The 118,053-nt window shown below is 47.7% G+C and overlaps 1 protein-coding gene across 11 annotated transcripts; it reads left to right on the plus strand.

Moving 5' to 3' along the window:
• Positions 1–17,031: 17,031 nt before the first annotated feature.
• On the plus strand, positions 17,032–90,997 carry ZBTB40 (zinc finger and BTB domain containing 40). 11 transcript variants are annotated; one of them, XM_082688058.1, is made up of 19 exons: positions 17,032–17,231; positions 39,437–39,525; positions 53,440–54,197; positions 55,001–55,134; positions 63,053–63,245; positions 63,876–64,018; positions 68,048–68,240; positions 69,985–70,121; positions 70,740–70,941; positions 71,308–71,441; positions 73,059–73,227; positions 73,569–74,036; positions 74,799–75,005; positions 78,699–78,863; positions 81,445–81,659; positions 82,817–82,979; positions 83,678–83,764; positions 85,148–85,374; positions 87,073–90,997. In XM_082688058.1, the coding sequence occupies exons 3-19, from the start codon at positions 53,501–53,503 to the stop codon at positions 87,265–87,267; spliced, it is 3,729 nt and encodes a 1,242-aa protein (XP_082544184.1). In that variant the 5' UTR covers positions 17,032–17,231; positions 39,437–39,525; positions 53,440–53,500; the 3' UTR covers positions 87,268–90,997. The 11 variants fall into 11 exon arrangements, with proteins under 11 accessions (XP_082544184.1, XP_082544188.1, XP_082544191.1 ...); XM_082688062.1 differs by having other exon boundaries at positions 85,148–85,329; XM_082688063.1 differs by lacking the exon at positions 39,437–39,525 and having other exon boundaries at positions 17,036–17,231; positions 85,148–85,329.
• The last annotated feature ends 27,056 nt before the right edge of the window (positions 90,998–118,053 follow it).

Consider the following 118,053-nt stretch of genomic DNA (forward strand, 5'->3'; position numbering starts at 1 on the left):
TTGGGAAGTATACTTGTCTGGTTTCCATAATAACTACAAGCCCACTTTTTTTTTTTTTTTCATTAAATACGAGGCGTGTTGTAAGTTGTTTTTTGTTTTCTTTTTTTTTAACATTTTATTTATTTATTTGACAGACAGAGATCACAAGTAGGCAGAGAGGCAGGCAGAGAGAGAGGAAGAAGCAGGCTCTCCACGGAGCAGAAAGCCCAATGAGGGGCTCAATCCCAGGACCCTGGGATCATGACCTGAGCCGAAGGCAGAGGCTTTAACCCACTGAGCCACCCAGGTGCCCCCTTTTTTTTTCTGTAAGTTTTTAATAGAGGATTGTTATCAGGCTAAGAATGCTACTTTAATCACAAATAGATCTTTTTCTCATATCTATTGAAATATTGTATTTTTTTCTTGAATCTGAAACACCTTGCTAGATTTATCTGATGCTAAATCATCCTTACATTTCTAAACTAAATCCCACCTGGGGTTGTTTGAATTAGGAATCTTGCATCTATAATTACAAATAAAGGAGGCCTAAAATTATCTTTCCTCATACTGTCCCTATATCTACTATAATATCAAGGTTTAACTAAATTCATAAATTGCTTGGGTAAACTTTCCCTCCCCTCTTCTCTGGGAAAACTAGGATAATATAAGAAATAGCTGTCCTCTAAAAGTTTGGTAGAAATTACCTGCAAAACAATGCTGGTGGTGACTTTTTTTAATTGGCAGGGTAAGGGAGGTAGGGAGGGAAGGTATAGGAGGGTCAGGAAGGTGAGAGAGAGGGAGTGGTGGTGTTTATTAATCCAGTTTTTCCAGGGTGCCTAGCACTTAATAAGTACTTAATAATTATTTATGGAATGAACAGATGAATGGATAATTTATACAAATATTTTTCTTCTTGTGCCAATTTAGACGTTTCATATTTTTCTAAGCACTTAATGGATTTTGCTTCGGTTTTCCAAATTTTTTGGCATCAGGCTTTTCATTGCAATAGCAGACATGCTGACCACAGTCATCTCCCTGTACCGCCATTTTTCTCTGCTCGGTCACATACTTCAGGGGCCTGTAGCCCCCTGCAGCCTCAGAGAGCCATTTGGAAGGTGACCCAGATCTGGTCAATGCCAAACACAGTGGTTCCCTGTTCCTTGTCAGGGATTAGCTTAGCTGTGAGTAAATGACACCGTGAGGCAGAAGAGTGCAGTTGACCCTTGACCAACACAGGTCTGAACTGCACAGATCCACTGACAGGATTTTTCACAATACGGTACTCTAAATGTATTTTCTCTTCCTTAGAATTTTCCTAATGATATTTTCTTTTCTGTAGCTTACTTTACTGCATAATGCATAGACATACAAATTATGTGTTGATCGACGATTTATGTTATCAGTAAGGCTTCCTGTCAACAGTGGATGATTAGTAGTTACATTTTGGGGTAGTCAAAGTTATACACAGATTTCTGGGAGGCCTGGGGGGCTCAGTCGGTTAGGTGGCCAACTCCTGATTTTGGCTCAGGTCATGATCTCCGGGTCATGAGGTGGACTCCTGTGTCAGGCTCCGCGCTCAGCAAGGAGTCTGCTTGACATTCTCTCTCTCCTTCTGCCTGTCTCCCCGACCTCGTATGCACTCTCTCTCTCTCTCTAAAATAAACAAATCTTTTTTTTTTTTTAAGATTTTATTTGTTTATGTGACAGAGGGAGAGATCACAAGTAGACAGAGAGGCAGGCAGAGAGGCGGGGGGAAGCAGGTTCCCTGTTGAGCAGAGAGCCCGATGTGGGGCTCCATCCCAGGACCTTGGGATCATGACCTGAGCCGAAGGCAGAGGCTTTAACCCACTGAGCCACCCAGGTGCCCCTAAAATAAATCTTTAAAAAGTGGGGGGTGCCTGGGTGGCTCAGTGGGTTAAGCCTCTGCCTTAGGCTCAGGTCATGGTCTCAGGGTCCTGGGATCAAGCCCCACATCAGGGTCTCTGCTCAGTGGGGAGCCTGCTTCCCTTCTTTTTCTGCCTGTCTCTCTGCTTACTTGTGATCTTTCTCTTTGTCAAATAAATAAACAAAAACTTTTAAAAAATAAATTTAAAAAAATTTTTTAAAGTATACACAGATTTCTGATTGCATGGGGCTGGTGTCCTCTCTGTCCTCATTGTTGAAGGGTCAACTGTATATGGTAGAGGATGAGGGGCTTGGGGGAATGATTTTTTTTCTCTGACAAAATGGGAAGCCTGGAGCCACTAAGCTATCTTGTGTCTAGGAGGGGAGCTGCTCTGTGGCTGAGTCTGCTGCCAGGATGGAAAAGTAGAAGGATGAAAAGAAACTTGACTTTGATGTCTCAATGAAGGTACAGCTAACCAGTCCCTGAATTATCCTATCTGTGCACTTCCTGTTCTATAATATAATAAATCTCTTAATCTGAAAATCAGGTTAGATTGATTTCTTTTTCATTATTTGCAGCCCAAAGCATCCTGATACAGCAAAACTCTGTTCTTGTGTATTTTTTAGTTTTATTTTATTTTATGTATTTTTAAATTTTTATTTTGATAGCATCAAATTTAAATGAAAATTACCATTTCTGCTGTAGCTACGCTCATTTGTTCACTTTTATTAATGCATTTTGTTTATTTCTTCTGTTTTTGTGAAGGGTTTGTGTATCTTAGTTTTAGGGATTTTTTTCCCCCCATCAAAAAGCAACTTTTGGTTTTGTTCATTGCCTCCCTCACGTCACCATTTCATTGGTACTTGCCCTTTATTATCTACTATTCCCTTTCTTCTTTGGGGAAATTTATTCCGTTATTTATTTTTTATTTTTTAACTTCCTTAAGATTAACTTCATTTTAGTTGTACTTTCTTTTTTTTTTCCTAAGAAATGTATTCAAAGCTATAATTTTCCCTCCAAGAAATGCTTTAGCAACATCTTGCTGGTTTTTTAGATACATTTCACTTTAATGATAAGGATTTCTTAATCTCCCTTATTATCTTTACCCCATGCATTATGTAGAAGTATGACTTGAAATTTCCAGACATATGGAGTTTTTTCAGCTCTCCTGTTTGTTACTGATTTCTACTTCTATTGAATTGGATTTAAGCAACTGACCAGAATGGTGCTGATTCTTAGGAATTTATTAATAATTATGTTATAGCTTCGCATATGATTCATATTCACCTGTTTTATGTGATTTTGAGAATAGTTTATATTTGGGGTTTGAGGATGTATTCATCTATATTAACTTATATTCATTCATTGTTCAGGTGTTCTATATCCTTGGGGCGCCTGGATGGCTCAGTGGGTTAAAGCCTCTGCCTTCAGCTCAGGTCATGGTCCCAGGGTCCTGGGATGGAGTCCCACATGGGGCTCTCTGCTCAGTGGGAAGCCTGCTTCCTCCTCTCTCTGCCTGCTTGTGATATCTGTCAAATAAATAAATAAAATCCTTTAAAAAAAAGTTCTATTTCTATATCCTTGTTTTTTTCTCTCTGTTTTATTTATTTCTGAGATGGATGTGCTAATATTTCCAGCCACCCTGTAAATTCAGCTACTTGGTCTTATAATTCTATCAGTAGTTTAATGTATTTTTAAATTGTAATATTAGATGTTTATATGTTTATAGTTTTCACGTCTCCGTGGTATAACATTCTTTTTTTTTTAAAGAATTTATTTATTTATTTGACAGAGAGAGATCACAAATAGGTAGAGAGGCAGGCAGAGAGAGAGAGGAGGAAGCAGGCTCCCCGCTGAGCAGAGAGCCTGATGGGGGACTCAATCCCAGGATCCTGAGATTATGACCTGAGCTGAAGGTAGAGGCTTAACCACTGAGCCACCCAGGCACCCAGTATAACATTCTTTTTACTGATATATGTGGTCTTTTTGGTCTGTATGGGTGCTTCGGTATCCTAGTTCTCTTCTGCTTTGTATCTGCTTTGTATCTATTTTTCAACTTCTTGTCTTTTTTTTTTTTTTTTAAGATTTTATTTATTTATCTGAGAGAGAAAAAGAGACCACAAGCAGGGGGAGGAGCAGAGAGGGAGGGTTGGTGACCAGCAGACAGTGTGTTGAGCACAGAGCTGGATTCAGGGCTCAATCCTGAGCCCCAAGATCATGACTTGGCTAAAACCAAGAGTCAGATGGTTAACCCACTGAGCCACCCAAGCGCCCCTTAGCTTCTTGTCTTGAATTTGTTGAGTAAATCACGTGTTTCCACGATCCAAACTCAGAATAATATTTAAAGGTACACAGCGAAAAGTTGTGCTCTTACCCAGTTTCCATCCACCCTGTGCCAGCTCTCATTTCTTTGCCTCTACACGCTAGACTGACTCTACTTCATGTTGCTTTGTGATACTGGAACTAGAGCCTGTAAACATTTGTCCTTTGGCAGATGGCATAATGCTGCCTTATCAGCAGAGGGTGCAGAGGGAAACTGCAAGAGGGTGAGGCTTGTCTTCCAGTTCTGGAGCTTTGCTTTCTGGCTTCTAGAGTGTGGCAGTTTCCATATTAGCAGGTGCTTCTCTGTCAAGGGTATGCAGGGAACTGAGTGGTACACGCACACCAGCATCCCATGGGCTACAGCTGCACCTCTCCAGTGCCGTGCAGCTCTCAGTCTGGGGAGTGGGGGGAGGGAGGCTCTTCCAAGTTTGTTCCTGCTTGGGTACGCTCCCTCCACCTTCAAGCTGGCAGCTTACGACCCACACCTCTGCCCCTGCGGTAGCCACTAGACAAATGTGGCTGCTTGAATTTGAATATAAATTAAAGTAAGATCAAATAGAAAAATCCAGTTCCTCAGTCACAGTAGCTACATTTCAAGTGTTTAATATACAATGTGGGGCACCTGCGTGGCTTAGTCAGTTAAGGGTCTGCCTTCGGCTCAGGTCTTGATCCCGAAGTCCTGGGGTCAAGCCCCACATCGGGCTCCCTGCTCAGCAGGGAATCTGCTTCTCCTTCTCCCACTCCCGCTGCTCATGCTGTCTCTTTCTCTCTCACTCTCTCTTTCTTAAATTAATACATAAAATCTTAAAAAAAAATTTAAAAAGCCAGTGTGACTCATGACTACTACTGGGCAGTGAAGACCCAGGACATATCCCATGTTGCAGAACATTCTGTTGGACTCACTGCTTCAGAGGTCTCTCTATTGCTCTTAGGAGTTAATCTCTAATCAGCTAATAATTCTTTACATTCTACCAGTTAATATTATACTAGTTATATTACTAGCTAATATTTTTTTTTTTAATAAGTAGGTTCCATGCCCAGCACGGAGCCCAATGAGGGGCTTGAGCTCAAGGCCCCGAGACCAAGACCTGAGCTGAGACCAAGAATTGGACACTTAACCGATTGAGCTACCCAGGCACTCCACTAGCTAATCATTCTTTATATTAAAGTTTCTCTGTTCAGATTTCTCTGGTTTCCTGTCTCCTCATTGGCCATTAACAGATACACACCCCATTTGGCATATGTATCTTTTCAATGTTTTTTAAGCAGATATAAGTAAATACAAATATATATTCTTATCTACACACACACTCACACACACACACACACACACTGACACAAAAGTAACAAACTATACATACAGTGCAGTGGTCTGATGAACTGCCAGCAGGCCAAATCCAGCCCAATCCGGATTGCTTTCCAGCGACAATGACAAGTCAGCAAGTAGAGCAGATCCAACAGAGATGACATGGCTTGCAAAGCTGAAAATATTTAGTGTCTGGCCCTTCACCAAAAAAAAAAAAAAAAAAAAAAAAAAAAAAAAAAAAGCCTTGTTGATCCCTGTTCTAGCTCTTGCTTTTCAGTTTAGCAGTATATACTGGAATTCTTTCCCTATCAGGATTTTAGAGCTTCCTCACCCTTTTTTTTAAAGCATAATACTCCATCGGATAAATGCATCACAATATACTGAAGCAAGTTTTTTTGGTTTAAATTCCATTTTGTTCTTATTTCATGAATTATTTCAGTAAATAAGCTTGTATATGCATCATTGTGTACACACACAGGCACATATATAAAATAAATATTTAGAAGCAAAATTATTGGGTCAAAGGGAAAATGCATTTTTAAATGGTGATAAATGTTGTTCATCTATTTTTTATTTATTTTATTTTTTAAAAAGATTTTATTTATTTATTTGACAGAGAAAGAGAGAGAGAGATAACAAGTGGGCAGAGAAGCAAGCAGAGAGGTGGGGGAGGCAAACTCCCCACTGAGCAGAGAGCCTGATGCGGGGCTCGATCCCAGGACCCTGAGATCATGACTTGAGACAAAGACAGAGGTTTAACCCACTGAGCCACCCAGGTGCCCCAAATATTGTTAATCTACATAGGAACTGTACTAATTTCTATTCCAGCCTGCAGTGTATGAAAGTGTCGTCTGTTTACCATCACACTATCAAATGCCAGAATTTTTCCCAATTTTATGTGTTAAAAAAAGATATTTCAGGGCGGTTTTAATTTGCACTGCTCGGAGTATGAATGGGTTGAGCATCTTTTTGTATATTTATGGCCCATGTGTATGTGATAGGTCTTTTCAAGTCTTTGCCCATTTTTCTAAGATTTTCAAGGGAGTTTTGTTCTTGTTCTTATGAAGTTCTAGAAGTTCTTCATGTATTAGGGAAATTAATCCTCTTAATATGAATTGCAAATATATTTTCCCAGTGTGTCTTTTTTTTTTTTTTTTTCCGGATTCCAAACATTCTCTTTATTACGTGTTTGATCCAGAGGAGAAACTAAGTGCTGGTGTGGGAGGGAGCGTGGGGAGGGGCCACCTTGCCTGGGAGCCCCTCCATGGGCCACCACCGCCTCTGGGAGCCAAGCCATGCCCTCCCAGCCCCTCAGAGCACCAGGGCTGTTCCACTGGGCAGGAGGGGTGGGGAGGGAGGAGGAGAGAAAGGGAGGGAAGGACGGAAGGAGGGGGAGCCCTTGGTCGGAGCCTGAGCCCAGAGCCCGGACCCCGGAGCCCGGAGCCCACAGCTGTGGCTTGGGGCAGGAGGGCTGAAGTTGGCTATGCCCCTTCCTGGGGCATTTAGGCTTTGTTCATTTAGACTTTGTTCATGATGTTTTTAGACTTTGTACATGATTTTTCTTTTTTTGTTGTTTTTATTTATGTATTTGACAGAGCACGGGAGAGCCATAGAGCCTAAGCAGGAGAGGCATGCATAAGTAAGCCTCAGCCAAGGCAGCAGGAGAAGCAGGCTCCCCACTGAGCCAGGAGCCTAATGCAGGGCCGGATTCCAGGACCCTGAGACTATGACCCAAGCCCGAGGCAGACGCTTAACTGACGGAGCCAGAAAGTCACTCCTGTTCATGAGTTTTCTTAAAAATGCTAACTCGATCAGTCTTTTTTTATTTGGGTTTTGGATTTTGAGTCAATTAGAAAGAACTTCACCACCTCCAAGTTATAAAGAAATCTGCCCACCATTCCATAGTACTTTCATGTGTACAATTCTTTAGCTTTAAATCTTTGATCTATTTTTAGTTACTCTAACATAAGATGTGGGATATAGATAAAACATCTTTTTCAAATGATTACCCAGTTATCCCCAAACTAATTATAAAATTTACTTTTTCTCTCTTATACTTTTAGCATATACTAAATTTCTATGTGTAATTTTGGTCTATGCTTGGACTTTGTATTTTGTTCCATTGATTTGTTTGTCTTTTCTTGTGCTAGTTACCCACTATTTTAATTGCTGAGGCTTTAGAATATAGTTTAATATCTGGTAGGGCTGGTTCTCCACATTCTTTGTTGTCTATTTTTCCATTTGAACTTTTTAATCAGCTTCTTTGCAGAAGGAAAAAAAAAAAACCCGTTGTGTGTTTGCTGAGAATTAACATTTTTATGATGTTTAGTTTAGTCTTCTTGCTATTTAAAAAATGGTATGACTCCCCCCACCCCCCTCCTTTTTTTTAAGAGAGCAGAGAGAGAGAGAGACACAGAATCTCAAGCAGGCTCCATGCCCAGCTTGGAGTCTGGCACCGGGCTCAGTCTCACCACCCTGAGATGATGGCCAGAGCCAAAATCAAGAGCCAGACCCTTAACTAACTGCACCACCCAGAAGCCCTGGTATATCTTTCTGTTCAGGTTTTCTGTTGTATCCTTCACTGACATTTTAAGTCGATACATTGGTATTTTTTTTCTTTTGTTGCTATTGTAAATACAATCTTTTCTTCCATTAACTCTTCTAACTGCTCTGTGTAAAATTTACACATTGTTGCATCAGCCGTGGTTCTCCAGAGAAAAGGAGCCAATAGCATAGAGATCGAGATTGAGATAGAAACATATAAAAGGAGATGTACTTTGGGAATTGGCTCTCACAATTACAGAGGCTGAGATATGTACTGATAAGCCATCTGTAAGCTGAAGAACCCGGAAAGCTGGTGGTGTAATTCAGTCCAAGGCCAAAGGCCTGAGAACTAGAGGAGCTGATGGAGAGATTCCAAGTCCAAGGCAAGGGCCTTTGTCTTCTAGCTGGTTTTCTTATGTTTGTCTGATACATTACCACCTTACTTTCCCATCTTCTCCTTCCTCTCTCTTCCCACATCCCCTCCAGCTTTATCTCCCTTTTTCTCATTCTTTTTTTTTTCTTAAGATTTATATATTTACTTGAGAGAGTGCATGTGTGTGTGCAAGGAGGGGGAGGGACAAAGGGAGAGAAAGAATCTCCAGTCGACTGCACTGAACGTGGAGCCGGACACGCAGGGCTGGATCTCCCAACACTGAGATCATGACCTGAGCCAAAGTCAGGAGTCGGGGACTCAACCCACTGAGCCCCCAAGCACCTCTCTCCTTCTTTTTCTTATCATTGGTTATTCAGGAGATCCTTTAGGGTTAGGGTTTTCCAGGTATATAATCCTATTATCTCTCTTTTCTCTTATCTGATCGTGTTGAGTAATACAACCTACATAATGTTAAAAAGATAGGGGTGATGGCAACCCTACTTATGTTGTTCCTAACTTTGAGAGAGGAATGTACCAGGGTTTCTCCATTAAGCAGATGCACTTTGCTAATAGTTTTCCTTTTTTTTTTTTTTAAGATTTTATTTATTTTTTTTGACAGAGAGAGAGATCACAAGTAGGCAGAGAGGCAGGCAAAGAGAGAGGGGGAAGGAGGCTCCCCCCTGAGCAGAGAGCCCAATGTGGGTCTCAATCCCAGGACCTTGAGATCATGAACTGAGTCCAAGGCAGAGGCTTAACCCACTGAGCCACCCAGGTGCCCCTAGTTTTCCTCTTAAAAGGAAAAATTGTGTTTCATGAAAATTCAAAGCTTCTGCTCTTCAAATGATGCCATCAAAAAAAAAAAAAAAAAGTAAAGAAAAGAAAAGGCAAGGCAAGACTGAAATATTCATAAAGCATAGATCTGATAAAGACTTGTATCCCTGTATCCAAAATATGCAAGGAATTTCTATAACTCAATAATGAGAAAAACAACATGCAAAAGGAAATGAAAATGAAAACCAAAAGCAGATATCCCCCCCCCACCCATTATAACGACTACATTTAAAATAACTGACAATACCAAATATTGACAGGGTGGTGGATGAACTGGAACTCTCAGCATTGATGTTGGGAATATAAACGGCACCAGCACTTTGGAGAACTCTTTGGTTGTTTCTCATAAAGGTAAATGAACAGCTACTGTATAACCTAGCCATTCCATTCCCAGGCGCATTACCCAGAAGAAATGAAAAACACACATCTGCACAAAGACTTGCACACAAATATTCATAACAGCATTTTTCATAACACCTTAAAGCTGGAAACACCAAAGTTAACAGGCAAATGAACAGACGCATGGTAATCTATCAATACCAAAGGGCCCAGAAATTAGAAAGAATAAAGTATTGATAAACTTAGCAATGTGGGGGTGCCTGGGTGGCTCAGTGGGTTAAAGCCTCTGCCTTTGGCTCAGATCATGATCCCAGGCTCCTGGGATCAAGTCCTGCATCGGGCTCTCTGCTCGGCGGGGAGCCTGCTTCCTCCTCTCTCTCTGCCTGCTTTTCTGCCTACTTGTGATCTCTCTCTGTCAAATAAATAGATAAAATCTTTAAAAAAACAAAAACAAAAATAACTTAGCAATGTGGATGAAGCTCAGTGAATCTATGCTGAATGAAAGAAGCCAGGCACAACATACTCCATGCTACATAATTTTAATATATGCAATTCTAGGATAGACCAGAGTCACTATACTGATAGCAAGTAGATCAGTTGTTGCTCTGGGCAGGAGCTGCAGAAGGGCAGTCGAACAGGAAAGGGGCACAGGGGAACCGTGCACGTTTTCAGGTGATGGACGTGTCTTAGGACTCTGGTTTCTAGTCTAGCATGAAAGAAACTTGGAAATAGCCATTCTGCTCCCAACAAGTAAAAATCTGAATAAACTGAAAATCAGGGGCGCCTGGGTGGCTCAGTGGGGTAAGCCTCTGCCTTTGGCTCAGGTCATGATCTCAGGGTCCTGGGATCGAGCCCTGCGTCAGGCTCTCTGCTCAGTGGGGAGCCTGCTTTCCCCACTTTCTCTGCCCACCACTCTGCCTACTTGTGATCTCTCTCTCTCTGTCAAATAAATAAATAAAATCTTAAAAAAAAAAAAAAAAAAAAGAACCAGTGTAGGGACAGGGAAACCTGAACTGTGGTTGACAAAATGTTGGAGGCTCACTGTGGACAAGTCTGAGAGTTAAAAACTGCAGAGGGGAGGCTAGTCTTGTTAGTTCTCATTAGTTGTACCTCCTGGAGCTCCATTAATGAGTATCAGGAAAAATCCCTTGCTTTTGTCAGGGGTCGAGGAAAGGAACAATTTTGAAACACACCAGAGCCTTCTATTCTTTTTAAGAATAAGGTCTTCCCTCCTTAGGAAACCATTTGACCGGATTCTAATCTGTTGAGGTTTTATCTGAGCCTAACTGACTTGGGGGAAGGGAAATACCCAATTGTAACCCACTCTAGATATCCTATACCACTTAAGGGGTCAAAGTGATTCCAGAGTTTATATGAAAAGGCGAAAGACCCAGATTAGCCAACTAAATATTGAAGGAGGAAAACAAAGTTGGAGGACTGATAGGACTCGACTTCAGGACTTACTATAAAGCTACAGTAATCAAGTATGTGGTATTGGGAAAAGAATAGATCAATGGAACAGAATAGCTCAGAAATAAAAAACCTATATGAAGTTAACTCATGTTTGAAAAAAGCAGAGGCGATACAATAGAACAAAGATAGCTTCAACAAATGGTGCTGGGAAAACGGAACATCCTCATGCAAAAAAAAAAAAAAAGAATGTAGACACAGACCTTATTCTTTATAAAACTAGCTTAAAGTGGATCACAGATCTAAATGTAAAACGCAGAACTATAAAATTCCTAGAAAATAACAGTGGAGAAAAATCTAGATGACCTTGAGTATGGTAATGATTTTTTAGCTACAACACCAAAGGCATGATCTGTGAAAGAAAGAATCGACAAGCTGGGCTCATTAAAATTAAACTTTCTACTCTGCAAAGACACTATCAAGAGAGTGAGAAGATAAGATACATACTTCGAGAAACTATTTGCAAAAGACATACCTGCAAAAGGACTTTTATCTGACATACACAAAGAACTCTCAATCTCAACAATAAGAAAACAAACAACTTGTTTAAGACATGGGTCAAAGGCCTTAACAGACACCTCACCAAAGGAGACAGACAGAGAGCAAGTCAGCGTTTCAAGAGATGCTCCACATCATATGTCATCAGAGAAACACAAATTAAAACAACAATGAGATATCACTATAATCCTATTAAAATGGCCCAAATCCAGAGCAATGGCTGCACCAAAAGCTAATGAGGTTATGGAGCGGCAAGAAATCTCATTCATTGCTGGTGGGAATACAAAATGGTACAGGCACTTTGGAAGACAATTCGGCGATTTCTTACAAAACTACACATCCTCTTACTGAATGCTCCAGCAACTGTGCTCCTTGGTATTTACGCAAATACAGAACTTAGGTCCGCACAAAGGTCTGCACACAGTTGTTTATGACAGTTCTGTTCATAGTTGCCCAAACTTGGAAGCAACCATGATATCCTTCGATAGGTGAATGGGTACATATACTAAGGTCCATACTGATGATAGACTATTATTCAGTGCTAAAAAGAAATGAGCTGTCAAGCCATGGAAAGGCATGGTAGAAACTCCGATGCATATTACTAAGTGAAAGAAGCCAGTCTGGAAAAAAACCACATACTGTATGATTTCCATTATATGACATCTTGGAAAAGACAAAACTATAGAAACAGTCAAAAAGTCAATGGTTACCAGGGGTTGGAGGGAGGGAGGACGAGTAGGTGGAGCCCAGAAGATCTTCAAAGCAGGCACACCCTTCTGTGTGATATTACAATGGTGGATCTATGCCATTCTACATTCGGCCAAACCCATAGAATGCACAGTGAGAAGAGCAAATCCTTACATGAACCTTGAGGGATAATGATGTGTCCACACAGACACATCACCTGCAGGAAATGTATCAGGAAATGGAGATATTGATGGTAGCGGAGGCTATGCATGTGTGTATAGGCAGGGGGAATATTGGAAACCTACGTATCTGCTTCCCAATTTTGCTGTGAATCTAAAGCTGCTCTAAAAAATAAAAATGTTCTGTATCTTGGTATAGTGGTGGTTACATAGGTGTATGTGTTTGCTAAAACTCCACTTTAAATGAGTACAGTTTCTTGTATGTAAACTATGCTTGATAAAGTTGATTCAAAGTGACGTGAAAAGCTATGCCGGCTTGCATCTGCAGAAAAAAGTAAAGGATAGCAAAAGAGGCTGGAGAATGAGGACGGTATAGTCGGTGAGAGACAAAAGTCGGACTTTTATTTAGAGGTAAAATCAGTCAGATTAGAGGACTGACAGGGCGAGCCACAGAAATGTCAAGGGCAACTTCCAGGTGTCCGACCTGAGCAACTGGGCAGAGAAGGGTGGGGTGGGTTGTCCTTTCCGGGCTAAGTTGCTGAGGAGGAGAAGCAGGTTTGGCAGGAAAACCTGAGCTTCTGTGGATCTCCATCTCCATGGAGATGTCAATTTCATTTCATCATTCTAAATGCAAAGCGTCTTTTGTTCAGGGGAAACCAAGGCAAGGGATTCATTCACAGTTTATGATATTGGTAGGACCAGACCTACAGAAGGGCTCCAGATTCCACTGGCTGGGCAGCCCCTTTTGCGGGGCAGCAGTCTCCCTCCTCCGAGTCTTTTGTCATGCGGGATGGATGCGCAGGCGGCTGACCTTTCTGAGTCATTCGGCAAATTCCAACAGCTTTCTCATCTGAGACTCGCTGGTCTCCACTGGGCAAGATCTGAAGACCAAGCTTCATTTGGATTTGAGAAAAGGGTAGTGAAATTTGAACACTTAAAAAGCCAGGAAAAAAGAATGCCAAGGCCCAGATACCTACGCTAACAAATAAAAAGCGTTATGTGGAGCATCCAGCAAACTTGTCTACAAATACTGCCACCGCCTGAGGGAACAGCAGAGACATTTGACCGGGCAGCAGCTGCGGAGAGGGTGCTATTTAAAGACTCAGCTTTTGCAGCCCAAGGACTCTGGGCTTGGGATTTGATTAGAAGGCGGAGAGGAGACAGCAAAGACTGAGAAAAGAAGCAGATTTGGGGGAAAACATCACGGGGTGGTTGGCTCCTGATGTGAACCCCAAATATGTGAAATGAGTTCATTTTAATAAAATTATGTCTCTCCATCTCTGAGTAAATTAAACGTCTTAATTCATGTAAAGCGCTTGGAGCAGTGTCCGGCACATAGTGCAATACTGGAGGGAAACTCATTATTATCATTATTATCCCTCCATCTACCCACCTACATACATATGCCCAGGAATGGAGAAATGCTCAGCTATAATGATATGTTACTGCTAAGTGCTAGGATGTATAGGGATTCTGTTTTAAAATTGTTGGGCTGGCAGGAAGGGCTACCAAAGATGGCGAAAGTTCCCGCCACAAGACCTGAGCTCCGACAGGAGAACAAAGGCCCAAGCAGGAATCTGAGACCCCCGCCCGGGCTCCTGTGGACCAATGGGATCCCGATGAGCAGGCGGGATATCCAAATAAGGGAAACTTGCCAAAAGACCCCTGAGCTTTCCCCAAGACCCCTTAAAAGCCCCCTCCTCCCTGCCTTGGGCTCGACTTCCGCCACTCTGCTTTCCAGACTTCCGCCACTCTGGGCGGAACTTCGCCCGAGGGTGCCGACCTCCTCCCCACGCAACTTTCCTGGCTCCCCTTCTCCTGAGCCCTGAAACTTCGCCGGAGAGTGTTTTTTTTGTTTGTTTGTTTGTTTTGTTTTTTTTAAAGATTTTTATTTATTTGACAAACAGAGATCACAAGTAGGCAGAGAGGCAGGCAGAGAGAGAGAGGGAAGCAGGCTCCCTGCTGAGCAGAGAGCCCGATGCGGGACTCGATCCCAGGACCCTGAGATCATGACCTGAGCCAAAGGCAGCGGCTTAACCCACTGAGCCACCCAGGCGCCCACGGAGAGCGTTTTTAATAAATCTTGCCTTGCACCCACTTTGCCTGGTGTTGTGTTTATCTAGCCGGAAAAAACTTTACAAAAATCTCTCGTTCGTTGTTGTTGTTGTTTTTCCAGTAATCCTCGAACTCTTTATAATGGACACATATATTTTGTAAAACCCTCAAGGCATTATTCTGAGAAAAAAAAGCGAAGACTCTGGAGTCAGATTTCCCAGGTATAAACCCCAACTCCACTTCTTGGGATCTGTGTCACCCTCTCTGAACCAGTTTTCTCTTTCATAAAACAGGGTAATAATGTCATCTACCTCTTCAGAGGGTGATGAGAATCCAATGAGATAATCTACATAGAGCTTGTCAGAGAATAAGGGTGAGGTAAATGATGCCTGGCTGTTACTAGCACTAGAAGTGGAGGCGGGCTATGCCATTACTTATGGCAGGAACCATGCTCTACTCACCTCAATGTCCTTGGCATGTAATAGTCACTCTGGAAACAACTGGTAGTTTAGCTGGAGCCCCTTAGGCATCAGCCTGGAAACATTCTCTGTCAAGGTACAAGAAAGGGTGAAAAGTTCTCATGTACCTTCCTCTTTTAGGTGAGGGATTGTGTCCTTCTGGCGATTGAGAAGCACAAGTTATTTCTAGAACAATCCTTGAGGCTCTCTAGAGAGAAGTCCTTAGAGGTCCCTGTCCCTGTTTTCTTATTCTCCCATGTGATGGCCAGATGGAAGCTGGAACCATTGTTTCCATGACCCCATGCTGTTCTTCATGAACTATAGGCGAGGCAGTCTCATGGGAATTTCTAATAATGCAAAACCTCAAGTAAACAGTCATGGAGAAATTGAAGCCATTGACCCATGACTGTGTATGAGTGTGTGTTGAGGGATGGCATTCTTTGTTACAGCTAAAACAGTCCTTCAGAAAGGAAGAGTCCTTCCTATATTTTATAAACATACATTCCTTTTAAAATAAGAAATACAAAATTCAGAAATCCTATTCTTTGTAACTGTGGTCCCAGGAATTCATGTACGTGGTAACCACATTTCTTGTCTTTTCTCCTAGTCCCTGTAGGATGCAGAACCTTGTTAAACAGAACACAGAGGACAGATCATGGCTGCAGACTTATTCTTATTGTTTGAGATGTTAGAACCACAAGCCATTCACATTTACATATAGTACGTCGGCAATAATACTGTTTTGCAAAAAAAAAAAAAAAAAAAATCCACTAATTTGAGAAATATTTTTTGAGCACCTATTATGTGCCATGTACCATTCTAGGTATTTGTGGCTTCTTGCCAAATCTGGCAACCCTCTATGTTGGGGGCTCCTATTAAAGGAGACTGCAGAGATGGTGGAAATGAATTAGGGGGGACAACAGCTGTGGTGTGGCTCTAGTGACTACAAAAGTGACTGGATGTCAGCTGTAGTAAATCTGACCCCGAATGTGACAGTGACATGAGAGTATAATAGTGAAAGTGACTAATTGGGCAGTAACGAGGACAGCTGTGTACCCAGTAAGGGCCTGCTAAATATTGGCTTGACTATGGGGCAGTGAAAGTAGCTGAATGACAATGATGGTGAAAACAACCGAAAGGGTGACAGCTGGGCACAGAGTCCAATTGCTACCACTGTACAGAACTGCTTGAAGTTTGTGGTCATTGACAGTGGTCGCCTACTGGACAGTGACAGTAAACAATAATGAACCCAATGACAGCAACAATGCAAGTGACAGTTTTGCCCAGCAGATTGAATTTGTGATTAAAAACGGTGATGGAGTGGGAGTCAGTCCGACAATGACAGCTCTCAGATCGACCGAATATTGACATTGTGGATGTAACAGCTGTAAGCACAGAGGGAACTCGGCATTGTACTGAGAGCGCTGGATTTGGGCGGCATGACTGGCAGTGACAGAAAAATTGGCTGTGCGTCAGTGACAGAGTGACAGCGTGAGGTTCAGTGGGCCAGCACTGATGTGACTTAATTTGTCTGATACTGTCTGGATCTGACTTAATCTGTTGGCTGTATGAGGGTGGCAAGAGCATCTCCAACGAGGACAGCTCACTGTGCAACAAAGCGTGTTAAAGAGAAACTGAGCAAAAAAGCTTTGATCACCGCCCCCCCCCCAACACCCTCTACATTCCGGAGGGGACGAGGGACAGGCGGGATCAAGATGTCTTCAAGACACCACGATTGGCTGACATGAACCTGTTAGCCTATCACCGCCGAGCAGCGCCAAGCCTGCCCACCAATGAGGATGCGTCTGGGGACTCGGCTCAGGTCACGTCTCCGCCTTGCACGTGAACATGTTTTGGAAAGATGTAGAGAAATCTTCCGTGTCTACTTCTGTGCCATTCTTGAAATAAGATCCTAAGCCTAGCAGTGCCCCAGCAAGAGTCCGCGGAACCCCACTCAAACTTTCAAAAGGGAGAGTGGGGAGGGGAGAGAGTGGCTAAGGGTCATGGGTCAGGGAACGAGCCTGCAACCCGGCAGCCCCAGCGTCCCAGCATTGGTGGAGGTCGCGGCGCGACGCAGGCCCCGCCCCTTGAGGCCCGCCCCTGGCACGTGACTGTGGCGCGCGGGGCAGGCCGGGCGGCCCCCTCACCGCTCGTACTCCTTACGCGCCGGCCTCAAAATGGCCGCCTTCTGGCGTCTCTGGCGCTGTTGAATGAAGAAAGCTTTATTGTTCCCTTCGGGCAGGAGTGTTCATGTCCTCTATGGCGCTGTCAATAAAGAACGGCAGTTTGAATCGGTGCTGAACAGGTAACCATAGAAACGGGGCTGGGACTCAGCGTGGAGACCCCTTTAGCTGCTGAGGCCCGAGAGGCGCCCCAAATTAGGGGCGCGCTGAGACCCTTCGGCGTGCGAACTCCGCGGGGCTCTTTGCCAAGTCCCAAACACCTCCTCTCGCTCGGGACGCGGACCCCCGGGGGTGGCTCCCACCCCGAGCGCAGGCTCGGCTGTAAGTCTGCGGTGGGGAGAGGCCGCGGGGCCCCGTCGGGGCGCACTCGGCTTGGCCCCAGCTTGGGGCCTGCGCTCGCCCCTTTCCGTCTGCCACTTGGCGCCATCTGAGGCCTCCTCGCCGCTACTTCCCGAGTCTCCCCCATTCTCTTCTGCCAGGTGCACCAGGCGTCGGGAAACCCCGGCCTTGGGCCAGTCCCTACCCCACCCCGTTTTTGTCTGTCGGGAACATATAGTGGTTTTTGCATTTTTAAATGGCGGGGGTGGCGGGGACGTGGAGAAGACTTTCGGGTAATTCGTGAACCGTATATGAAATCAAATACCAGGGTCCACAAGTGAAGTTTTATTGGAGCACAGCCGTGTTCATTGTTCTGTATCATCTGTGGCTCCTTTCTTGCCTCAAGGGCTGAGCTGAGTCGTTGCGACAGATTCTGGCATAGCCCGCAAAGCCGAAAATGCTTAGGCCTTGCCGTTTGCAGAAGTGTGCCAGCCCCAGCCCTAGAGACAAGCAGACTGGTCAGTGTTGTCCAGCGGTTCTTCTGATCACTTCTCACGGAGTGGGAAACTCCAGTTAAAACTACCCCGTACACCTAAAGCTCTAGCCTTAACTGATCTGTTTGCTCTTCAACATGGGGATTGTTTCCCTTATTTTTGATAACAAAAATAGGCCTACAGTAAGTCAGGTGTTTTATTTGTTTTCATGTCCAGAGGGTTTTTTGTTTGTTTGTTTGTTTGTTAACAACACTTCATAAGTAAGTGCCCATGTTTCCACCTAAGACAGATTCTGAGGTTAAGCTTCCTTAGGGTGCAGTATAGGTCTGGCAAATGGAGCTCACCCCAGCGAGCCCTGTGCTTGGTAACCCACCTCCCACGGCTTCAACTTCTTTCAAGTCTCAACCTGGGGCTCCTTGATTCTGGCTTGAAATTGGATCTGAGTCTGTGTTTGGCTTGTGAAGATATAATTACAACCTCAAAATGAAGTTTTTCTTTACTTAGCTAAATCGTCAAACTTCTGCCATACCCTGCTTTCTAATTTAGATGCCTTTCTTCTCTGGCAGTAGTTCCCAAACCTAGCTATTCATCACTAGTTTAACTAACAAATGATTTCAGAACACCCCACGCCTGCATGCATACTTTCATGAATCATTCAGTATTTATTGAGCACCTGCTATGTACTAGAAAGGATTCAAATCCCTGGAAATACAGTGGTGAACGAGATCAACGTGGTCTTTAGCCTTTCACAGAATTTAAATTCAGTAGGGTCTTGGAGAGATGGTCTGTAGGTAAACAAAGGTAATTTAAACCACAGCTGTCATAGCATCATAGTAAAATTAGTAGCTAATATTTATTAGATGTTTTCTGCATGCTAGTGTACTATGTGCTTTATTTACTTGGATTATCATTCAGTTTTCTCACCAATACTATGACAAAGGTAGTATTAATATTTCCATTTTAAAGATGAGGACACTGAGACTCAGGAGGGATGTTTAGGGTTACATAGCTAATATTCAAGGGAGCTAAGATCTGAACCTTAGCTGGTCACAGCTCCTGGTATTATCCCATGTGTTTATTATCTTTTCTACTGTCTTGAGATGCTCTCAAGGGCAGGACCACCCCTTCCCTGTTTTGTATCAGCTGCTAGCCAGTGCCCACAGCCTGTAGTCTCCTAAGTATTAAATAAACAAATTCAGGCCATTGGTTGAGCAAATATTTGAGTTCCTGCTATGTACCAGATACCACTGTGCTAGGCCTTGTGATTACCATGAGCGAGATGGACCTAACACCTCATATCTAAGACAAATAGTGGCATTTGTGATGAGGTAGTCAAACAAGGCTAACCTGGGATAACCTGGGAAACCCCTCTTACCAGGATGGCCCAGCAAGCCGCTAGAGAAAGGTAGTTTAAGCTGAATCTGAATCTCTGAGCGACAAGGATCCAGTCCAGCAAGAAGGGAGAGGGGAGACAACTGGGAAGGAAGAACTTTTTAATAGGATCAGAGATGGTGAGGTGGCAAGAATTTGGGGTGTTGGAGGATTGGAAGAAGTGAGTAGTGGTTCTGTGATTCAGTTCCATGCTCTGAGTCTCTGGCCCTGAAGCCAGCTTTAGCTGGGTGGCCTGCCCATGGGCCAGTTACAGATTAATGCTGAAAGGCAGATGATGGTACCTCCTCAAAGGGTTGTTGTGTGGATTAAATAAGAGAAAATGTAATAACAGGTTGGGTATTTTCTTTTTGTTGTTGTTACACATGTTGCTCAATTCCAGTTAGAGAAAACAAACCACAATTTGGCCCCCAACGGAAATTTATTTGAAGTGCTAAATAATAACAAAAACCCAGGATTATGTTACCAACAGAACTGAGGGTATATATGTATGTTTCTATCTTTGATGGGGTAGGGGGACAGAACAGATCTTGTTTTTTCTTAATGTTTCTGTTGAGAGAGGAACTCTTCCAAATGGCTTTTAATTTTTTTTTTTTAACCAAATTATACAACAGTCAGTTCAGAGCACTTTTCATTAGTGTGTTCTTCCTTTGAAGACATGTGCATTTTCTTAAGGCAATCTAAGAAAATGATAGGTTTCTTCTAGTTGGTGGTCATTTCAAAGTTTGCTCGTAAATGATTTTGGGTTTCCCCCGAAAGTTTTCAAAATAATGTTGCATACTTGATGCAAGGCATCAGATGCTTTAAAACAAGTAGCAGACTTTCTGAATTGGTAAAAATCAGAAGGTGTTTGGGTTCATGAATGTGCAAATTGCAGAGGCAGTGAGAAATCCAGCGAACTGTATAAGAAGATCAGCAATGTCAAGTTTTGCTTTAAACTGTGATGTAATCCGGTCCAGCAAATGGAGCAAAGAACGGGACAGGAGAGTGGCATGTTAATGCGATGTTAACAATAAGCCCTGCATGAAATTGCTATTTTAGGTTTGGGCGGGACCTTCACATTTCAAGTATTCCACTTTTACTCTGTGATTTGGGTCTGGTGGGTTCCAGTAAAGAGAAAGTGCTAACACTAGTTTTGAAGGATAATGTAAAGCTGCAGGAGGAGCGAGGGCATACGAATTGGTTTTTCAATCTATTTTATTTCAGTTCAAAGCATCATTGCAGACAGGCACTGCAGGAAAACGAGCCATACTTTGGCAACACTCAGCTGCTTTTGGAGATTGAAGGAGACTGAGTAGAACCAAAGTGTGGCTTGTTTTCTTGAGCTTTGTGTCTGCAAAGAAGCTTTGAACTGAAATAAAATAGATTGAAAAACAAATTGGTATGCCCTGTTGCCTTATACTGGGTGTTTATGATACCCTTCTGGAGTACTGTGTGTACCAGCACCCGGAGGAAGGCAGTGACCCCTCAGCCGCTTTCAACTCTTCAAGAGAGTGAGTTCTTTGATTTTCACAAGGAAATTGAATTGGAATTTATGGTTTTCCGGATCTCCAATAGGCTGCCTTCTAAAGCCATCATCCCGATAATGTGAAGAAAGCAAGCTGTAGCCATGTAGAGGAAAAGAATTAAATATTAAGGGCACTTAAATTCAGAGATGAGATTGTCACTGTCTTCAAGTCATGGGGGGGTGCAGTGTGTCACTTGCCGAGACCGTTGCAGTTTTGAGGCTTCTGCAGGCCTCAGCAGAAAGGGGTAAGGAAAGAGCGCTGGCTTTCCTTATACTTCCCCAGTGGTGGTGTTTAACCCCAAATCCTCCAACTCATGACACCCAAGTATTTCATTACTTTAAATGAAGTAAATACATTATAGCTGATCCTGGCTTGTTAATCTGGGGTAAGTGGTTGAGTTTCAGGGGACCCACAAATCCTTTAAATTTGTCTGGGTGTCATTTTTTCTGGGGAGTGAGCCCATTTCTCTAATCGGGTCTCAGAGGGATCCTTGACCTTCAAGGTATAGAGCTGACAATGAAATGTCACATGTGATACCACTGGCCCAAAATAGTGTTGAACAACCCCCTGAAACCAGTTACTTCTTACCGCTGCGTGGTCTTGACTATAATTTTGAAAGTATCTTTTTGGGCCTTGTTTCCTGTCAAAAGAGGCCAAGTGAGCATGTCTGGTAGAGGTTATTTACCCAACGAGGTACTTTGGAAATGCCTGAGAGGTCATTGTCATGATTTTACAGAAGACTGCCACACTGGCGATGTGTTGCCTTGGCAACCTTGGTAGCAGTTGCCCTATTAGTCTCTTCTGACAGGTCAAAGGAAGAGTGGTTAACAGCCTAAGACGTGGGCTCTAGGCATCAGCTTCTTGCAGATGGACTCGGTTCCTCAGGACTGTAGAAGAGTAGGGTTAGGAGGGAGAGAGGAGGAGAGGGATGGGTTGAGGGAGGCAGAGACCGAGGAGTGATGGAGGGGAGATGCTCTCCTTCCTTTGTCCTGGCATCCCTGTGTTGTCTGCGAAGGGAAATGGCTCTTTCTGAAACCAAACTTACCTCACTTACCTAAAAAAAAAAAAAGTCCACTCGAAGATACAGTTTCTGGTTTATTAGTACTCAAATGGAAAGAAAAGAACTATTTTCAGGTCTTTATCTTGGAATGTTTGCAAACATGGGACCTCAGTAGAAAACTGCTGTGTGCCACGGTTGGTTTGGCCCATACGGTGTTTATCAATGAGTGCTTACATTTACAGAGAGAGATTTTTACATCTATCTGACCCCTGGATACATTGGCATGAGTGACTTCTGCTTTTAGCAGAGTCTAATTTCGGGGCTCTCAATGTTTGATGAAGTAAATTTTTAAGAAGGAAAGGGCCCAAGAAGGATGAGGACGATTAGAAACAAAGGATCCCTCGCTTTTGAGGATCTCAATATTGGTTACTTGAAATTTATTAAAATATAAAAACAAAGTGAACGGTATGTGGTTCTGTTTCTGATTGTGATAAAATATTGCAAGAGGTCATCTAACCTGCTACTTTCATCTGTTTCTCAGCTTTCAAAGACTGCAGTCTGACTGGTGGATTTTTGTCCTTGACTCCTTGTCCCCACTCGCACTGAAGGATGGTGTCAGGGGCTCTGGCAGCAGTGAACTTGCCATTTTTCTTCCATCCGGTGCTTATCTTTGATTCCTAGTCTCAGTGGATGGCACCAGAGAGTTGCAAAAGGCAGAAAGTCCCCCCATGTTCTTCCCCTTCTGTCAACTCCCCACCCTCCTTCCACTCCCTACCCACAAATAGCGCACATTTATTTAGGCTACAAGCCTATTGATGTCCCTTTTCTCTTTTGGTTAAAGCTACTATAATCTCTCGTCCTGAATTACTACAATAGCCTCAGAGCTGGCCAGCTGGCTTCTTCCTTTGTTCCTTTCTAATCTATTTTGTACACACTTGCCAGTGATCTTTATAAAGCACAGATCACATGTGATTGTTTCCCCCTTGCTTCAGACTCTCAGATGGCTCGCCTGCCCTCAGGATAATGCAGTTCCTTGGCTTGGCCTTTGCTGCCCTCAGACTCTGTCTTAAGTCTCATCTTAACTCTTTTCCCTCCCTCCTCTCTCACCCTTCTACTTGAGCACCAGTTCGTCATGCTCAGTGGGCCCAGAACTTCATCCTTCCCAGGACAAGTAGGCTGCACTCTGGGGCTTTGGAGTTTCCTAGCCATGTTACTTACCAGGCCGGTAGCAGTGCCACTCTCTGCACTGACCATTAGATCACTGAATGTTGTTTGGGCTTTCTATGTCATTCCTTTGTCCCGGGACCATGTGCCGCTTCAATTATGTAGTCAAATACTGTCCCAAGGTCAGTATTTCCCAAGTATTTTCTCTGGTTCTCATGCCACCAATTTGATAAGCTTTATCAACAGGCTCATTTGTTTTAAACTTTAAGATTTGCTTTTAAAAATCTCATTCTGTTTTTTTAACTATGTAAGCCATTTATGTGTTTCCAAAATCAAAACTATGTAACAAGTTGCATTCACAGAAGATTATTTCATACCCGATCCCCCTCCTCTGTCTCTCTTGAGTCTTATGTCAAAATTTTGGGGGTTTTGCCCATTTGTTAGGTAAGAAATAATTTCAGTATAGTTTAAATTTGTTTTCTCCTTTAATGAGATATGAGCTATCTGCCCAATGTCTGTGATATAAGTTGCAAAAACGTTTTTTCCAATTTGTCATATCCCTAAATTTGCATATGTTGTTTTATTGCTGTACAAAAGTTTTTCATCTTTACATATTATATTTATGGCTTGTACAGTGTATTGCTTTAGATTTTGAGTCACAGTTAGGAATTTCCCCTGCTCTTAAATTATGGGGAATTCATTAGTGTTTTCTCTCAGTATATCTATGGTTTCACTCTTTATGTTTTAAACATCTAAGGTTCTTATCCTTTTGGAATTTATCTTGACATTTGGTTTGAGGAAGGATCCAATTTTATCTTTTCCACAATAGCCAGCCAGGTATTCCAGCATCTCTTATGAAAAATTCTTATCAGGGGACCTCCATGGCTCAGACAGTTAAGCACTGGCTCCTGATTTCAACTCAGGTCATGGTCTTGGGATCATGAGGTTGGGCTCCACTTCGGTTTGAAGCCCACTTAAGACTCTCTTTCTCCCCCTCCCTCCCACCTGCCCTGTTCTCTCTCTCTGAAAAGAAAGGAAAGTTCTTATTTTTTGCCTATCGATTTGAGATGCTGTTTTAATTGGATACTAAACTGTTGTATACATTTGGGTTTCTTAGTGGATTTTCTATTCTGTTCCATTGGTTTGATTGTCGATTCATATGCTATTATCTTAACCGTCTTAATTTTAGAGGCTTTATAATTTTTTTTAACATCTGGAAGGGCCAGTTTTTCCATATTGCTCTTTCCTAGTGCTTTTCTGGCTGCTTTTGCTTGTTTATTCTGCCATATAAACTTTATAACCAATTTGTTTAGTTTTAGACAGCAACAAACGGATGGTATTTCTATTGAGATTATGTTAAATTTATTATTTAGCTTAGAACTGACATCTTTATGATGTTGAGTCTTCTTATCCAAGATCTTGGCCCATCTTTCCATTTGCTCTGGGCTACTTTTGTGACCTTTCAAGAGTGTTTTATGTTTTTTCCTATAAATTTTGTATGCTTCTTGTTAAGTTTGTTACATTTTCAGTCTTAACTTTTTTTTTTTTTAAACAATCCCTTTTGGAATCCCTCTAGAACTTCTTTTATTTATTTATTTATTTAAAGACAGAGTGGAAGGCAGAGTCAGAGGGAGAAGCAGGCTCCCTGCGGAGCAAGGAGCCTGATGTGGGACTCGATCCCAGGATGCTGGGATCATGACCTGAGCCGAAGGCAGCTGCTTCACCAACTGAGCCACCCAGGTGTCCCCCTCCAGAACTTCTTGAGGGGTGTTACACACCCATGTACTCAAAACTTTTTGTGTGTCATTTCAGATGGTTCATAGATGTACCCCCAGCCCATCCTGTTATATTGTCCCCTCAAAACCCCTTCTCTTGTCTGCCCTCCTCCCTTCTCAGTACGTAGCTCTGTGTCCTACATACAGTAGGCAGTCTGTGCATATTTGTTGAATGGATGAATAAAGCAGGAAGGGAAAGATGAAAGTAGATAAAAGAGCGAGGCTATAAGACCCATATATGGAAAGATTGTCCTTGTACAGACATCCAGATACTCCTAAGTGTACAGTCTGCAGCTGTTAATTCACTGGTTGTTCTCCTTGACCTCATCCCGGAACTTTAAAAAATAGCATGTTGATAATGATAGTGACCATTTATTGAATACCACAAAGTGCCAGGCTCTGGCTAGGTATTTTCCATAATTATTTCTGGTAATCTTTACAGCCACTAAGCAATAGATATTAATATCTCCATGAAAATATGGACGTTTCAAACACACAAAAGTGTGACTAGCATTGAACTCCCATATACATGTTACCTCCCTTTTACAGTAGAGGAAGCAGGTTTTGAAAAATTAAGTAGCTCAAGGTTACAAAGTTAAAGTCAGGTTTGGAACCCAACTCTTTTTAGCTCTTCATTAAATTATTTTTCAAATTTTAAACTCCCAACTGGTGAGGGAAAAACGGAAACAAGGGAGACAGTCATACCACTCCATTCTAAACTCCAGCTCACAGTATCACTTTAGTCTTCCTTTCTAATTCGTATCACAAAGATTCCAACCTCGCTTCTCTTTGCAAACACTAAGCCCTCCCATCACCCCCTCCCTCTTGCTTTCCTTATGTTCTGTTCTCACTTGCCTGCTCTTGGCCTAGTTTTATCAGTGGAGTCCAGTATTAGTTGACTTGTAAAGGCCTGCCAGTGTTTTGAGACCCAGCTCTCAGCATGATATTGGGAACATAGTAGGAACTTATGAATTTAAATAACAGTGAAATTTGCTGCTCTTACTCATTTAGCCCATAGGTTTAGTGTGGTACTGAAACTTGTGAATGATGCTCTGACGGCCGGCAGTCATTAGATCTGACCCCCCTAGATACTGGCTGCTCATATAGCCGGTGCTCTGCTGTCAGCGGCCCTCAGTTCCAGGCAGGTTCGAACTTTTCTAAGGTCAAAGTCCGAGACAGCAGAATAATTGGCCCCTGGAGTTCTGGGATTTTTTTTCTTAGGCAGTGAAGTGTTGAGGATGAAATTCTCCACGTCTTCCTTTGAACATTTTTGAGCAAATGCTATGGAATCCCATAGGTTCTTTCCCAAAGTTAGAAGCAATAGAGAAATTATCCTCTTTTTGCATTTTGTTGTTGTTGTTAGCTCCCCAAGTTAACCCCTTGTTAGCCTCAAGCTAACTCCCTCGTGATAGACAAGAGAAAGCTGGAGATGAAAATTATTCCTCCTTCTTCAAAGACAAAAAGCTTTCAGAACTTGAAGGAGAGGAGGGTGGAGCTCATCTGCCCAGTGTGCGCAGAGGTCTAGCGAAGGTTGGGTGAGCTGCATGGTATCACAGGGCAGTAATTGGGCATTGGGAGCTCCGCAGTCTCCAGTGCTGCTGATAGTCAGCTGCTGAAGTGTAAGAAGAGTAGGAGTCCAAGCTGAAGGTGATCTGTTCTCTGAGAGCAGGGTTATGCTGAATTTCTTCTCTCTATAAGGACAGCTTTAGTTAAGGGTGTTTGGCGGGGCTCAGTAAAGATTTGCTGGTTGGACAGGGACACACTGTCCCCTGACTAAGGAAATGGGGTCTTAGATCCCTAACCCTGCTAATGCTGCATGGGCTCTACCTTCCCCAGCAGCACCATCATGTGCCTCGTGGCCTTGACAAGTGTGGGTGGCACCTTATATACCACAGAATAAGTAACCTCTAAATTAATGGCATCTCTTCTTACTTGAAAAACACCTTATTTATGTACACTCTCAATGATGAGCACTGGGTAATGTACAGAATTGTTGAATCTCTGTATTGTACACCTGAAACTGACATAATGTTGTATGTTACTATACTGGAATTAGAAACAAACAAACAGCAGCAACAACCCCCCCCCCCTTTCTTGACTCTGTATCTCTGCATTGCCTCTGAACAGAGACGTGACCAAAAAAAGTAGGAGAAAGAATGAGGGATCAAGAGCTTCACTGCTTTTTCAGTTCCCACGCTTGGACAGTATCCAGCGGGGAAGATTCCGGCTCTGGAGTCAGACAGTGTGGGCTCATTTACCGACCCTAGTGCTCACCAGCTTTGTGATTTGGGGCAAGCCATTTACTTTTGATAGGACTCTACTTTCTCATTTGAAAGTGGAATTAATAATAGTAACTACCTCACAGGTTTTGCAAAAATTATGTAAGGCTACCATGCAAAGTGCTTGGCATAAGGCCTGGGTTATAAAAACGTTTGCAAATGTTAGCTCCTATTGTTAGATCCCTACCTTAACCCTTCCGAACTGTGTCTTTTTCCCTTTCCAAAATGTGTTTTTCATTGCTGTCCACTTGAAATAGGTACCAAAAACATAGGTAACAGGAAGGGTCTCATGTCTGACCTGGAAGATCTTAAGACACTCGTCAACATCTCCTATTTCCTCATCTACACAATGTGGGAATTGGACCAGGTGATTTCAGAAGTTCCTCTTATCTCCTGCTAATTTTCAATGAATTTAAGGCTTTCAGTTTCAGATTAAAGCCCAGTACTAGGCCTCTATGAGAGACCTAACCTACCCCGTTTCCTTACTGACTGTAAGGAAACAGGGTAGGTTTCCTTACAGTCGGTTTCCACCTCAGACCAGCTGTTTGAAACTAGCAGTGTGGTGGTCTGTAAAGTCTGTTCTTTAAAAAAAAAAATGCAGTATTTGACATATAGAAGATACATTCATAACTTATATAAGTGATAAAGCAGAGTGATTTTAAAAAAGTACATCTGTGAACTAGTTATCCAGCCCTAAGAACTATAAAATGAAATAGTTTGGCAGGTGGATTTTTATGTTTCCTTTTGACATTTAGTGAATGTTTACAGTGTTACCGGAGATGTCCTTTAAGTATATGGACTCATATACACGCAGGCTTATTAGTGCTTATCAGCCACCCCACCAAAAAGTGCTAATATCCCCATTTTACCTACAAGGAAAGTGAGGCCTAGAGAATTAGGTCTCTTGCCTAAAGTCACACAGCTGTTGAGAAGAACAGAGCCGTGATTCACCCTCTGGGCAAGCGGGTGGGCTCTAGAGCCTCTGACCCATAGAGCTGGGCACCAGTCTCTCCAGTCACCAGCACTGGTTTGGTATTATGTAGTTGCCTGAGCTCACTAATTTCTGCATTAAAGGGGTATTTTTGAATTTGACCTTTGGTATGGTGTTCTGTGTCTGGATCGATTATTCCCAGCTGAGCAAAAGCCTGTTTTCATAATCGAGTTGGTGAAACCTCAGAACTTACCCCCATCTTCAGATCACTGCAAGGTGCTTGTAAGTACCAGTGACAAAGCCAAGAGCCTTTTTTTTTTTTTTTTTTTTTAAAGCACCTAAAAGGTTGGATATAAAAGCATTGGAGTAATGATTGCTTGTTGAGACTCTTGACTGCGGGCTGGAGGAGTCGCAGTAGGTGGGAGACAGTCGCGGGCCCCAGTCCCTCGCTGGACGACAGTTTTGCTCCAGAGATTTTGCAGTTTGGCCTGTGAAGAGGCATCGTGGGTGAGCAGCTGAATCGGGAGCTGCAGCTGTGCGCGCCCTGAAAGGCAGGCAAAAGACAGATAAGCCTCTCAAAGCCTCCTTCCATTAGAATAGCCTTGAAAAAATCACTTGTTTCTAGGAGTTCGAAGATAAGAGGCCACAAGCAGTTTGTTACGCTGACCGTTGTGATGTTTTGTCTCACTGGGTTTTATAGAATGTCTCCAAAGAAGAGTTTCATTAGAAATTGAGAGAATCTGGAAAAAGAAATGAGTTTAATATAATGGTTATTATAGGCTTATCAAGAATCAGATGCTGTCAGTTTTGAGATGTGGAAAACCACCTTTCTAGTGGACTTTAGTCTGTTCTGTTTTCACCTCCTTGAGAATATAGTGATGGAATGGTGGCAGCGGTGGTGAGCTAGTGGCTAGCAGCTGATGCATTTATTGAGCACTTACTGTGTCCTCAGTGCATACTGCCGGTGCTTTAGGTGTATTAACTCATTTAATCTTCTAACCACCCAGTGAGAGAAGTACCAGTATTTCTCCTATTTTGTAGATGAGGCACCTGCGCCCCTCAAGCACATTTTGCGATTGGACATTCAAGCTCTACACCAGGTAGCCTGGCTCCAGCTCCATCCTTTACCACTAAGCTACAATGGAACTCAGGACAGCCATGGACCCTCTGCCCCGGGTAGTGTGCAGTTGGACAGCATTGCGTTTAATTTGGAGAACCCGTGGACTCTTCTTTCCTTTCCCAGTCCATGCACTCAGGTTTAAACCCCATGGTAGACACATGTAAATTCCCTGCAGGCAGAGATTCTATCTTACTTAATTTTGCTTGGTACATAGTAGGAACTAACTAAATGTTTAAGGAATGACTAGGTTGTTAGAAATGACGCTGGCTTTGAAGCCAGCCAGACCTACCTGGGTTTCTATTTTTAAATTTCCTTGTTATAAAAATAATACATGTTTATTCTAAAAAAATTCTGTAATATATGAAGAAGAAAATAAATCCTTCATCATGACACTACTTAGGAACCCACTGGTAGCATTTTGATATATTTTCTGTCTTTAAATGCAAATGTGTACATGCATGTACATACATTTTCTCTCTCTTTTTTAAAAAAAGTATTTATTTATTTATTTGATAGAGATCACAAGTAGGCAGAGAGGTAGGCAGAGGGAGAGGGGGAAGCAGGCTCCCTGCTGAGCAGAGAGCCCGATACAGGACTCGATCCCAGGACCCTGAGACCCTGACCTGAGCCTAAGGCTGAGGCTTAACCCACTGAACCACCCAGGCGTCCCATCAGTTTTAAACCAAATGGGAATTATATATACAATTGCATGCTGGTTTTTTTTTCTTTTAGTATATTGAGAGCATTCTTCATGTTATTAATCTTTAAGAGCCTTATTAAAAATTTTATTTAGATATAATTCACATACCATACAGTTCATTGTTTTAACATATACAACTTAAAAGTCTGTGTAACCATCACCGCTTTATAATTCTAGAACATTTTGTCACTCCAGAAGAAAACCCCATACCCATTAGCATTCACTCCCCAATTCCCCCTCCTGCCAGCCCGTGGCAACCACTAGTCCACTTCCTATCTCTACGGATTTGCCTGTTCTGGACAGGTCATATAAATGAACCCTCCAGTACGTAGCCTTTCGTGACTGGCTTCTTTCACAGAGCATAGTGTTTCTAAATTTCATCCCTGTTGTATGTTTTCTATGTTTTATTCCTTTGTATGGCTGAAGAATATTCCATTGTATGGATATACATTTTGTTGGTTCATTACTCAGTTGGTGGATGTTTGGGTTGTTTCTAGGTTTTGGCTGTTGTGTATAATGCTCCACGTGTGGATATATGTTTTCATTTCATTTGGGTTGGACCTAGAATTGGAATTGCTGGCTCATATAGCATCTGTTTCTTCCACAGTGGCTGTACATTTTACATTCCCACCAACTATGTGTGAGGCTTCGAATTTCTCCACATCCTCAAGACACTTGTACTTTCTGCCTGTGTGTGTGTTGTTTTGTTAAGCATCCTACTGGGTGTGGGGTAGTAGCTCTTGGCAGTTTCAATGTCTATTTCCCTAACAACAACTGATACTGAACATCTTTTCATGTGCTTATTGGCCATTTTATATATCCTCTTTGGAGAGAGATTTATTCCAATCCTTTGCCTGATTTTAAGGGGCTTGTCATTTTGCTGGTGAGTTCTAAGAGTTCTGGATACTGTATTCTGATATGCTATATATATATATTCTGGATACTAGACTTCTATCAGGTAAATGAGTTGAGAGTATTTGTTCCCATTCTGGGCTTCTCTTTTTCTTTCGTAACAGTATCCTTTAATACACAAAAGTTTTTGAAGATGATAAAGTCCAATTTGTTTATATATTTATTTATTTTTGGTTGCTTGTGCTATAGGTATCCTACAGAGGAACCTAATTTTTACTGACTGCATATTTCATAATATGTCTGTATATCATATTTACTTAAAATCTTCATATGGTACAACTCAGTTTCCAGTTTTTTACCAGTGGTACTATTCTTCTGAATTCAGTATACATAAATAATTCATTATATCTCTAATTAATTATTTCCATGTAGATGGGAGTCCTAGAAGTGGGTCTAAAGGTATAAATATTTTAAAAAATTTTCTTCTGTTATGGGCTTATCATTCTTTTTCATTTATCTATAATTATACAACTGAATATGTAAACATTCTGGTAAAACAATCAGACAGTGCATATAGAGTATATCCTTTCCAAACCCCCCAAATTCTCATGTCTCCCTCCAAAGACACTTTTTATAGCTCTAGATGAGCAGATTACTTACTGTATTACTTCTTGAAGGATTTTTACCAGTTTGTACTTCCTTTGGCATTGTGTATGCACTTGTCTCAGTGCTCCCTCCCTTGTGTTATTAGTAAAAGTATTATTTTTATAATAATAGCAGCTAACACTGAGCATTTACTGTTGACAGGAACTTGGCTAAAACAATTCAGATGCATTATCCCATTTCTTCTTCACACACACACACACACACACACACACACAGTAAAGACATGAAGGTCACAGTGATTAAGGTGACTTGCCCAAGGTCATTAAGTGTTTGAGTTAGGCTTTATACTGAAGTCCGCCAAATCAGAGTGCGTGGTCTAAAACTACTGCTTATCAATTAACTATTATTGTTGCAAAATTTTTCCAATTTGATCACTTCAAAATAGCATCAGTGTTTTAATGTGCATTTCTTTAATTATTCATAAGGGTGAACTTTTTAAATCAGTTGGACTTTTTAATTTCATTTATGAGTTTTCTTTATCCATTTAAAAAAATTTAAATGTTAATTTGTTTTCTTTATTGATTTGTATGAGCTTTCTATTCTGATATTAGCCACTCATTTTTCACTTCTTATGACACGCTTATCATTTATCTTTTAGTTTTGTTGATATGGTTTTTTTTGGAGTATATGTTTCTATGTTATCACATCTATTGGTTATTTGTGATTTATGTGTAAAAAAGCCTTTTCCATCATGACTCAGTTACATATTCATTAAATATGTTATCTTTTAAATATCTTATTCACTTTAAAAATGTGGTTTTTCTTTCTATTATTTTTGTTAAGTCACAAATCTACCTTATAGTTCTATGAATAACAATGGATTGGGGAATTTGGAATCATATATTCTTCGAGACACTTTTGGGCAGTTTTCTGGCTTGAGGATAATTATTTTCTCATGAAAGAGCTATCAGTGATTGATATTTAATTAACATTCAAAGAAAAGGATAGTAAATGTGCTGTCTCCCACACCTAGTGCTAATGGCCGCCAGTCTATGAGATATGTGCGAAGCCCTCCCTGTTTAGCCCCTCCCCTGTTTTGTATATTTAGGAATTTGGTATTTTGGCTCCAATGCTGTCTTGAAAACCCAGAAATCTGGGGCCTGGGTTTGGCCATTATCTAGGTACATGACTTGGCAGGTCACTAAATTTCTATATCTTTTCATCTGTAAAAGGCCTAAATTACATAGTCTCTAAGGAGAATTTTAGTTGCAAAATTCCCTGACTTTTATTATCCTTCTGATGAAGAGTCATTTCCCCTGTTTGGTATTGATAAATACTTTTTAAAAAAGTTGTCATTAGTGATGTGTGGCAGAGTAGCTGAAGAGAGGCAGAGCGACAGGTGACAGAGTGCATGGGTGGGGGGAGGGGGTGAGGAGCAGGGGGAAAGGGGGTGAGGACTGAATCTGGTAATAGCCGGGGAGAAGTTAGAGGGTGGCTGAGTTTGAAGTGAGCTGAGAGCTTCAGTGGGTGAAGCTGCTTGCCGGGAAAGTTGTTCTGATCCCATAGATGCTCAGAGCGCACTGGGTGGAAGCCCTGGGGCTGTGGCAACAGGCGCACACTGCCTGCGTCTGGAGAGCGAGCAAAAACTCAGCACGTGGTCTGAGCTACTAAATACATGCACAGGGTTACCTCAGAGACAAAGCTGAGTTCTGCTTTTTCAAAAGAGAGATGGGAGCCACCGAAGAGTACAGGCGACAGAAGGGACACAGCAGAGCACTTTGTGGGGCCGGGGTAGTGTACGCTGCGCTCAAGCTCTACCTGTCTGGGCCAAGGCAGATGCCCCCAGTTCCCACTGAATGTTGGTAGCACACAGTCTCTTCTGATGACACTTGACTTTGCTGCTGGAATTTTGTCACGTGTAACTGTAAAGAGTAGACCTATTTCACTAATACATGAACTAATAAATTCACTTTCTAATTTATACTTCTTTTAGGAGTGAGACTGTGTTATCGAACCTCCAAAGTCCAATTAACTGTGAGACTTAAATGGGACAGTGTTTTGTATCTGGAAGGTTGACAGTCAGACAATCAGACTTTTGGTAAATTAAGTTCAGGCCAACAGAGGAAGTCTCTTGGCAGCCAGCCAGCCTGGCTGTGCAAGGGCACTCTTTCCAGATAGACCTCTCCATCCATCTTTCAGCAGAGACCAGCAGAAGAAATAAGGCATCTCAAACGCAAGTGCTTCTGTCAGGCCAGCCAGCAGCACATCTCTGCCTGTGGAGAGGGGTTGAGGAATGCTAACACCCAGCCCAGAAATTCTGTCAAGACTAAGGTAGTCATTAAGAACAGGGAACCAGCAGATCTGCATTTAAACGGTGCTCAGACTTTTTAGCTGTATGGTCTTGGGCATAACCTGTTAGACATTACTTTCCTCATCTGTACATTAGGGGTAATAAGGGTATCTACCTCATAGGGATGTTAGGAAAATGAATGGAAAAGTATTTGGACAGTGCGTAGCACAAGGCTGGACGTTATTACCATCACAGAGCAGTTGGTGACCTTGCCAAAGGCCTTCAAGAGATTGAAGCATATGGAAAAGAGCAGAGACTGGGGATTGGGCAGAAAGGGTGTTTTAATCACCTCATACCCTGTTGCTGAGGGAGGAATTCCAACCCTAGGGTTATGGGGGTGGCTAATGCATGACACTGGACACGGGCAGATGAGACTGGCCGCAGCTTTTATTAGTCACATAGACTCACAGCCCCAGAGGAGGACACAGCTGCTGCTCAGGGCCACACAGGCTCGCCCTCAGGAGCAGAGTGAACCATCAGGGGCTGTGGGAGGCGGGCTTTGCAGGATCTAAAAGGTAGGGTGCCTCCTGGTTTCTGCCAGGGTGTGTGATTGGCCTGCTAGAATAATCTTGGGGGCTGATAAGGAACTGAAACCCACTACTCAGGGGGTAGAGAGGAGCTGGACCTTAGTCCCTTTGATAAGGAGGATTGTTTGGCTCAGGGACCTTGTCTACCAGAGCAGAATGGGTAGGAGAATTTGTAGTTAGGTCACTTGAGGCCTTCCTGATTTTACCAATTGACAGGGCAGCATGGAATATTGAGCCTTGATTTTAGACTTTGTGGCACAAGAGAGAATGCAGGTCTTGAAACGCTGTTCCATACAGGTGTCGGGGAAACCCAATAGAAGGCTGTGGAAGATCAGTAGAGTTGCCCGATTCTGGGGAAGACAAATGGCGTAATGGCTGGAAAGGGAATACACAGGGGTTCATACATAGTGTCATAAGCAGAGATCTCTTCATTGTTTGCAGTTTAGCGTACATTCATGGATTGGCTCTACCATCCTAGGCCCTTCCAAGGCCTAACCAGGTTCGGCTGACCACGTTAGATCAGGCGCAGTTTGACTTTTGGTTTCTGTGGCAGCAGCCAGGGAAGCCAGACTAACCGTGGAAGGCCAGACTGCTGAAATGTATTCTGCAGGAGCTGGGGTTGGGGCCAGGCCACAGAGCTATTCGCCTTAGGCATGGTTATTGGAGTCCTCCATGTCTTGTAGGTTTTATTCCCAGAGCTGTTAGGGAGTTTGCTTTTCTGACTGGAGCCAAAGACAAGTGCAAAAGGGAAGGATTTGAAGATGACTTGAGATTTTTTTAGAGGTACTTAAGACATAATAATTTGATATGAAAAAAGTGATTGGAGAACAGGCAGGGCTGTACAGTGCTTTGTTCCTCGGAGAGGGTTCTTGGACCGACAGTATCCGTATCACCTGGGGCTTATTAGAAATGCAGAATTCAGGCCCTACCCCAGAACTTCTGGATCAGATTCTTCTTTTCTTTGATGGATCCCCAAGAAGCCCTTCTAGTGGATAGAAGGGCAAGATATTTAGGTCAGGCAGCCTGGATTAAGATCTCAGTTCCTCTTCCTATTTGCTATATGGTCTTGGGCCTGAACCTTACACCTATTAGGATTTATTGTGAGTTGGGTTTACCTATCATGCTGGATTGTTAGTATTAAAGGAGGGAACATAAGAAGTGCTTAGAAACACAGTAAGGTACTTAATTATTAGTAGCTCTTACTAGTAGTTATTTGGTAATATCTATAATTTGGCAGAATATGAAAAGAAAGAGCAGGGATATCATTCTGGCTAACTCTGTCATGAGACATGAGTTGATAATCATGAAAAATATGGTCTCCTGAGCTGATGGGGCAGTGGATGTGGTTGGCTCGCTAACCAGTTCCCTCAGGCTGAGGCTGTAAGTATACTTGTTTAGTAACCAAGTCCCAACAGCTGTGCTTCCTGATGGCCACTGAGCTCTAGGAAGGGAACATTATCTGCAAAAGTGGTAGCTAAGACTTGGCATCCAGCAAGGCCTTCGCATTATAGAGGACAGAACCATGGCGTGAGAATGGAGACCCGGGCTCACTTCTGCCCCTTGGTAACTCATGCCCCTTAATGCATTTAATATCTCTGAGCCTTAGTCTTCATCTGTAAAACGAAGATGAATGGGATGAGGTGTAAATCCCAGCACACACGCAGGTATCATCCCTGTGTCATCCTTGCTTGGTTTCTACCATTACTGCTCACTAGACAGCATCCAGAGCCCCAGAGGAGAATTTTATCCTTGATGCCGCTTGAGAATCTTCACTCCTAGGATTTTTCGGAGCTGTTCAGGTTACTTGGATTTCCCAGTGACCAGAACATACCATAGGAAAGCACCTAGGCCATTCAGTATTGCTGTAAGTCTCAAGGACAGGAACTGTAGGAGACCAGACTCTGGAACCGAATGATGAGGATGACCGTGATATACCACTCGTTAGATACAACAATGGCATGCACAGGACAGGATACTGCCACGAGCCCAGGGATGCCAAATACGGAGACCTCACCCCTTACACTACATGTTGGTGCTTTTCAGGCCCTCCGTGTAAGACAGGACCAAATGACAGCTGTTTTTGAAATTGAGAAATCTGGGCCCACTAAAAGCTGCAGTCACCCTTTTCTGACCTCACCCATCCACCTTGCATTCTCAGAAATAATTGCTAGTGGTTCTCTTTTAACTTAGCTGATTCCTTAGATACCTTACATTTAAAATCATCTTTTTGTGTGTAGCAAATGCCCCATTTCTTGTCTCTGAATGTGTGATCTTTGCTCTAATTATGTGGAGCGTGCCTGTTACTTCACCTGACTCTGGTTGTTTGTGAGATACTAAATAGCCATGGGGTTAAAGCCGACTCGGATCAAAGAGCAACTCAGCCTCCCAGGACCTCAGTTTCCTCCCTTAAAAAGGGAAGAGATTGGACTAAGGTCATTTGGTCATGCGACAAGAGTACGTGATAGATAAAGTAATGAACTTCTGTTTGCTGAAAGCAATGAATAGGGCTCTCCAAGGTCTCTTCCACTCTCTGGTTCCAGCAGAGCCCAGGCATTAAGGTAGTGGTAAAGATTTTATTTAGGAGAAAGGGATTATCAACAGCAACAGAACAAAACAACACAAAAAAGAAACAAACAAAAACTTTAAGCAGATAAGGTTGCATTGAGCCAGACTGTAAGAGATGTCTTGGACTGTGAGATAGATGGGCCCAAAGGAGAGGGCAGAATTGTTAGGGCAACCAAAATCGAAGACCCTTGATGAAGTAATAGAATGGCTTTTCTCTCGTGTATGTTGGAACACACAAATCCAGGCAGAGGTGGGCCCAGCTTCTCCATGGAACTCCGTAATACAGGATGTCTGAGGCTACAGCCTGTATAGACAACATAGTAGAAGACGCCTGTTTTTCCTTTCCATTGCCAGGCACTTTCCTTATTAGTCCAGCCCTCCTGTCACTGGGAAAGTTCTGCTTTCATTGTGCTATTCCTGTTTCAGAAGCTCCTCTCTCAAAGCAGGTGGAGGTTCCTCGGCTCATTTTCTGCTCCCCCCAACCTCCGTAGCCTTGTGCTCTCCCCATCCTCTTCCGCCAGTGGTTTTGGATACCCACCCTGGCCAGCCCAGTGTCCATAATAATGATGGCAGCTAGTTACTGCATGTCCTTCCAGAGCCGGGTGCAGTGTCAGTGTTCTGGACACATACACAATTTCCAGCACACGGAAATGTGTGCCAGATGTGGGCCAGATGTGCCTCTTCTGGAACAGAGTTCCTCTTCGTGGCTCTTCCTCTGCTTGGAGCTCTCCACCTTTCACCCTGGCCTGTTGGACTTGAACCTCACTTGCGTTTACCAGCTGCAGCGCTTGCCTTTTCGTTGCCACTCACTGGGATCAGTCTCTGTTGTCTCCTCTTCCTGTCCTTTTTGTCTTGTATGGATTGTGTCCTTTTAAGAGATCTGTTTTCAATCATTCTAGCATCAGATCAGCTTTATTACTGACTCCCTGTGGACAAAGATCTTGTTTTATATTTCCTTTGAATCCTTCACAGCACTTAGCAATGTGCTAAGTAAATAACAGGCAAATAACCCATAATGAGAATTCGATGATCTGTGTGTACAGTATAATAATTAGTGAATGGTAGGTCCAATTCCTGAGGTACAGAAAAGAGCCTCCTACGCTCTCCAGTAGTGTCAGCAAAGGCCTTTGAGTGCTTTGCTGAGGACATCACCAGCACTTGTGGATTTCAGAACATCTATTGTATTTAAGTAAGCGGTGCACATCAAAAGTAAGGCTTCAGTGTTGTATCCCCCCTTGTTTATTAAAGGGGTTCCATGTTTCCAACCAGCTATGACTTAGTTTTCACTTTTGCCTTTTCTGGTTTTTCTCTTGTTTCTTTATAACTTAAACAGTCCTTAAACTTTTAGATCCTTTATGGAAGTAGAATAAAAATGTAAATGAATAAATAAATAAATATTCTTTGTGCTCCTTTTAGAAAGCTGGCCTAGTTTCCACTTTGTGTTGAATCCCCATTTGTGTGTTGGGTCATTATGCAGCACTTGGTTCAGCCAATTAAGTTTTTTCTTTCTAAGTATCTTTAGTCTATATCAGTATAGTCTTTTCTTGAGGCTTTAGTATTGTTCCTTTGAGGAACATCCATCTTTCTGGTGTTCTTTTTTGCTTAAATGTTCTTCCCTTGGGACCTCTGACAATTTTCCCAAGCCTAGCAATTTCAGTAAGTGCTTAGTAACATAATTTAGGTTGCCTCTATACAAGCATCGACAGGACTTCACTTAGAGATTCCAACACGCAGTGTTCTAGCTCTGAAAGCTACACTTTCACAATGTTATATCCAGTGCTAAGTTCTCTCTCCTCAGTTTAACTTCCCTACAGAGGGCATTGGGGGAAGCAGGAAGGTATGTTAGAAGCTCTAACATTTCAGTTGTGAGATCGACAAAGTGTAGTTTAGCCTCTATAGTACATTTCAGTAGCCCCCAAATCACCAGTGTATCCCTTTTGATTATATATTCGATTTATTTAATAACAGTGTTCTGTACCTGAAAGTAGTCTACAAAGATTATATAGTTTAATTGTTTATTTACAGATAGAAACTTCAGCTGTCAAGTCAGATGGCTGGTTGCAAAACTATTTAATGAGGATGATTCATAGTCTCTAGTAATAACTATCACATGTAGTAGTTTCTGTGCGCTGGGTACCGCTTTAAGTGTAAACTCGCCCACTCACTAATTCTGTTGTAAGTAACAGATAGTTGGCTTTTTTAAAAACCCAATCAGAGAACCTCTCTGCCTTTTAAAGATTGATTTATTTATTTGAGAAAGGGGGAGAGCGTGTGTGTGCATGTGTGTGCGAGCTGAACACAAAGCCTGACACAGGGCTTAATCATAATCATGACTCTGAGATCCTGCGACCTGAGCTGAAACTAAGAGTCAGACACTTAACTGACTGTGCCACCCAGGGGTCCCATCTCTCCTTGCCTTTTAGCAAGAAAGTCCAGTCTGTTTATTATGACTGTAAATACATTTGGACTTACTTCTGCCTTCTTCAGTTGCTTTCTATTTAATGCAATTTTCTTTTGCCTTTCTTTTTTCCTTTTCTCACTTGCTTTTGTATTAATCACATTTTCTTTCTTTTCTTTTGTACCTGCGTTTGCAATACTTACCTTGCTTCTATTCCCCTACAAGTGTGTTAACATACTTCATTTCGGCTAAGGACTAAAGTCAGTCATTGTTTTTGTCATCCTCTCAACTCTTGGGACACCCTGACTCTGGTCTCCTCTCATCTTCCATGTTGTTGATTGTTAATTTCAGAGAGGCATTGGATTTCTACAAATACAGACTTCAGAGCCTGGCTGCCAGATTTTGGACCCCAGCTCTGCCACACATTTGTGTTACCCTAGGTAAGTTATGTTACCTTGTTGTGTGACAGTTTTTTTAATCTGTAAAATGTGGATAATAAGAGTACCTACTCCATGGAGTTGTTGAAAGGATTAAGTGAGTTAATATATGCAGAGCATTTAGAACAGTGCTTGGCACATAATAAGCTCTCAATAAGTGCTAGCTACTGTAGTTATCATTATTCTTTATTGTTTTTAACCTCTCCTTCCAGTACCCATTTTTAAACAGCCAGTGCATTTTGAGTATACCAACACATTTTTAAATTTCTTTTATATTGGGTTATAATTAACAACTGAGCTTACATATTATATTTGAAGAGTTTTGACAGATATCTATTCTTCAGGGGCACATGGGTAGCTCAGTGGGTTAAGTCTTTGCCTTTGGCTCAGATCATGATCTTAGTGTCCTGAGATCAAGCCCCGCATGGGTCTCTCTGCTCAGCAGGGAGTCTGCTTCTCCCTCTCTCTCTGCCTGCCTCTCTGTCTACTTGTGATCTCTATCTCTCAAATAAATAAAATCTTAAAAAAAAAAAAAATCTACTCTTTAAACACCACCCCCCCCACGAAAAAAATGTAGAACATGTCCATTCCCCAGGAAGTTCTTTTGTGTCTCTTTCCATTCATTTCCCTTCCCTACAGCCTCCCAACAACCTCCACACTACTATCTGATTTTTTCAGATGAGTTTTACCTGTATTTTCTTTTCCTGTAAGTTGAGTCCTATGTGTATACTTTTTCTGCCTGGTTTCTTTGACTTAACATAATAGCTTTTAGGTTTTCCATGTTGTTGCATTTATTCGCAGTTTATTCCATGTTAAAAGAAACCTCCACCCAACTCTCCTGTGTAGTTGTACTGTTTTACACATCTACCAGCAGTGTATGGGAGTTTGAGTCATTCCATATCCTCACCAGCATTGATGTTATCAATCTTTCTGATTTTAACTTTTCCAGTGGATTTTTTTTTTTTTTAGCAGTTTCTTTGCTTTCCACCTGCTATTAGAATCTTCTAATGTTCTATCTTTTTTTTCCTGGATATTGATTCTTGATTGTTATTTTCCTTAATATTCAACAGCTGTTACTGCATTTTCTTCTGGCATCTATTGTTATTAAATAGACAGTCTGTATCAGTCTAGTTGTCATCCTTTTGTAAGTAAAGTCTTTTCCTTTGGTCTCCTTACAACTTCTTTTTCTCCATGTTGTTGATATTTTGAAGTTTTCTTCTGAAGACTCGTGTTTGCCTTTAATTCTAGAACATTCTCAGTAATTATATCTTCAAATTGCTTCTCATACACGTTTTCCATTATTTCATCTGGAACACCTTCTCATTCTGTCTTCTGTGTCCTTTAACTTCCCTTTCATATTTCTGTTTTTATAAACTCTGCTACTTTCTGAATAATTTCCTCAGACTTCTCTTCTTAATCACAAATTTTTTATTTAGCTGTATCTCATCTATTTAATTTATCAATGGGCTAATGTCATTGACTTAATTTTTTATAGCCAGAAGTTCTTTTTCACATCTGACTATCCTTTTACCGTATTATCTTGTTCTTTGATTCTGACTTCCTTCATTTTGCCTGTTTATTAAAATGAAATACAATTAATTTACAGCATTTTATTTTTTATTTTATTTTTTCTTTTAAAGATTTTATTTATTTATGAGAGAGAGCGAGAACGAGCACAGGCAGACAGAGTGGAAGGCAAAGTCAGAGGGAGAAGCAGGCTCCCCGCGGAGCAAGGAGCCCGATGTGGGACTTGATCCCAGGACGCTGGGATCATGACCTGAGCCGAAGGCAGCTGCTTAACCAACTGAGCCACCCAGGCGTCCCTACAGCATTTTATTTTTATCTTTTATTTTTTTATTTTTTTTTTAAGATTTTATTTATTTATTTGACAGAGATCACAAGTAGGTGGAGAGGCAGGCAGAGAGAGAGGAGGAGGAAGCAGGCTCCCTGCTGAGCAGAAAACCCGATGTGGGGCTTGATCCCAGGACCCTGAGATCATGACCTGAGCTGAAGGCAGAGGCTTTAACCCTCTGAGCCACCCAGGCACCCCAATTTACAGCATTTTAAATTATAGTCTGTTTGCTTTTATGGTTTTCAAATCTTGGGGCTGCTGTTTGTGCTCCTGCATTTAATGACTTTCCTTCTTGTGGTTCTTATCTGCTCATGTGACTTTTCAGTTGTACTTTTTGCCTTCTGGGGGTGGTGCGGGGAGCCCCCTCATCTGTGACACTAGCAGTTCTCTGACTGAGCAAGTCTTCCCTTGTCTGATTCTGTTTTTCTTTCTCACCTCCAACACCTTTTCTCATTCCCCTCCCACACTGTAGGCACCCACTCTAATATATTTGATGAAATATCTTTGGCTACACATGTAGCTTTATCAAGTATATGGTATTGTTTTGATGGTATGTTTTTAACTTGTAGAAATGTTGTTACGCTCTAGAGCTGACTGTGGTTGTTACTTTTTCCCTCAGTACTGGGTATCTCTCCTTGTTTCTGTCCTGGTAGCTAGTTAGTTGTTCCTTCTTTCTAATGCACTATTTTCCATAGTATACCTCCTGAATCTTTACTTACACTCTTTTAGTGAGGGGATTTAAATTGCCTCTGATCTCCCAAAAACAGTGCCCCAGTGATCTTTCTGTCTATGCTTCCTTATGGACCCATGTAAGAATTTTTCTAGGATAGGTGTGGAGGAATATGATCACTGGGTTATAAGACATATATATATACAGAAATTTTCACTAGATGTTAGCAGAATGTTTTTCAGAACAGCTGTATAATTTATATACCCACCAATGGTGCCCTAGATTCAAACTCAAGTTCCACTGTGTTACTGTGAGATCTTGGAGAAATTACTCAACCTCCTGGGCCTTAGTCTCTTCATCAGTAAAAGGGAATAATTACAACATCTGCCTCGTCAGATTGTTGAGAGGACAAAATGAATTAGTACATGTAAAGCATATTCCTGAATATAATAAACATTTCCTGAATACAATAATCATCAGATAATTGCTAGTGGCTATTAATTTTTTAAAAGATTTTATTTAATAATTTGAGAGAGAACATGAGCTAGGCAGAGAGAGAGAAGGAGAAGCAGATTCCCCACTGAATAGGGAGCTTGATATGGGCTTGATCATAGGACCCAGGGATCATGACCTGAGTCAAAGGCAGATGCTTATCCCACTGAGTCACCCAGGTGCCCGGATTACTGCTATTATAACAACTACTATTACTACTTGTTGATTAATTTAAAATAAGCTTTTCCATCTCTGAATTGCCTGGTTACATCATTTGCTCGTTTTTCCCCTTGGATTTTAATTTTTTTCTCTAGATTTGCAGAAATTTCTTAAATCTTCTAGGTATTAATTCCGCATTGTCTTTAAACTTTACATAATTATCTCCTGAAAATTACATATTATCTCCTGAATTACCCTTTGTCCATTGTCTGTTACTCATGTCTTTGATAGAAACCTTTATTATCATTGCAGTCAGATTCCTCATTCCCGCCCCCCCCCCTTTTTTTTTTTTGGGCATTTGGGGCATTAAGAAATTTCCCTTCCCTGCTTCAAAGACACCTTCTGACATTTTCTACTGTTAGCCAGTATAGGTTTACTTTTCATGTTTGTGTCTTCCTCATATAGTTTGTAATAGTGAGCTTTGTTCTGTGTTTTTCTTCTTCATTATGTGAGTCCCTGTGCCTTGGGTTGTGGAAGTACTCTGGTTTTTTTCTGCTGCGTGTCATAGACCAGTTTTTATATTAATTTCTCATCTTAGGATTCCTGTATGATACGAATTTGCATACCTACACGTGCCTCTCTATATCATAGGCCTGCATTTTAGATTTCCTGTGGGTGCTTTCCTGAGCCAGTGAGCAGGGTTTTTTAGACTGCATATCAAGGAAGGATAGGTATTTGAGGCTCTGGGCTTTGTGCAAGGGTCTCAGTTTCAACTTGCCCACCTTCTACCTGCCTGAAGCTGTATTTCTAGTATCCATGTGAGGATTAATGCTTTCTCCTCCAAACCTAGGGACTGTATTGGAGTTTGAAACCCCTGTGGGCCACCATGGTCTCAATACCCACTTAATGTTCCAGTTTTGATTTTGATGTCTCTTTCATTTTAGGTGCCTGAGGATTTCCTTTTTTTTTTTTTTTTTTTTTTTTTTAAAAAAAAAAGCTTGACTATATATTTTAAAAGCATTTTAAAAATGTTTTATCCAGCATTTCTGTATGAAGTGGGAGAAAAGGTCCATTTACATCAGCTTGACATGCCATTTTGCCAAAAGTTTGCTTTTCAATTAGTATTCCTATTAATCTTAGTAAAATTTCAACTTTCAACATTGCCAACTTACATTCATAAGTAGCCCTTGATTATCCTTGAACATCTTCTGCCTTACCTGTATCTCTCTTCTCCCGTTATTGCAAGTTTATAACCATGTTTTTAATATCTATGTTTTGGTAAGCCACATAATTTAGTTCAGTTTTTTTGAACCTTGCTCAGTTGCTTATTCTGCTATAGTTATTGCATTATTTTCCCATCTAATTTATTTTTCTTAAAGATTGTATTTATTTATTTCAGAGAGAGAGAGAGAGCCCACAAGCGTGAGGCAGGGAAGGGGCCAAGGGAGTAGCAGACTCCCTGCTGAGCAGGGGCTCAGCTCAATGCCTGGCTTGATGTGGGGCTCCATCCCAGGACCTGGGATCATGACCTGAGCCGAAGGCAGCCTCTTATCTGAGCCACCCAGGTGTCCCCCGTCCCATATAATTTATTTATTAATAAAAATATGAAATAGTTCTGACCACAAGTTTCTGTGGTTAATGCTCAAAATACCTCTGGATCATTGCTAGATCTTTTTTTTTTTTTAATCTGATGAAAGACATAGATAACTTCCCCCAGAAAAATGACCAAAAACATCTTAACCTCGTCCTGAGAATAAAACCCCAATCATTTGTTTCATTTCGAATTATAAAAATATTTAAAAAGATCTAATGTATTGTCCAGAGAAGTGTTTTGCTTTATTGAATTCATAAGGCCTATGGCTTCTCTTTGGGGAAAAAAAAAATCACATTCTGCTGATACAATTCATTCTTTAGAAAAACCTCAGTGCCTGTTGAGAAGTTTATAGTTTGTGTTATTTGCACATTGAATTCTTGTTCTTTTGGGTTTTTTTCCTAGTTATTAAAATAAGTTAATTTATAAATTTTAAGAATTATCTTTTTTTAAAAAAAGATAGTCCTTACTTTTGCCTGTTTTAAATCTTACAGAATTTGTTTTGTTTTGTTTTGTTTTGTTTTGTTTTCCACCAGTACCAGGAGATAGGCATTCCGGTCTTGCCCCTGCCCCTTCTACTAGTAGAGCCAGTCGGCTAGCTCCTGGGCTGCAGTTTATTTGTTTTTAAAAAGTACGCATTGTTATAATGCAGGTATTAAGACAAATTGTACTCAGACAGTAGGGCTAGATGTTCTTAAAGATACTCTGAGTAAACTAAAAATATTACATGAATTCATGAATGTTCCATAATAATAAATATCATGGTACAGATAGAGCTTTGGGTGATTAAAACTGAAAATTTTACATTCATTTTATGAAGTTTTATAAATAACCTTTTTAGAGCAGTTTTAGGTTTACAAAAAATTGTGAGTACAGAGTACAGTAGAGGGTTTTCCACACCCACCCCACTGTCCCACACCACGGTGATACGTTTGTTACAGTCAGTGAACCTATGTTGACATACCATTATCACTCGAAGTCCATTGTTTTCATTAAGGTCACTTTTGGTATTGTACATTCTGTGGATTTTGACTGACGTATAACATGTGAATCTACCATTGTGGTGTCATAAAGAATAATTTCACTGCCCTAAAAATCCTCTGTTCCTCACCTGTTTATCCCTGCCTTCCTTTAGCCACTGACAACCACTGATCTTTTGATTGTCTCCATAGTTTTGCCTTTTCTAGAATGTCATATAGTTGGATTCATTTTATAGCCTTTTCAGATTAGCTTCTTTCACTGAACAATATGCATTTATGTTTCCTCCATGTCATTCTATGGCTTGTTAGCTCATTTCTTTCTAGTGTAGAATAATATTCTATTATCTGAATGAACCACAGTTTATTTATCCATTTACCTACTGAAAGACATTTTGATTGCTTCCAAGTTTTGGCAGTTATTAGTAGAGCAGCTCTAAATATCTGCATGTTTTTATGTAGACAGTTCATTTAGGCAAATATCAAGAGCACAATTGTTGGAGCATATGGTAAGGATATGTTTAGTTTTATAAGAAACTGCTAATCTGTCTTCCAAAGCAGCTGTACCGTTTTGCATTCTCATTAGCAATATATAGGAGATCCTGTTACTATAAATCCTTACCGCATTTGGTATTGTCAGTGTTGTGGATTTTGGCCATTGTAATATGGTGCTTTAATTTGCAATTCTCTTATGACATGTGTTGCACATTTTTTATACTTGCTTTTTATACTTGCTTTCTGTATCTCTTCTTTGGTGAGATGTCGGGTAAGGTTTGGCACATTTTTTAATCAGATTGTTTGTTTTCTTATTGTTGAGTTTTCAAAATTCTCTGTATATTTTGGATAGTAGTCTTTTTTTTTTTTGATGTGGGACTCGATCCCAGGACTCCAGGATCATGATCTGAGCTGAAGGCAGTCGCTTAACCAACTGAGCCACCCAGACGCCCCGGATAGTAGTCTTTTAATAGCTGTGTCTTTTGCAAATATTATATCCCAGTCTGTGACTTGTTTTCTCATTTTGTTGACATGACCTTTCACAGAACAAAAGTTTTTTTTTTTTTAATTTTAATGGAATCTAACTTAGCGGTTATTTCATTTAAGGATCATGCCTTTGGTGTTATACTGAAAAAAAGTCATCACTGTACTCAAGTTCATTTGGGTTTTCTCCTATGTTATTTTCTAGTTTTATAATCTAACGTTTCACATTTAGGTCTGTGACCCATTTTGAGTGAAATTTGTGAAAGTTTTAAGGTCTTTGTCTGGATTCATACTTTTACGTGTGGATGTCCAGTTGTTCCAGCGCCATTTCTTGAAGTACTATCTTTGCTGCTTTGTATTGTCTTTGCTTCTTTGTCAAAGATTAGTTGACTGTTTTTTGGAGCTAATTTTTATCTATTTTATCACCAATACCACATAGTCTTGGTTACTCTAGCTTTGTAGTAAATCTTGAAGTTGAATTGTGTTAGTCCTCCAGCTTGTTACTCTCCTTCCATACTGAGTTGGCTAACCGCCTCTCCATAAACACTTTAGAAAGAGTTTCTCTGTATCCACACAATAACTTGCTGGGATTTTGATTAGGATTGTGTCGAAGCTATAGATCAAGTTGGGAAAAGTTGAAATTTTGACAGTACTGAGTCTTCCTATCTATGAATAGGATAGGAACGTCTCACCATTTACTTGGTTTTTCTTTGATATTGCTCATCAGAGTTTGGTAGTTTTCCTCATATAACTCTTGTACATATTTTGTTAAACTTATCCATACAATTTTTTATATTTCAATTTTAGGTGCTAATTTTTAAAAGATTATTAGAGAGCAAGAGAGAGAGCATGCAAGTATGAGGTGCGATGGGGAGGAGGAGAGAGAGAGGGAGAGAAAAATCTTAAGCAGACTTCACGCTCAGCACAGAGCCCAGTGTGGGGCTCAGTCTCATGACCCTGAGATCATGACCTGAGCCGAAACCAAGAGTTGGATGTTTAATGATACCACCCAGATTCCCCTTAAATGGTAATGTTTTAATTTCAAGTTCTAGTTCATTGCTGTTATGTAGGAAAGTGCTTAATGTTTGTATATTTATCTCGTATCCTGCATTCTTGTTGTAATTGCATATTAGGCTTTTTTTTTTTGGGCATATTAGGGGTTTTTTGTTGTTGATTCTTTTAGATTTTTTGGATTTTCTACATAGACAAACATATCATCTGTGAACAAGACTGTCTTATTCTTTTCTTCCCTTTTCTTGGTCTTCCATCTCTCTTCCATTGTTCATCTGTTCTTGCATGTTGTCTACCTTTTCCATATAACATCCTTACATTATTCCTGATTTTAGCAAGAAAGCTTCAAACTTTTCTCTACTAACTGTAACATTAACTGTTAGTTTTCTGTAGCTGTTCTTTATCAAATTGAAGTTTCTCTCTATTCCTAGTTTGCTGAGAGTTTTTTTTTTTTTTAATCATAAATGCCTTTTGGATTTTTTCTAGTGTTTTTTTTTTTTTTTTTTTTGCATCTGTTAATAAGATAATGTGATTTTTCTTTAGCCTGTTGATGTAATGGATTACATTTATTGATTTTCAAATGTTGAGCCAGCCTTGGATACCTGGGGTAGATCCCGCTTGGTCATGGCATATCATTCTTTGTATACATAGTTGGATTTGTTTTGCTAATATTTTGTTGAAGATCTCTTTATCTTGGTTGATGAGAGATGTTGGTCTATAGATTTTTTGGTTTTTTCTTCTTATGTCTGTTTGGTTTTGGTGGTAGTATAATTTGGTTTCATAGAATGAGTTAGAAGTATCCTCTCTGCTTCTGTCTAATGAAAGAGAGTATAGATACTTGGTGTAATTTCTTCCTTAAATGTTTGGAAGAATTCACCAGAGAACCCATCCAGCCCTGGTGCTTCCACTATTGGAAAGTTATTAATTGTTCATATTTCTTTGATAGATTTAGGTCTTTTCAGATTGGTCTGAAATAATAAATTTTAAAAAATTTATTTGACAGGCAGGAATCACAAGTAGGCAGAGAGGCGGGGGGGGGGGGGGCTGAGCAGAGAGCCAGATGCAGGGCTTGATCTCAGGACCTTGGGATCCTGACCTGAGCCAAAGGCAGAGGCTTTAACCCGCTGAGCCACCCAGGCACCCCCATCCCACAAATTTTGATAAGTTGTATTTACATTTTTATTTAGTTTAGAACATATATATTTTTAAATTTCTACACCCAACATGGGGCTCAAACTCATAACCCTGAAATCAAGAGTCTCATACTCCACTGACTGAACCAGCCAGGCATCCCCTAATTTTGAATATTTTTAAATTCCTCTTGAGATTTCTTCCATAACCTATGTATTATTTAGAAAAATGTGTGATTAACCTCCACATATTTTCCAGCTATCTTCTTGTCATTTTTTTTTTTTTTAAGATTTTATTTACTTAGAGAGAGAGAGCACGAGCAGGGGTAGGAGCAGAGGGAGAGGGATAAGCAGATTCCTTGCTGAGTGTGGAGCTTGACACGGAGCTCAGTGCCAGGACCCTGAGGTTATGACTTGAGCCGAAGTCAGATGCTTAACCGACTCAGCCATCCAGGCACCCTGTCATTGATTTTGAGTTTAAGTCCATTCTTGTCTGAGAGCAAAGATTGTATGATTTCTGGTGTTTGTTTGTTTGTTTGTTTTTTAATTTGTTAAGGGTATTTTTGGTTAATTTTGCAAGGTACAGAATTCTAGGTTGGCTGGGCTTTTTTTTTTTTTTTTTCCTTCTCAACACTTAGTTATTTTATTCTACCCTCTTCCTACTTGCATGGTTTCTGATGTGATTTTTTACTTTGCTCCTCTATAGGTAAAGTGTTTTTTTTTTTCCTCTGACTTATGAGATTTTTTTTAAACGTTCGTTTTTTGTAGTTTGAATATGCTATGCCTAAATGTAATGCTTTGGAATTTGTTGTGCTTGGTGTTCTCTGAGCATCCAAGACCTGCGGTTCGGTGACTGACATTAATGTGGGGAAATGCCCGTCATTATTACTTCAAACACTGCTTCTGTTCCTTTCTCTTCCGTCTCCCATCAGATATCCCATTTGCATTTTACCTTTTGTAGTTGTCCCACAGATCTCAGATATTCTCTTCTGATTATATCCCCAAACTCAGAGATTCGTTCCTCAGCTTTTCCCAGTCTACTAATGAGCACATCAAAGTCATTCATAATTTCTGTTAGGTTTTGACTTAGAGCATTTTTTGCACTTTTTAAATTTCCATCTCTCTTCCATTGTTCATCTGTTCTTGCATGTTGTCTACCTTTTCCATTAATGTCCTTAGCATATTAATCACAGTTTGTAAAAATTCCTGATCTGATAACTCCTGATGTATCTGACTATGGTTCTGATACTCATTCAGTGTCTTTAGACCATGTTTTTTGCCTTTTAGTATATCTCATATTTTTTTTTTTAAAGATTTTATTTATTTATTTGACAGAGAGAAATCACAAGTAGACGGAGAGGCAGGCAGAGAGAGAGAGGGAAACAGGCTCCCTGCTGAGCAGAGACCCTGAGATCATGACCTGAGCCGAAGGCAGCAGCTTAACCCACTGAGCCACCTAGGCGCCCTCATATTTTTTCTTCAAAGATAGACATTACGTACTAGATAAAAGGAATTGTGGTAATTAAGTGTATAGTGATGGGAAAGTAAGGTGTGGGGAGAAAGTGTTTTATAGAACAATGATTAGGTCTCAGTCTCTTGGTGGGCCTGTACCACAGGAGTATGAACTTCACCAATGTTTTTCTGTTCATCCCCTCTCACCCCCACCACTTAAGTGGTGCAGGATGGCTAGAAGTGGGCTGAAGGGTATTTCCCTTCCTTTAATTAGGTTGGAATCTGGTAAAATAGTTTCTCCTGAAGCTAGGCCTTGTTAAGAACAGAGTACTCTGGCATATTTCAAAATGATTGGTTCTCCCCTCCCCCTTCCAGAAGCAGGATGGAATTTTTCTCCTATATTCACCCCTTAGAGTGCCTAGATGTAAAACTTACAAAATTATGACTTGGTCCCTCTGGAATTTTTAACTTAAACTCTTGCACCCTGAGCCTCCAGCGTTTTGCCAATTTCAGTTTAGTTTTCCTTTTCTGGTACCAGTTCCCATGCATGTATCTGCTGGTGGGTTTCTGCTCTGAGAAGTTAGGATTCTTTGTATCTACCTTTTTCTCCAGTTTGAGGGACAGCAGTTTTGCCCTGCAACCTCAGTTCTCTGACAGATCCAAGAAGAGTAGTTGATCTTTCCATTGTTTAGCTTTTTACTGTTGTCTGGATGGAATGGTGACTTCCTGAGCTGCTTATGTGCCAGACCAGAAACCAGAACTTGGAAATATTTTAATTTTTTTTAAAGATTTATCTTTTTAAAGATTTTATTTATCTATGGGAGAGAGAAGGAGAGAATGTGAGCATGAGCAGGGGAAGGAGCCGAGTGGGAGGGACAGGCAGATTCATTGCTGAACACGGAGCCAGACACGGGGCTCCATTCTAACGCCCTGAGATCATGACCCAAGCCAAAATCAAGAAGTGGACGCTCAACCGACCGAGCTGCCCAGGCACCCCTATTTTTATTTTTATCTGGCAGCTTCAAATATGGGAAAATGAATAAATAGTGGTGGAAGGAAAAGGGGATCGTCTGCAGTCTTGCTAACAGAGGCAGCCGGTGTTATTTTGACATTTGGCTTTTTTGTCAGTGTATTTTCTTTTCTTTACACAAGTAAGATGATAGAATTTGGCTATCATCACAAGATCCTCAAATCCAAAACTGAACTACATGTCTTCTTCCCAAGACAGTTCTCTTGTGTTATCTGGATCATCTCAGCAGCCACTCCCACTCACCAGAACAGCGCCGAGGAGCTGTCTTTCTCTTCCTTCACATCCACTCAGAGTTTAAATCATGACAGTGACATTTTCTAAATATTTTTGGATGTCTCTTTCTCTTTCTTCTCTTGCCATTTCTGTGGGTCAGAGTCCTCATTGATTTATCTCTGAACTCCTGCAATAACAGAGCCTGTCTCCAGCATTATCCCCCTCAATTCTGTGCCGATGTCACTTAGATGATCCATTTAAGATGCATCTCTGGCCATGTGACTTCCCTGCTTAAAGCCTTTAAAACCCTTCAGTGGCTCCTCGTTGCCTTTCAGATAAATCCAAGCTCTTAAGCGTGGCCCATGTATCTCTCTGTGGCCACAACCTCTGCCTGCCAGATTTAGCTCCTGATACTGCCTGTCCCCTGCTTATGTTCGAGGATCACTGAATTCCTTGCAGTCCCACCGGCACCCCTTCCTCCCCACCACTGGGGATAGTTGTCTGTCTGCCGTGCAGGCTCCCACTCCGAGCGCCTGTTGTCTCACTCCCCTCACCTCTTCGGGGCCTCCACATTTATTCAGGCAGCTCAGCTCCTCCTCCAGACCTTACTCTAACTGCTCCACACCCCTTTTCCCTAAGCTGGGTTTCTGGGCGCAGATCTCTGCCATTGCATCTCCTCCCATTCATTTATTCATTCCACCAACTAATCAGCAACACTTGTGTGAGGGCAGATGATTTTTAAATGGTCCTTCCCTAATGGAGCTTACATTCCATAGAAGGGAGATACATGATAATAAGTAAAAATAGATGTCAGAAGGTGATAATGCTGTGCGGATAAATAGAGTAAGAGGGATGGAATGTTCTGAGGTTGGAGAAGAGGCTGCTATTTAAAGGACATGGTCAGGGAAGCCCTCAGTAATGCTGTGGCCTTAGAGCAGAGACCTGCTGGAAGGGGGAGTGAGCCATGCACACGTGCGGAGACGCCATAGTAAGCATGTACAGACTGTTCCGTGATCGGTAAGGAAGGCAGTGTGTGTAGGACAGAGTGGGTGAGGGGAGAAGGCGGCCTAAAGACTTAGTGCCAGCCAGGTCGTGAGGGGCGCGTAGGCCATTAGAAGAACTTCGGCTTTTGCATTTACTCTGAGACCAGAAGCCAAGAAGGCGTCTGTGCAAAGAAGGGACAGGCGCTGGCTATCTGCTAAAAAGATCCCTCTGACTACCGGGCTAAGGTAGGGTAGCATAGGGGTGGTGCTTGAACGGGACAGGGGTGTGGAGACCAGTTAGAGGAGCTTGCTGTAGTAGGCCACATACATGGTGATGGAGACTTAGACTGACCAGAGCAGAGCCAGTGGAGGCAGCAGGAAGTGATTGGGCTTTTGAATATATTTTGAAGGTAGAGCCCTCAGGATTTATAAAGGATTGGATAAGGAGTATAAGGAAAAAAAACGGGACTCAAGGATGACTTCCAGGTTTTGGTCTGAACAAAATTGCTGAGGAGTAGGAAGATGGAAGGAGAGTTTGGGATATAGGTTGAAGCCACCCATCAGTCTTCCGATCGGAGATGCTAAGCAGGGAGCTGGAGGTGTGCCTCTGGACTGCAGAGGAGAGGTCCAAGCTCAAGGTGTCAGCCTGCAAACTGTCAGCATTTGTTGATATTTCAAGGGTGTGGAATCAGATGAGACGGAAGACGAAAGGGGAGATGACTGAGTCCTGGAGCATTCCATACTGTGGAGGCCACCGTGACGCAGGGGGCCCAGCCAAGGATGCTGGGAAGGCATGGCTAGGGGGGTCACGGGAGAGCCAGAGAGAGCAGGAGCTAGGAAACATGCTTTTGAAGCAGGAGGGAGTGAGACCGGTGTGCAGGGTTGCAGATAGGTCACGTGGAGATGAGGACATTGTGCTGTAGATCTGTTTATATAGTTGCTTCCTTCTGTTGGCTGAGAATTCTCTGGAAGCAGGAACTCCTCCAGCAGTGTATTACCTACCGCTTAGAGGTGGGAGATACACACAAGTCATTTAATTCATTGAACGGCTGCTTTGCCTCAGGCCGGTTGTCTCCGTATCTCTAAGCTCCATTTCGCATCTGTGAAATGTGGGAGGGATGGTATCTCTCCACTGAGTCACCGTGAGGCTCCAGTGGGAATGTCCAGGTGAAGCACGAAGCATGAGCCCCTTGATGGCATTAAGCCCGTGACCGCTGTCATCAGCGTCACTGACATAGTGTGCCTAGCGCGGCGCCCCTCCTGGGGAGCAGCAGGGGGCGAGTGCGTGAGTAAGTTGCCTGTTTGTGCAACTGTTTCATTCAGGGTCTCTCCCTGTGTGCTTGTGACGTACTAACATGGCACTTCGGGGGTTTCTCTAGGAGACCGCACTGATCCTCAACGGAGTGGGTCTGGAAGAAGTCCTGGGGCAGAGCGCAAGCCATGGAGCTCCCCAACTACAGCCGACAGCTGCTGCAGCAGCTCTACACTCTGTGCAAGGAGCAGCAGTTCTGTGACTGCACCATTTCCATCGGCACCATTTACTTCCGGGCCCACAAGCTGGTCCTGGCTGCCGCCAGCCTCCTGTTCAAAACGCTGCTGGACAACACAGACACCATCTCCATCGATGCGTCTGTTGTGAGCCCCGAGGAGTTTGCCCTCTTGTTAGAAATGATGTACACTGGCAGACTACCTGTGGGCAAGCACAACTTCTCCAAAATCATCTCTCTGGCCGACAGCCTGCAGATGTTCGATGTGGCCGTTAGCTGTAAAAATCTTCTGACCAGCCTTGTGAACTGTTCTGTTCAGGGTCAGGTGGTGAGGGACGGCTCCGTACCATCCTCAGAGGCATTCAGGAAGGAACCAGAGAAGCCTGACATAGAAGTCCTTGCCTCTGAGGGCACTGCAGACCCTCGCCCTTCCCTGGAGGCTTCTGCCCCTCTAGGGGGCCGTGTGAAAGCCGAGGCCGAGGACGCAGTCGATATGGTTGCCGGAGAGATGAGTGCGGGACCTTCCACTGCCCAGGGGATGCAGGGGAACACAGACACCCCGGGGCAGACTCCTCGTCTCTCTGAAGTTTGTTCCCCCTCCCCTGCTGTACAAGCCTTTAGAGAGGCAAAGGAGGCCAGCACGGAGCCAGGTAACCTTCATTTAATAGTTCTGTTGTAATCTGTCCTCCCATTGTCGGTTACTACATCCAGTGTTCTTTATGAATTTTTTTGTTTCAGTGATAGATTTACCAAAAACCACTGCTAGATAGGAAACCAGAATCCCACACAGAATCTGAAACAAAACTGCTACTGGGGGATGGTTCTTTTTTTTTTTTTTTTTTTTAATGATTTTATTTTTTTAAAGTCATCTCTATACCCAACATGGAGCTTGAACCCATAACCCTGAGATCAAGCATTGTACTCTCCCCCAGCTGAGCCCACCAAGCACCCCACGGGGGCATTCTTCTTCTTTTAAAATGTCTGTGTTTTCGAGTGATGGATGTCTGAGGATAAGCTGCAGAGCAGAAGGCAATACTGAAATAACGATGTGCCAGGGGTGTTTTTGTTTTGAGAGAGAGAGAAAGAAAAAGAGGAAGTGGGGAGGGACAGAGGGAGAGAGAGAATCCCAAGATGTCTCCATACCCAGTGCAGAGCCCAACTCAGAGATCACAACCTGCGGGAAGATCACGTCGGATGCTTAACCAACGGAGTCACTTGAGCACCCCTGATGGACCAGTTTTGATGCTGACCCTTTATTCTAACCAGGAAGAGGATGGCCCAGAGAAGGCAGCTGGTTAGGGCCATTGTTTTCTGTTATCCACAACTGTTATATCTGTGTCAGTTATAAATGCCGCATATAACCCAAAGGTTGTCAGCTTAAACTTTAAAGAAAAAATCATCTCAAGTAATGAATCACTGACTTTTGTGTGTGTGTGTTTTGTTTTGTACTCAGAGTATGAGAGGAAACAACATCAGCTGAAATTTCTTCTAGAGAATGAAAGTGTCTTCTCTGATGCACTCTTGGTTACCCAGGATGTTTTAAAAAGACTAGAAGAATGTTCAGAAATTAAAGGTGCACAAGAGGAGGTAAGTACCATGAGTTTTATTTGTTTGCTGATGTAGTGTTCTCTGGATACCAGATCAGTTTCCCATATGGGGCAGAACTATGAAAACACAAAACACTTCTGGGTCTCAGTTTTTTCAAACTTAAATTTTTAAAAAAAGAATTACTTGTCAGAGAGAGAGAGAAAGAGAGCAAGGGGAGTGTCAGGCAGAGGGAGAAGCAGGCTCCCCTCTGAGCAAGGAGCCTGAAAGGGGACTCGATCCCAGGACCTTGGGATCATGACCTGAGCTGAAGGCAGATGCTTGACCAACTGAGCCACCCAGGTGTCCCTCAAACTTTAATTTTTTTTTTTTTAATATTTGTTCTCTAAAGGCTGTCTTAGAAAAGTACTAGGCAAGATGGTTTCAAAACTAAGTTATATTCTGATCACCCAGACTTAAACCAGTTTTGATCCAGGATACTTAACTAATCAAAACCATTTCCACCAGAGTAATCAGGGATAAAATGAGGCAGAAAGTAGTCATGGACAACCCCAAATCCAGACTAAATGATAAAAACTGAAGTAGAACATTAAGAAATACTTAAAACCTGGTATGAAAAGGACCTAATGTGTATACCTTATGTAGTAAATTGCATCCAATGTTTAGGAATACAGTGGCCATTTTCCACCGTGAAACCACTAATAGTGAAATTTATTGAATGCTTACCATGCTGTGCTTGGCACACATGTTATCAGATTTAATTCTCACATTGAGAATTGATTTGTTAGCCCCCGTTTTACAGATGAGAAAAGCGGTCTAAGGTATATAACCTGGCCAAGGCCACAGAGCTCGTAGGACTGAGCAAGAATTTAAACACAAGCATTCTAGTTTTAGAGTGGTGCCTTTGCACACTGGGTTTTACTGCTAGTAGGGGAAAATGCTACACATGTCTCACGTATGTTTAACTGTTTAGGAATGGCCTGACAGAAGACTGCCCAGTGGTTATCATGCTCTTAACTGACCTTTTCTTTCTTTCAATATCTCATCAAGACGCATCCCCACTGGGGGCTTCCTCACTACCTGACTTCTCATCCCTTGAATGTACAGGATTGCCTCCACAGCCACTTGAGAACTCCTCTAGCCACTTTAGAACTGCCTTTCCCGCAGCCATGCCTCCCATGCTGAGCGGTGCTGGCAGCGCCAGTGGGCACCGTCCCCTCAGGCTTGCTCATCTGCGTGGTGGGGAGTGTGTGAGGGAGGCCTCCCGTGTTGCTGTAGGCAATTGAGTATCTGTTAGTTACCTTCACCCAAGTAGTAACTGCCTTCTACTGTACAAGTATTTCCCAGATTCATAGAAACTTACTTAAAAAAAAACCAAAACCAACAATTCAAGGTTAAGTATTTCTTTTAACCTTGGTTAATTGACAGTTGACTGTAAATTACTTTCTTGAGAGAACAGCTTTTTATGACACTGGGTTAACCTCAGTGACTCTGTTAGGGAGGTGACAGGTTGTAAAACCTTGATATTCTTTGTACTGATTATGCTGAAGGACATTATGGTTTTATACTTTTGCATGTGGATGTTCTCTTAACTGTTCAATCTATCATTTTTGTCACAAGTTTGTTGGCGTGATAGCTTAGAGACACACCTCTTCATTTTCCCTTGCAGGACTTCCTGTCCACTTAATTTTGGTGACAGGGGAGTAGTAGCATTTCTAGATCAGCAATATTCAGATTATTAGGGTGGCCTGTGTACTTACTTGAGCTGTGTTTTAAGCATTTTTTCCTAACACTGGTACCTAAAAGTGTCTGGCAGATAACAGGTGCTTGAGAAATTTTTGCTGTACATGGTTTCATCCAGCATTTTTTTCTCTCCCAATTCTTGTCCTAATCTTTTGGTGACAATAACAGTAGTAGTACTTAGAACACTGATTCACTGTTGGGGATCATTATAGGCTTATGTTATTTCTTCCACGGTTTTAGAGGTCAGAGTAAGAGCCCTACAAATCACTTAGTGGCTGTATTTAAAACTGATTCTGTTACATTCCATAGTACCTTTCAGCTGCAGAAAGAAAAAGAGAAAAAAATACTTGAAGAGCATACGATTCCATTAAATAAAATACAGACTTTGTACTTGGGCCCAGTACTTCTCTTTCTCCTTTAACTTTCTTATAGACGGTATTATTAAAGTATGGTTGACATGCAGCAAGCTGTATATATTTAAAGCATACAGTTTGATAAGTTTTAAAACCCGAAGCCATCAGCACAAGCAAGATACTGAACATACCCATCACCCCTGAGGTTCCTTAGGCGCTTACTAATCCCTCCCGCTAGCCCCTTTCAACCCACCCATCTCTAGGTGACCCTGACCTGCTCACTCTCTGTAGATGAATGTGCATTTTCTAGAGTATTATGTATAGAGAGTCATGTAGTCTATATTCTTTCTCATCTGGCTTCTTGCCATCACATAATTCTCCTGAGGCTTATCCATGCTTATTTACTCCTTTTTAGACCTGGGCAGAGTTCCATTGTGTGGATATACAGTTAGCTGTTCAGCTCTATCATTTGCTAGTGTTGTGACCTCCAACAACTTAATCTGTGTAAGCCTTAATTTCCTAATTTGTAAATTGGGAATGTTGTCACCTACATCACAGGATCATTGTGAAACTAATACAGATTATTGATGGAAAACTCACACTAAAATACCAGGCACAGAGAAAAAGAGCTCAATTGGTGGCGACTGCTGTTGTTTGTTTATGCGTTAACTTAGTATTTTTAGACTTAGTTGACCTTGAAACCCCTTTTTACTTAATGTCTTATAATATCTTAGTGTCACGGTCGTTTGCTCTGACACATGAGATGGATTGCTGTTACTTTAAGCCTGATTTGCAAGTCATGCTTTCAAATAGGGACCATTATCCACTTGGAAGTACCTTACTGAACTGCAGGTGTAGTGCCTGGTTCACAGCCATCAGTCTCTAGAACAGTGGTTCGGTGTATATGAAAATCATCCAGTACACTCATGAATATGTACACCTCCAGGCCTCATTTCGAGAGAGTCTGATAGTCGTAGAGCTTGGGCATGTACATCTTTAATAAGCTGCCGTGTTGCTGTTTTGATATCAGTAAGATCTGTTTCTGAGAAGCGCTGCTAGAGAAGTTAATGGCTTGCACAGTTCTTAGTGTATGATGGCAGATGTCACAGTGTCTGTGCTGGCACCTCGCTGTTTTGAGGGGCCACCATGTACACATTTTTCCCAAGTGTTATTCTTTACTTACGCCTTGATTCAGCAAATATTTACTGAGCAGCTGGTGTGTGCCAGGCATTGAGCTGGTTGCTAGGAAGACACGTATAAATAAAACTGGATCCCTATCCCTATAGAGTGTCTTGACAGCAGAGAAATCCTGCCACATATGTAATTATTTTTTTGGAGTCACCAAACTATGGAAATCCCCAAAAGGCCTCAGTACTGAAAGCATTTGCAAACTGCTCGCTTGAAACACCAGTCTGCGTTTCAGCTCCAATTGTAAAGGCTGGGGGTTTGTTGTTTTTCTTTTTAAAGAGTTTTAGCTCCTAAGGAGCTTTGAAATGCTTTTTGTTGTTGTTATTTGGTTAATCGGCATAACATTAAAAAGACAGCTTAACATTAAAAATAATCTGTGCTTAGATGTGAAATCTGGAGGCTTGTGAAGGCCTGAGCGTGTTCTAGTTGACACGGACTAGCCTGTTTCTTTTCTGAAACACAGACACAAGGTGTGCACCTGGCCTGAATGGAGTTTCAGGAGGACACCGTGAACTAGTGTCCTGCTTATTTTGTTTCCTGAGATAAATGATGAAAGGTGGCAAAGCCATTCCCTAAGCAGTGATTGCAACAACACAGGATGAGGCTGGGCCGCTTGGATTGTGTGAAACCAAAGCCAAAACTGATTAAGGAGAAATCTCTTGGGTGCTGGGATGGGAAAGCGGCTTCTGCCCGTCTTTATCTCGGTGTAATATCCCTGCCCATTAGAGAAAGCAGATACTGACCTAACAGGCTTTCTGGCTGAGCTGAGCAAAACCTATGTTTAAAGGCAAGCTTATAATTTTTTTTTAGCTTTTATGCAGGAACTTTTAATTGTCTTCTTTCTTTATTCCTAGCCATGTCCCTGCTTTTAATTGTGTATATAGCAAAGTGAATCTTTGACTAGAATTAGGAGATAACTTCTACTATTGATTTCCTTGCTGTTTGATCCAGTTTTCACCTGAAGTTCTAGAAAGACTCCCAAAGCTTAAGACTTAGGAGCTTTTTTTTTTCTCTTTCAACTTTGTTTCAGAGGCAAACAAGCCTCTTCTCCTGTATGAATCTGATGTTTCCGACCATGTCACTGCTTTGGAGAGTTGTCACAAAGTACAGGTCTGTGTTTTGTGGACTATGTTCACTGACAGGATAGGGTAACCCTGTTGAGAAGTGAGCTAATAGGGTTCATTTTATAGGTCTATGAGAAATGGAAGTAAGTTGTTTTTCCATATCTTCTCTCTGCTAATTATGTCATCTAACATATGCAACCATCGATAGAAAGGCTTTTGGTTTTATGGCAAGAATTGCATTCAGTTAAATATTTATGAAGCACCTACCAGTGTACCTGTCTATGTACAAATCTCCAGGACCAGGAGGAATGGTGTCAATTGTCCAGATAGGACCCAGTGTTCAACTTGACGTTGACCGTAGCAGGTCCAGGAGAGTGCAGTGTAAGTGGATTCGGTTACACTCAAAATCTGAGGTGGCAACTAGTGAAAGGGGTGCTAAGTCAGTAGAGTAAGCTCCACTGACCTACTCCACTGACTTACCGTTTCCTCCCAGGTACGCTGCTTACTGGCCATGAGATCTCACCTCTCTGACTTTCATTTAAGTAGTCGTTGCAATGGGCGCCTGCGTGGCTCAGTTGGTTGGGCGTCTGCCTTCGGCTCAGGTCATGATCCAGGCTCCCGGCATGGCGTCCCGCATTGGGCGCCCTGCTCGATGGTTGAGTCTGCTTCTCCCTCTGATCATGCCCCTTCTCATGCTCCCTCTGTTTCTCATATTCTCTGTCTCTCAAATGCATAAATAAAATCTTAAAAAAAAAAAAAGAATAAAAGTAGCCCTGGTAATAACGCCTCCTAGGACCGACGGGAGGAGTTCCGTAGATGGCACGGACACAGTGTCTGGGATGGCATTCGGCTCTTCCGGTCTGGGTCACGAGGGCCGTTGGCTGGCCCTCGGCATTCAGGGAAGGTGTGAACGCATAAGAACACAGCATAACTCAAACGAATCCAAAGGCAGTAGGCAGACAGTTGGGAAAATAAGTAAATCCAAAGACCTTAGTATAAGGCAAAGATTAAATTTTTAAAGGAAAGGAAATTGTCCCATCCTTAAGTATATTGACCTATAGTTCATTCATAAATCAAAGTCTGTTGATCACACGTGTGACCATAATTTGGTATGAATTTACCGAAGTACCTTTAACTCTAAGAATCAAAGGAATTCCAAATGTTTGCTTAAAGAGCCAAACTCTGTTTTGGGCTGACATCTTATGTAGCAGTCAGTGACCCTCAGCCTGCCGCAATATGGGACGCCCTCTGTTTAGGCAGATGGGCTATTTCAGAAAAGGGCTCACTGCATGGCGGAGCCCCAGGCAGCTTAGGGGGCTGATGGAATAACAGTTAAAACACTCGCTCTGGTGCCAGGTCCCCAGTAGGTTCTGGAAGAAAGAGCAAAGAGCAGGGCTGTCCAGGCAGCTGACTGCTCCCTCCTGGCCCTTTCATCAGCCCACCCCTGCTCCCCTTCCCAGATGGTCACACCCTGGCGTCACTGCTGAGCAATGAAGTTAACAAATGTTTTAATTTCACTGCTGAGCAGTTCAGCAGAGGAGGAGACAGCAGAGAGGATAATGAGAAGCGTATCAGACGCCTCTGTGGATGAAAGCGTCCCTTCCCCACCGGCTCAGATGATGCTGCCAGACAGATTGGGTCCTGCGAGACGTGGATTCGCGATGCTCAGAGCTTCGGGAGAAAGCACACTGGCGTAGGGCAGACGAAGATGGCTAAATGCTGTATCCGTTAAGATGCATTGAAGAAAAGGAGGAAGGAAATGAGAAATAAAGAGAGAAAAACCTGTTTACTGACGGCATTAGCATTGAGAGCGTCTATATTAGGTATCTCTTGCCGCATAACAATTACTCTTAACATTTAGCAGTTTGAAAGCACACACAGTTTTTACCATCTCTGTGGGTCAGGAACCTAGGCATCCTTTGCTGAGTCCCTGGCTCAGGGTCCCTGGCAGGTCTGTAGTCAGGGTGTGTATTATTAGCCAAGGCCACAGACAACTCAGGATGCGGTGGGGCAGGGCGAGGGATGGCCCCTTCCCAGTACACTCGTGTGACTGTTGGCAGGGTTCCGAAGATTCACTTCCAAGCTCACTCACTGAGTATTGGCTGGAGACATTCCCTGCCACGTGGGCCTCTCTGTAGGGCAGCTCACAACATGGCAGCCTGCTTCCAGAGTGAAGGCAGAGAATGCCCCCGCAGACAAGAAGGAAGTCACGGTGACGGAGCCTCCGAAGTGCCCCCCATTACTCATGCCATGTTCTTTCCCTTGGAAGCACGACATCAGATGCAGCCCAAGGGCATGAATGCCTGGTGGCAGGGTTGTTGTGAAGTATTGAGAGGCCGCCTACCACAGGTCCCTGCTGCTGTCAGGGCAAAGGCACTCCTTAACAAGATTTTAGGCCGACTAACAAGAGCGTGGAAGGTTCAATAAAGGCGACTGAAAACCATTCAACGGAGCTTTCAGCAGAGTTGGTATTTCATTTGTTTATTATTTTCCAAACAGGAGACAACATGAGTTACTCAGGTTCATGGAAGTTACTTAATACAGATTCCTAAACTGGGCTTTATCTGAATTTATTTTTGTACATGACTAAAAATCATAAGAAGCTTTTTTTTTTTTTTAAGTTTACCTTGGCTTTATATGTCATGTCCATTCTGCCATCAGGAAGCACGCTCAAGCAAAGCCAAGAAACACAGTCTAACTCGTTCCTAATTCCTGTTTCTTTGGGAGGAGGAGAGAAAGATAAAAATCTCTCTGAACAAAAATTTTAAACCTGTAATTACTACCAGAATTTATAAGAACTGCCTACCTGAACTTTGCAAGTATAGATATTCATGAGATCCTTTCATGCTGTGTGTGTGTGTGTGTGTGTGTGTGTGTGTGTGTGTGTGTGCAGAAAACCATAACTTTTCGCTTTCTTGTGAGGAAGCTCTTCTTTTACAGTATTGACACTAAAAAACATCAAAGGTAGGTTGTAGTTTTGCCAAGTAGAAATATAAAGGCTGTGCACATGAAATTAACTTTTAGTTCTAGATTTTTTAAAAATAAATTCCTTATTGCTAAAACAGAAATTTTGACCCTTCCGTCCAGTCAGCGTTCCTCCCGCTAATTTTGTTTATTTCACCACTGGAGTGGCTGGTATTCTAGTACTTCCAGGTTGGAAGAGTCCAGATGGCGGCATGTAGTGCCGAGACCTCTGGAGGATAAGGCATTTCTAGTAGAAACTGTGTGGCTCTAGATTTAAATAGAAAGCTGAAGATTGGGGAGCTAGTTTTCAGGGTTATTGGCCTAGAGGTTATATGAAAGCTGCATATGTAAGGGCTTTTCCAAAGGGAGAGCATACAGGAGAACAAAGTTGGGATCAGTTTTCAGGACTGCTTATGGGTAGGGATTTGGAAGGAGAATCAGTGAGGAAGGCTGAGCAGGAGGGATCAGAAAGGCGGGTGCTTATCCATCTCGAATGCTTCAGTGTTCTGAAGGCAGAGAGCCGTGATACAGAAGCCGTCGGGATGCCAAATACCAGGAAAGGCCAAAGAGGGCCTCACTCTCCAGATCCAAGGAGCACGGGGTTCTTGTGGCTGGTTGATCTCTCTTTCCGGTTGCTTGTGTCCCCAGACTATAATGGGATGTCTTGAGGGTGAAGAAGGACACTCAGCATTCCAGAGAATCCTGGATAAAGTCAGAGATGAGAGCCTGGACGTTCAGACTGTTGTGTCACTGTTGAGGCTGTGCCAAGATTCCAATCCCGCAGTAAAGAGAGCGTTGTTAGACGGAAAGGCAAAAGGTGTGGATGCAGTGCGGCCAGAAGGTAGGAGAAAACCCCGTCCACCTGAGTGGCTTGAGTTTTATTCTGGAAAGATGCTGTCAGGTTTGCTCCAGTGATACATTTCCTCAGCGGCTTAGTTATCGTTCAGTGATTTTCACATCAGTTTTACACATAATTCCAGAAGCTGGTGATGACAAATATACAGCCTGAATTTGAGTCTACATTTCAGGCCCCTAGTTAACTAATCTGACTCCTTGAAGTAGAAGACCATCCGTGTTCTCCTGCCCTTCACAAGCCACACATCCCAGTCAGTGTTTTGAGTGCCCAGGGCAGACTGGTTTGCCGGCAGCACCGACGACTGCAGTTTCTCTCGTTTGGGTTAGGTACAAAGCAGTGGCCTTGCCAAGCAGAAGTTAACCTCTGGCTGGCTCTACGGCTTTGTGTTTCGACAGATAAATGAAACATTTTTTCCTTTCATAGAGTTTAAACAGAATAATAAAGTATTTTCCTCTCCAAAAAGAGATTCTGCATTCGGGTGCTCAAAATAGGCTGAGAATCACTTTACTATTCTGTTAGATCTCTCTTGACAAACCATGCTGTCATTTTCTTCAAATTGACTAGCTTCTCCTGTGCATCTCTCTGTCTCTCTCCCCCCGCCCCGCCCCGCCCCAGGGAGCACAGAGGAGGAAAAGACCTTGTCTGCTCTGTTACTAGAACACAAAGAGGACCTGATCCAGGGTGTCACACAGCTGAGACCTATCCTGGAGTTCCTGGAAACAGCCACGGAGGAATTCCTGCCTGACACCGAGAAAAGGGTAACTGTGGGATCCAGCACCTCTTCTTCCCTCCTGAGTTTATGTAGCCCTTTTTTTAACCTCTTTTGTGGCACATAGCACTTCTTCCCTTGCAGTGTTTTTGTACCTACTGCATAGCAAGCACCCAGAAATTCACATTCTTGAACATGTCTCTTTGTGCCCCTGGCAGCAGCTGGCTGAGGGACTCACACACTGTCCTACGATGAAATGTTTGGATACGTGGATAGGTGGATAGTCCTGCTCCCACCTGGTGGGCTGCTAATAGGAAACTGTTGCTCCAAGAGTGAAAACGTTTAGACACAGTTGTAATTATAATTTTGACTCTTTTCTTCTTTATAGAAACGATACACTGTTCACCTGTAGGAATAATTGGGGAAGTGAGCAAAAAAACCCAATTATAATCCCTCACCATCTCACCACTCAGAGATGATCACAGCTAACATTTTGGAGCACATGCTCCCACTTTTTCTCATTTGAGTCATCCTGGGATAGGCTTATACAGAGTACCTTTGGGTTTGTTATTTAATGCATTGTGAATACATTTCCATACTATAATAATGGATTTTGGTAGCTGCATTGTGTTTTATGTAATGAACACACCATGATTCGTTGATTGTTATTGCACATGTGTTTCCAATTTTTTGCCGTGGTAAATGATGTAGAGAACGTCCTTGCACACAGATCTTTGCATACTTCTCAAACTCTTTCCTTCGAGTAATTTTCTAAGAAGTAGGATTTTGGAATAGAGAGTATGAAATTTTTCAGGTGTTTGCTATATATTGCCAAATTGCCCTTCAGAAAGGTTGTACCAATTTACTCTCCCACCAGCCAGCTACTAAAATCCTCATAAAACTGCTGGCATGACTTCTCAAGTCAACTAGATAACTGTATTTGTTGGTGTTATTGATTTCAACTTTGTGCTAAAAATATTTTTATATCTGGAAGGAAGGAATAGGGACAGAGAACTTCTGTGGCATCAATTCTTAAAACTCTGGGAAGTGGCTTACATGTCTGGGAAGAGAAAATGTTTAGAAAGCAGTGGTAGGATCGTTGCATGGATCAGTAGTGAAGACTGGATTCTGAATTCTTTTTTTTTTTTTTAAAGATTTTATTTATTTATTTGACAGAGAGAGATCACAAGTAGGCAGAGAGGCAGGCAGAGAGAGAGAGGGGAGAAAGCAGGCTCCCTGCTGAGCAGAGAGCCCGATGCGGGACTCGATCCCAGGACCCTGAGATCATGACCTGAGCCGAAGGCAGCGGCTTAACCCACTGAGCCACCCAGGCGCCCCTGAATTCTTTTTTTCTCACTGGTCATAAACTGTAGTTTTTTCATATAAAATGGGAACAATCCTTAATCTTAAAATTATACTTTATAAATTCCCAAAATTATAACTCCTTTGAATTTCCTTAGGGAAAGATAATATACAAAATAAGATTAAGCTTCCTTCAGCTTAAGACTGAATTTAATTTTAGGCACTCAGTTTAAGTAAGTTGCTTGTAGCTCTAGAAGTACCTGATTCCCTGTTTAGGGATTTCATTCGATTACTCATTCAAACCTTTTCCTTATTAGCTAGATTGAATGTGTCCTTTGAACTGTTTCATTATCTTGGTAAAACAGCATTTATAGGAAGAGCCCAGACTCAGCCTCATTCTCTGCACCAAGACAGACCACACACTGTCATTTTCCTCTGTCACTTTCAGTTTACTTGACAGAAAGGACTAAAGCAGAAGAACATAAATTAGTTATAAATCACAGAAACACCTCTTGGAATTGGGGTTCTACCAGAGCTTCATTAGCTACTTCTTGTGAAAATTGAAGCCAAACAATAAAGCAGGAATGTAGAGGTGAATGTTGATCAAGTGGCCACAGGGTGTGGCCATCACGTGGAACGTACACTTGGGCCTTTTATTTATTTTATTTTCATTTTTATTTTTTAAGAGTTTATTTATTTATTTAACAGAGAGAGAGATATAGCAAGAGAGGGAACACAAGCAGGGGGAGTGGGAGAGGTAGAAGCAGGCTCTCCCCACAGCAGGGAGCCCACTGCGGGGCTCAACCCCAGGACCCCAGGATTATGACCTGAGCTAAAGACAGATGCTGAACGACTGAGCCCAGGCACCCCGCACTTGGGCCTTTTAGAACTCTCTCCTGTTACAGGATGACGCTAATTGAGGCACCACGGCCCCTGTGTATACATACCTGGGTTTTGTAAGAAATGGTAAATAGATGTGTCTTTACTTCAGGATTGGAAACATACAACAATAGCAATTGCAACAGTCGTTAATTTACTGCTTACTGTGTGCTGAGCAGTGTGCTGAGGACGTTTTAAACATTAATTTCTGCCCTCACATCAGCTCGATGAAGGCACAGATAGTACCCTCATTTTAAAGATGAGGATACAGACCCTCAGGAAGGTGAAGCAGCTTACCCAAAGACGCAGCTGCTGGGCGCCCGTGCTAGAGCTCAGACGTGGACATACGGCACATTCTCTTACCGCTGTACATACAGCTGCCTTAGGATATCAGTACCCACTGTCATTTAAAGATCACGAATGTCCTAGACATTATGTCAGGCTCTACAAATAGCAGCTTCACTTTAGAGACTCCTCATAACAAGTGTGCAAGCGTTGGTATTGTTCTCTGCTTTTGCAGATGAGGAAGATACGGTTCAAAGAACAGAAGAACTCACCCAAGGTCATGCTGGCTATACATTTTAGGACTGGGTTTCCTATTAGGCCTGTCTGGCTTTAAGGCCCCTACCCACTGTTGACAGTACATGGCTGCCTCATTGTGTATCAGGTCATTGCTTAGGAACAAAGAGATAGCACTGAAATCAGAGTGGTTTTCAGATACAGGCACTTGAATTTTAAATTATGATTCATTTAATAGGAATCTAGTTATATTAGACATTAAGCAAAGAGAATGACTGTGTTCTGTACTGATGAATATGACAGCTTAATATATAATGTATGTGTTCCTTTCATATATGTAATATAGATATTCCTTTCATATACATAAAACTAATTTGGTTTTAAAGCTAAATTTATTTTTAAATGGGAGTTAATTTGATAATGGCATCCTCTGGCATGCTTCTGGGACTGATCTGCTTGACTGCTCCTGAAAGTGGGTATTTTTCTGAAGGAGAGCTCAAAATTCGGTTACTAGGAGTCTGTAGATTGTGTGTTGAAATAATCTCGCATGTTATGGGCACCATAAGAGCCAAGTTACACATAGTGTGTTGTAGTCCATTAGGAAATAGTTCTATTGTAATAGGAAAATCTCTTTAAAATAACAGTCATGGGTTTTATCCTTCACCCTCTTGCTGGAGCCCTGTGCCCTTCTGACTCTGGCACACCAAGGAAGAACGAGGTGGGGTGGGAGCGGGGGATGGTGACTGGAGCCGCGTATGTGGCACTGATGAGAGAGATCGAAGATACAGAATCTGCAAGAAAAATTATCCAGAAATGCACTTTAAGTCTGTTATTTTGGTGGCTATGGACTAATGTGTAAATTACCTGGGCATTCAAATTGCTATGAAAAGGTTTGAATGAGTAGGAGGAAGTAAAATAACGGGATTGGCCTTACCACTATCACGTAGTTATCGAACAGTCTAAAACCGCTGTAGCTGTAGCTGTACTCGTTAGTTGCCTGCCTGTTTCTCAGTTTCCTAAACAAACCCAGTCTGAAGATGCCGGTGAGAGTTGGGCTCCCTGCGCTGCCATGCGGGCTTCCTGTAAGAATCTTCTCACTAAATGCAAATGGTGGGGGTGGGGGGCAGGGGGACAAGGAGTCTACTCAGACCTCCAGTTGAGGAGGAGGGATTTTCACAGAGCTGTTCGGTTTGGAGAAAACGTGGGCCTTTTACCACAGCACAAGGAAGTGACTCTGGGAAGAGCAGTGCTGGAGACCTCAGAGGAGGACCCGGGGACAGGCGCCTTGTGCTGCCGTCTCACTGGGTTCACCGGCCGCGTGTCAGATGCACTTGGAAGTGCCAGTAACTGCTGTCTGCCTGATTGCTCGCCACTGCAGGTGATCCTGAATTGCTGCGAGGGCGGAACACCCAAGGAGACGATGGAAAAGCTGCTGCACAGAATGTCTGAAGACAGGACTGTGACTGCAGAGAGTTTGGTAAAGCTCCTTCAGGCTGTGAAACCTGCGTCCCCGAACTTAGGCCTTCTGCTGGAGAATTTGCAGAGATTAGCCACCTCACAGGGCACCGCAGGTATCCGTTAATTGTCGGCTCTCTGGACTGGAATCTCTCCCACAGAAAATTAGAGCTTAAACACCCTTTGGGCACCATGCTGGGGAGATGAGGTGATGCTTAGAGACGCCGCAGAAACCAGCGATTGTCCGTAGTTCTGGAGTTGAGATCGGAGATCTGAGCACGGCTCTTGCTGGTCAGGTGTCCTCATGATGTTCCTGCGGTTCAGGGTTTGTGAAGGTGTGGCTGTCCCACGGCTGGCCCCCAGCCCCCCAGGAATGCCGAGGAGCAGGCCGACTCACAGAGCGTGTGGCTTGGACACGTTAAATCCAAGCAGCAAAGACGCCGATCTTGATTTTCCCACTCCCGTGCAAGTACTGGTTCATTCTGGCAGGCCCCAGAATTACACACCTCTCGTGTGCATTCAGTCCGGGGCAGTGAGTCCCTGTCCCAGTCCTTCGAAAAATGTGCCAAGTCTAGCCAGTTCTCCTTTATCCCAGAGCCCTTGAGACCAACGTGGTTTTCAGAAAAGGGGTAGTTGGAAAAGGAAACAACTTTCTTCTAGCTTTTAGAAACAATGAATATCTATACAAACTTGAACAGTTTACAAAATAAAGAAGAAAACAACCTCCAGCTTTCCCAACTTGATTATGTCCGTACTGGGGCATTAACATATTTGTCACATTATTTTTCCAATGTTGAGATATTCTACTGTATTTTATAATTTTATAATTTCCTTCATTTAACAGTATAACATAAACATTCCGCCCCACATTTCAGGAAACGCTCTATAACCCTGTATTTTGAAGGCTCTGTAGTTTTCCATCACAAGGGCGCATATTGTGTAAGACTCCTGCCCTGTTTAGGGGCACATGGGGTGTAACGCTTAGGCTGTCAAGACCACCTGGGTTTGTATCCTGATTATTTTGTAGATGTGTGACCCTGAGCCTAGGGACCCTAACCCTTCTGAACCTCGTTTTTTCCTGCGATGGGGGTGAGCCACATTCATTCTTGTGGCTCCTGGGAGACAGTATATGTACAACAGTTCGCAAATTATAGGTCCTCGGTAAACATTAGGTGTTCTCTCCCTCCTCCTCATCACAGGTAACGCAGTGGCAAATATCTTCACACTCAGATTTTTTTGCCTCCAGAGCATTTCGTAAGGCCTGATTCCCAGAAGCAGGGCGAACTGGGCCAAAGAGGAGAATACGTTTTTAAATATTTATAAAACTAAAGGAAATGCATGATAGTTTCTGTTTTTCGTCCTTTGAAATTAAGTGTGACCTTTTAAAAGAGAGTCCCTAACAGATCGACTCAAAGGGCATGAAGAACAACAGGTCAGTCTCCCTACTGGAGTCTCAACTGAACGTCTGCTAGTATTTTGGATTGCCACATGGGTCCTTAACCTCAGGCTCGAGGAGTAACACCCCTTGAATCTGCGTGTCTATGAGTCTCTTACAAGCACGCCTTCTAATTACCTCCCTGTTGAGCTATCACTGGCTTCTACTGCTGGGCACTGGCTTTCAAAGTGTGAGAGGTTTTGCGACCCTGAAGCACCAAGTGATTTAGGGTAGACCAGAGGAGATCTGAACCCACATGTATGAGGCCCCAAGCCGGGAGCCAAACTTGCCTTCCAGAGGAGACAGAGCTCTTGTGTGATAATCCTCTTTCTCTGTCATTTGTAACTCCCCTACTCCTCTGTAGCAAAAGCCCGTAAAGACATTTTGTTATAGCAAACATTATTGTTTTGCTAATATCCTTGCAGTCCAAGCAAGCCCTGATGATTATGGGACCGAGCTGTTGAGACGGTATCATGAAAACCTCTCGGAGATTTTCACAGACAACCAGATATTACTAAAAATGATCTCACATGTGAAGGGTTTAGCCTGTGGAGAAAGAGAGGTAAGAGAAAAGGGGGGAGGGGAGGGGGGTTGGGTAAAATGGGAAAAGGAAAAAAGATGGACATATATACATACTTTAAAACTATACCTAGGGGGTTGCCTGGGTGGCTCAGTGGGTTAAAGCCTCTGCCTTCGGCTCATGTCATGATCCCAGGGTCCTGGGATCGAGCCCCACATCAGGCTCTCTGCTCAGCAGGGAGCTTACCTCCCCCTTCTCTCTCTGCCTGTCTCTCTGTCTACCTGTGATCCCTGTCTGTCAAATAAATAAATAAAATTTTAAAAAAACACAAAACTATACCTGTATTTAACATAAATATATACACACAGCCATGTTGAAAAATGCTAAGAGGTCCATAGAGAAGGAAAAACAAGGTGATTTGCTTTCTAGGGCAGAGTCATAAGTCGGAGGTTTTAATTTCTGCAGGAATAAGAAAGGCATTCAAAGGGCAGTGTGAAGAGCTTTGGCGGGTACAAAAGTCTCCGGTTGAGAGGTGAAGGGTGCTGAGAAACCCCTCCCCAGAAGTATGTCCGCTGTGGCCCAGAACTCAGGCTCACAGCTCTGCAGCTGGGCTGGCAGCTAGAGGGTCCCTTATGTGTATTTTTGTGCCACATCTTGAAGGTCATGGAGAAGCTTGTGAAACGTGACTCTGGCTCGGGTGGTTTCAGTTCTCTGATGTCAGCAGTTCTAGAAAAGCAGACTCTCTCTGCAATGGCCATTTGGCAAGTGCTGCTGGTGGCTCAGGAGACCAAGACCTGCCCGCTGAACCTGCTCATGGAGGAAATACGGAGAGAGCCTGGTGCCGATGCCTTCTTCCGGGCAGGTAGGCCCCCCGGTCTCTTGTCAGAGCCTTGTCCCTGCTGGAGAGTAGCAGGGACTCTCCTGGTCCCTGGAGCAGCAGCCCCAGGAGCTCTCATGGTCATTTTCCACATCCCTACCACTGCAAGTAAGGGCTGGCAGTTTTGTTTGAGGACACGGGAGTTTGTGAACCTCGTAAAATAAAATACGCAGTAACTATGCTAAGCTGATATTAATTACATGCTTAGTACAGCACCGTTTGCCGTTTTCCCCACTCCCAGCTCCGGGAAGGATCAGTGAAGTGTATTCTCACTCTTCACAGTCAGAAAAGGTGAAGGAAAAATGGTGCTCATGGTTTCACTCATGAGTTTTCAATCCCCCTTTCTTTCAGTGGCCAACCCAGAAAGTGCAGCTTTGGAAGCCATCCTGAGGCATCGCAGACTGATCCTAGAGGCCATCCAGCAAGGGACGGGAGTCAAGGGCTTTACCGTGGAGGAGGAGCTGCTGGCAGAGGCTTTGAAGGAGGTGCGGTGGGGGAAAAGCCTGTTGTTCCAGAGAGTTCTACCAGGCTCATGCCTGGGATGGTCTCATTCCTGAGGGAGGCACTGGATTCTGCAGAGTGCATATTGCACGCCGAGCTCCATGCTGAGCCAACATTTCTTTGTTGTTTAATTCTCTCAGCCCTGCTTGGCAGGGGATGTCACCCACAGTTTACAGAATAGGGACTCAGGCTCTAAGGGGTCTGGTAACAGTTCTAGGACGCTCCAGCTGGTCAGAGCGGAAGCAGGGGTTTGAACCCAGGCTCATGTGGCTCAAACTTAGATGTATTTCATTTACCTGAACCTAGGTAAACTCAAAGGGAACCATGATAACTGTTCCCTAACACGTTTTATGGAGTAACTGCTTTCAGAGGAAGACAAGTAAAATTGGTCTGGCATCTAGGAAGAGCCAAGACAAACATAGCTAGAACAAAGCTTTTGCCCATATGGGGTATCACGTAGTGCCAGCTCATTTTCTGTAAGGCTTTTCAGTGTGGCCAGCATCCCAGAAAAACCAGGTGGGGACTTGGGTGGGGGGATCCATGGATGTCCAGCTCAGGATCATGGGCATCTCGAGTGGGAAAGAATTATAAGGGGGTTAAATTAAACTACAGGTTCCCCCGTATGTGCCTTTTAATCCAGGTAGGCGTGGAAGGTGTGCCGAAGGGCAGGTTTCTAGCACTGTCCACACAGGTGACAGCCCCACCGTGGTCTGACTCTCAGATGGGAAGACAGTGGCACGGATTTCTGCGGGCCTTCCGAGCCGCACGCATCTGCGAGACTCTATCCGGCACGCCTCGCGCTCTAGAGACGGAGCTCTTGTAGTTGATGAGTTTGAGCCTCACTAATGAGCCTCGGGCCTACCTCCAGGGACATCAGGTTTATTTAGATAGACTTGAAAAGAGCAGAAATAAAATATCTTCCCAAAAGAAACTTCCATTTGGCCATCTGTGGTTGGTTTCGCTTTATTTTCTTAGTGTATGGACTCTTTCTGCTGATCGCACTAACATTCTGAAAGAGGATGGCTTTGAAATAAAATTCTTGGCCTCTTTAAAGCCCCTATTTGAACCTTCTTTAAAAAGTCGAGTTTTTTTTTTTTTTCCATGAAAGAAAATGTTTAAAAGGGTACATCTAAGTGTCTAAAAATGTGAAGCCACTGATCATGCAGAATTACTTCCAGACACTGTGACAATTACATATTATGAGAAATTATCTTGATCTTCGGGACAGAGCCACCAACTACCAAATCCTGTAGCTTTCCAAGCTTTTAATACTGAGATCTAGAAAAGTTCTTTTGGAGACTCCTGGCTTCTGAGAAGATGCTTCTCGTAGAAAATGCCCAGCGTTTCCTTGCTCTGGTACCTTTGTTTTTGCACATTTGTCTTGACTTGGGTCTGCCTTTTCTCCTTTTCCTTTCTTAATTTGCCAGTTTCCCTATTATCTGGAAAGGAGTGTTCTCCCTTCCATTCATCACAAGACGTGTAAATCTGTTCTAAACGGAGTGGTGTCTTCCTCAAATTCGCTTTCTTTCCCCCCTAGTTGAGAACCACGGAGAAAACTGCTGATATTAACCACAAACCTTTGTCTCCTGGTGTTCATTTAGATTCTGAGCATTTCCTCGGAGACGGCGAGCCCTGAAGCTTCCCTGAAAGTAGTGCTGAGCAGAGCCATGGAAAAATCTGTCTCGGCCATTGAAATATGTCACCTCCTATGCACCGTGCACAGATCTTTCCCAGACCTGCAGCCCGTCATGCACGAGTTAGCACACGCTGGTAAGGAACAGAGTGGGGGCTGGGGAGGTGCGCTGGGGGAAAAGCCTGTTGTTAGGCTTTTCCTAACAGGTTGTGTCCGTCCTGCAGAGAAGAGGCAGTAGTTCGTAGACGGCTTCGTCCATCGCTGCCTCACTACTTTGAAATGCTCTCAGTACCTGCACAGGTCACAGGCTTAGATCTAAGCCGATGCTGTGGGTGTGTATTGGAAAGTGAAGGTGACAGTAGTATCATTCCAGAGTTTTAGAGGGTCCCGCCCTAGTCTGCAGCCTTCTCTAGGAAAGATTAGGAAGCAAAGCAGAAGCGCAGAATTTCCAGAGCCGTGCGATTTCTCTCATCTGCAGGCTTCCTTACCCAGGAAAGTGGAGGGAGGGAGAGGTGGAAGGTGAGCACTAAGTGTCACCGCGAAGCCGACAGCAGAGCAGACGAGAAGGTGGCCGAGCCAGCGGAGGAAGGCTGCCAGTCTGGGAAACAGAGCAGTCCAGGAGAGACTGGTTCCTTGCCAGAGAGACAAGAGAAAGACACGTCTGCCTCCTCCGACGCTGCCAAGAAGAGCTTCGTGTGTAAGGCCTGTGACAAAAGCTTCCACTTCTACTGCCGTCTGAAGGTGCACATGAAGCGCTGCCGGGTGGCCAAGAGCAAGCAGGTGCAGTGTAAGGAGTGCAACGAGACCAAGGATTCTAAGAAGGAGCTGGAAAAGCATCAGCTGGAGGCCCATGGTGCAGGAGGAGATCCCGATATCCCAAAGAAGAAGAAGAAGAGGCTGCCGGTGACATGTGACCTCTGTGGGAGAGAGTTTGCCCATGCCTCAGGTACTTCCAAGAAGGCAGAGTGATTTCAGAGGGCGGGAGTTCCGGATATTGTGGTGTGGGCTCCAGGCCTTGCCTCTGGTTGTGTGCAGTAAGGGCTACGGATGGGCCTGGGAACCAGAGGGCTCCCACAGAGGCGGGTGGTGTTTTGAGGAAAGCATGAGCTGTGGACTCAGCTCCCCGAGCTTTCCTTTCCCCATCTGTTAAATAGGCACCCTGACAGCGCCCACTTTCTGGAATTGTTTTAAAGAGTTAACATAGTTAAACACCTTCCTACAGCGCCTGCAGTAGAGTTAGTAAGTGGCGGCGGCTGTTACTTGTAGCAATAACCAGCTAGTTAACGGCCAACTCAGGCTTCCACATACCACTTGTTTCTTGATAATAAATAGGTCACAAACTCTGGGTCGGATAGTCAGAATTGTTTACCCTCGTCCCAGATGTTGGCTAAACCTAATGAAACATAAAACCAAGTTTTGTTTCACTGTCTCTTGGTGGTGGGTCCTATTGAAGAGAGAGAGGGGAGGGGAGGGGAAGAATACACCCAGAACACTCCGTGCCTGATGCAGACAGGAGAGGGACCGAGGTGACTTTCGGAGTACGGGCCAGTGGGCGGATGAGCAGCAGGGCTGAGTGCGGGCCGAGTGCAGGTGGCCTGCTGTGCCTCCTCGTGGGGCCTGGCCCCCTGCAGCGCGGTTATATGTCCTCACGTTGGCGTGGTCACATTGATGACGTGTATCCCTCTGGCCCCTGGTGTGGCTTCCCTAGGCATGCAGTACCACAAACTGACAGAGCACTTTGACGAGAAGCCTTTCTCCTGTGAAGAGTGTGGGGCCAAGTTCGCGGCCAATTCTACCCTGAAGAACCACCTTCGCCTTCACACGGGGGACCGCCCGTTCATGTGCAAGCACTGCCTCATGACCTTCACCCAGGCTTCCGCCCTGGCCTACCACACCAAGAAGAAGCACTCGGAAGGTAGGGTGCCGAGAGTCTCTTCATTCTTTCTGCCAACTCTCAGTGGGCCACCTGCCCAAAAACCCATTTGGAATGAGGCATGACATGTCTCTCAAGTAGATTAGAAACAAAAAACGGTGCATACTCTGCCTAGAGTGATGACCAGGAGCACACAGGTACATGGGCACATAAAACGCTTATGGTAAGAGTTCGTGAAGAGAGGCTAACTAATGTAGGATTGTGACCTTATAGTTACAGAATTGGCAGAAAACCAGGAGTTCCTCGGGCTTCGAGGTAGAGTTCACGCATGAGACAAACCCTGGCTGAGCACGTGCTGTGGGTCAGACCATGGCCAAGGGATGATGCCGGAGCTGCTGGGCCCCCAGAGCTCACAGGCCAGGGGCTTCTCTGCCGCAGAGACCGAGGCGGTGCAGAGCTGCCGACGCTGGGATAGGGGATAACCCCAGCAAGCCGGAAGGACGGGGAAGGGGTTTCTAGCCTGCTCAGAGCCAGGGAGATGCGTGGTCAGAGAGGGCCTCTCAGAGGACTCCCTGCCTTGTTTGGCACATTTATGTGTAAGGGAGAATCCCATCATCGAGTGCCTGGGGGAGCTCAGTTGGTGGTGAAACATCTGCCTTCAGCTCGGGGTCAGGATCCCACAGTCCTCGGATCCTGCTCAGCAGGGAGCCTGCTTTTCCCTCTCCCTCTATGTGCGTTCGTGTGCTTTCTCTCACTCTCTCTCTCAAGTAAATAAATAAAATCTTTAAAAAAAAAGAAAGAAAGAAAGTCCCGCCATCATCTCACCTGGATCGTGGTAGGAACCACCTGCCCTTGCTCTCATCTCCCTAAATGGTGCTCTGGGGACACAGGCCCCAGTGGTCCTTCCAGTGCTAGCCCATAGCCTGTCACTTCTCTGCTCAAAACCTTTTTGCAAAAGCTCTTCACTTCACTCTGTGTAAAATCTGAAGGCCTAACGCCAGCCTGCCAGGCTCCCTGTGACCGGGTCCCCTAAGACCTCCCCTCATACTCCCCTCCCTCGCCCTTGCCCAGTTCTCCCCGACTGCAGCCTCCTTGCAAGGCTCCGGCCCGGGAGGACACCTGCCGGCCCTGCGTTCTTGCCCTTCCCTCCACTCCAAGGCTTTCTTGTCATCCCTCCTCACCTCCTTCAGGTCTTTGTTCACAGCTCTTCCCCGCGAGTCCTTTCCCGGCCACCCCGTGTAAAATCTCAGCCCCAGCTCCAGTTCCCCTGCCTCGTTCTCCGCTGTAGGGCTTGTCGCAGGAAATGTTACCTACTTCATTAATTTCTCGTGTTTCTAGTCAGTCTCCCCCGTTAGAATGCAGGCTCCACGAGGTAGAGCTGTTAGTTCCCCACGCCCCCCCAACTGCTGCATCACTGGAATAGTACTTAGCAAGACTCGACCCTCAGTAAACGTTCATTGAGTAAATGAATTTCTACAGCACTATTCCAGGCACCAGGCGTGTGTATACGCACCGAGGTGCCATGGAGTTCACTTCCAGTGGTAAGAGAGACCATAAACAAATGTGTAGTGTAAATTCAGATAGTAGTCATTACTAGGAAGAAAAATAAAGCGGGATCATCAGCAGGGTTCGCTATCATCAGAGAAGGCCTCAGAGACGTGAGGCTTGTGTAGGCGAGTGACGTGAGAACTGGAACCGGCGGAAGATTTCGAAGAGCATCCCAAGCGCAGAGACCCTGCCCCCCGCAACTGGAATGAGCCTGACCTATTTGAGACACCACAAGAGAACTAGAAGGAGCTGAAACAGAGCAGACAAGGAAAGAGCAGTGGGAGAGAAGGCCAGAGAGCTCACCAGAGGCCAGGGTCAGGACTTTTTGTTGTTGTTTTAGTTTGTTCTGTTTTTAGGACTTGGGTTTTTACGCAGAGTGGGCTGGTTTCTGTTGCTGCCCTCGTGAATTGCCAGACACAGTAGCTAAAATCAAGGCAAATGTATTACCTTGCCACTTTGGAGGTTAAAGAGCCAAAAGAGATTTTAACAAAGGAAGAGTCAAAGTTTTGGTGAGTGTGTTCCTTCTGGAAGGTCTGGGGGAGAACTTGTTCCTCGTTTTCCCAGCTTCTAGAGGTTGTGTGGCTTCTGCAGCTCATGGCCACGTCCTTGTTTCCTCCATTGGGCCTCCTCCTTGGACCCTCCTTGCTCTCTCCTCCAAAGAAGCCATGATGGCATTGGGCCTGCTGGTATAATCCAGGATACTCTTCCCATCTCAGGACCCTTAACTTAATCATATCTGCAGAGCCCCTTTTGCCACATGAGGGAACATGTTCCCAAGTTTCGGGGCGTTAGGTCATGGGCACCCTCAGGGGCCATGATTCTACAGCAGGAAGCCATGGGCCAGCTATAAGCAGAGGAGCAGCAGGAGGTGACTTCTTTGGAGTTAATTTGGAGTTAATTTTGGCCACTCTCGGCAGTCTGTTTTAATAAGAGAAGAGTCATGTTCACAGGGAGGCAGGGCCAGCCAGTCGTCCGGTGTGGAGGTGTCGGGGCTCTCAGCGAGGGCATGCTGGGAGCAGTCATCAAACATTCAGGTTTGGGGTTGTGTTGAAGCAGAAGTGCTAGGACCCGTGGTGGGTGGCTGGTTAAGGACGGCTGTGGGGTTTCTGGATGAGCAGCCAAGTGTGTGGCCCTGCCCTTCCCTGCAGTGGACGGAACTGGAGTGCTTGGGGGCTGGTGGCAGGCCATGGGGGTGCTGGGGACGGAGCCTCAGGAGCTCTGTCTGAGGGATAGGTGTGCGCTCCACGCAGAGAAGGACAGAAGTAAGAGGTTGGATGTGTAAGTCGCGGTTACAGGGGAAGCTGGGAGCCAGAGCTAGGACTGTGGGCATTCTCAGGGTACAGATGGTATCTGAGCTCTGAGCTAAGGTCATCTACAAAGCAGGCGGCCAAGGGCTGAGTCCTGGGCTTCTCAATAATTTCAACTCTTGATCGAAGAAACCCTTTTTTCCCTAACAAAATCTTATTTCAAAGCCCAACATGTGAAAAATGCAAACGATGTTGATTGCTATAGCTGAAATAGACCTCGGATTTGAGGGATTTGGACTCTCACCTCACTGATTTCTCCACTTCTCTGCTGGCCCAGAAGGGACCCTGGAGGCACAGCTGGTCTGGTGGTTTCTTACACATGCCAGTTTTCCAGCTTTGCTCTTTACCTCTATTTCCCAATAGTCTTTGGCAGTCTGGTCATTGTATTCCCATTATGTGTGTGAGGGAACAGAGAAGCCAGATGATTTATAATAACTTCATAGCAAGTCAGCAGGGGAAGGCTTCCCTTCTCTCTAGCCCCGTCTGTCACCTCCGTGTGCGGTCGCGGTTCCACACGGTGCATGTGGCCAGGGATCCAGACCCGGGAGTTTCTGGGCAGGAGGATCTGTCTGTTTTCTGGGAGTGGAATGAGCTCTTCCATAACTTAGAGGAGCCTGGTTAACAGATGGGTGGTCTTGTGTGTGAGGACTCTGTTCTTATCCCGCAGGGGAGGGAGGCCACACTGTCATCGGCTCCGTGCGAGGTGCCATCCGATAGAAGGGCCCAGACCTCTCACCCAGGGTGTTACAAATTGCATGTGGTTTTGACGCCGTCTCCCAGATTGTATTCCCTGACACGTGCCTTACCGTGTGATCTTGTGTTTAGGGATGCCTTCCGTGTTTGGTGCTATTTCTAATAAGGAAACTCGTGCTGTTTCCAGGGAAAATGTACGCCTGCCAGTATTGTGATGCTGTGTTCGCCCAGTCCATTGAGCTGTCCCGCCACGTGAGGACCCACACTGGGGACAAGCCGTATGTCTGCAGGGACTGTGGCAAGGGCTTCCGGCAAGCCAACGGCCTGTCCATCCACCTGCACACCTTTCACAGTACGTACTGGGATGGCGGCTGTCAGGCATTCGGCGCCAGGCCTGGCTCTAAGAAGGCGTGTAACGATCATGACAGAAGTTGTCACTCCACCAGAGCCAGTCCCCACTTGGTGTCTTCCCCTCCCCTGTTCTCCAGCAAAACCAAGTCCCTCATTCCTATTTCAAGAAAAATCCCATTTTTAACATGTCATTGTGTAATGTCCGAGCTGTTTCCTTGTCTCCTTTTTAGCCCACCTGGCACTGCTTGCCTGACAAAGGCAAATTATGCTTGAAGGAGAGCCTCAGTAACAGACAGGCTGCAGAGCTCCAGAATATTCCCTTTAGTCCACTGAGCTGCTCTTTGCTTGCCCCCTCCCTCCCCAACTCATCTTGTAGTCCTACCCGCCTTTCCCTGAGGAGCAGCCGGACGCTGTCTGAGTTAATATCTACTGTCGTGAGTGGTCCCTGCTCTCGCCCCCCTCCCGACCTGGGAAGCCTACTGCCCGATATTCCCTCCCCTGTGCCCCTGGAGCCACTCAGGTAGTGGGGTCTGCCCTACCTTTCTCCACTTCTGCCGGAACTGATACAGACAAAACACACTTCTAATCAACACACGCACATGAAGGCAAAGAAAACTCTGTGCATCCTCATCCCAGCCTCGGGAAGTGGCCAGGGTGGCGTCTGCAGCCACATACCGTCTCCCCCAGCAGACTCGTTGCAGTGAGGGTGAGCAGCACGGCGTAGCTGTGGGGGGGGTTAGGAGCTTGGGCTCCGACTCCACAAGGGCCTGGAACTGGACCTTGACCCTGCCATTCACTACCTTGAGACCTTAAACAGATTTCTTTACCTTTCCAATCCCCCATGCCCCTTTTATCCATGAGGAAAAGTAATAATGCCACCGCCTTGGATTGCTGTGAGAATTAATAAGGTGTCTATCCCGTGTGAAGCATGAACGCCTCTGCCTGACACACAGAAGATGCTCAGTAAACACCAGATAGGAGTATTGGTGGTAAAAGCAACCCTCTCAGGTGCCATTTGTCGCCATCAAAGCCTGTCTTTCTGGCGTGCCACGTACCCTGCATTTCCTTCTCCCTTCCCTACCCCTGTTTTCCACACACCGGTTTCTAGCTATCTGCAAAAACAGTGCCTCACAAACATGGCCTTTATGTCAACACTTCAGATATACTATCAGCCAGCCAACAAAGGTTGTTGTCAGGACTCCTGTGTCCCTGACGTGGGGCTGGACCCGGGGCAATGCTGGACATACGTACAATGCAGTCCCTTCCCCTGGGGAGTTCACAAGTCCCCATATCCAGCTGCAGTAGACGCCCAGATGAGAGGTCTGGCTTGGATCTAGTGCCATCATTTCGATGTCCTTTTGACCTATTCAAAGGACGTTCTGCTCTGGATGCTCTGCTCTGGTCTCCTCTTCCTGGTAGCATTACTTAGGAGCCAGGAGATGGTGGGGCTGATCAGTTGTCAGGACGAAGAGGAGCCCAAAGACCTCCGTGTCCTGGGAAAGGTCATTGGCAGCAGGCCAGCGGCCAGGGCCCTCTCTCGGGCCACTGCTTGCCTGTTTCCCAGGCCCGCGTCGTAGCATATGGAGAACTGCTTCACCCCGTGTCTTTGGAGACAGTGTAGACTTGAGATTTCGGAGCTCATGTCCACAGGGACACCAGTTAATGATACCGAGTGCTGCCGTGTGTCCAAATTCTGGAATTAATTGGAGCCCGTGCACACGTAAGATTGGCTAGTAGGCAAAGGATTTTATTATTAAAATGTGCTACTTTCTGTTGCTTTCAGAAAAACTGAAATCTCTTGCCACAGGGATGGCAGATGTATCCTTCCTCAGTGCTAGTTCTTACTTCTGAGGCCTCCCTGAAGAGTTGGCGTGTCTAGTTAAGCAGATGGCTCAGAGCACAGCCTTGGGAGTGAGAGCAGCGACTGTCACCCGGTTGAGTCATTTCCCACTTGTGTCACCCGGTGCTCTCGAAGCCTTGCTTTTTCTAATCTCTAAAATAGGGTGATAATAGATCTCACATGTAGGGTTATTGGAAGGTTAGAGTGAGTTCATATTTGTAAGGCACTTAGAATATGGCTGTCATGCAGTACTCATTAAACATTGAGAGTGTTTTTATTGTTGAATCCAAGGTGAGGAGCAAGGAAGCATCCTTCCTGTCAGTCAGATGCTGACAACAGAGCAAACAGTGAGGCTCTGGGGAGTGTGTTGGAAATCTCTGCAGAACATGAGAACACTCAGAAATGCCCAGCGCAGGCAGGGGAAGAGCAAGGGCAGTCCTCCCTGCAAAGTAGTTAAATGGAATTGAACTTGTAGGATGTAACGTGAGGAATGGGGACTAACTACTTGGTGCCGCAGAGGGGGTTCGTACAGAAGCCTCAGAGGCATCCCCCCCACTCCCCGGACAAAGGTGGGGGGGTGGTCAGGCGATCGCCACACTCACTGCTGGTCCTCGGAGCGTGCGGCCCTGCCTGACCTCCAAACAGCCTCGCAACCGGAACCGCACCCAGCTGCCGCGCCTTCCTGACGGCTGCCCGTGGTGTTTTTCCCTCCCTCTCTCCCCGCGGATGTCCGTGAAACCAGACATCGAGGATCCGTACGACTGCAAGAAATGCAGGATGAGCTTCCCCACGCTGCAGGACCACCGCAGGCACATCCACGAGGTGCACTCCAAGGAGTACCACCCCTGCCCCACGTGCGGGAAGATCTTCAGCGCCCCCTCCATGCTGGAGCGCCACATGGTGACCCACGTCGGCGGGAAGCCCTTCAGCTGCGGGATCTGCAACAAGGCCTACCAGGTGACCGTGCGCTCGGCCCGGAGCACCTCCCCCGTCCCCGGCCTGCCCTCCCTTGCATCTGCCCGGAGTCCCCGAGCGGACGAGGTGGCTGCCGCTCAGGAAGGATGCAGCTCGTAACCGCTGAGATTCTCTCAGGTGATCTGGTCAGAGTGATGCAGCTGGGAGCTTTAATTGGAGCCGAGAATTCCTGCAGCTCTTCTCTTGGATCTCAGCCCTGTCATGAGCTGAATACTGCTCTTCCCCTTGGACACTCACACTCTGTGCAGCCCGTTGAGCCCGTGTGTCAGGGGATGTGAGAGTGACAATGGGCCGTGTAACACTGCCTGCAGTTACCTTGTTTAGCACGATGACTGGGTTGTTGTCGCTGTTTTTAAACTCCTAGGGAAGGGGTCTGCTTTTTCACCGTAGAATTTGGTATGTAATTAAAGGGAAACCCCATATGGAACTAAAAAGAAACCACATATGAGAAACTCAACTCTAAAACTGCAGAGAAAAAATGGTTCTTGTGACGTCTGTAAGATTTGGATGTAGGGACAGAAACACCGCGGCTAATGCAGCTCCGCAGACATGGAGAGCTCACTTTGGACCACACCTGGTGCTATGGCCTCAGGGTTACAGAGCTGAGTAAGGCATCAGCTTGGCCACTGGGAAAGCCGGGAACTGTGGGGTGAGAGTGTCTCCGGGCTGCTCTGGAACCTGGGAAGGAGCAGGGACCGCGCATGCTTCTGCTTCAGCAGGCTTCTCTGCTGCCTCCCTGGGCCTCTGGGACGCGGTGAGATACAGCTCACATGCTCTGGTGGGAAGGCCAGGGATTGAATTCTGGCCCTGCTGTTTACTGATAGGACCTTGGGCAAGTCATTTAACCACTGTGTGCCTCAACTCACCTCACTAGAAAGATTCTGATGCCTCCCTCATAGGCTTATTGTGAAGGGTGAGAGTTTCTGAAGGACCAGGCTGTGCCCTGCCCCGTAGTGGTCTCTCAGTAAATACACAGGAGCCTGGTCCCCCAGCCACCAGCCTTTCCTCTCACGTGAGCACTCAGTGTGATGGTGAGAGTGTGATCTAGATCCATAAGCTCATTTGTCTCACGAGGGCCTTGGGACCTCTCCAGCTTGCTGGAACCTTCTAAGACTTAACATTCGCCATGTTCCTTGCAGCAATTGTCTGGGTTGTGGTACCACAATCGGACCCACCACCCTGATGTGTTTGCCGCTCAGAACCATCGATCTTCCAAATTCTCATCACTGCAATGCAGCTCCTGTGACAAAACCTTTTCCAACACCATTGAACACAAGAAGCACATCAAGGCAGAGCATGCAGGTGAAGTTGGGGTGCCTGAGGCCGCCATTGTGAGCTGATGAGTGGGAGTGGCTCGATGACAGCATCCTGGGCTCCAGCCCAAAATCCCAACTTCCGGTTCTGTACTGTGGTGTGTGTGGCAGTGGCCTCTGTTCTGTCCCAGCACACCTGAAGGAGGCCACGCTGGCCCATCAGGAGCAGTGAAGAGTAGCTTGAGTGGCAGTGGTTCTCAAACCTGGGGGCCTCGAGCACTGTGAGCTCCCAGCGCTGAGGGACGCTGGTACACAGTGGGACCTGGGATGGGTGGTTGTAGTGGCAGACAGGCTCGGGCAGAAAGCCTGACTCCCACATGCCGCATGACCTTGGCAAGTGACCTCTCTTGCCTGAGCCGGTTTCCTTCTCTTCAGAAAGTCAGTACATACCCCCCTTGCCGGTCAGCCTGGGGTAATCACCACAGCCATGAAGCATGTCCTGTGTGTGAGGCGCGTACTGTGCATTGGTGGCGCTCCGACTCCATTCTTAGAGCAGCCCTCCTTCCATCCGGGCGGCCTGGCTCCGATCTGGTGTCCTTTACGCCAGATTGTTCTGCAAGTTCAGAGCTGTGAGGTTCTCGGCACTTGGTAGATGCTTGCTAAGTATTGGCCATCGCCGCCCTCTGCAGCCTGAGAGAGCCGTCCTCCAGTTGGTTCCCACCATTTCTTTCCTTGTGTGCTTCACAGATATGAAGTTCCACGAATGTGACCAGTGTAAGGAGCTCTTCCCCACACCGGCCTTGCTACAGGTCCACATCAAGTGCCAGCATTCAGGTCAGTGCCCCTTGCGAGATGTTCCTGGCCTGGACTGCCCTGGTGTATCTCCTCTCCACCATCCACAGCCATGCAGGCCAGACCAAGTAACCGAATGGACTTGTGCCTCTGTTTCCTTACCTGTAAAACAGGGACGGTCAGAGTGCTTCCTTCCTTGCAGGGTAACTGCAAATTGAAATACGTTAGTACCCAGAAAGCTTGTAAGGCCCGGCATCCGTGAGCATCCCTCCAGCATGACCTGAGATTGTCCTTGTTGCTGCCATGTCTCCTCAAATCTAAAATGCTAGTCTTGTATGAACCATTAAGAAAGATAAACTGGTTCAGTGGGTTAAGCCCCTGCATTTGGCTCAGGTCATGGTCTCAGGGTCGTGGGATAAAGCCCCGCATCGGGCTCTCTGCTCAGCGAGGAGCTTGCTTCCTGCCCTCTCTCTGCCTGCCTCTCTGCCTGCTTTTGCTCTCTCTCTATCAAATAAATAAATAAAATCTTAAAAAAAAGAAAAGAAAAGAAAAACTGCCAATTAAACTACATCGTCACTTAGAATTTGCAGGTGATTCTGCATGCTGTTCTGGGCTTAATTTGGCAGAGATTTTACACACTCTGGGTACATCAGAAGGAAAATATGAGAAAGAAATCATGGTGAGCATCCCACCTCTCAGAGCAGCTTTCACTTCTGTCGGTCGAGGCACGTGTGCTTACACGTGGCATGTGCTCCGCCACCAGCAGCACCGGCGGTGGGGCACAGCAGGCCGTTAGTTTCAGTCCCTCGAGTATGACGTAAAACTGGTCTACTCTTGCTGCTTAGGGATGTAGCTGAACATCTGCCCCTTACTCATCCCACCTAAACCATTTGGTTCTTGGGAGTTAAAAACGAGCACCACTCCTGTCTCAGGGATGTTCTTGGAAGCCACAGACACACACTCCGCAGGTCTCAGTGCTGCCACCATAGCCGTCCGTGTGCACATGGTTATTGGTGATTTTACATCCCACTGCTGCGTGGCCTGTAGTGGTCATAAGATGCCCTTGAACCCGGGTCAGAGATGTCAGAGCATGCCTTGTGGACTTGATGAGGTACGGTGTCCTCAGCGTCCTGGTCCACAGTTGAGTGAAGCCTGGCCCTGAGCTGAGGCAGAGTCATTCTGGAGCTCATGCTGGTGAAGCGTGGCTGCGGAGCCCCTTGCTTGCGTGGGACCTCGTCCTGTATTTGTCATGTTATCTTATCTTTCCTGAGGAGGATCCCCCAGATCGTAGAAGCTTCGGGTCCTACCGAACCTGAATCTGCCTCTACACCTCGATCCTGGTTGCTCCTTCCTCTCCCCTCGGCTGCTCTTGCTTTCCTCAGGCTTTCTGCCCGCAGCCCGTCCTTTCTGTCCCCCCTCTTCCAGGATCCCAGCCGTTCCGGTGCTTGTACTGCGCAGCCACCTTCCGCTTCCCGGGAGCGCTGCAGCACCACGTCACCATGGAGCACTTCAAGCAGTCCGAGAGCACCTTCCCCTGCGAGCTCTGTGGGGAGCTCTTCACCTCCCAGGCCCAGCTGGATGGTCACTTGGAATCCGAACACCCCAAGGTGATGGGCTCTGAACCCCAAGCGGCAGCTTCCCAGGTGGTACAGGTGATTCTGGGGCCACCCGCCACGAGGGTGCTGACGCGGGGGTCCCGAGGTTTCTCTGGAGGCAGCTCTGCCACACCACCCAGCCGTTCTCTTGGGGGCTCCCAGAGGATCCCATACGTAATAACATGACTAAGAGGGCCTTATAGAAGCGACTCTCTGGGCCCCTTACCAAACAGAACAGAACACTAGTCTCCTGGGGAGCACCTGCAAATGGCCCCTGGGTAGAGGGAGAATTTCCAAAAGCAGAACAACCTTGCTTTGTCTTAATTCACACACTTCCCCACCTTCTGCAGAACACCGTGGGGTGTGGCAGGAGTGGCAGGAAATCTCGGAGAAAGGGGGGTGAGCTGTTGGGACCCCCCTACTGCTGAAACACTTCGATAGCTCCTCTAGGCTGGGCCCAGGACACCGGGTATGTCAGAGTTCCTCACCTTTACCTGGGGGAGAAGCTCGCCTCTTCCTGTCTTCTCTGGAGAGGGTGGGCAGACAAGGGAAAGCAATGCGGGTCTGTGGATCATCTGTCGACGGACGGGAGCAGCGCTGTTAACTGATTGGACCTTCCCACTGTCCAGCCCCACAGAGAGGTTCTTGATGAACCGTGTCCTCACAGGCCTCTCTGCGAGCAGAGGGCAGGTCAGGTGGGCGGGCTGCAGCGGAATTCCTGCCACCATGTCACCCAGAATGTCTCTGCTTTGATCTTTTTTTATATATTAGAATTCTTGGTAAGATGTCCTTTGAGGAAAAAGGGAAAAAAAAAAAAGGCTCCCATTCCTAAAGAAAAAGAAAAGCCGTTTGAAAACTACTGTCCTAGATGATTTTTGATTAAACACCATAATCCATCTTCTCACCCCCCGCCACGACACAGACATGGAGCTGAGTTTAGCTTCCCCCTTCTGCCCACTCAGGCCTAGCACTCTGCTCCCCACTCGTGGCTAGTTCTTGAGGGCCAGGGTGGCTATGCCCACAGAGGCTCTCTGGTTTGAAAATATCAAGGGGCACCAAGCTGCCCCAAGTCCCCACAGGTCACAAGCATCAGTTTGGAGGTTGGGACCAGAACGGGGTGTGCTTCACCACAGACGGGGTCTCCCTGACCCCCCTTGAACAGGTGACAGCTATGGAAGAGGCCTGTGTGGGGCTCCCAGTAGGGGCGTTGGGGGCTGGCGAATGAGGGAGCTGATAAAAGCCCTATTTCCTCCACTCGTTCCTGCTCCTGAGTTCTGGAATGGTGTCGCCGCCAAAGAAGTTTGTTCACCTGAGGGCCAGACACTACCTTTGGCCAGCCAAGGCTTCTGGTAATTCCTTCCATTTCCAGGGTCAAGCCCGAGACTAACCACTTTAAGTAGCATTCCTTTCACATGGCCCTTACCTCCGCAGTGTGATCCTCGAGACAGGAAAACCCAGTGTAGGAAACTGAACCGGTATTCACCGGAGTGTAATCATAGAGTCTGGGCACCCTGAGATGGCGTACTGAGCTAAATTACAGCAATTTAGCACACAGAGTTATTTAAATTGTTTGCCTGCCTTCTCTTTTGCATCGCTGGTGTGTTAGACTTGCCTCTTCCCATTAGGCGCATGTAATTGCTCTCCTCAGGTGAAAACATAAATATCATCATTACAGCGTGAGACAAAAACCATGTAAATTCTGGGGAGCTCCCTGTAGACACTGCCCAGAGCAGCCTCACGGTCTTTCCCTTTCAGGTGATCCAGGCCCCAGAGCCGGCGGCCCCGACGGAGCAGGTGATCACTTTGGAGGAGACCCAGCTTGCTGGGTCACAGGTGTTTGTGACATTGCCAGATTCGCAGACCTCTCAGACCAGCTCTGAGCTTGTGGCAGTGACCGTGGAGGATTTGCTCGATGGCACTGTGACCCTGATCTGTGGCGAGGCCAAGTGAGTGGCTGTTCATCCCATGGAGGGTCCTGCATTTGCAGCAGAGAATGTTCTGCGGCCTGCGGTTTGCCCTCTGTCCCTGGCTGTCCCGAGTAGCGAGCATCGTAGCCTGCACCAACCGAGCGCACTCACTCTGTTCTCAGAGAACCAGCGGTGTTGGTGTCCTTGGCTCGGACACTGCCGCCCTCCCCAGGGGACAGGCCTCCTTCCCACAGGCCTCCCGCTGTGGCCTCTGTGGTGAGCAGTGGGGTGGGAGTGGTGACCAGGCCATCAGAGAGGTGCCGCGCGCCGGCCACCTTCGCTGTGCAGAATGGCAGGCAGCCGTGGGCCTACGGTCCACACACTGGGGCTACCAATGCTGCCGGGACCTCCTGGCCGTTTAGAAATGAGAGAAAAGCACCAACACACCATACAGAGACCGCCGCCCCCCACCCCCGGCCGGAGCACACTGGACTCCTTCCTCACTCCGTCATCCTCCCATCCGCTTGGGCGGCCCGGCCCTCTCCTGGTGGCGGGAGAACAGGAAGCAGAGCATTAACACAGGCCGAGTCCCACCTCGTCAGTACAGTTCGCCCTTCCCCAAACCAAGCCTTGCAGGGTTTCTGCGATACACTTCGTGTGCGGCCATGCAGCTGCGGAGACAAGCCCTGCCCTTCCAGGATCTTCTCTGCGGTGTTCTGTACCCGAGGGCTATCCCTGCGGCCTTCCGTGTTCTCCTCAAAGCCAAGACTGTCGGCCGCTTGCTCTGGAGCCTGGGGCATGGCCCATGAACCAGCGCCAGTGCCCGGTGCCGGGGCGCTCTGGCTCCTCCTCCCGCCACGTTCTCGATGCCTTGGGAATGGCCTGCTGGCCGCCTCTTCCAGGCGGCGGCTGTTACTGCAGGCTAGTGATCCTTCGGAGTCTGAATTTCACAAAGCTTTTTTATCTTCAGTTCCTAAAATATAATCTGATAATTAATGGTTTGTGGAATCCATTATGAAGTGCAATTAGATGGATGTAGGTTCCCACCGTTCGGAGGGAATGACTAGCATTTATCTTCCTTTCCCTGGTGCCAGAAGGTCACAGTCTGCTCGTGAGTGGCGTGTTTACACACCAAGCAGGGCTGCCTGCCCCCTCGCGCGGCTTCTTCCTTGGCAGGGGTGGTGCACATTTCATCACTCACCCTCCGGCTGGGGGCTGGCAGAGGACACGCCCGCGCCGTCTTTCCGAGCACATTTCACGTCCCCAGGTACAAGCAGGGACCAGGGGTCAGTTTGGGACACGGTCAGGACTTTGCTGGCCTCCGCACGCCGCTGGTAGGACCAAAGGCAGAGCCCTGCCACCGCCCGGCGTGGCTGCTGCGGCCGTCTGTCCACCTGTGCGCAGGGGCTGAGTTCCAGCGCGGGCCCGCACGCCGGGCAGCTCCCTCCTCCCGCCTCCACTTGTGTCCTCATCTTGATCTGCGCATCAGCTCGAGCTTGTCAGCTCAGGGATCTTTCCATTCTGGAGCAAATGAAGTTTTCAAAGGCAAGTCCTCAGAAGCCGGAACCTGACCAGAAGATGGTGCTCAAACCTTGAAGACGTGGCCTCCACGCGCAGCCCTCACTGCTCCTGCCGCCGCTGGCTTCTCTTCAGGTGGTGCGGTCTGGGGGCTGTTGGACCTGGAGAGCTCATGACCAGCAAGGGGCAGAGGGCGCTGGGTCTGGCCCTGGCACCAGAGGAAATGCTCTGGAAGGGACCAGCGTGGCCCGGCCCCGCCGACTAGTTGAGGCTCTGCGGTGGTGGGCAGGGACTGCATCCTCAGAATTGCTTGCAGCCAAAAGACAAATAAAAACTTAATTGCTAAGGGCTCGTAGGGGAAAGTGATTTTTTTTTTTCAGAAGTCTCATGATGAAAGAAAGCTGTAAGTTTTTAAACCAAGTTTCGGATTCTTTCAAGTCCCGAGAACTCCTTGCTTGGGTGTCCAGTGGAGGGCACATGTTTGCTGCGTAATCGAGGACTAGCAGCTCCCAAGCGGGGGGCATACAGAGAGGTGGCAGCTGCCGCCTGACACGCCTCACCGACCCCGCGGCCCGCCCGGTGGAGGCACAGACCCTGTGCTGCTTCCAGGGAGGAAGGAGGAAAGGTGCGTCCTGCATTTAGCCTTTGCTCCGAGTGGACCTCTGCGGGGCACTGCACTGGTGGCAGTTTTATAGTGTCACTTCCGAGAGGTGCCCAGGCGCGGGTTGTATTGTAGGAAGACTTGTTCTAGCTTCACTTGGCCATTTTGTTCTTTCCTCCCACTGCTGCCCAGGAGACCTCCGGAATGTCTGCACAGAGGACATTGTCATCGTGCTCCCCTTGGTCCCCCTCACTTGCTTTCTCATGGCAGCGGGGTCTCTGCCTTGTTGCCATGGGTGCATCCTGGTGGCCTCCAGGCTGAATCCTGGGGGTATTTGTGGTTGTGTGGAGGAGGCTGTGGACCTCTTGGAACCCCTGCCTGAATATGTCCATTAGGACCCTGGACTATCTCTGCTTCCAGAGCTTCTGAGGCAGCCGGCAAGGAAGGACAGGCAGGCAGATGCCCAGCTGGAGTCTGATTCTGTGGGAGTAACGGGGATCACTTAGGGAACAGGATTTGCCATCCCAGGTAAGTGAGGCGACAGGAGATGGAAGAGCAGGGGTGCCGGAGGAGGATGGCGCTGTCCCAAGGACGTGAGCAGCACCTAGCCACGGGCAGCAGAGAGGCAGAGGCAAAGGCAAAGCTCTTTACTCGTTTAGGTAAGAAAGCCCGTCTCTTCTGTCTCAAAAGATTTATGTTTAGAAAACTTGGAGCCCAGTAAGTAGCAAGGACTGTGCTGTGAATGCTGGGTTCCCCCCGGTGATCCAGACCTTCTCTGTGGAAGTGCTCTGACTCCCCTCCCGCTGACCACCAGCATCGGCCTCATCCCTCGGGGAGGCACTCTGCTGGTCGGGTGCGGAGGGACAAAATGGGGGGAAGGTCCCCTTCTCTGTTCATGGTTTAAATAAGTCAGGGATACTCTCAGAATCAAGAAGAAAGATGAGGTGGCCCCTCAGAGATTCTCACCGCAGGTGATGTCAGTAACCACGCGCTGATCACACAGCAGGGCTGTGCCTTTAAGTCTTATGGGTCTGAGATCTGGGAATTGCCTAAGGGATGGAAGAAACTGCTGACCTCACATAGAAAGGTTCTAGGGGATAAGGAGTGTTTGTATTAAATTGGGGCCAGAAAGCGGGACAGTGATGGAGAAGTGGCTAGGACGCTTTAGTTATTGCTCCCAAAGAAAGAATAACAGCCTCAGCCCTCCCCACTTGGTGCACTGTTTCCCAGGGACCCTTGGGAGGCAGGGAAAAAACAGGAGTAACAGGAAGATTTGGGGTTGGAGAGGGTATCAGAGGCAAGCTGATGATTGTTTTGTTGCCATGGAAAACCTTGGGCTGGTAGGACCTGGGCCAGAAGCTCAAAGCACAGCCAGGGCTCAGAAACTTCCTCCGTGTACAGCTGTGCCTATAAGGACGAGAGAAGCTGCCTGTGCTCTGGGATCATGCTGTTGAGAAAAATTATCCCCTGGGCTCATTCACATTGTGTCCAAATCATGGAAATGTTCATCGGTCGTTTCTTCTTCCAAGGCCAGCCACACCTCCCACCAGTCAGGACAGCCAGCCAGGACTTGATGCTGTGTAATTGAGATATAAACCATTATTTTCACTTAACTTGCTCTATTCTATATAAATAAAATACGTACTTTGAAAAACTTGCGCTGCGTGAGTTTCACACGGACTATAATGAGACTTGTTTCCTCTCTGGTTCTGGCCAGCTGTCGCGTGGGCACAGGCTTGACAGGGAGTTCTAGGGGCTCTTGTACCTTCGGGCCCTGCCAGCATGGTGGGGGGAGGGGAGACTGTCCCATCGGTGGAGGCTGTTCCAGAGCCCTCTTTGCCGGAGATCGAGCGTGGTACGTGGTCTCAGAGGCGGGTGTGCACGTGCATCCGGGGTACATCCGCACTGTGCCACTTCCTCAGCGCGTGACCTTGGAGGCGACACCCTCTCAGCCCTCTCCTCGCAGCCCCCATCCGTAGGGGGGCAGGCCGCACAGAATGGTACAGGGAGTTCCAAGGCTGGCTTTAAAGAACTTGGTGTTGAGACTAATTGTTAGCTCAGTCTTGCCTGTGGCGCTCAGCCCAGCCGTTCGCCTGGGCTGCCGGCACTGAGTGGTGGCCATTCCCGCACCTTCGCGTTTCTCTTCTCCCTTCCTCCCCCCTCGCTCCCCCTCCCTCGCTGCCCCTCCTCCCTCCCTCCCTCTCAACCCTCGGGAGACCTTACAACACCCACCACTTTTCATTTATCTCTTGAATCTCAACTGCCCCAAAGCACAAAGTGCTGAGCAGATGAGTATAAAATAAGCAGAAACCTTTTGTGGAAAGTAGCTGAAAATGTCACGTTGCTGGCGGCCCGCGAGGACGCAGATAGGCAGCGCGCAGACAGGATGTGCAGCATTTCTGCAGGAAGAAGCCGCGTGGAAGGCAAGGGGAGGCACGTCCCATCTTTCCCATCTGTCCTGTCCTGCCTGCTAGTCCTCTAAGGTCAGGTCAGCGCAGAAGCCAGGGAAAGCAGGGGTGAGGTGGCTCAGTGCTCACGTCTCCTGGGACAGTCTGGGAGTGGCACGAGCGGATCCTTGTCCAGAGTCCACAGGGCCTTTTTGAAGGAGTACCCCTGCCTGCCCAGTGCCTGCAGATAGGCTGGAGCTCTCCATTGTATCGGGAGCAATAATCCTTGCAGCGTCCTAGGCAGCCCCGGATAATGGTAACACACCGCGGGGCTCCAGCCATGAAGGTGAAAGTGAGGAGGTAGGAAATGGGCCGAGGGATCCCTCGGCTGTCCCATTTTCTTAGCGCTGGGCCTGGGAGGCTGCTGTAGGAGGCTAGATGGCCCAGCGGAAAGGGCATAGACTAACTGGGTGGATGATCTTGGGCAAAGCCTTCCTGAACTCCTAACGGCATGTAGACGCTTTGGAAATGATGTCTGTTACAATGTCCAGTCCTTCTAAAGAGCCTGCGGGAAGAGGGCAGAGAAGGGCAAGGCCCAGCACATCCCTAAGATGGTGGGCATGGAACAGAGTGCCGGGTGCCCGAGACCAAGGTAAACCTCACCTCTCTGAGCCATACTGCATAATCCCAGGACCTCTGTCCCAGACCCGAGTGAACAAGGACAAGAGGGGGACAGGACGTCCTGGCTTGGACCAGCACAGTCAAGGGGTTTTGTCTGAGTACAGGGCCAGCCTCTGAATGCCAGGTCAGGGGCACAGGTAGTGAGACCCGAGGAGTGGAATCGCGGCGTGCGGAATGGTGTCTGGCTTTCCCACCCTGCCTCTGGAGCACTGTCTTCAGTGTCCGTCTTATGTTCCCTGTACGCTCAGGGATGTGTCTGGGTGAAAAGAGAAACGTTGCTTCTGGCTGCCTTCACGGGAACTTATCCTAGACCAAGGGGCCGCACACTTCATTGGTAAATAGCCCAGTACTCGGCTTCACTAGAAGAGGGGGTCTAGTTTCATTGCTTCTTGGGAACGTCCTTGAGGCTTTATTCTTGTGCAACTGTCCCGTCTTCTGCCCTGTTACCAGTGCTACCAGAGCATAGGTCCGATGCCCGCCAAGACCTTCATATCTGCTCGACGAGCTCAGCGCACTGGGCAGCCTGCTTGGTGCTTAGTAGATGCTGATGCTGCTCATCTCACTTGTCTTCCCGTCCCCCAGGGAGAAACCGACGTCCCCATCTCACCCCGCTAGTGAGGCTGTTCCCCAAGCTACCTTGGGGCTGGTCTAGCAGAACATCCCACTTCCTGTGTCCTCCGAGGAGAGATTAGCAGAAGGTAAAGAACAGCTAGCCCTGCCCAGAGCTCCCCCGCTGCTCTGATCAAACACCACCCCGCTGGCTCTTCTTGCACGGGTTCCCCCAGCGCAGGCCAGAAACAGCTGATCAAACACATCAGGACAAGGTCAGTCCAGGGACCCACCATTCCCTTCAGGAGAGATCTCATAGACCTGCCATCAGGAGGGTCCAATAAAAGTGGGCAGGGGATGGGGAAGGGGGCCCACGGGGCTGGCACAGGACCAAATGGCTTTTCATTCGTTTTAAGGTTGAAACTTCTGTGGTCTGCATGGGGTCCAGGGCAAAACCAGCACACACAGGGAGGCCAGGACTGGCGCGCCTGTGAGCCCGGGGACTTGGGGTAAAGCGAGGAACGGAGTAGCCTGCACACACGCAGGACAGGGTGAGGGATGTCAGGCAGGAGCCAGTGTCGTATCTGGAGCATGGGGATTACTAGATTGTCACAGGGTGACTTAAGATCCTCCCTCACGAAACCATCACCTCTTCAAGGGCAAGGGCTGTGTGTCCTTTCTGTTAACACACAGTGAACCAGGCACGTCAGGTTCTGATTGCCCCGGTCTGTTCTCCCTGAAAGTTCTGCAGTCTCGGTGGTCCTGCCGTGGGCCCAGTCCTGTGCCAGGTGCTGTAGACGTTGGGTTGTGTGGGGCTAAAACAGTGTGTGGTTCCTGCTCCCGGGGCCTGATCACCTTGTTGGCCAGACAGAGATTATTTATGAGAAGTAAGAACCAAAAACATCCATGCAGGTCCAGACCAAGACCTAAAGTACCTACAAATGCTGTTTCTCTCTCTCTCTCTCTCATTGTCTTTTTCATCAGGATGGTTAATATTTTTTGGAGATAGTCTCATAGTAAGTAATGCCTGCAGGTGCTTGGTGTTTGTTGCACAGGGGACGGAGATCTTTGCGTACTTCTGCCTTCATCGGCACCGTGATGATGTAGCTGCTGTTGTCCTGGGTTACAGACGAGGGGACCCACAGCAGGGAAGCCCCGTGACGAGTGACTGCCCACGAGCTGGGATTCGAACACGGGCAGTCTGACTCCGTAGCGTGCTCTTAGTACCCAGTCAGCTAGAAGAGATCTAGTCCCTGGTAGTTCCCAGTCCTTAGCAGCCTGGTCTGTCACATCTGGACGGTCGTCACAGGACCCAGCAAGGCTCCCTGCCTGCGCTGTCCTTTCCCTTCCCCTGCATCCGTCCTGCCTGAGACAGCCAGGCAGGCCTAAACCTCTGCTGCTTTCTGCTAGAGATGAGGTGTCCTGGAGCAACAAGTCATGTCCTCTTGCCTTGGCTTCGGGACTAGATGGTTTGTTCACCTGTCCTCAGTCCAGACTCTTACCCAGAGAGCAGAAGGACAGCTACCGGAGCTGCTCGAGCCCCCGCAGGGCTGGCAGAGGTCCGCCGCACAGCCTGATGCGAGTGTGCGAACGTGTGAGTGTGCGAGCGTGCGAGCGTGGTTCCTCCACACACACGGCTCTGGATGGCAGCCCTGGGTGGCAGCTGGATGGGCTTCTCGGACTTGCCCACCTCTCCCATCATTGGCCTCCTAAAAGGAAAATGTTTTCCAGACAGCAGCCGTGTTACCGCAGAGGATCTGATTAGAAGCCAAGATAAGAGGCGGCAGATCAGAGCCACCCTTTCGAGTTCTTTAGATCCGAATTCAAATCCCCGCCCTGTCCCTTGTTAGATGTGTGACTTTGGGCACATTAAGCTTCTCTTTACCTTGATCCTTCGTCTGTAAACAGAGGTAATAAAAGCTCTCACAGTAATTGTGGAGATTAAAGGTGATGCATGTAAGACCTTGGTACAGGTCATGGCAGGTAGCAAGTGGTTAATGGAAAATACCAGTCATGCCCAAAGGGGGCCCAGAGCTCTGGGGTGGTCTATGCCCCAGTGCAGAGACCCCATGGGTCCCTCTGAAGCTCAGGTAAGGTGGGCTTCTGGGTGGGGGAGGCCGATGAAAAACAGGCCAAGCTGGACAGAGTCCCAGGAAAGCAGGGCCTTTTCCGCAGCCGCCTCTCTGTGTCCCATATTTCTGGTGTCCGGTGCTTGGCGGGTGCTCAGGAAACACCTGTTGTATGACTCTAGCCGCAAAACCGGAGTAGCGCTGGCGTCCAAGGATGGCCTGGAGCTTCGCTCCTTAGGATGCGTCCCACTGCTCCGCAGCGCCACCTAGAGGAACGTCCTGGCCGTGCGGCCCTGGTGGATCTTGTGGCATCCACAGAGCAGGCTGTCTTGGACTGGTTGATGCCTCCGTTTCTGCCCCAACCTGGTGTGCTGGCTCAGAGCAGGAGGGCTCTCAGGCAGGCAGAGCACGGACGAGACAAGGTGACAAATGGTTGGCTCAGCTTGGCCAACCTCTTGTTTGTATGGGCAACAGGGTAATCCCATAATGCCTTACTTACTCTTGAGAAGCGCTGGGCTATTTTCAGGTCATTACTGAGCCTCACGGCAACATGAAAGTTTAGGTGTCTTCATTATTACCCCTTTCACTGCAAAGGAACTGAGACGCGGCCACCTCTGTGGGCAGAAGGGTCCTCAGCTAGTGAGAGGCTGAACTGCAGTCCGGTTGTCTGACACCAGAGGTAGGCTTTTCCCGCTCCGCCGTGCTCTCCCTTTGTCACTAGGGTCCTCATATTTCCGAGCATTTTGAATCATTTACTTGCAGCAATGCTCTGAGGCTAAAAGAGCTTGAATTATTATTTTGCCAATGAAGAAATTGAGGTTCCAGGAGGTGACATCCCTTGGTCACCCAGTAAGTCAGCAGCAGACCTGCAATCAGAGCATTGGACCCAGCATTACATCCACTTTGCAAGAAAAAGCACTACTTGAGCCCAGTGAGGAAGGGGATCTGGGGCTCCGCCAGAATCCTTGTGGCACGGGTGGGCTGAGCCCTTCCATTTGTTCGCCTCGGCCTTGGGCCAAAGCACGTGCACCATCCCCGGCGCAGGCATCACATGTCTGTCCAGGTGAGCAGACGAGAGACGAGCACTGCCCAGTGGGATTCTCAGTGGTGCAGGGAATGGCCTGTTCTGCACTGTCGGACGTAGGAACCACTAGTCAGATGTGACTTCGAGCGCTTGAAATGTGGCTAGTGTGGCCGAGAAATTGAATTTCAACTTATAATTTAAATAGTCACCCGTGGCTAATGACGATCGTGCTGGCTAAGAGTCCTACGGGGAGTGGCTGCTCCCAGATCCAGGCCCAACCCTGTCAGTCCCTGAAGCCTGTGACATTCCACGGGTGCCCAATGAAGTGGGGGTGGGGGTATCACAGGGACTCAAGTGATACACGGCCCCGGCAAGGTGGAGGGCGCCTGCTCTCAGTCACTACAGTTAGCCCGCGCCCGATGTTCTGCCCTGAGCGCCAGCCCTGCCCCGCACCACCTCCGCTTTCGCCCTCATTGTCGTCCACACCAGTGGCTTTTGAAACTCTACAGTGACAGCCCTTCTAGCCCACTTTATAGGTGATTACATCAGAGCTCAGCAGGGCGAAGGAGCTTGTCCACGATGACCCAGCGAGAAAGGTCTCATTGCCTGAACACAAGATGCCTAGTTCTAGTTAGCGTCTGTCACCAGCTCCAGACCAGCGCTGACCTGAAACAGAAGGGGCCACAGGGCAGCCAGGAAAGCCTCTCCTTTCCGCATCTTTGAGAGGACACCATGACACAGAGCGTGCTGCCCGGGGCACCAGCCTTGTCCTCATAGAGCGAGTGTCCGGAGCTGGCCACGCCCCCTGGGCCGGGCTCACCTTGCTGTGTCTGTGGCTTTCTGATGACTAGTTGGGTAGGAGGGGCTCGCCTCAATGAATCACTTTTTTTCCTAAGCACGCCATAAATCTACATGCGACTTTTGTTTATCTTGGAACTAACAAGATTTGTGGTGACACATCGCACATTTATAACGGAAGCCGTAGGAAAACTAAATGCGTTGTCACCCGTGAGCCGCGTGACGTTGGACAAACCTCTCCAGCACCCCTGCCCCGTGACTGGATTAGACACCCTCTGAGCGCCCCCTCTCCAGTAGTCTGACTCCCTCCCTAGCACCGGCTGTAGAGAGCCCCCTGTGGCAGCTTCTGTCCAGGACAGCCCGCCTTCTGTCCCCTCAATGAGGCTGAGGGGACTGTTCCCACCCCTGGCACAGCTGGGAGGAGCTGGCAGGGACCAAGGACAAAAGCATCCAGGCCTGGGAGAAGGAAGCTTTCCAGAGCTGGGGGGAGGGTCTGCCCTAGGAGGAGAGTAGGACATAGGGGCAGTGGCTCTGCCCTTCTTGTGAGCCCTGGTCTGAAGCAAGCCTAGAGCTCATGGTAGCCCCCGGCCCGGGTGTCAAATGCCAGCCTGAGTGTTCTGGCTTTGGGCAGGCCGCTTGGCGCCCCTGAGCCCTCTTTTCCTTCCCTGTGAATGGGGAGGGTAATAGTACTTGCCTTTCCCTGGGGACTGTAAAATAATACTCCTGAGCCTTCGTGGTGCCAGGCCCTCAGTGAGTGGTTAGTCCTCCCTTCCTGGGCCTGACCCTAGAAAGGGCAGCCGAGGTGGGTTGGGGTGGGGGGTGGGGGGGAGGGTCTGCTCTGTAGCCTGGACTATGACGCTGGCAGGGCAACAGCGAAGAGGGAGTCCAGGCTTCGTGCTCTACCCTCACTTTGCTGACCCTGTGGCCTCACTACTAACAGGGAGATTCAAGGTCTGAGGCCTGGTGTTTCTGTGCCCTAAGTCTTCCAGGTCAGGCCTACCTGGCAGGGTGAACAAGCCCAGAACCCTGGCTTCGTGGGGGCGTCCTCAACCCTCCACCCGGCGGGCCTGAGGAGATAGGATCCCCTGGATACCATGAGCCGCCCCCGATTTCCTCATCAGAAGCTTCCCCTCAGCCTTCCTGGAGGCTCAGATCCACGCTGGCACGGGGAGGTGACAGGGCTTCTAGGTTCCCAATGTGGGGCCTCCGTACCCCAGCCAGGCACACATACACGGGGCCAAACTAGGCTCCCGGCCTTCCTCTACTCACCCCCTCACCACATCCTCTGCCAGACTTTTCCCACCCGCCTTCTCCCTGTCCTTCAAGGCCCATCCCAAATATCTCCCACTCCAGAAAGTTGCCCCCAGTCACGCCAGCCAAAATGTCTTTCGGACTTCTCAGTGTTTGTAATCCACAATACTGAGCATGTGGTAATCTCAGTTCTTTTTTTTTTTTTTTTTGCCCTTTTTTGTAGTAAAGTATCCATAACAAGTGTTCCATTTTAGTTACTTTTAAGTGTAAATGTCCATGGCATTGAGTACATTCACAATATTGTGCCACCATTGCCACCACCCATCTCCAGAACTTTCTCTTCATTTCATACTAAGACTCGACCCACCAAACAAGATCATCATCCCTAAATGAAGACACAAATCTGTTAGCATCGCTCCCATCCCCCACCTCCTCCCAGGCCCTGGAAACCACTCTACTCCCCCTCACTATGAATCCGTCTGGGTTCCTCCCAGAAGTGGGATTATACGGTATCTGTCTGTGTTCGTGTCTTAAACGGTCCACAGAGCGCTGGGGCCTCTGCTGAGTGACTGAGAAAAAAGAGCCCCTGTCACGCTGCTCCTACCTCCCAGACCAGAAGTCCTTCATTCGTTCACTCGACAGGTATCAATGGAACATTTTAAGGGCTAGACAGCATTCTAGGATGGATGAGAGACACCTCAGTGAACAGTACAGAGTGACATCCCTGCTCTCATATTTTAATATGGAAGACAGACTATAAGTAAGCTATGTGGAATGCTAGATAGCGTCAAGTGTCAAGGAGAATGTTGGCGATGTCGCAATGTTGGAGTCTCAGGTGGGGTGGCCAGGAAAGGCCTGGCTCAGCAAATGACTTCAGCAAAGACCTGAGGGCTTGGGGAATTGACCGCCTGAGTGTCCAGGGGAGAGACACCCCTCCCCCAACCAGCAGAGAGAACAGCCAGTGCAAAGGCCCTGAGGCAGGAATACACATGGCCTGTTTAAGGAATACTGAAGAGGCGCTGTAGCCAGAGCAGAGTGGGCAAGGGAGAGAGCAGTGGGAGAGGAAGCTAGGGGACAAATCAGGATCCAGAGGATGTAAGACCCTTGAGGTCACATTAAAGATCCAGCCACTGGCAGGTTTCAGGTGCGGTGCTGTAACTGTGGGTAAAGAATAAATATGGAGAGAAGGGTGAAAGGTGGGGGATTGCTTAAAGGCCATTGTCCTATCTCATCACAGCAAAATTACTTGAAATTCTAAAATGAAAATGAGACTGTGAGAGTGAAAATGAGACCCAAGTCAGTTTCTGAGTGGCTCATTTGTTAGCCAAGTAAGGAAAGGGATAACGGCTTATATTGGGGTGGTGGGGAGGCGTGGTCAGATGCCAGTAGAGCCAATAGAAGCTGGTGGACTGGATGTGGGATCCGAGGGGAAGACAGAGAAGCCAAGGGTGATGCCCAAGATTTCTGGTCTGAAAGTTGCCATGTGCTTTGGTGGGGAGAGCCACAGGAGGGTGAGTCTTGGAGGGAAGACGAGGAGTTGACTTTGGGACTTGCTAGATTTGAGAGGTCTATGAAATGCCGAAGTAGAGAGGTGTAGGGTGGGCGGTTGAAGCATGAGTCTGCAGTCGGGGCATTAGAGATCACTCCGCCAGCGTTCCTATTCTGTTTTCTGAGACCCACCTGGCATCACCAGAGCTTTCTAGAGTCCTGGGCTGCAGTTTGGACCCTACCTCCTCAGTGTGCAGAAAAGACTGGGCATCAGTCTGCTCTTCCTTTGTCCGTCCGTCCGTCCGTCCGTCCGTTCTTCCATCCATCCATGTGTTCATCCATCCATCCGTCCGTTTATCCACCACGCCCAGCACATCGAACCCCAGCCAGACACAGAGTCAGGCACAATATCAGGCACCAGGAGGAGAGGGGGGGAATACGGGAATGAGTAGCATAGCCTCCCCTCAACAGACTCACAGTCTGGTTACAGAGTCTCTTAACGCCGGTGCCCCCACATGCCTTCTTTGGCCTCAATCTCTCCATCAGTAAAATCAGTCTGGACCAGAGAGTCTTTAAAAACCTCACCCACGGAGACCTCCCGGAACCCCAGTGAGGCCAGCCTGCCCTTGCCCTCCTTGGAGCAGGGCCCCCACCACTCGGACGGAGCTTCCTGCCCCCAGAACACCCATCCAGACAGCACATGGGCCCTGACGGACGTGTTGCCCTCTGCATGTCCCACCAAGAAGCCACGAAGGCCACCTAGCAGCTTCCACAGTACACACAGGTGACTTGGGTTAAGGCTTGCCTTCTCGAGGGGGATGATGATCCACCTGCTGGAGGGTGGGAAGAATCATACACCGTACAACATCAGTATGTCCCCGCAAGGTTTTTATAGGTGTGGAGATGAGGGGACGAAACGTCTTATAAGACTCCACGGGGAGCAACACCAAAATAAAAGGATACAAAACAGTAGGTTAAGGGAAGGCGAGGAGGGCCGGGGCTTAGAGCACACACTCATTTGACTACACAATAATAGAGAGCTCAGTTCTGGTGCTGGGGACGGAGGGCACCATGCTAAGGGACAGTGCCCTTGAGCCCAGAATCTGCTGAAGGGCAGACAAGAAAATAGGCCATCATTATAACCAATGACAAGAGCCATGCTGGGGCAGGGTGTGGAGGTGGGGCCCTAACATCAGGAACTTTCCAGAGACTAAGCCAAGCAGGACCCCAGCAGGCTGCATAGACCGTTCTGGGCAAGGCCAGTGAGGATCCCAGCTCCCTGTGTAGGGACAGAGAAAGCAGACGTCCACATAGAATGATTCCTTTGGGTAGGCAGGGTCCTGAATGGGTTTGGGGGGAGACAATATCCTTCTGTCGTGTCCTCAGCTCAGAATGGCCTTGGGCTGCTGGAAGTTGCTTGGAAGCCCCGCATTAGAGCTTCAGCCCTCAACCTGAGATTCTGCTTTGGAAGCCATCTGATAGAGTGGAAAGAGTTCTAGACCAGGTGCCAAGATAGGACCCGAGTCCTGGTCCCAGCTATGCCCCTGATGGAGCTGCGTGAGTGCCTTTGGACAGACCCCCTCCCTTCAGTCTCAGCCCCCCTGACCCTCAGATGGGAGATAAGCACAATCTCTTCCCCTCCCTGCTTCACACGGGTGCAGGATGGAGACACACAGAAGCCTTCGGTCATGGCTTCTAGATACCGCAGCGCGCGCGCACACACACACACACACACACACACAAGATTCCTCCCCATTTTATAGGAGAGGGACAGAGGGTCCCCCAAAGCCACACAGGGAGTAAGTGGGGGAGCTGGGGTTTGAACCCACCGGCTAAAAGCAGGCATCGGTGGGGTGAGAAGACGCAGGTAGGGGTGGGTTTAGGGAGGCAGAGGCACAGGCCCGAAGAAGAGCTCTGTGCTTGGCTTCAGCCCTGGCCGTCCACCTGAGAGCCAGTCTCTGATTTCCAAGTACAGGGCGTGCTAAGGGGATGAGAGGGAGCAGTCCGAGGCCCTGGAGACCTAGAGCCGGAGAAGGGAAGGCCCGAAAGAGCTGTCTTCAAAGACCTTTCGACCATCAGGGGGGTCTGACTTGGTTGTGCCCTGGTTCCACCTGCCACAGTGCCCAAGATGAAGTCCCGGCGGCTTCGTCAGTCAGGCGGGGCCCTCCATGATCTGACCCCCGCCGGCCTCTCCTCTGCCGACCTCCCCAGCCTCCTCATCGCTCACCACTCCCTCGTACCTCACTCTCCGGGCTCTCAAATGGCCCATAGCCCCTGCCACACACTGCGTGCCCCGTCCCACTGTGGGGGCAAGAAGGAGGAGCGGCTCCCTCTCCCGCCAGGCCGGGGCCAGGATGCCCGCCGGTCCTCCTCCGGGCTCTGCTCCACCTTCTCCTTTCCCCGATCCTGGGACTTGCAGCTGTCGCCGTGGCTGCCCTGCTTGCCTGGCCAGAGGGGCCTCAGGGGGTGGACTGAGCAAGGGGCCCTCACCAGGAGCCCGCACAGCCTCGTTGGTGCTCCTATCCCCATCATACTGGTGAAGAAATGGGGTCTTGGGGGAAGTAAAGAACTTTCCCAAAGTCACACGGCCGCTGGCAGGTGGACCTGGGACGGAACCCTGGAAGCCCCCTGTCAGAGCCTCTCAGCTGTGCAGGGAGAGCCTGCCTGGAGTTGGGGGGAGGGGCGGCGATGGGGGGTCCCTATCCACACTGCAAAGAGCGGTCCCGAGCCACCGTCCACGCCCCGCCTTCCTTCGGTTTTCTGATAGCGCTTATTGCGATCTAAACTTTCGTAAATTACCCACTGGTCTCTCTCCTCACCGACAGCAGTCGCCCTGCAGGGGTGGGGACCTGGCCTGCCTTGTTCACTGCAGGATTCCCAGCGCAGGTGCCCTGCCATTGTTCGCTGAGCGAACGGGTACTCACGGTGCCGGCGGGGGCTGAGCGCTGCCCGGCCGTTGTCTGCCCATCCTCCCAGCAATCCTTTGAGGTAGGACTTAGGCACACTTTTCAGAGGAAGAATGGGGGCCCTAGAGAGGCGAAGTGACCAGCTTGGGGTCATCGGTAAGTGGCAGAGCCGGTGGCTGCATTCACTGGGTTCTAAAGCCTGCGCTCTTAGACCCAGGCTGCAAACGAGGAAGCTGGCGCCCAGAGAGGCTCACGGCCTGGCCCGGCGTCACCCAGCCAGCGTCTGCTGAGGACGATGGCTTTGTTCTTCACACAGCCCTCCGCCGGGTTCCCCAAGGGTCTTCGTCCAGGAACAGGTCATGGTCTCAGGGATCCCATCAGCCTTTTAGGAAAACTGTAAGGACTGCAGCCTTCATAATCGCCCACCATTCAGCTACGCCTTGCCCCCCGCTTCGTAAATGAGCCTCCTCCTCCGTGGTGACGTCAGTGATTCTCCAGCCTGGGTCCTTCGGGAGGACCCCGTGTGGGGATCCTGCGCCAGCCCCAGTAGGAGCCTATCCAAGCTCCTCACCCTCGTGCACCTGTTGGAACTGTCGAGAACTGTGGCTTCTCACTCCCTGCTGGCGAGCTGGTGGCCGGGCGAACACCAGAGACCGGAGTTTGTCTCCGCACTCTGCTCCCGATGGCTAAGTACGACTCTCCCAGATGCCCCTCCCCAGCAAGCGCCCTTCCTTCTGCGCCTCAGCACCGCCCCACCACCAGTAAAATGGAACCTTGGAGTCTCGGGTGCCTAGACGTTCCAGAACAGTGCAGTCCCATAGAAAGATAATATGAACTATATGGAATTTTGAATTTTCTTATACCCACATTAAAAGAGTAAAGAGTGTGCTCACTTAGGCAACACACAGACTCAAAGAGTAAAGAGGGACAGGTGAGATTAAGGTGATGTATTTTATTTAACCGATGCATCCAAGTTATTTTCATTTTAACACGTAATTAATGTAAAAACACTCAGGAGGTATTTTATATTTTTCTCAGACGGAAGCATTTCAATTCTGTCTTCCTACATTTCCAGGGCTCGAACCACATGTGGCCAGCGGCTGCCAGGGCAGTGGTACCTGGCACTGCTGCGCAGGAACGCTCGTCTTGTCCTGCCCACCACCCCGACTCCCCCGCGCCCAGGAGCCCTGTTGTGGGGCTGAAGGCTGCCTCTCCCTCCTTGTCCCTCCCCACCCAGCAGAATGCCTGCCTCGAGGGCAGTCACAGGGACTGTGAGGCTGGAGACCTGTGTGGCCTTGAAGGTATGAGCTGCCAGTAAGGCTCCCCTTCCCTCCTCCCTGCCTCCTCCCTGCTCACCTTAGAAGAAGAAGATGGAGGGGAGGTGGGCACGGCCTTCCTCTTCCCCAGGAAGAGCACACTTTGGGAACGTGGACCTCAGAACCCAGGGTCCGTGTGTCGGTGGGATGTCCCTTTAGTTGAGATGATTCACCTGAACCAGCGCCAGACTGAACCCTTCCCATGAGTGACCTCATGTCACCCTCCCCAGGACCCCAAGGGATGTGAGCTCTTCTCTCCGGAGTTTCGGCAGAGGAGGAAACCGCACGCAGCTCAGAGAGACGGAGCGACCTTGCCTTTGCTCCTGGATCCCTCTTTCCTTCTGTGTCTCCCTTTCCTCTCTCTTTCCCAGTGCTCTGTGTGTGGGGTTTGGAGGTTCAAGTGCGTGTGCCCGCATGCGTATGTGCCCGCGTGGGGCCGACTCCGTGGCAAGGAGCCCCATCCTACACACAGCCCTGGGATTGGGTCCCAGAGGTCCCCGTTGCAGGGACCAGGCTAGGGTGGAAGGTGGTTCTGAGCAGCCCTGGTGGGAGACCCAGGGCTAACCCTAACCCCGGGCACAGCAGCGCCAGCTGAGGTGGGAGGGGCTGCGGGAGGGGAGGGGCTGGGAGGCAGGACTCCTCTTCTGCCTCCCGGCCAGGTGCCCCCAACATGGTCTGTTCCCCTGGGACCCTGGCCCTGCCCGTGGGCCTGGCACTGAGCTTGCCCAGCAAATGCGAGTTGGGCACAGCATCCTCACCCCTCTGCCTCCTCCACTCCTTCCTTCCCTGCCCTCTACTGCTTCCCTGGGTCTCCATCTCCACCTCTGTGCTTGGGCTCCCCTCTCGGTCTGGTCTCTCTGGCTGACTCCTTCAGTCTGGATTTTGGCCATCAGTCTGTCTGTCTCTCGCTCTCCCTCTTCTCTGGATTTTGGCCATCAGTCTGTCTGTCTCTCGCTCTCCCTCTTCTCTGGCCTTTTCTTTTCTTTTTTTTTTTTAAGATTTTATTTATTTATTTGACAGACAGGCAGAGAGGCAGGCAGAGAGAGAGGAGGAAGCAGGCTCCCTGCTGAGCAGAGAGCCCGATGTGGGACTCGATCCCAGGACCCTGGGATCATGACCGGAGCCGAAGGCAGAGGCTTTAACCCACTGAGCCACCCAGGCGCCCCTCCTCTGGGTTCTGTCTCCCCGCCTCTCGCCTCTGTTGTTCTCTGTGGCTCTCCTCCCCCAGCCCCCAGCCTCACCCCTGTTCAGACTCCCTCTTCACTCAGCTCCTGTCTCTGCTCCACAGTCCCCTCCCTCGCCCGCCCTCTCCCTGTCACTGGCGTGCGCCTCTCCTCCCTGAGCTTCTGTGGGGCCCCAGCTCGGCTCAGCCTGCCGTCTCTCTTCCTTGGGAAGGCAGGCGGCGGCGGCAGCCAGCAGAGGCCCCGCAGGATGACAGCCGCGCCGAGCGTCCCTCGGAGCTGTCACCGAGGAAATCACACACCAGCGCCTGAAATTCAAATTAGAGTTTTGCTGAAGCTGCTAAAACTCATCAAATACTATCTTTGAAGTCCCCTAGCAGGCTGGTCATCGCTCTTTAAAGAGTCCCTGTTGGAAATGAGAGGGTGGCCAGAGGGTGTGTGGGTGGGGCCACCATGCCAAGCCCTGGGAGAGCGGTCCCCACATGCCCAGCCTCCAGGGGTCACCCTCTGGGGCCCTCCTCAGAACATGCTGCTGGATCAGCCACCAGCCTCACCAGGCCCCCCACTACTCCCGGGGGCACCACTGAACCATGGGTTTCTGGAAACCAGGGCCTAAGCATCAGGAAGGAGCCTGGTGCAGAGAGAGCCCAAGGCCTGGGGCTCTCCACAGACTCCGCTTCAGGGCCCTTGGCTCTGTGCTACTCCCTAGCTGCGTGCGTGACCTAGAGCAAGGGACCCCACCGCCCTGGGTCCCCTCTGCAAGCTGAGATGAGCGTTTTTGCCCACAGAGAGTGATGGGAGGGAAGCTGCTGTTACATGAGTCTCGCCTGCACACCACTGCTGCTCAGTGAATGCCGTTCCTCTAACAACAACAGCAGCCCGGAGGGCGGCGACCGTCATCATGGAACCACAGATGCTTACGCACCATTCCCTCTGCCTGCCTGGAGTCATCCGGCCTTCCAGAAGGGCCTCCCTGAGGACAGGCAGTTTTCTGTTCAGGAGCTTTCTAATAAAAGTCCCTGACACCCTACTTCCCGTATCTATGACAGGTGACCCCTGGGAAGGTGGAAAGTAACAGAGTCGGACAGAAGATTGGGCCCTGAGGCCCTCGTGGGTGAGAGAGAGAGGCCTGCCCAGGAAGGAAACAGTGCCCAGGAGAGGGCGGCAGGCTTTTTTTGCCCCGGCCCCCTGCCTGGCACTTAAGAAAGATGGGGTCCCCAGCTAAGCCTGCCTGCAGCCCTGGGCTTTCCAGGACAGGCAGCTCACAGAAGGCGTCTTGGCAGAACCGGCCACATGTGGCAAGCCCACAGGTGCTGGCAGAGCCACTGGTGCCACCGTCTTGAGGTGGGAACCCGCGGGAGCCATAGGAGCACACTCCAGGGTCTGCAACCCAGTGGAGAAACAGGGCCTGGTGAGGACGGGTCCCTGTGATAGGTTTTGCGATGGCAGAAGTTCCGAAGACTGAGCAACAGAAAGACACATCTCACCCAGATGTGGGAACCTGAGAGGGCTTCTGGGGACCAGCAATTTGAGTCGGCTGAGGCTGAGTTCCCCGGACAGAGGGACGGGGCAAGGGAAGAGGAGCACACCAGGCTAGGGAGCACAGTGGATGACGGGGGCAGGGGGACTGGAAGTTCAGAGTAACTGTTGCTCTGAGTGGGGATGTGGGGGTGGTGAGACCCTTACCTGGAGAGGAAAGCAAGAGCCAGGGCACAGAACTCTTGGGGGGGAATTGACCCAGAAGAGATTCCCAGTGCTTCCTGAAAATTCACTCTTACAGGATTTGGGGGCTACATTCAGCCTAACGAGCCCCCCCCAGGTTAGCCTCTGCTACACTCCACGTGCCTTTGCAAGTGCTGTGTGAATTAGGGCCGCCCATGGAGGAAGTGGCCCTCTCGGAGCCTCCTCAGCCCAAGCGCCCAGCAGGCTCCAAGCTCCCCCAGTACCCAGGCCGCCATCGCTGGCCAGGCTGCCCGAGCCACTGACTCCGAGGCCCCCGTGACCAGGGCAGGCCAGAGACTTGTCAGAGAAGGACACTCCTGCTCAACAAGGGGAGGCCTTGGTCACACAGGAGGGAGAGGCAAGGCCAGAGCTCAGAGCCTAGACTCCCCAGGCTTTCGACTTAGCCGCGTGGGCCTCAGAAGACGCACAAGGTCCTCAGGATCCTCCTCGGTGGTCGAGGCCACTGACTGTCCCCTGTCGGTGCCTCTATCCCGTGCCTGCTGCAGGCCGGGCCCCGTGCTGTGTGTTCAGGAAGAGGCATGGCTATTCAACAGCATCTGACCCACATCAAGGCCCTGGGGCCAGCCAGGATGCCGAAGATGGGCAGGCGCTGTGCAATCCGACCGAAAGAGGAGCAGGCTTGGGCCTCCGCCCCGGGGCTCCCGTCTCCCCAGCGGCCCAAGGGGACTATTGGAACCATTGCCCAGGGTCCCCCATCCCACCCTCTGGGGTGCTCCCTGAGTCTGTGTGTGTGCGCACGCCCGTGCACGCCCGCGTGTGCCCGCGTGTGCACAGCCTGCGTGTGTGATGAGCAGGAGCGGCTGACAAGCGCCCCAGGTGTATTTCAGGGGCCGTGAAAGCTCCGTGTTTAATGGCTGGAGCCACAGTGGTCACGGCTGTCATCGGGGATTTCACGGGCTCGTTTATATCTTCAGCTTCTTCCTTCTGAGACGACTTCATCATCCCGGGCCGCCCCCCCTCCCAGCCCCTCAGCAGCGGTGGGGAGAGGAGGTGGGGCCCAGAGTGCTAAGCTCCGCGTTGGGGTTCAAAGCTCTGGTGGTGGGGACAGGCTGACAGAACAAGCCCAAGGCCAGACCGAGGGCCTGGGGCAGGGCTTCTGGCAGGGTCCAGGGTCAGAAATGCTCCAGCCGGAATACGGAGCACCCCCCACCACCACCCCGAGAGCCGGAGGGGGGGCTAGTCTGAAATGTGGAGATGGGATCGCGTGCGGGAGGCGAGATCCAGATGGAAGCCCAGAGGTCAGGCCTGAGCGAGGTCAGGAACTCCGGGATCTGCTGAGGGGACACAGAGACGGCGCCAGGAGAGCCCGAGAGAGTCTGGAGGGGAGGTGCCGTGGATTCCCGGCTGCCCTGGGGGCCTCGGCTCCTCCCTGCCCCTGCCCACCACCCCGCTCTAGCCCCACCCTCCATGGGAAGCTGCTCAGAGGCCCAGGGCTGCTGCGGGGAGGGGGTGGGCCGGAGTTGCTGGTCCCGGCCAAAATCTGGCTGAAGGGAGCTGACCTCCAGCCAGAACCAGATTACAGCCCCCAGAGGCTAAGACACCAGGGGTGGGATGTAGCATCGACCGTGGACAGTCGGGATCCTGGAATTCTTGGCTCACATCAGACACTAACCTGCTGGTGCCTTTGAGCAATCACTGCCCACCCCCCACCCCCGCCTTTATACAGTGGCCGAACGCAAGATGCCCCAGTTTGCTGCATGGCCACACAGGGATTCACCTTGCTCTGGCCGGAGCCAGGAAGGAGTGAAGCAGTGTAGGCGTCCAGCACGTGCCCGGCACGCGTGAGAGTCCACCGCAGCCAGCCGTCAGGACAAGGAGGAGGTCAAAGGGGGTGAGTGCCGGGGACCTGGGGGGCCCTCACCCAGACTTCAGGGCTTCCATTCACGGAAGGCTTCAAGGAGGAGGTGAGCCTGAGCTGAGACTTGTGGGAGAAGTAGAGGCTAGGGCAGGATGCCAGGAGGAAGGCGGAGCGCGTGTAAAGGTCTGGAGGAGTGAGAGAAGAGTATGAGATGTAGCCCCAGAGAAAAGCAGAAGCCAGAACCACAACGGGCTTGGCTTTGCAGGACGAGGAGCGGAGCCTTCTCCTGGGGCAGTGGGCTCGCTGCCCTGCTTGCCTGGCAGAAAGGTTCCCCTGGCCATGGAGTCAGGCTGGAGGTAGGGAGGCAGAGGCCAGGAGAGGGGGAGGGGATGGAGCAGATGCAGTGGACTGTCCAGAGCGAGCACCCGGCCTGGTGGCTGGGTGATTCCCGGGGCTTCTCAGGAGGAGGCATCAGAGAGTCTGCGGCCAGGCCCTGAGGCCAGAGCTGGAAGGCTGTCTCCAGCCAACCCCTCATCAGCACTCCCTCCACAGCCCGGGCCTGTCACCGGGAGCCCCAGGAAGCATCCCCTCAGAGAGGCGCCTGATGGACCTGTCACCACAGTGCCATCCCGCCTAGCCAGCCCCTCACAGTGGCGGGGTAATCTGCTTTTACCGGAACATTGTCCTTCAGCCTCCCCCGGCTCCCGGCTCAGAGCAGGGAGGGAGGGGCGCGGAGGGCTGAGAAGCTGCTTTCTTCCCTGAACAAATGACCTTGGGCCAGGAGCTGGAACAGCCTCCCTAGAATTCAAACAGCCTGGGCCCCAAGCAGCCCGGGCCTCTCGGTCCCCCTTCCACTTGCATCCCGGGGAGTAAATGTGCTTTGGGGACAATTCCAAATCAAACTAGGCCCTTGGGAGCTCCTTCTAGGTGACCCTAATCCACTGAGGCTCTCCAGCTTCCAAATTACATCCTGTCTCCTTTTCAAGAAACTGCTTCCAGGGGGTTGTCTGGCTCGAGGGGGACAAACCCAGATTTGAGGGTCTGATACCCTTGGGTTTACCTCTGTTTGGCTGCTTCCTGGCTGGCTGACCTTGGACAGCTTGCTCTCCCCCTCTGGGCCTTCTGGGAGCCTAGTGTAAGAGGCACCATACCCCTAAAGACTTGGAATGGGGTTATTGGAAGGGAGGGGAACTGCAAAGCATCCAGCCCACCACAGGTACCCCTCAAAGGATGACCCCCTATTTCCTCCTGCCCCGCTGGGGAGCAGGACAGAGACTCCCCCACCCTGCCTGGCTCCAAGGCTGACTGTGAGCAAATCCACGGCCCTGCCCCATCTCCATGTTCCAGCTGCTTCACAGTGAGATGGTCTTGGGGGTTGGGGGAGCAGTGGATGAGGAGCCGGGCAGCTGGGTCTGGTCCCACATTTGCTGCTGGCTGTGTGACCTTGGGGATGTCAGTTGCCCTCTCTGGGCCTGTGCCGACTCCCTTCCTCCATCACCATGCTGCTTAGCATTCCTTCCTTTTGACCCTTCCTTAGCTTCTTGGGAATTCCCACCCACAGCCTGGAAAGAACCTATTTCAGGTCAGACAAGCAGTTCCCCGAGAGCTGCCCCCTCCCCCCTCCCCTGCCCCGACAGGACACTGCCTGGGCTCAGAAAACGTGGATGGGAAGGAATGGGGCGGAGGTGGGATAGGGGTTCTTTGCTCCTAGGACAGAGGAGAACCTGTTCTCCGGAGGCGGCAGGGGTGGGAAGATGGGGGTTGGGGGCGCTATCGGAGCAGCAGCACTGGGGCGACAGCCCTGGGTCCAGCTCAGCGATCTGGCTGTGCAGTGACCAGGATGGCCTCTAACGCATGGCCGGGGCTTCCCCTGGGTCGTGGTGACTCGTGACGGTAACAGCGGCGGTGGTGTCTGGAAAGGTGGCCTCCATGTGGTCCTGACCCTGGCTGTCTTCTGTCGTCAGACCTTCCCCAGCTGCTGCCCCTCCCAGTACACCCTCTGCCTCAGCCGCTTTAATGAAAATCAGGCAGAGATCTTTAGAGCTGCTTAGCATTTCAATACTTTCAATAATGGGTATTACCAAGTCACCCTCCCCAAACTCTTCCTCTGCTCGGGAGAAGTGCCACCGCCACCCGCCCACCTCCCGCCCCGCCCCCACCCCGCCGGCACACCCACACAGCCCTGGGCTCCCCACCCAACAGGCCCTCACACTCTGGGCCCCCCTCCCTGTCTCCCTGTCTCCCTCTCTCTTTCCCTGCTTCCCTCCCTCTCTCCTCCGTCTCTCTCCCGCAAATACCCGCAAACACAGAGCGCTGTTCCCATCTGTCAGAATGCTGATGTGGGCTCATCTCCTCCGACAAGGCAGAATGATGATAAGGTTATTTTTTAATATCAGGGATATTAATACCCCTCTTTCTGATAATGAGCCATGGCTGATCCCTCCTGCTCCCTGAGGGAGGTCTTCGGGTTGGGGGGCGGCGTGGAGGTGGGGGGAGAGTGGGGGCGAGGCTGAGATCGATGCAGGGGGGCCTACTGCGCACCAGGAACCCCTTCGATCTTCATAACATGAAGGCAGGGGGTGGTGTCCCCCTTGGACAGTCGGGGTCCTGAGGCTCAGACTGGGGAAGTGATTTCCTGAAGCCACAGAGCGCACAGCGGGCGTCAGGCCTGGGATCCCAGCCTGGTCTGACTGGAGCCCACACTCTTTGTTGGCCCCCCAATACATGTAGGGACTCTCCCCCACCTGCTGCCAGGGGCCCCATCCTCCTAATACTCCATAGGGAGGGTCCCTGCTCCACGCCATGGTCAAGTTGAGAAGTCAGGCCCCGTTTGGCCCCGTTTGGCCCCGTTTGGCCCCGTTTGGCCCTGGCCCTATAATTCAGCCTTCCCACAGGGTTCGAGGCCCTGCAGACCCCAGACTGGGCAGAACCTCCCTGCCCCATCCCTTGTGGTTTCCCAGGGGTGGTCTCTCATTGCAGCCATGAGCCCCTTTACCTTCCCCCAGAAGTCTGAGGGGCTTAGGAAAGGGTCAGCACAGCCTCCCGTTAACCCACAGATCAGTAACCGACCTGGCCTCTGCTTTCTCCCTCCCTGAAACTAAGCCCAAGTTCTGAACTTTCCCCTATTCTGAGCACCCACCACTCTCCCCACTTCCGGTGCCTCACGACTTCGCTCCTGGGCTCTGGAAACACGGATCTGAGTTCAAATTCTGAGCCCACGACTTAGTGACTTTGTCCTCTAGGACAAATATGTCACCTGCCCGCATCCCTGATTATTCTCACTTATAAAATCTAGATAATAATAGAACCTACTTCAAAGGGCTGTTGTTAAGATGAACAGGTGTAATGAACATTGGTCCCTGTCATCCTAGATGTTGGGAACACTTAGAGACCTTCCCCTAGGCTGAGCAGCCCCCCGGAGAGGTAGCAGGTTTGCCTGTAGTCACATAGGCAGTTAGTGGCAAAGGGAATCTAGCTTTAGTTCCAGGCCTGGGCAGGGCTCAAAAGGGAGCCAGGGACGGGGCGAAGAGTCCTTACAAAGGGCTGCGCATGCGCCGGTTGTTGAAGGTTCGGGCCCACGAGGAGCAGAGGCAGTCCCCCTTCTCACAGGACTGTGGCTGGAGTCAAGGAATCAGACACGCAAAGGCAGGATTCCGAACTGAGCCGAGGGTGCCAATGGAAATGGGCAAGTTTCCGCGAGAGCACCGATCCCGGCTAGGGCTCAGGCGTGGCTCTCTGAGGATGGACAGGGGGTACAGAGGTAGGAGAATGTTCCAGAAGAGAGACTTGAGGACAACGTCTGTATGCAAGAGGGGGCATAGTACATTCAAAAGAACACAGAAGGGGAAGAGCAGGTGCCTGGAGAGATGCCAGGGTCCACGTCACCTGGACTGGGCCTTGCAGGTATGATAAGAATTTGGGTCTTTTTCCAGAGAGAAGGGTGGAAGGGTCTGGAAAGTCTCCCCTCAGGGGAGAGGAAGGTGTGGGGCAGCAGCTGACCATGATCTTTGGCACTGAATGGCTTTCTGGCTGCAGTGCGGGCCGTGACTGGAGGGACCCGGGGAGGGTGCATGATGTCAGTCCCCCAGGTGACGGGTGGCTGTGGTGAGGAGCAGATGAATTTGAGGTATGTTTTGGTGGTAAAAATCAAAGGATTTGGGGTGTCCAGGATACTCGGCTGATGGAGAAGGAGGTACCGGAGAGAAAGTTCCGTCTTCTGACTTGTGCGGCTGCCTACCGACGAGGATGGCGGCTGAGACCAGGCACGGGCCAGAGAACCGTGCGGCGTGGGTCTGGGGCAGGTGGTGTGTGAGGGGCGGGGAAGGTGAAAAGAATAGAGGAGGGACGGAGAGAGAAGAGCAGGAGAGTCTGTGGAATACACCATTCCTTCCAGAAGTTTCCTGGGCGAGGGGAGGAGAGAGTGAGACAGCATGGGCCAGGGGAGTGAGGGACAAAGGGATGGTTTGGTTTCTCGGGGCAGGAAAGACTTGCACACCAGCAGTAAGCAGCCCAGGGCTCGGAGGCCCATCCCAGTGGGGTCCACCCCCCCCCCCATTTTCTGCTGTCTCTGGTGGCTCCAAACTGTGGAAGTGATTGATTATATGTAAACAGGAGGAAGCAATTAGTCTGTGCATGCCTGGCCATTAATAAGCCTCTTAGGTATTTATAACAACACCTCATTTACCCTCCAACCCCAGAACAAACATCCTGAGAGCAGCCAGAGCTACCTAAAGAGAACTCTAGCCACCACATCCCTGACACTAAGCTCGGGCTCCGCTCACAAGGGAGACCCTCGCTTAGAGCCCACGGAGTCTTACTCTACGGACAATTCTAATAGCGTTCCATTTTCTCAGTCCACGCCAGAAGCAGCAGTTCAGGAGGCTGGAAACTGGTAGAGGCAGGAGCCTAGCAGCAGAGAGAAGGTAGCAGATAGCCAGGGGGTCCTGGGAAGATGGGGTCACACTAGGGAGGCAGAGAAGCCCTGGGGTCATGCTGTGGTCCAGGAGGCCATTCAGCCCGCCACCGTGGTGCTGGAGGTGCCTCTGCCCCCCACTGTCCTGCCATGAGCGGCTGGATGGACGAACTCATCTTAAAGTCCTTTCCCACATCAATAGTCGAGGATTCTTTATTCATAGGGATGATTCTGGGCCACTGAGCAAGGGCTAAATTACATTCAGTATTTTCTGCTTAAAGAGGACTTTTTTTTTTTTGGAAATATTTTAAATTGTAAATTTTATTTTAAGTTTTCCTACAGTTTCTGAAATATTCCCTTATGTGTAAAGGGATTTTGTAATTGCCTAGTTAATTATCTGCCTCCCCACTAGGCCGAAGTTCTGCGAGCACGAGGACCATGTCCGTGTGGCCCCAAAGTGTTCACCCCAGCACCTGGCACGGTGCCCTGGGAGGGGTTCAGCACAGAGTTGTTAAATTAGCAAATTGATTAGTAAATTAACATTGTATACCGGGCAACAGTCATTCAACAAATACATTATGACGTTCGATGTGGCCTATTTCTTGTTACTTTTGTAATACGGCTACTAGAAAAAAAACAAATTACAAATGTGGCGCGTCAGATCTATTTCGTATAAGTACCGCGCTAACCGATTGCGCCACTGGAGCCCCTGCGTCAGATCTATTTCGATCTGACAGGTTTGTCTTGGGCTTTCCTGCTCTGGCTCTAGAGGCAACATACAAAAAGTAAACACATTCCCCGTCTTCGGGTGAATCTTTCCGATGTCCCATGAGCTACTTCCTCCCTCGTGTTTTGGGGGGGCTGCCTCCTCTCCAGCCTGCAAGCACGTTCCTGGGCGGGGTCCCGTGTCCAGTGGAGTGCCAGCACCGCGTTCCCTCCATGCCCGTTACAACTTGGGAAAACAGGTGCAGTGGGCACATTACAGATTGGAACACTGAGGCCCTAAGGGAGAAGCAACATGAGCCTCATGCTAGGAATCTGGCTCTTCCTAAAACCTCCCAGATTTCCATCCTCCAGCCTGGAGACAAGACAACATTTCTATATGCACAGGTGAGGAATGGGCCCCCCTCCAGTCCCCTGACAGTAGAGGATGAGAGGGGCCGTGGGGCGGGCTTCTCTGCAGGAGTCTGGGTGAGACAGCCTGGGGCAACAGGATATCCTGCGCAGGGGTTAGGGTGGGTGAACCACGAACCACTGTCCCCACTGGGAGCACCCACACCCACCCACCTCCTGCCAGAGCATCTCTTGTACTTGTTCCTGAAGGGGTGCCCTGTGGAGTGCTTCCCTTGGGGTGTGGGACTGCCCAGAGCCAGTCCCGTCCTCTCAAATACAGGAGCGCCTTCCCAACCCAGATCTCATGATGGGTTGCCAAGCACATGTGCACCTGTGAACTCACGTGAGCCTCATAGCAAGCCTTTGAGCTGGTGCACACCCTCATTACCCCCCTCTGGTCGGAGAAACTGAGGCTCAGAAAGGTGAAGTGAGAAGAACTACTCCGGAGAGGGTATTTCTCCCAGGAAATGGAGAGTCTCATGGGGCTTGCATCATGTTCCCTTCAACCTCCCTTCCCACTCAGGACAGAGAAGTCCAAAGGCCGGGGGTTGGGGGAGGAACGGTGAAGTGGGAGAGGGAGTCAGAGGCTGTCCTGCTTGGCCAAGTTCAGCTGTCCCCGCCCTACCCCCACCTTGCCTGCTCCGCTGGAGCGAGATCCCAAGGGACCCCACGTGCTGGTGGGAGAAGGTGACGTGAGCACTGTTCAGTTTCACCCCGTGGAGAGTGAAGGTCAAGCCCATTTAGCAGGGCTGGCTAGCACACCTGCACGGTGTTCAGAAGGCAAACTGTCCTGCAGCCCAGAAACGGCTTTAGCAATGGCGGCCTCAAGCACTTGGCCAGAGAGGCATGGGCTCCTTGGAGGGTTTCTCACTCATTCACTCACTCAGCAAAAGTTTCCACGGCACCCAGCCAGGACCCTTCATGGCCAACTGCCCTCGAGAGACTCAGAACCCAGTCGGGGAGGGGAGGCAAGCTAACCACAACCATCCCAGTTCCCACCCATGCACCTCACAGGGCTTCCGATTCCATCCTTCTGTCCCCAAGAATCTCACTCCCCTTGTCTTTGAAATGGGGAAAAAGCAGGGATCAGAGGAGAGAAGGGATGCAGAGTCCAGCCTGGGAGATGGGCTGGCGGTGACAGGGGCGCCAGGGAAGCTCTCCCGCTTCCCAGCTGCCCTGCCTGCCTGACCACTCAGGAGAGGAGAGAAGGCATCTTATTCCCAAAGGCTCTGGTGAGACACCCATTTCTTTAGGAGAAGGGTCTGATGGCTTCTTTCTTCCCACTGGCGGGTGGGCAAGTTGCATCTTTGCCACACAAGACAGGCAGAGTGGGAAGGGTGGGAGGGAGAGACCCGGATAGGGCACACGGGGGCTGGGGCATCCTGGGAGTTTTGGAGAGCGAGGAGAGGACTGAAAGCAAGCAGCTCTTACCCCGCAGAATTCCGGTGAAATGCAGTTCTACTTTCGCTAAAGAAGATTCAGAATATGGAGCAGACCCGTGACAGAGAACGTCCCCTCATGCTTAAGGAGTCCTTCAAGGAGTCCCCAGCTCCAGCAGACTGCAGTACGGGTAGAACCCAGGTTCAGCAGGCTCCACCTGGACCTGGAAATGCAGAACCCCAGCCCCCAGCAAAGCCTCCTCCCATGAGTAAATATTTCTGGGAGCCCCGGCCGGGATAGGCAGTGCCCATGAGTACTGGTGACTGCATCCTGCACTCTCTGTGCAGTTTTCTGCCCCGTGGTGCCCACGTGCCCAGTGCCCCACAAGCGAGGTGCCAGCCACGAACTCTTCCATCTGAGGAGCCTGCAGGGAGGTCTGGAGTCCTAGGAGCTGTGGCCGCTCCACCACGGGCTTGCCCACACTGCGTTGTTATGAAAACGTTTGCATTAGCTGCCAACTTTAAATATTAGCAGAGAGCACATAAAAATTCCAGCTATAAAATCTCTCTTGGAAGCACAGAAAATCGGATCCCCCTCCCTAAAGCGATGTGAACTGGAGCTGGGGAGACCCCCCCCCCCCCCGCCGCCACAGTGGGTTTCATCAGGATGCCTGCCTGTCTCATGTGGGCATTTGAGTTTGCCTCTCCGGGTCTAGTCCAATCTGCTCCCTCTAACCCCCACCCCCTTCACAGCATCCCCGAACAGCCTTTTGCTAGTGTCTGCTTGAATGCCTCTGGTAACAGGGGGCTTACTATGTCTTTGAGGCAGTTGGTCTGAGCAGTTGGTGCTAGGAAAGCACCTAATCTGAGCTACCTTCCCCCTTTGTGTCACTAAGAAAGATGCACGGGAAAGAAGTGGGTGTTAGAATCCAGTGGATCTGGATCTGAGCTCCTCTCTAGCATGTAACCAGCTGTGTGGTGCAAGCGAGCAATGCTCTTTCTTCACTTCGGTTTCCTTAGCTGCATGGCTGCTGCAGGACTGTGAGACTCAAAGCAGAGCAAATTTATGAAGCGCCTAAAGCAGGGTCTGGCACGTCCTCCCCCAGTGGTCTTGATCATTCTATGCAACCTCCAGCCAGGGGTCCAACCAGCTCTTCCCGGTGAACTTGGAGGCTGGGAGTGCAGTTGGAGAGCTAAGGAAAGGTCTATGCCAGCTAAGTCACAGGCAGAGTCCCAACTTGTCCTGGGGGTACCAACACTTGAGGGCCAGCCCCCCAGGAGCTGCAGGTCTCTTATCTGCCTCCTAGACAGCTTGGCCCTCCAGGTGCTCAGGTGGCAAGCAGGGCCCAGGGAGGGAGCCCCCACATCCCCACCATCGGCACACAGACTGCAGCCTTCCCAGGACGGGATCCCTACTCCCGAGAATGGAACTGGAGGTGGGGAAGTCAGGGGAGGGAAAAGCAGGGAATGGTGATCACCATCATCTAGGAACAGCTGCCGTTACTGGGCACCTGGCAGTATGCCTGGCAGTATGCTGGACCCTTACCTGAGTCCTTAAATAGGATTCTCATAACAACCCTAGGACACAGAAACGGTTATTCCTGTTTTACAGATCTGGAAATTGAGGCTCAGAGAGGCTAAGAAACATGCCCAAGGCCACACAGCCAGGATTGAAAATCTTGTATGTCTGCACTCCCGACCACTGCACTCTACCGCTTCCTAAACTCGAGGTGCCTTCCCCACGCCCAGCCATTAGGCTGTGGAAGGGGGGAGGAGTTTTTACCCCAGCGTGCTTCTGAATTGCCCTTCGAGCCTCTGTGTCCGCGCACTAGTTAGGGGGCATCCAAATGTGTCACCGCGCGAGGCACTTTGGGCGCGTGTGTCTGAGGGTCATACGTGTGAGCGTGAGTGTGCGGGAGGACGCCTCGCCTCTGCGTGAGTGTCCACGCGGGGACTCCCCCGTCTGGCCCGCGCGTCCCGGTGTCGCGGGGAGCGTCCTGCCCCGCCCGCGGCTCGGCGCGCGGTGGCTCCGAGTCCACGTGCGGACGTGGGGCGCGGGGCGCGCGCCGCCCCCCGAAGGTGCGGGCGGGTGAGGGCGAGCGTGCGCACGTGCGG

The sequence above is a fragment of the Mustela nivalis genome (assembly GCF_964662115.1).
Source record: "Mustela nivalis genome assembly, chromosome: 10".
Taxonomy (NCBI): Eukaryota; Metazoa; Chordata; class Mammalia; order Carnivora; family Mustelidae; genus Mustela; species Mustela nivalis.

Coding starts and splice junctions, on each gene's coding strand:
- ZBTB40 (XM_082688058.1), top strand. CDS start 53,501: ATGGAGCTCCCCAACTACAGCCGACAGCTGCTGCAGCAGCTCTACACT. Junction 55,135..63,052: donor TTAAAGGTGCACAAGAGGAG/GTAAGTACCATG, acceptor TTGTGTCCCCAG/ACTATAATGGGATGTCTTGA. Junction 73,228..73,568: donor GCACGAGTTAGCACACGCTG/GTAAGGAACAGA, acceptor TCTCATCTGCAG/GCTTCCTTACCCAGGAAAGT.